The sequence below is a fragment of the Halichoerus grypus genome, chromosome 7 (assembly GCF_964656455.1).
Source record: "Halichoerus grypus chromosome 7, mHalGry1.hap1.1, whole genome shotgun sequence".
In the NCBI taxonomy this organism is placed as follows: Eukaryota; Metazoa; Chordata; class Mammalia; order Carnivora; family Phocidae; genus Halichoerus; species Halichoerus grypus.
Genome location: NC_135718.1, coordinates 68,662,984 through 68,807,162, shown reverse-complemented (window position 1 = coordinate 68,807,162; position 144,179 = coordinate 68,662,984). Strand labels below are relative to the sequence as shown.

The 144,179-nt window shown below is 40.9% G+C and overlaps 3 protein-coding genes, 1 non-coding gene and 1 pseudogene across 7 annotated transcripts; 3 read left to right on the top strand and 2 right to left on the bottom strand.

Moving 5' to 3' along the window:
• Positions 1-54,815: 54,815 nt before the first annotated feature.
• On the top strand, positions 54,816-113,902 carry EGLN1 (egl-9 family hypoxia inducible factor 1). 4 transcript variants are annotated; one of them, XM_036069088.2, is made up of 5 exons: positions 54,835-56,062; positions 103,612-103,731; positions 107,379-107,515; positions 110,177-110,244; positions 111,380-113,902. In XM_036069088.2, the coding sequence occupies exons 1-5, from the start codon at positions 55,160-55,162 to the stop codon at positions 111,442-111,444; spliced, it is 1,293 nt and encodes a 430-aa protein (XP_035924981.2). In that variant the 5' UTR covers positions 54,835-55,159; the 3' UTR covers positions 111,445-113,902. The 4 variants fall into 4 exon arrangements, with proteins under 4 accessions (XP_077933831.1, XP_077933833.1, XP_035924981.2 ...); XM_078077705.1 differs by lacking the exon at positions 103,612-103,731 and having other exon boundaries at positions 54,816-56,062; XM_078077707.1 differs by lacking the exon at positions 107,379-107,515 and having other exon boundaries at positions 54,821-56,062.
• LOC118520869 (U2 spliceosomal RNA) lies at positions 62,686-62,802 on the bottom strand (annotated as a pseudogene).
• On the top strand, positions 89,162-89,247 carry LOC118520870 (small nucleolar RNA SNORD35). The gene has a single exon (XR_004909873.1). It is a non-coding gene; the product is annotated as a small nucleolar RNA SNORD35 (small nucleolar RNA).
• Positions 113,903-121,690: 7,788 nt separating the features above from the next.
• Positions 121,691-134,835, bottom strand: SPRTN (SprT-like N-terminal domain). The gene is made up of 5 exons (XM_036069087.2): positions 134,305-134,835; positions 133,200-133,299; positions 128,177-128,305; positions 125,218-125,482; positions 121,691-124,048 (listed from the first exon to the last, which is right to left on the bottom strand). Exons 1-5 carry the CDS (start codon positions 134,523-134,525, stop codon positions 123,309-123,311), a joined length of 1,455 nt encoding a protein of 484 aa, XP_035924980.1. The 5' UTR covers positions 134,526-134,835; the 3' UTR covers positions 121,691-123,308.
• Positions 134,836-135,027: 192 nt separating this feature from the next.
• Positions 135,028-139,845, top strand: EXOC8 (exocyst complex component 8). Its single transcript, XM_036069086.2, has one exon. It carries the CDS (start codon positions 135,163-135,165, stop codon positions 137,338-137,340), a length of 2,178 nt encoding a protein of 725 aa, XP_035924979.1. The 5' UTR covers positions 135,028-135,162; the 3' UTR covers positions 137,341-139,845.
• The last annotated feature ends 4,334 nt before the right edge of the window (positions 139,846-144,179 follow it).

The window sequence follows — 144,179 nt, the reverse complement described above, 5'->3', positions numbered from 1 at the left end:
CCACTCCCCCTGCTTGTGTTCCCTCTCTCGCTGTCTCTCTCTCTGTCAAATAAATAAATAAAATCTTTAAAAAAAAAAAAAAAAAGAACCATATAATCCTTTCAATACATGAGAAAAAGCATTTGACAGAGTACAACATCCATTCATGATAAAAACCCTCAAGAAAGTAGGGTTGGGGGCGCCTGGGTGGCTCAGTCATTCAGCGTCTGCCTTCGGCTCAGGTCATGATCCCAGGGTCCTGGGATGGAGCCCCGCATCGGTCTCCCTGCTCAGCCAGGAGCCTGCTTCTCCCTCTCCTGCTCCCCCTGCTTGTGTTCTCTCTCTAGCTGTCTCTCTCTCTCTCTGTGTCAAATAAATAAATAAAATCTTAAAAAAAAAAAAAAAAAGAAAGTAGGGTTGGAGGAAACATACCTTAACATAATAAGGGCCATATACAAAAGACCCACAGCAAATATCATGTTCAATGAGGAAAAACTGAGAGCTTTTACTCTACATTCAGGAACAACACAGGGATGTCATTCTCACCACTGTTATTTAACATAGTACTGGAAGTCCTACCCTCAGCAATCAGACAACAAAAAGAAATAAAAGTCATCCAAATCAGCAAGGAAGTAGTCAAACTTCCACTATTTGCAGATGATATGGTATTCTATATAGGTAACCCAAAAGATTCCACCAAAAATTGCTAGAACTGATACATGAATTCAATAAAGTCACAGGATACAAAATTAACCTATAGAAATCTGTTATATTTCTATATACCAATAATGAAGCAGCAGAAAGAAATAAAGGAATCAATCCCATTTACAGTAGCACCAAAAACCACAACACAACTAGGAATAAACCTAACCAAAGAGGTAAAAGATCTGTACTCTGAAAACTATAAAACACTGATGAAAGAAACTGAAGATGACACAAAGAAATAGAAAAACATTCCATGCTGATGAATTGGAAGAACAAATATTGTCGAAATGTCTATATTACCCAAAGCAATCTACACATTTAATGAAACCCCTATCAGAATACCAACAGCATTTTTCACAGAGCTAGAACAAACAATCCTAAAATTTGTATGGAACCACAAAAGACTCCGAGTAGCCAAAGGAATGTTGAAAAAGAAAAGCAAAGCTGGAGGCATCACAATTCCAGACTTCACATTATATTGCAAAGCTCTAGTGATCAAGACAGCATGGTACTGGCACAAAAATAGACACATAGGTCAATGGAACAGAATAGAAATGAACCCACAACTACTGGCCAATTAATCTTTGACAAAGCAGGAAAGAATATCCAATGGAAAAAAGACAGTCTTCAACAAATGGTGTTGAGAAAAGTTGACAGCAACATGCCAAAGAATGGAACTACACCACTTTCTTACACCATACACAAAAATAAATTCAAAATGAATGAAAGGCTTAAATGTGAGACAGGAAACCATCAAAATCCTAGAGGAGAACACAGGCAGTAACCTCTTTGACATCAGCCATAGCAACTTCTTACTAGATATAGTCTGTCTCTTGAGGCAAAGGAAACAAAGGCAAAAATTAACTTTTGGGACTTTATCAAAATAAAAAGCTTCTGCACAGTGAAAGAAACAATCAACAAAACTAAAAGGCAAGCTACAGAATGGGAGAAGGTATTTGCAAATGACGTATGTGATAAAGGGTTAGTATCCAAAATATATAAAGAACTTATAAAACTCAACACCCAGAAAACAAATAATCCAGTTTAAGAATGGGCAGAAGACATGAATAGATATTTTTCCAAAGAAGACATACAGCTGGCCATCAGACGCATGAAAAGATGCTCAACATCACTCATCCTCAGGGAAATGTGAATCAAAACCACAATGAGATATCACCTCACACCAGTCAGAATGGCTAAAATTAACAACACAGGAAACAACAGGTGTTGGCCAGGATGCGGAGAAAGGGGATCCGTCTTGCACTGTTGGTGGGAATGCAAACTGGTGCAGCCACTCTGGAAAACAGTGTGGAGGTTCCTCAAAAAGTTAAAAATAGAGCTACCTATGATCCAGCAATTGCACTACTAGGTATTTACCCAAGGATACAAAAATACTGATTGAAAGGGATAGGTGCACCCCAGTTTCTATAGCAGCATTATCAACAATAGCCAAATTATGGAAAGAGCCCAAATGATTGGAAAGAGCCCAGATTATGGAAAGAGCCCAATCCATCGACTGATGATTGAATAAAGAAGATGTGGTATAGTGGAGTGCCTGGGTGGCTCAGTCGATTTAGCATCTAACTCTTGATTTCAGCCCTTGGGGTCTTGAGTTCAAGCCCTGCATTGGGCTCCACACAAAGCATTGAGCCTGCTTAGGATTCTCTCTCTCCCTCTCCCTCTTCCCCTCCTCACGTGCTCGCTCTCTCTATCTGGAAAAAAAAAAGATGTGGTGTGTGTGTGTGTGTGTGTGTGTGTGTGTGTGTGTGTGTGAGATGGAATATTACTCAGCCATAAAAAGAATGGAATCTTGCCATATGCAGTGATGTGGATGGAGCTAGAGAGCATTATGCTGAGCAAAATAAGTCAGTCTGAGAAAGACAAATACTGTATGGTTTCACTTGTGTGGAATTTAAGAAACAAAACAAACATAGAGGGGGGAAACAAAAGAGAGGAAAACCAAGAAACAGACTCTTAACTATAGAGAATAAACTGATGGTTACCAGAGGGGGGATGGGTAGGGGATGGGTAAATAGGTGATGGGGATTAAGGAGGGCACTTGTGATAAGCACCAGGCCTCGTATGTGTTGAATCACTAAATTCTACACCTGAAACCAAATTTACACTGTATGTTAACTTACTGGAATTTAAATAAAAATTAGGAAAGAAAAAAATATCATTGTCTCAATGTACAGTTCCTGATTTTGGTCATTATACTGTTAGTTGTGGAAGAGAATGTCCTTGTTTTTAGGAAATACACAATTAGGATCTAAGGATTCCTGGAGTAGCATGTGTACAACTCAGAAAAAAAACAATATGGATGGATAGAACAAATGTGGTAAAACGTTAACATTTGGGGAACTTGGGTAAAGGATATATGGGAACTTTTTTTATTATTATTGATAACTTTTCTATCAGTCTGAAATTATTTCAAAATAAGAATTTGAAAGAGTGAAGGCAACTTTATGGAAGGGGATGTAAAGAAAAGTTGAGTTTGCTGATTTATGGAGACAAGGTAAAAATATACAGAAATCAGGGAACGCTATGCAGTAAGCAATTCCAAGACAGAGCATGTGGTGGGACTGAGCCCAGAGAAGGCATGTGGGCTGAAGGTACATGGCTGACCCCGCTGCATGTGTGGACTTTGCATTCAGCTGCTATCAGGTGGTGACACACAGTGTGGGCCGATGCGACTTCAGCTCTCAGAGGTAGCATTACCTGGTTTACCAATTGCATATGGGCTAATTTGCCTTACAGAAACAGACGTAGGATTTTTATTCCCATTTCACAGATTGAAAACTGAGGCTTAGGGAAGATGAGAAACTTAGCTTAGGCCACGTTGCTATAAGTAGCCAAGGTCATTGTGGCCGAGATGCCACGCTGTTCACCAAAGACCCATGCTTCCTGTCCACGGTGTGGAGCTGCTGCTGGGAAGCGGCTGCCTCTCTGGAAACTGCTTCAGCTAGGTTCCTCTGCATGTCAGTGGAGCCCTGTGACTTAGTTCTGCCTAGCAATGTGGAACAGCAATGCACACTTCTGTCGGAACTCGCCCATAAGAACCCCTTCATGATCCTCCACATACTCGCTTTTATAATCTGCTGGCTGAATGGAGAGAAGTCCAAGGACCTAGAAGGGGCTGGGAGCCGTGACGCAGGAGGAGGATGCGGCCCTGATGACCATGTACGTAGAAAGCTGCCTAACCAGGAACATCAGACCCTGGAGTGAATGAAACAAGTCTTGTTACTGTAAAGCCTCAGAAATTGAGATTTATCTGCAATGACCACTAACATCACTTTAACTAAATCACTGGTATTGGTCCTTGAGGCTGTGTCAGACTGACACCAAGGTCCATGCCTTGAGCTACAATCCTGTGCTGTTTCCAACAAAAAAAAAACAGGAAAAGTTTGTGAGAAATCTGATTCACTTAGGCGATAAGATTATGGAGTAACAGGTTCAACATTTACCTCTATACTTACTTACCTGTACTTTGCACATGTATACATTGTCCACCATTCTCTATGTCCTGGGAGTGGGAGCTGGAGGCCCCCTTAGTTTGCCTAACAGTGACTTCACCCAAGACCCTCCTGTTTACATTTGGTCCTTGGTCACTGGCTCAAGCTTAACCCCTAGACTCCTGTTTCCCACCATCTTTGGACATTTTGGACAAAAGCCCATGGAGAAGGTGCTCTGAGACACTCAGCTCCTGCTGTGTTGTTACCCAACCCCTACAAGCAGCCACCCAGGTAATAACTGTTTGGCAATTCCAGTATAATGACATTTCTTGAGACACATTTATGAACCATTCTCTACAAATCTGCTCGTTCAGATGCCGTAACGGGGACTATTCACTAAGAAGATAAGCCTGTTCAGTGCATTTTACTCAATAAACTATAGTTAAGAGGTTTTCCTTTTGCAAATATCTTACATCATTAAAAAACCTCTCTGGCTTTGACCTAGTTACTGAGTTAAAAGTAAAACCTGGATCTTGATAATGAGAATTACTGTAACATATCATTTCCAGCAAATCCATTTTCCCCTTAGTTTTCCTGCTCAGAAATTTGCATTAACCCTGACATTCCAAGAATTGGAAGCCATACACAGTGGTGGGAAAGGCATTAGCAATCTAATCTTGATTTTGCTCTCAACAGTGATGCGACCTTGGGAAAATCATCTAAGATGCAAATTCATCATCTGCAAAAGGAGACTAAAGGCTTGTTGAACTGTAGCAAAAGCAGAGTTCAGGGCAAAGAGAGAAGTCCAGTTTCTAGCCTGTCTCTTTCCCACCTCCACCACATTTAGCTCCATCTGACTATTAGCAGATATGGAACGTACATACTAATTTTGGAATGTGGTTAAAAAAATAAAGAACACTTACTGCTTGCTCTTGTTTGAACAGCTCAATTGTTGGAGTCACTGAATCTAACTACTTGATAAAATATTTAACCATTTTAAACTAGCCACCTTGATGAAGAATCAAATCATAGTTTTGGAAAGGGGCAGCACAATGTGTGTAAGTCACGATCCCAGTGGAATTTTCTACTGGAAAAGATCCGTTTCCACTTTATTTATAGAGTGCATGTTCTGGAAACTTCTCTGACCCTGTAACAGAGATGGCAGCTCCCATAGCTTTGTCCATAAAGTTACCAATGTAGCATAATAATAGCTACATGACATTTATAGAGTTTGATTTCTGCTATGACACTTCTTACTAGTTTTATAAGTAGAGAGAGTATCAGGATGTCTAGTTTCTTGGTTTTACCAGTGTGATAAAATTTGACAGGATTATAGAATTAGTCCTAAATTATTCAATTTATTAATTTATATTATTATTTTATATTATATTGATCTATGAAAGTGTTCCTGTGTTGGGCTACTTTTTCAAAAATTTTTATTTATTATTTTCTTAATTCCAGTAAAATTAACATACAGTGTTATACTAGTTTCAGGTGTAGAGTGTAGTGATTCAACAGTTCAACGATTCTATACATTACTCAGTGCTCATCACGCTAAGTGTATTCTTAATCCCCTTCACCTCTTTCACCCACCCCCCCTCCCACCTTGCCTCTGGTCACCACCAATTTGCTCTCTATAATTAAGAGTTTGAGTTTTCTTTTTGTCTCTTTTTTTAATTGTTTGTTTCTTAAATTCCACATGTGACTGAAATCATACCGTATTTATCTTTCTCTGACTTAGTTCACTTAGCATTATACTCTCTAGATCAATCCATGTTGTTGCAAATGGCAAGATTTTGTTCTTTCTTTATGGCTGAGTAATATCCCATTGTATATATATATCACTTGTTTATCCATTCGTCTATCTATCGATGGACACGTGGGCTATTTTCATAATTTGGCTATTGTAAATAATGCTGCAATAAACATAGGGGTGCAATAGCTTTTTGAATTAATGTTTTCATATTCCTTGGATAAATACCCAGTAGTGGAATTACTGGATCATATGGTAATTCCATTTGTAATTTTTTGAGGAACCTCCATACTGCTTTCCACAGAGGCTACACCAGTTTGCATTCCCACCAACAGTGCACAAGGATTCATTGTGTTTTGTTTTGTTTTGTTTGCACATCCTTGCCAACATTCGTTGTTTCTTGTGTTTTTTATTTTAGTCATTCTGACAGTTGTAAAGTGATACCTCATTGTGGTTTTGATTTGCCTTTCCCTGATGATTAATGATGTTGAGCATCTTTTCATGTGTCCATTGGCCATCTGTTTGATCTTCTCTGGAGAAATGTGTGTTCATGTCTTCTACCCATTTTTAATTAGATTATTTGTGTTTTTTAGTGTTGAGTTGTATGAGTTCTTTAGATATTTTGGGTACTAACTCCTTATTAGATATATCATTTGCAAATATCTTCTCTCATTCAATAGGTTGTCATTTTGTTTTCTTGATTGTTTCTCTTGCTGTGCAGAAGCTTTTTATTTTGATGTAGTCCCAAGTATTTATTTTTGGTTTTTTTTTCCCTTGCCTCAGGAGACACATCTAGAAAAATGTTGCTACAGCGGATGTCAGAAAAATTACTACCTCTGCTCTCCAGGATTTTTATGGTTTCAGGTCTCACATTTGGTCTTTCATTCACTTTGAATTTGTTTTTGTGGGACACCTGGCTAGCTCAGTCGGTAGAGCTTGCAACTCTTGACCTCAGGGTCTTGAGTACAAACCCCCTGTTGGGCATGGAGCCTACTTAAGAAATGATAAAATAAAGTAATGAATTTGTGTTTGTGTATGGTATAAGAAAGTGGTCCAGTTTCATTCTTTTTCATGTAGCTGTCCACTTTTCCCAGCATTTGTTGAAGAGGTTTTTCCCATTGCATATTCTTGCCTCCTTTGTCAAAGATTGATTGACCATATAATTGTATGTTTGTTTCTGGGCTTTCTATTCAGTTCCATTGATGTATGTGTCATTTTTTGTGCCAGTACTATACTGTTTTGATTACCACAGCTTTGTAATATAACTTGAAGTCTAGAATTGTGATACTTCTAGTTCTTCTTTTTCAAGATTGCTTTGGCTACGTGGGGTCTTTTGTGGTTCCATACAAATGTTAGGATTATTTGTTCTAGTTCTGTGACAAATGCTGTTGGTATTTTGATTGGGATTGAATTAAATCTCTAGATTTCTTTGCATAACACAGACATTTTAACAATATTTGTTTTTCCAATTTGTGAGCATGGAATATCTTTCCATTTGCTTCTGTCATCTTCAATTTCTTTCTTTCTTTTTTTTTTTTAAAGATTTTATTTATTTATTTATTTATTTACTTATTTATTTCACAGAGAGAGACACAGCGAGAGAGGGAACACAAGCAGGGTGAGTGGGAGAGGGAGAAGCAGGCTTCCTGCCGAGCAGGGAGCCCGATGTGGGGCTCGACCCCAGGACCCTGGGATCGTGACCTGAGCCGAAGGTAGACGCTTAACGACTGAGCCACCCAGGCACCCCTTCAATTTCTTTCATCAATGTTTTAATAGTTTTCAGAGCACAGGTCTTTCACCTCCTTAGTTAAGTTTATTCCTAGGTATTTTATTCTTTTTGGTACAATTGTAAATGGGATTGTTTTCTTAATTTCTCTTTCTGGTGCTTCATTATTGGTGTTTAGAAATGCAAGAGACTTCTGTACATTGATTTTGAATCCTGAGACCTAACTGAATTTCATTTATGAGTTCTAGTAGTTTTTTGGTGGAGTCTTTAGGGTTTTCCATATATAGTAGCATGCAATCTGCAAATAGTGAAAGTTTTACTTCTTCCTTGCTAATTTGGATGCTTTTTATTTCTTCTTGTTGTCTGATTGCTGTGACTAAGACTTCCAGTACTATGTTGAATAAAAGTGGTGAGACAGGACATTCTTGTCTTGTTCCTGATCTTAGGGGAAAAGCTCTCAGTTTTTCACCAGTGAGTATGATATTAACTGTGGGTTTTTCATATAAAGCCTTTATTATGTTGAGGTATGTTCTCTCTAAACCTACTTTGTTGAGGATTTTTATCATGAATGGATGTTGTACTTTGTCAGATTGTTTTTCTGCATCTACTGAAATGATATGGTTTTTATCCTTTCTCTGATTTTTTTAAAGATTTTATTTATTTATTTGACAGAGGGAGAGGGAAAGAGCACAAGCAGGGGGAGCAGGAGAGGGAGAAGCAGGCACCCTGCTGAGCAGGGAGCCCAATGTGGGGCTCCATCTCAGGACCCTGGGATCATGACCTGAGCCAAAGGTAGATGCTTTAACTGACTGAGCGACCCAGGTGCCCCTACCCTTTCTCTTATTTTACATGATGTATCATATTGATTGATTTGCAAATACTGAACCACCCTTGCATCCTGGAAGTAAATCCCGCTTGCTTGTGGTAAATGATATTTTTAATGTATTGTTGGATTTAGTTTGCTAATATTTTGTTGAGGAATTTTGCATCTATGTTCATCAGAGATATTGGCCTGTAGTCTTTTTTTTTTTTTTTTTGTAGTGTCTTTATCTGGTTTTGTTATCAGGGTAATGCTAGCCTTATAGAATGAATTTGGAAGTTTTCCTTCCTTTTCTATTTTTAGAATAGTGTGAGCAGGATAGACATCAACTCTTCTTAAAATATTTGGTAGAATTCATCTATGAAGCCAGCTGGTCCTGGACTTTTGTTCGTTGGGAGTTTTTGGATTACTGATTCAATTTCATTGCTGGTAATTGGTCTGTTCAAATTTTCTGTTTCTTCCTGCTTCAGTTTTGGTAGGTTATATGTTTCTAGGATATAATTTTTCATAATATTCTCTTATAATCCTTTGTATTTCTGTGGTGTTAATTGTTATCTCCTCTTTCATTTCTGATTTTACTTGTATCCTCTCTCTCTCTCTCTATTCTTTGTTTTTGTTTTTTTAATGAGTCTGGCCTAAGGTTCATCAATTTTGTTAATCTTTTCAAAGAAGCAGCTCCTGGTTTTATTAATCTGCTCTATTGTTTTTTAGTTTCTATTTCATTTATTTCTAATCTTCTCTTTATTTCCTTCCTTCTACTGGCTTTGGGTTTTGATCTTTTTTTTTTTTTTCCCTAGCTCCTTTAGGTGTAAAGTTAGGTTGTTAATTTGAGATTTTTCTTGCTTCTCAAGGTAGGCCTGTATTGCTATCAAATTCCCTCTTATAACTGCTTTTGCTGCATCCCAAAGATTTTAGACCATTTTTTTCATTTTCATTTGTCTCCATGTATTTTTTTTAATTTTCTCTTTGATTTCTTGGTTGACTCATTATTGTTTAGTAGAATGTTATTTAATCTCCATGTATTTGTGCTCTTTCCAGATTTTTTTCTTGTGGTTGATTTCTAGTTTCATAACCTCGTGGTGAGAAAAGATGCATGGTATGACTTTAGTCTTTCTTAATTGGTTGAGTCTTGTTTTGTGATCTATTCTGGAGAATGTTCCATGTGCACTTCAAAAGAATGTATCTGCTATTTTAGGATGGAAGGTTTGAATACATCTATTAGATCCATCTGGTCCAATGTGTCATTCAAAGCCACTGTTTCCTTGTTGATTTTCTGTTTGGATGATCTATCCATTGCTGTAACTGGGGTGTTAAAGTCCCCTACTATTATTGTATTTACTATAGATTACTTCCTTTATGTTTGTTATTAACTGCTCTATATCTTTGGGTACTCCCATGTTGGGTACATAAACATTTAAAATGGTTATATCTTCTTGTTGAATTGTTTCCTTTATGATTATGTAAAGTTGTTCTTTGTTTCTTGTTACAGTCTTTGTTTTAAAGTCTATTTTGTTCAATATAAGTATTGCTACCCCAGCTTTCTTTTCACTTCCATTTGAATGATAAATGTTTTTCTGTCCCTTCACTCTCAATCTGCATTTGTCTTTAGGTTTGAAATGAGTCTCTTGTAGGCAGTATATAGATGGGTCTTGCTTTTTTATCCATTCTGTCACCCTGTATCTTTTGATTGGAGCATATATCTGTTTATGCTCAAAGTAATTATAGATAAATGCACATATTGCCATTTGTTACTTGTTTTATGGTTGTTTTGTACTTCTTCTCTGTTCCTTTCTTCTCTTGCTCTCTTCTCTGTGGTTTGCTAGCCTTTTTTAGTGATATACTTAGATTCTTTTTCTTCACTTTTTGCGTATCTATTACCAGTGTTTTGATTTGTAGTTGCCATTAGGTTTATATATAACATCTTATGCATCTAACTGTCTATACTAAGTTGATGGTTGCTTAAGTTTGAACCCATCCTAAAAGCACTAGATTTTTACTTTTCTCCCACCTGCCATGTTTTAGGTGTATAGTGTCACACTTTACATCCTTTTAGTTTGTGAATCCCTTGACTGATTTTTATAGATATACTTAATTTTATTGCTTTTGTGTTCCATACTTTTCTTACTCCTGCTTATGGTCTTTCCTTTTCACTCAAAGAATTCCCTTTAACATTTCTTGTAAGGCTGGTTTAGTGGTGATGAATTCCTTTAACTTTTGTTTGTGTGGGAAACTCTTATCTCTCCTTCTGTTCGGAATGATACCTTACTGGATAGAGTATTCTTGGCTGCAGGCTTTTTTCTTACAGCACTTTGAATACATCATGCCACTCCCTTCTGGCCTGCAAAGATTTTGCTGAAAGATTAGCTGATAGCCTTATGAGGTTTCCCTTGTATGTAACTGTTCTCTTATCTCTTGCTGTTTTTAAAATTCTCTCTTTATCACTACTTTTTGCCATTTTAATTACTATGTGTCTTGGTGTGGACCTCCTTGGTGTGGATCTCAATTTCTGTTTCTTTCCTCAGACTAGGGAAGTTTTCAGCTATTATTTCTTTAAATAAATTTTCTGCCCCCTTTTCTCTCCCTTCTCCTGGTACCCCTATAATGCGAATGTTGTTATGCTTGATGGTGTCACTGAGTTCCCTTAATCTGTTCTCATTTTTTATTAATCTTTTTTCTTTCCCCTGTTCCACTTGATTGCTTTTTCTTCTTCTTCTTCTTCTTTTTTTTTTTTCACTTGATTGCTTTCTATTACTCTGTCCTCCAGGCCGATGATCCATTCTTCTGCTTCATTTAATCTTCCTTATTTATTCCCTCTAGTGTGTGTGTATATATATGTATATATATATTTATATTTAAAATTTTATTTATTTATTTATTTATTTGACAGAGAAAGAACAAGCAGGGGGATCAGCAGAGGGAGAGGGAGAAGCATGGGACCCTGGGATCATGACCTGAGCCAAAGGCAGACACTTAACCAACTGAGCCAGCCAGGTGCCCCCTCTAGTATATTTTTAATATCAGTTATTGAGTTCTTCATCTCTGATTGGTTCTTTTTTAGGCTTTCTGTTTCTTTGTTGGGGTTCTTATTGAGATCCTCCACTCTTTTCTCAAGTCCAGTAAATAACTTATGACCGTTACTTTAAATTCTCTATCAGACATATTATTTAGCTCCATTCTGTTTAGCTCTTTGATGTGATTTTGTCCTGCTCTTTCATTTGTGACATACTCCTCTGTGTCTTCATTTTGTCTAACTCTCTGTGTCTGTTTCTATGTGTTAGGAAAGTCACCTATGTCTCCTGATCTTGAAAGTAGTGGCCGGGAACGGAAGGGAAGGGAAGGAAGGGAAGGAAAGAAGGAAGGAAGGAAGGAAGGAAGGAAGGAAGGAAGGAAGGAAGGAAGGAAAGAAAGAAAAGAAAGGAAGAAAGGAAGGAAGAAAGAAAGAAACGGCCTTATGAATAGATGTCCTGTGGTGCCCTATAATGCAGTGTTACCTGTTCAACAGAACCTGGCACTTCATGGGTATCTCCTATGTGTGTCACATGCACCCTACTGTTGTGGCTGAGCCTTATTTTCCTTCAGTCCAGTTATCTGCAATGGCTCTCTTTGCCTGTTGTAGGCAGGGTTAGGTCCCTGTGTTGTTAGTAGGCCAGTCTGGGTTTGCCTTGGGCTTGAGTTGAGTCACACTAGGCATTTGCCAGAGCTGCTGTAGCACCAAAATGCAGGGTACTCTCCCTGTGTCATCCCCTGAGAAGTTCTGTTGGTGGGCAGGGCCTGCAATCAGACCAGATGTCTGCCCCCCAACCTACCACTTGGGCCACAGTGGAAGTGGTGTATGTGGTTATCTTCCCTTCTCTACAGGGCAGGAGTCATTTTGGGATGTGCTGGCCCCTGTCAGGGCTGCTTGCACAGTGCCAGCCTTGGGTGGATTCCTGCTAAGGACGGGTTAGAAAGGGTGGGGTGCCTGGTGTTAGCAAGCCAGGTGGAGAGTGTTAGTGCTAGTCTGTATCTAGCCTGGAAGGCGGGGGAAGGAAATGGTGCTCCCCCGCTCTTTTGTTCTTGAAGAAATCTCCTAAAGATCTCTAACCCTCCAGCACATGTTCTGAGATTAGTAGATAAATCTTCCTGTATACCCCAGGCATTTTTCCAACTGCTGCTTCTATGCGGTATCTCAGCAGGCCTGTTTGTTGTGCTGTCTCTTTAAGGGCAGGGACTCAGTTTCCTACCACCCTCTACCTATCCTAGAGCCAAACCACTGATTTTTATTTATTTTTTTTTAAAGATTTTTATTTATTTATTTGAGAGAGAGAGAGAATGAGAGACAGAGAGCATGAGAGGGAAGAGGGTCAGAGGGAGAAGCAGACCCCCCGCTGAGCAGGGAGCCTGATGTGGGACTTGATCCCGGGACTCCAGGATCATGACCTGAGCCGAAGGCAGTTGCTTAACCAACTGAGCCACCCAGGCGCCCAAACCACTGATTTTTAAAGTTCCAGATGTTAAGTCCCACTGATTGTAAAAACTCACAATGTTAAGCCCCTCTGGTTTTCAAAACCAAATGTTATGGGGATTTATCTTCCCAGTGCAGGTCTCCTGTGCCTGGGGTGCCCAGTGTGGGGTCCGCTCCTCTCTCTTCTCCCTGCTCGCAGTGTCCCTCCCTCCCACAGACATCTTGTAGGTCAACTTTGTTCCCATCCATGTCTCCACCCTTCCTTCTGTTTTTGATGTGGCTTCTCCTCTATGTTTAGCTGTGGACAGTCTGTCCTTCCAATTTGGGGTTCATTTTCTGGGTTATTTACACTTATCTCGGTGTTATCTAGGTGTATCTGTGGGACGAGGTGAGTTTACAATCCTCCTACTCTGCCAGCTTCCCCGGAAGTCCTGTGTAGAACTACTTTTAATGGAAAACCTGGCATTGGTAATCATCAGCTAGCCACTAGGTTCTGATGGGGGTTGTGGGTAGGGGGGGTAGATGTTGTTAATAGCTTTCCTTATCAAAGCAATGTTGACAATATCTAAGATACCAAAGTGAATCCATCTTATTATATGATAAGGTAGCAGATGATTCACAGTCCTTATCACCACCTTCAGAAAGTTTTAAAAATAGATTCAGAATATTAGATTTTTGTTAACTGACAACTTTTATAAGAGTGAAATCAGCCTGCTCGGAAAACATGAGAAAAATAAGGTAAACCTTATTCTGAAGTATTCTTTTCTCTTAAAATATACTGAAAGGATTGTATGATTTATTTTCCATAGAAACACCATAAATTTTATTGGGGAAAAAAATCACAGGTCGTCAACAATGTGTTCAGAGCTATTGTCAAATTCATTCTGAGTAAAATGTGGAAAGAACCCAATATTCTCTTCTTGGTTGTTTGATTCATAATCCATAAGCCACACTGAACTGAGATGGAATTAATCAATTTTAAGAATATATGACTCTTCTATATCAAAATTTAAAAATTTCTAAATTATTTCTCAATAAAACTGGTCAGGGGGGAATGGAGAGTTCCATGTTATACATGGTAAAAAACCCAAAAAACTTCTGTGCATCAAAGGACGTAACGAACAGAGTGAAAAGGCAACCTATGGCATAGGAGAAAATATTTGCAAATCATATCTCTAATAAGGGGTTAATATCCAGAATATATAAAATCTTCTATAACTCACCAATAAAAAAATCACCAACCAATTAAAAAGTAGGCAAAAGACTTGAATAGACATTCCTTCAAGGAAGACATAAAAATGGCCAATAAACCCATGAAAAGACGCTGAATATCACTAATCATTGGGGATATGCAAATCAAAACCACAATGAGATACTATTTCATACCCATTAGGATGGCTACTATCAAAATAATGGAAACAAAGTATTGGCAACGATGTAGGGAAATTGAAACCTTTGTGTACTGTTGGTAGAAATGTAAAATTGTGCAACCACTATAGAAAACAGTATGTAGGTTGCTCAAAATAATAAAAACTAGAATATATGATCCAAGAATCCACTCCTGCGTATATACCCAAAAGAATGAAAAGCAAGGTCTCAAAGAAATATTTTTATACCCATATCCATGACCCATTATTCACAAAAGGTGGAAACATCCCAAATGTCTGTTGACTGATGAATGGATAAAGAAAATATGTTTTATACACAAAATGGATAACTATTCAGCCTTAAAAATGAGGGAAATTCAGACATATGCTGCAACATGGATGAACCTTGAGGGCATCATGCTAAATGAAATATGCCAGTCATAAAAGGGCAAATATAGTATGGCTCCATTTATAAAAAGTTACCTAGAGTGGGGCTGGAAGTGGGGGGAGAGGGAATGGGAGAACTCTACCATTGGTACTCATTGGTTAATGGGTGCAGAGTTCCAGTTTTGCAAAATATAAAGAGTTCTGGAGATGGATGGTGGTAATGGTTGCACAACAATGGGAATGTACTTAGTACCACTGAATTGTACACTTAAAAATGGTTAAGATGATATATTTTATGTCATTATTGTATTTTACCAGAATTTTTAAGATAAAGGAATATATGACTCTTATTATAGCAGCTTATTTATGCTCATTGCAATGATCTCCATATCTAATTAATCTAAACCCTTTTGAAAATAAACCTATCAATTTCTTCCTTCTCTGTATTGTGGCCTTGGGTTAAAACTCTCAGTGCTACTTAATACACTGCACAAGAGAATTAATGAAATCCCAGACATCTTAGCAACTTTAGACACAGCTGATCACTCCCTTCTGGAAAGACTCTCCACTCTCAACTTCCAAGGTATGACAGTATTTTGGTCTTCCTTCTACTTACTGACAATTATTTTTTATCTTTGCTGGTCTTCCTCCTCTACTTGATCTCTAACATTTCTGGTAAATTTAGACTCCGCTATGGGCCTCTGTTCCTCTCTGTATGTACTCCCTCCCTAGGTGATTGCATCCATTCCACAGCTTCAATTCCACTGAGAAATCCTGAGAGGGAAATGGTATGGATGTGATGTGCAAATAGAAGGATCTTTGTGGATGTTACTGGGACAGCAAGTTGGCCCTACTCCATAGCTAGGCTCTCAGGGGGTGCTGGAGAATCTCTGATACCCTGTAGGATTCTCTACAACAAAATGGTCAGACCAGCTATTTTATAGTTGCCCCATAATCATTTGAAAAAAAAAAAAGGCAAACAAGATTCACTGTATTTAGACTGTCTACATTCTTTTTTTAAAATCATTTTTCCCTTCCTCTCCTCTCTCTTACCAATCCTGTTTTTGTCTTTGTTCCTTAACACCAATAGTCTAAAGACTGTGTCCCTCACTTGAAGTTTCTTGGAAGCCATCTATACCCTGCTGTTTCTCAGAATTGTCTAGATTGAACCTGTCTTCTGAGCACCGTACATATATGGAGGTCCAAAGGAAGATCTGGTAACTTGATGTCACGGGATGCTTGAATTATCTCTAAGGAATCTGAATTCCCAAATGCCCTCGAGCTTCTCTCTCTCTTAGTCATCCCCTCTCAATAAATGGTACAAACATCCACCCAGTTTGTCAAACAGAAGCCAAGGGAGTACCCTCAAGTTTTCTTTTTTTTTTTATTAATTTCTTTTTTCTTCTTTATTTTATTTTTTATTTTTATTTAAATTCAATTAATTAACATATAATATATTATTAGTTTCAGAGGTAGAGGTCAGTGATTTATCAGTCTTATATAATACCCAGTGCTCATTACATCACATGCCCTCCTTAATGTCCATCACCCAGTTACCCCACCGCCCACCCCCCACCCCTCCAGCAACCCTCAGGTTGTTTCCTATGATTAAGAATCTCTTATGGGGCGTGCCTGGGTGGCTCAGTCGTTAAGCGTCTGCCTTCGGCTCAGGTCATGATCCCAGGGTCCTGGGATCGAGCCCCGCATCGGGCTCTCTGCTCAGCCAGTAGCCTGCTTCTCCCTCTCCCACTCCCCCTGCTTGTGTTCCTGCTCTCGCTATCTCTCTCTCTGTCAAATAAATAAATAAAATCTTAAAAAAAAAAAAGGAATCTCTTATGGTTTGTCTTCCTCTCTGATTTCATCTTGTTTTATTTTTTCCTCTCTTCCCCTATGATCCTCTGTTTTGTTTCTTAAATTCCACATATGAGTGAAATCATATGATAATTATCTTTCTCTGACCGACTTATTTCACTTAGCGTAATACCCTCTAGTTCCATCCATGTTGTTGCAAATGGCAAGATAACAATTTTTTGATGGCTGCATAATATTCCATTATACACACACACACACAAACACACACACACACACACACACACACACACACTCTCTCTCACACACCACATCATCTTTAGCCATTCAATATCCATGGACATCTGGGCTCTCTGCATAGTTTGGCTATTGTGGACATTGCTCAAGTTTTCTTTTCACTCCCTTATTCAATCTCCCACAACAGCAAACATTTGGTTGAATGAATGAAAGGAACTAATGAATGATTTATAGCAAAGGAACACATTCCATAGGTGGGTTTAATGGTGAAATTTTTTGATAGTTTATTCATGTTAGAAATTTATTTTAACCATCTACCGGGAACATAGAACTGTTAGTGGAGCCAACAGAAGAAATAAGCATGGTATATACCTTTGAAAACATTCTAGCTAAGTAAAATAAGACAATGCACAAGGTATTCTTCAAAAATGAATTAGCTTAAACTTCACCCAAGATTGTGGAATGAAGAAGAAACACTTGAAAGATGAGCAAAGGAAGAGAAGATGAGAGAAGGAGATAGGGGTAGGTACAGGTGCACATAAAGGGATCCACCTGATGGATGGCTTTACTGATTAGCTGAGGCTTTTACATCTATCCCAGAAATAGCAGGGAGGCATTGCATTTATTGTGCATGCAAGTGACTTGATATTTTAGGGTAAGTTCATTGACATTCTGACACAACTTCATTAAAAATACTCACAATGATGGTTTTCATTTATATTTAGATGCTCTTTAGGTTCTTTTCCAGCACCAAAGTCAATAATAAAATAATTTGTGAATATTTGTGGAGTGTTCATTCACACTCCCCAGCCTCTGTGCCTGATACTTTTGAAAGGTGCTACACAGATGGGCTTTTCCTTTTGGACTGATGGAGATAGGAAGCATTTTTTGTGCTTAGGCACCTCGGTGGAAACACAAAGCCAAGACAAGGTATGGGAGAGGGTGGTTCTGGTATCTTGAGAGTTGAGAGCAGACAGCAGACATGTACCAGGGCTGACCAATATTCTCAAGTGCTTTGCTGAAATTAACCTCCAAGAGGCAGCTGGAGTGTAGAGGAACTACTAGGCTTGCCTCTGAACACACTCAGAAATACCTGGGGACTCAGCCTCTAAAGGTAGGGGCCTAAGGAATCAGCAAATGTGGATTTTAATATCATTATAATCTCAGTTAAATCCACAGGCTGGTGAGAGAGTGATATTTGAGCAAAGATCTAAAGAGGGAGCCATGTGGCTATCTAGCGAAGACCATTCCAGGCAGATCCTAAAGTGAGAAGGCCCTGGGGACAGAGGGTGGGGGGTTGGAGTTGGGAGGGCATGCTTAGTGCATTCAAGGACCAGCAAGGAGTCTGTGTGGCCCAGTGATGCTAGGGAGGGTAAAAGCATTAGGAAATGCAATCCAGAGGAGGGGGCTAGGAGGTAAATCACAGTAAGCCTCAGAGATCATGGTAAGTTATTTAGATTTTATTTTTTTTGAATGACAAGGAAGTTCATGGAAGGGTTTCAAGCAAAGGAGTAACAAGATCTAACAACATTTTAGAATGGATCTTTTTGGCTGCTCTAGAGAGTATACACAATAGGGGGCGAGGGTAGAAGCAGGAAGACCAATGAGGATGCTATTGTAATGGTCTCAGCAAGAGGTAAATGCGCTTTGCACTATTCTCTCAGCAGTAGAGAGAAGTGTTAGGTTTAAGATATAATTCCAAAGTAAAGTTGACAGAATATACTTGCAGACTGAGTGTGCAGTGTGACAGCCAGGTTATTAACCTAAGCAACTGGAAGAATGGAGTTGCATTTTGTTTTATTTTATATTTATTTTAAGATGGGAAAGAAGGGAGAGGGGCAAGTCTGAGGGACATGGAATGAAGAGTTTTACTTTGAATCCGTTCAACTTGAAGTGCCTTCTAAATGGGTATCTAAATGGAAGTGTAGAGTGGGGAACTGGATATAGAAGACTGAAGTTCAAGGGAAAGATTCAGGCTAAAGATACATTTCTGGAAGGTATCCTTGTGTAGATGGCATTTAAAGCTGTGGGATGAGAAGAGTTCATCTGGGCAATGAGTGGAGGTAGAGAAGAGAAGAGACAGGCATGCTAGCTGCTTGATGCTGGGCTAGTAGGCAACTATCTGTTATAACCACCAACAAAATATTGTGAATTTTGTAAATATTGTGAATATTGAATTCTTGTAAATATTGTGAATTTTGTAAATATACCAAGACTTGTAAATCATTTAGCTGGATTTGTTCCCAAACCTATTGTGTCAGTTGATCTGTTTCCATAATTACAACATTTAAGTGAACATTAGAAAAACGAATTAGTACTCATCTAAAGTAAGACCTGTTTCTTTGACCATAGGAGACTCTTAATGATAGAGAACAAACTGAGGGTTGATGGAGGGAGGTGGATGGGGGAGGGCCTAGATGGGAGATAGGCATTAAGGAGGGCACCTGTTGGGATGAGCACTGGGTGTTGGATGTAAGTGATGAATCACTGAATTCTACTCCCGAAACCAATATTGCACTGTATGTTAACTAACTAGAATTTAAATAAAAATTTGAAAAAAGAAAAGGAAAAAGAAAAGACCTGTTTCTTTGAAAGTTTCAGATATTTTCAACCATGGCAAATGGCTAAAAAAAATTATTAATAAAAAAATTAATTCTGTAGAATTAAGTATAAGTAGAACAACTCTAAGAGATTAGAGAATGAATGATAATTTTTCATAAAAAATGAAAATCTGGATAAATCTGTATCAAAATGCTTCTCCTCACAGTGTTTTTTGTCTTTTGCTGTAGTTTCAACAACTAAAACTGGAAATAAAAAGTATGTAGTTTGTGCAAGAAAGGTGACGTGGAACTCCAATCAGTGGGTCTATATTCAAAGAAAGGGCCTTGACCTTACATCACCTTAAATGGCAGTGTATCCACTGCCTTTCTGGGTGGAAAAGAAATCTAATAGCAAACTATTGGAACTGTCACCCACATTCCCCCTTACTTACATGCCTCAGTTTGCAAGATAGTGAAGAGCAAAATGCAGGACAATGTTATGCTACTCAAAAATCCAGCATTTTGTTACAGCAGAGGTGACTCAGGAATGTACCATGCGAGGGACAAAGCCAGATGTTCAGAACTTCCTCTCAGATGCCAGGCTGCCTGGCACCGTCCTATGCCTGGGCTGCCATCGGGAATTTGTGAGCAGCAGGGATGGTTAAATACTGGCACTTGAGCATTCAACAAAAGACAGATCGCAGCAGATGGGGCAAGCCACTCGCTCCATCATTTACAGCTGGATTTCTATCTTGTACTTTGGCTTGTCTTTGAGTCATTCTTTAGTATAGCCTAATCAGAGTAAACTGCTGTTTAAAATCTTAGTTGATCCTCACCTCAGCACGTCTATAATGTTCAAAATTCAGAATATTATGTTTAGTCATCACATATAAATAGTGTCTCCTAACAACTTCACTGGAAATCCCCAGGATGTTAATTTATACTCATGACTTTATTATGAAGCCCTACCATCACCTACTAAGAACTATTTCTGGAACCAGACTTGGCAAAGCCCCAGGATCACTGCCAAACTTTTGCAAAATTTCCTCATGGTTTTTTGTTGTTGTTGTTGTTACAATGTTTAAATTTGTGGCAAGATGTACATAACATAAAATTTACCATTTTAACCATTTTTAAGTGTACGGTTTTTAAGTCTCCAGAATTTTTTCAGACCCATTAAACAACAACTCCCCATTTTCCCCTGCCTCCAGCACCTGGCAACCAGTACTTTCTACTTTCTGTCTCTATGAATTTGACTACTGTAGGCACCCCATGTAAGTGAGATCATACCGTATTTGTCCTTGTGTGACTGGTTTACTTCATTTAACATGATGTCCTCAAGGTTCATCTGTGTGTAGCATATACCAGAATTTCCTTCCTTCCTTATTGAAGCTGAATAATATTCCTTGTATGTATAGACCACATTTGTTTTTCTCCATTCATCTGTCTGTGGACACTTGGGTTCCCTCCACCTTTTGGCTATTATGAATAATGCTGCTATAAACTTAGGTGTGCAAATAGTTCTTTGTGTGCCGGTTTTCAATTATTTGGGGTGTGTCCTTTAACTATAATTCTAATGTAATTTTTATGCTTCTAATTTTTAACTTCATCTCATTATTATTTTCTATATTATTTTGTATAATTTGAATTATAGAGTTGTAAGGGACTTTACAGATCTGGCCCAACTGTCTCATTTTTCAGATGAAGAAACTATCACCCAGCAGACTTTAGGGAATAAGGTCTCACAGAGAGTTGACAGCAGAATTGAAACTAGAACCCAAGCCTCTGAACTCCTAATCCAGAGTGGGCTATCCTATAGGTCCGTCCTGTGGCCACCTGGTAGTAATATCCATCCCCTCTCCTGCTTGAATCTAAAAGTTGTCAAAGACGATCTTATATTCTCCCACCTACTGTCTTACTAGATATTTGAAACACTGGGCAAAGTTGTACTGCCTGTACCTAAATGAATAATTTTTATCTCTGGAAGAGAATTAACCAGCAACTAGCAATGTACATGCCTCCCCAACGTAGGTTTTTAGCGTCAAAAGCAAGACTCCCAAAAGCAGACAGGCTACAAGAAACAGCTTTGTGACTGGTTATTTGTCATGGCAAATGCTCAAGGCGGTAAAAGGAAATTCTAAACTCACACTAGATGCTAGGCAAAGGTATGCTGGAGCTTGCAGGAGCTAATTGTGCCCATGTCTCTCAAATTCCAAGCTCAGTGACAGCACTTTGGTAGCTTGAAATCAGCCATGTTGGAAGTATTTATACCACAAAAACTGTGAAATGCTGCAAATCGCACCCGTATTCTCACCAAGAGCTGGTTGTTAAGCATTTATCAGCACGCTACTGTTGCCAGGGACTATGCTCAGAGTTATGGAGGCTGGGGGGAGACAGTGTTACATAGCCAAGCTTGTAATTATTTTAGAGAGAGTGTGAGTAGGGGGAGGAGCAGAGGGAGAGAGAGAATTTCAAGCAGACTCCCTGCTGAGCGCAGAGCCGCAGAGCCAGACATGGGGCTCAATCTCACGACCCTGAGATCACAACCTGAGCCAAAACCAAGAGTCGGACACAGCCAACTGTGCCACCCAGGTGCCCCTCCAACACATTCTCTTAATAATAATTATCTGCCGCCTTATGGCATCAATTTAATTGTTGTATTTTAAAATAGAAATTGAGTTCTTATTATTGGATCCTCTACAGCACCTGGAAAAATGCCTTATATGTAATAAATTCTTAAATAATTATTGACTTGATGTGAAATAGAAATTCTGGTCTTGTTTAACCTTGTCCTTACCCAATGAATGGCTATAAGCCCAGTAAAATTTAATGAAGTGATTTAAACCTCCCAAATTAAAGAATATTATATCTTTCTGTCTTGTTTTGACATTTCAAGGAAGATGATTTGTAATGTCGGTGGAAATAACTGATATCTGTTCCTTTCTCAAAGTGAACAATACTTCCTGTAGGGTGAAAAGTGTATCCTTGTTTTTACAGAGGCCGGTTTGGAGTCCTTAAAACTCAGGATTTTCGCACCTACCATAACTTTTTCCAGTATCACATATTGCCTCATGTTTCGTGAGCCCTGCACTCTATAAGTCATGGTAAAAATGAGTTTGGTTTATTTATTTTCAGAGTTTACTTAGTTGCCTAGAAGACAAATATGTTGTAAAATTTTGAAAATATTTCTATATACGTTTCATGGGGGGGGTAAGGGGATGGTCTGTGAATTTCATTCACACTGCAACTTTTGCATGAACAGAAAAAAATGTTTATTTTTCTTTATAACTGATTTGGTCTTCCTGACAAGCCCCTATTGTTTGAGGAGCATGAAATAACATTTAATTTTTATCCTAATATGGTAATTTTTGCCTGAGGCAGTACTTTAAAGAGGTCTTTTTCATAAATCTTCATCTGTTTAAGATAAAAATCACCAGTCTCAGATTTCCTCTCTCCCCTTCCCTTGCTCCTCTACAAGAAAGGAAAAGGTGTGGCTTACTGGAAATGTGCTCTTTTCTCTGGCCTCTTCAACAATGACAGCAGGCTCCTGGTCATATTTTGTCTTCCCAGAACCCTGGGGTGAGGTCTGCAGTCAGTGTAATTTATAGTTGGGGCTCTTAGCTTTGGGATGCTAGTGGGGCTCCCTGTATAATTGGGCCTCACTGGTAATGAAGATCCTTCTGCATTTTTACTTTGCCTTCCTTTATGTTTTGGCCCAGGTAACCACTGCTCAGCTGTGACTGTTTTTCACATATTAGGCCCCCATTGCCCCCAGTGGAGCTGCCTGCCATATTCTCTATTAGGTGCTTATGGGAACTCCTAGATCCTTCTCACATTACCCAGGAACTGAGGATAGCTAAGGAAAGTTAAAGAGCTGCCCTTACCAAACTCCTCCACCAGTGTTAATGTGATATGGTCTTGACCTAGTTTGTTGGCAAAAAGGGACGGCAATCAGGACGCATCAGCCTCCTCCTTCAAGCTCTCTCCTTTTCCCCACAACACTCCAAGACCTAGAGCAAGCTTTCCCCCACTTCCATTTTCCCCTTCCTAAAACTCTGTGGTGTCTTTCCCTCAAGACTGGATCTAGATATGCTAGGTTGGCGGGAGTGGGGAAGGGACAGGACACCAGGTTGGTCCTTTGGTAGAGCATGTGACTCTTGATCTTGGAGTTGTGGGTTCAAACCCCACATTGGGTGTAGAGTTTACTTAAAAAAAAAATAGATATGCTAAGGGGGAAATGAAGGAATGTGAAAAATCCTCTATCTTAACAAAGCCTCTCTTGCAACATTATTGCCTTTGTGTGGAATTTCATCTTAAATGTCACAAGCCAAATATGAACTCTACTTTCCTTTTACATCTTCTGATGCTGTCCTAATGGACATTCCCTGATTTTCTGCAGGTTACCATTCTCAGCTAAGGAGAGGGATGAATGCAGAAATATAAGAGAAAAAAATGTATTACATGCTATTATCCCTATTAATGACTGTATTAACTTTGAGATTAAGATAGTATAAATACTATAAGCAATATTGTAAAACATAAATATTTTATTGTAAAGTAAGACAGAGTTCTAAGTCAGGGGTGGGAGACATATACTAGAGAAAACATTCTACCTGCTGATCAGTGTGTACTGCAGAGTTTCACATGAAGGAATGCAACCTGGGATAAATACCACTCTAGAGAGTTAAGAGATAAAACTATGAATTCTGACAGTCCCATGGTGTTATCGTAGATCAGTTTTTTTTTTTTTTTAAGTAATCTCTACACTCAACATGGGGCTCAAACTCATGGCTCCGAGATCAAGAGCTGTTCGCTCTTCCAACTGAGCCAACCAGGCGTCCCTACATCAGTTCTTTTTAATAGTCCAAAATATGGGCTATCAGTTATTTAAAAAATAACTAAGGTGAAAAAATGCAAAATAAGAAACTATAGAGTTCAGTAAAAAATACTGACAATGTGCAGTTAATTCTCACTTTCTTGCAAGTGGATTTTCACTTGGTGGATGGTCTGAGTAAACCCAGGGGCACTTTTCTTATTTTGACTTTCTCCCCATCCAGGCTGTTCATTGGCCATGCCCTCGCACGTCTAGGTTATAGTTTCCAGTTTTGGACTATTGAGAGTTAGATAAAGCCAAGACTATGGTTTTAATCCTACACAAAGAAAATTTAGTTTGCATTGTGGAGGAAGGGGGTTGGGCAGATATTTGCCAACATTTCAAAATTAAATACCAACTGTTTAATATTGGTTCATTAATTTGTCCATTCTTTAATTCAAACATGTTTAAACATCTGTCATATAGTCAGCATAGTGCTAGGTCCTAGGTGAACACTGATGAATATAAAATAACTCACAGTCTGGTGGGAAAGACTGATTTATAAAATTAATACTTTTAAAAAGATTATTCTGGTGATATGCATGATGGATGGGAAGAGACAGGGGCTAAAGAGGGGAGTATTATCATAATCCAAGTAAGAGTAATGCGGACTTAAACTAGATCAGTAGGACTAATGAAGAAGGAAAGAATTTATTTCAGGGAACTTCCTGAAGTAGAACCAGAACTGGATTAAGATACAGACCAGCAGGGCAGCTGCCCAGGTCCCCCATCTATAAAGAGTTCCTAAAACACCATTCAAAAAATTGGAACTGTTGGGTCACTTCCTCTAGATTTCTACAAACTGTTCTGTACATAACTGACAAAATATAAACTAATATTCTCTTATCAAAGTAGATAATTTCTCAGAGAAAGAATTGTGAAAGATTTCTTGCCTCTGCCAGCATAAGCCTACCACTATCTACTATCTCTATAATAAGCACATACCAAACTTACAGTATGACTATGTAGTAGGCTGCTATTTCTAACCCCACTAACCTGATGATCACATGAACTTGGCAGTCATGATAACAATCAGAAATTCTAGATCACCATTAACACAAGCAACAGTAAACACATTCTTTCCAAGTGCACATGGAACAATTTCCAGAACAGGTCATATGTTAGCTCACGCAACAAGTCTTTTTTTTTTTTTAAGATTATTTATTTATTTGAGAGAGAGAGACAGACAGAGATAATGAGAGAGAGCACGAGCAGGGAGGAGAGGGAGAAGCAGACTCCTTGCTGAGCAGGGAGCCCGATGTGGGGCTCGATCCCAGGACCCTGAAATCATGACCTGAGCCGAAGGCAGATGCTTAACCGACTGAGCCACACAGGCACCCCTCACACAACAAGTGTTAATAAATTTAAGATTGAAATATCAAGCATCTTTTCTGACAGTGTTATAAAATTAGAAATAAATTACAAAAAGAAAACTGGAGAACTTCAAATACGTGGAGATGAAACAACATGCTACTGAATAACCAGTGGATCAAAGGAGAAATCAAATATCTTAAGGGCGCCTGGCTGGCTTAGTTGGTGGAGCATACAACTCTTGATCTCGGGATTGTAAGTTCAACCCCACATTGGGTGTAGAGATTACTTTAAAAAAAAATCTTTAAAAAAATATGTTAAGACAAATGACAGGCGGGGATACTCACCACTACACTAACGAGGACCGGCTCTATCTTAAGACAAATGAAAACGGAAACATAACATACAAAACTTACGGGATATAGCAAAAGCAGTTCTAAAAGGGAAGTGCACAGCAATAAACACCTACATTAAGAAACAAGAAAGATCTCAAATAAACAACCTAAATTGACACATCAAGGAACTATAAAAAAGAAGAACAAAACAAAGATCAGAATGGAAATAGATGAAATAGAGACTAAAAAGATGAAAGAAAATAGTGAAACTAAGAGCTGGACTTTTGAAAAGATAACAAAACCAACAAGCCTTTAGCTAGATTCACCAAAAAAAAAGAGGACTCAAGTAAAACAGGAATGAACCAGTAGACATTACAACTAATACCATAGAAATGCAAAGGACCATAAGAAACTACTAGGAACAATTATATGCCAATAAATTGGACAACCTAGAAGAAATGGATAAATTCCTAGAAACATATAACCTACCCAGACTGAATCATGAAGAAATAGAAACTCTGAAAAGACTGATTACCAGAAAGGAGATTGAATCAGTAATCAAAAACCTTCCACCCCCCAAAAAAAAAGTTCAGAGCCACATGACCTCACTGGTAAATTCTACAAAGATTTATAAAGATTTATTTATTTATTATTTGAGAAAGAGAGAGAGCGCACATGCAGTGGGGAGGAAGGGGCAGAGAGAGAGGGAGAGGGAGAGAATCCCAAGCAGATTCCCTGCTGAGCATGGAGCTCAACATGGGGCTCAATCTCACAACCCTGAGATCATGACCTGAGCTGAAATCAAGAGTCGGACACTTCACCGACTGAGCCCTCCAGTCAGTGCCCCCTACCAAATATTTATGACTAAAAATTCTACAAAGTGGGTGCAGAGGGAATGTACCTCAACATAATAAAGGCCATATATGACAAGCCCACAGCTAACATTATACTCAAGAGTGGAATGCTAAAACATTTTCTCTAAAATCAAGAACAAGACAAATATGCCCACTCTTGCTACTTTTTTCCTACATAGTATTGGAAGTCCTAACCAGAGCAATTGGGCAAGACAAAGAAATAAAAGGCATCCAAATCAGAAAGGAAGAAGTAAAACTGCCTCTATTTGCAGATGACATGATTTTATATATAGAAAACCGTTAAAAAAAATTGGTTAGAACTAATAAATGAATTCTGTAAAGTTGCAGGATACAAGATCAATATACAAAAATCTGTTGTTTCTATACACTAATAATAAACTATCTGAAAAACAAATTAAGAAAACAACACCATTTACAGTTACATCCAAAAGAATAAAATGCCTAGGAATAAATCTAACCAAGGAGGTAAAAGATCTAGACACAGAAAACTATAAGACACTGATGAAAGAAACTGAAGAAGACACAAATAAATGGAAGGATATTCCATGCTCATGGATTGGAAGAATTAATATTGTTAAAATGTCCATACCACCCAAAGCAATCTATAGATCCAATGCCATCCCTCTAAAAAAGGTCTGATGCATTTTCCACAGAAATAGAAAAACAAATCTAAAATCTGTATGGGGCAACAAAATACCTTGAACAGGAAAAACATCTTGAGAAAGAACAAACCTGGAGACATCATAAATAAAATCTTAAAAAAAAAAGATTTTATTTATTTATTTGACGGAGAGAGACACAGCGAGAGAGGGAACACAAGCAGGGGGAGTGGGAGAGGGAGAAGCAGGCTTCCCGCTGAGCAGGGAGCCCGATGCGGGGCTCGATCCCAGCACCCTGGGATCATGACCTGAGCCGAAGGCAGACACTTAATGACTGAGTCACCCAGGCGAGCATCCAACTCTTGATTTAGGCTCCATGCTCAGAGGGGAGTCTGCTTGAGATTCTCTCTCTCCCTCTCTCTCTTCGCCCCTCCCCCTACTTGCACTTTCTCTCTCTCTCTAAAATAAATCTTAAAAAAAAAAAAAAGAATGAAACTAGACCATTATCTCACATCCTACAGAAAAATCAACTGAAAATAGAATAAAGACTTGAATGATATGAAACCTGAAACCATAAAATTCTTAAGAAACCATAGGCAATAAGCTCCTTGACATTAGTGTTAGCAATGTTCTGGATTTGACACCAAAAATAAAGGCAACAAAAGCAAAAATAAACAAATGGGGCAACATCAAACTAAAAAGTTTCTGCATGGCAAAGGAACCCACCAACAAAATAAGGCAGCCTACGGAATGGGAGAAAATATTTGCAAATCATGTATCTGATTAGGGGTTAATATCTAAAATATATATGAAGAACTCTTACAACTCAGCAGCAGAAAATTGGTGAAGGCAGTAAAAAGGTACACATATCTGGTTATAAAATAAATCAATCATGGGAATGTAATGTACAGCATGGTGACTATAGTTAACAATACCATATGGTATATTTGGAAGTTGCTAAGAGAGTGGATCTTGGAAGTGCCCATTGTAAGAAAAAAATTTATAAATATGTGCAGTAATAGACACCTATGACTTTCAGTTCTAAATGCTGGGGGGAGGAGAAAAGAACTGAGAGAAACCCTGCTCAAGCAATCCAGTTTTCCACAGAGTGGAAGGCAGCCATCATCCAAAGACTGGTAGCAGTACAGAAGGACAGAGATTTCCTGAGGTATAGAAAGCTAGAGCCAGGACTAGAGAACAAAGATCTCTTCAATAACCCCAAAAGTTGGCAACCAAGCTGTAAGGCAGAAAGAGATCACCCATGGTTTAAAGAACCAATAGCCCAGCTATAAAGTACAAAGAGATCTCTGGAAACTTGCCATTACTCAGATCTTATGCCCTGTAGAATGGAAAGTACTGATTCCACCATCAAAACATTTAGAGACAATGGTGAACTAAATGCAACAAAGCTCAGACCCAGGACAACTACTGAACAAAATGACTCAGCCCCCAACTCTAGTGGCCTGACATAAAAAGGGCATGCACTTTTCTAGAAGAAAATATTGTTTATTTAATTCTTTATGATTTTTTTAAGATTTTGTTTTTTAAGTAATCTCTACACCCAACATGGGGCTTGAATTCATAACCCCAAGATCAAGAATCTCATGCTCTCCTGACTGAGCCAGGCAGGTGCCCCTTTATGATTTTTTTACACATATCATCCAGTATGCAATCAGAAATTATAAGATGCATGAAGAAGCAAGAAAATGTGACTTATTGAAAAAAAAGAAGTCAATAGAAACAGACACAGAAATGGACCTGGAGTTGGAATGACCAGACGAGAACTTTAAAATAACTGTGTTAATATGCTTATGGATCTAGTAGAAAAGGTGAACATCTGCATGCAAACGTAGAGTAATTTAGCAGAAACATGCAATCTATTAAAAAAGAGCCTCATGGAAAAGTCAGAAGTAGAAAGTATGATATCAGAAAAGAAAATTTCATTAGATAGGATTAACAGCAAACCAGACAGAGCAGAAAAAAGGATCAATGAAGTTGAATACAGGAAAACAGAAAGTGTCCACACTGAGAAAAAATAATGAAAAAAAAAAACCTCAATGCCCAATATATATGTGGAACAATAGCAAAGGCTTTAATATATGGGTAATTTAGGTCTCAGAAAGGAGAGAGAAAGAATGCAGAAGCAGTATATAATGAGATAAGACAATGTTTTAAAATTTGATGGTAAAAGGTATCAGCTAATAAATCTAGGAAGTTGAATAAACCCCAAAGAAAAAAAAATCTAGGCACATCATAATAAAAAGTTTGAAAAACAAAGAACAAATATAAAAAGCAGCTAAAGAAAAAAAATGGCACATTAAATCAGGAATTGGGGGTGCCGGGGTGGCTCAGCTGGGTTAAACATCTGACTTAGTTGGTTCAAGTCATGACCTCAGGGTTGTGGGATCAAGCTCCATGTGGGGCTCTGCGCTCAGTGCAGAGTCTGCTAGAGATTCTCTCCCTCTGCTCCCCTCCACTGCTAGCGTGCTCTCTCTCTCTCTCTAAAATAAATAAATAAATATTTTTAAAAATCTTTAAATACAGGAAACAATAGCTAATTTTTCATAGAAACAATGGTGAATAGTTGAAAATAGAAGATAAAATGCTAAAAGAAAGAAACTTAATGTAGAATTCTATGTTCAGTGAAAATATCCTTCAAAAACCAGGGGAAAATAAAGACATTTTCAAATAGACCACATTGAAGAAAATTTATCTCCAGCAGACCTGTATTCTGAGTTTTTCAGGATGAAGGAAAATAATGCCAGATGAAACTCAATATATGCAGGAGAGAATAGTGAGCAGAAAAGGTAAATATGTGGTTTTAAAAAATGTTTTATTTCAATCTTCATCTCTTAAACATATTTTATTTTTCCTTTTCAAAGTTACTGACGTTTTAAAAAATAATGCATCATAGGGTTTATGATATATGCAGAAGGAAAATATAAGAAAATAAGAACACTTAGGGTGGAAGTGGATAAATGAAATATACAAGCATAAGGTTCTTATACATAAAGTTAATATTATTTAAAGATAGATCATGGTAACTGAAAAATACTTACTAAAATCTCTAGAGCAACCTCTAAATATAACACAAAATGGGATATAACACTAAAAAGTGAATAGATTAGGTAAAATAAAATATTAAAAATAATACATGACTTATACAAAAGAAGAAAATACAAGAAGAATGGAGAAACAAAGAACAAATGGAAAATAAAAACCAAATAACAAGCTAGGATACTTAAACCCAACCATATCAGTAATCACATTACATGTAAATGGAATAAATGCTTTATTCAATGGCAGTGATTACCAAATAGACAAAAAGCAAGACTGTTGTTTACAAGAAATACACTTTAGGTGTAACGTTAGAGAAGTATTGAAAAGATATGCCAAAAAAATGTAAAAACTGCTGAAATCTAAATAAAGTCTAGTTAGTAGTATGGTACCAATGTCAGTTTCCTGGTTTTCAGTTGTGCTTCTTTTTATGTCATATGTTACCATTGGGGAGAGGTAGGTAAGGGGTACATGGGAACTCTCTGTTCTATTTTTGCAAGTTCTATGTGAGTCATCCTTCTTTATAAGAAATATAGAGAAGAGTCACATGCTTTACCAATGGGCTCAGTGAGTAAAGCATGCGACTCTTGATCTCACGGTCATGAGTTCAAGCCCCATGTTGGGCATGAGCTTATTTATTTATTGATTGATTTATTGATTTATTGATATATTTTTAAAAAGATTTTATTTATTTATTTGACAGAGAGACAACGTGAGAGAAGCAACACAAGCAGGGGGAGTGGGAGAGGGAGAACCAGGCTTCCCGCAGAGCAGGGAGCCCAATGCTGGGCTCGATCCCAGGACCCTGGATCATGACCTGAGCCGAAGGCAGACATGCTTAATGACTGAGCACCCAGGTGCCCTGGGCATGAGCTTATCTAAAAAAAAGAAAGAAAGAAATATATTTTTAAAAAGAAAAAGAAGAAAGAAAGACTGGTGCTTACAGCCGAGTGGGTTTTTTCTGATTTGGAGTTTTTCGGTTTTTAGATTGCTTCCCGCTCATGGTAGTTCAGAGAACCAAAGGCCACCTTTTATTTTGTAATCTCTCTGTCCCTCTTAAACTGCTGGTGATATTTCCACCAATACATTTCTTTTACAAACTTAGTGGACTTCTTAAGAATCTTATTGGGGTTTATTACATTCAACAAAAAGCACACCCAGAAATATCACAAAGATAAGCTCTTTCTACCTTGGGCTTCCTGTGAGATTGCTGTGGAACTACAACTTTAAGATTCTTCCAAGGCCTATTGTTTCATACAGAGGATCCCTAAGGCAAGCTTTTAAGGTTTCAGAGAGACTTTTTTCTGTTTGAAAGGGTCTATGATGCACCACTGACACATTTCTGAGGTCTTTCCCCCCCCTTTTTTTTTTAAATATTTTATTATTTATTTGAGAGAGATAGAGAAAGATAGTGGGAGAGAAAGCGAGAGAGAGCACAAGTGGGAGGGATGAGCAAGCTCCCTGATGACCAGGGAGCCTGACGTGGGGCTCAATCCCAGGACCCCGGGATCACAGCTTGAGCTGAAGGCACACGCCTAACTGACTGAGCCACCCAGGTGCCCCTTTCTGAAATCTTTTTATTATTATTATTATTTTTTAAAGTAGGCTCCATGCCCAACATGGGGCTCAAACTCACAACCCGGAGACCAAGAGTCACATGCCCTACTGACTGAGCCAGCCATGTGCCCCAAATCTTTCTGAGATCTTAACAAAAAGTTTTATAGTCACTCTTGGTTTCATCTCTAGACCTTGTTTTCTTGACAGTGCACTTGACTTGATCTCTGCCTAAAAGTAATTTCTTAATTTCAACATGTTTTTCATTTGGAGAGTCTGGAAATAACAGTGTAGTGTTTTAACCCATTAAGTCTTAGATCCTTAATATTTTCTGATTGTGGTAAAATATCATAAAATGCACTCTCCCCAAAATTTCCAAGTGTAAAATGCTGTTGAACAGCCTTAAACACATTGTTGTGTAACACATCTCAAGAGCCCCACCCCCCCAAGCCCATGCTGCTTGACTAAACCTCTATATACTCACTAAACAACTCCCTACCTCCCTCTCTCCCAAGCTCCTGGCAACCACCAACCTCCTTTCTGTTTCAATTAGTTTGACTACTTCAGCTCATATAAATGGAATCAAGCAGTATCTGTCCTTTTGTGACTGGCTTTTTTCACTTAGCATAATGTTCTCAAGGTTTATCCATTTTGTAGCACATGACAAAATTTGCTTTCTTTTTAAGGCAGTAATATTCCTCTGTATATAAATACCACATTTTCTATATTCATTCATCCATCAGTGGCCATTTAGATTGCTTCCACCTTTTGGCTATGGTGAATAATGCTACAGTTGGCACGGGTGTGCAAATATCTCTTCAAGATCCTATTTTCAGTTCTTTAGGCTATATACCCAGAAGTGGGTTTGCTGGGTCATATGGTAGTTCTATATTTAATTTTGCTCAATCCTTACTATTTAACAATTCTTTCTTTTGCTTATCTCTATCTGTACCTTATGACAAGCAGCTTAAAGAAACTAGGTAACACTTTTGACATCTGGTTGGCAATACCCTTGGCTGGATCCATCAGTTTATTAGGTTCTTCAACTATTTTCCATGTTACTACAGGTAGCAACATTGCTAACCTTTCCACCACTACATAACAAACATCTCCTTTCATCCAGCTTCCAATATTTTCTTCACTTCCTTTAAGTCTTCATCAGCAGTCTCCTTGAGGGCCATCAGGATTCAGCTAATGGTATCTTTAAGGCCCTACTACCTTCGTCCCACTGCCTGCTCCCAAAGCCACTACATGGTTTATTATAGCAGCGCCCCACTTTCAGTTAGCAAAATCTGTTCCAGTTATATATCCTGCATAATGATCACCCCATTCTTAATGGCTTAAAACAACAATTATTGTATTAAATTTTTTTTCATAGTTGGGGGCATGCTGAATGAGCTCAGATTCTTGAAACTGTTGCTCTCACGGTCATATAGTCAGAAGGGGGCTAGCATCATCTCAAAGCCTTCCTCATTCACATTTCTGGTGGCTGATGTTGGCTGTCACCTTGACCGCACTTGTGCTATTAGCTGGAACACTTACATGTGGCCTCTTTGTGTGGCTTGGGGTTCCTTCCTCATGGCACTGAAATTTAAGGGTATGCTTCCTAAACAGAAAAAGCTGGATGGGAGCTGCATTGTCTTTTATGACTTAACTTGGGAGGTTTTATTTCTGAAGTCATCACAAAGAATCACCACATTCAAGGGTAAAAGACCTTCCACCAATTAACTGGGTGAGAGGCAAGTATCTGGAAGATCATGTAAGACTGGAAATATTTTTTGCAGTTTTATTGTTGTTGTTGTTTTTGGAAAAGACATAAATCTGCCTCAGGTCTCATTTGATGAGGTGGTGACTTGGTTAGTTGCCAAGTTCTATGCCATTACTAGCCACCTCTCTTTAATTATAAGTAGGCCACGTGGTCACAGTTATCTCCACAATCAGTAGAGGATAGGATTCTCTAATGTTTATAGGGGGTGGGCTAAAGGGGATATTGTGATCACTCTTCCTAAATGAAGTAGCACAAAGACCTAGATATGAGGCAAAGTTTTGTCAGAAAGATCAGGCCCTGGCAAATACTTGAGGGCCAAATCCAGCCCACCACATGTTTTTGTAAATATAGTTTTATTGGAGCACAGCCACACCCGTTCACATTGTTGCCTACAATCATAGAGTTGAGTAGTTACATCAGAGACCACAGGGCCCTCAGAACCTACAGTATTTTCTATATGGCCCTTTACAGAAAAAGACAGATTATTCATATTTCATCATAGGAACAGGTGGTGAATGTACTTTCCCGGCCTCTGGATCTTAGGATCAGAAAGATTTACCCAGTCTCTTTCACTCTCATCTCTTTGATTAAGGTGCATGGGGGAGGGGCTGATGGGATGCTCTACCACTAAGAGGTGGGAGGATGGTGGACATCTTGGCCACCAACTTCACTGATGAAACTAAACAGACCATGAACCAGAGGCAGATGTTTATACAGACCTTTTTAAAGAAGACCTCAGAGTAGATGGAGTCCTATTCACAGTCTCCAAATCACTTCTTGTCACATCTCTTTAACTATGAGTAAATGAGAGGGGCACCTGGGTGGCTCAGTTGGTTAAGCATCCAACTCTTGATCTCAGGTCGTCAGGTCTTGATCTCCGGGTCATGAGTTCAAGCCCTGCATTGGGCTCCACACCCATAAAAAAAAGAGAGCGAGAGAAAGAGTAGATGGCAAAGTCCGTGAAACAGTTTTTAATGAGGTTGGTATAGGCTGACACAGGAATGAGTCAAAAGAATTGACTCAGAAGGCTTCTCTGTGGAGGGATTAGAGGATCAGGTCTTCCTGATCATTGCTTTTAGAGCTTAGTGGTTGGGGGGGGGGGGTTCTTTTTATCTTATGCTGATTACTTTTTTCTTCTCTCCAGAAAGGGCTTTCCATAGCATAAACAGGGAGTTAGAGTTACTTGTCACGGGTTCTCTCTTAATAATAACAAATTTCTATTCATGGAAACTCTTTGTTTTCTGAAATCATTCTCCATGTCTTGAATTCTTCTGCCTGTAAATTTTTGTTTCCTCTACATTGACCATTTCTGTTCATTCCACATACTCTTCATAAATTAGTTCCTTTTAAAGAATGTCTATCTGCTCAGGGAGTTCTTTAAGAGTTTCTATTTTCAGCTAGAGGGCTTTGTATTTTTTTCCAGTTGTGCTTTCGTTAATTGCAGAGGTCAAAAGTCAAGTTACAACTCTTTTGTTGTTGTTCTCCCCATTCATGTGTATAGCTCATACCCTATCACTCATTTTGGATTGTGATTTGAATTGTGATTTGAATCTATCATTTTCAACTAATATTCATATAGTTTCTGCACATGAGACATAAATCATCTTTTTTCTCATCTTTTAGTACCTCAGTCCAATGATCTACCAGTTGTCAACTAATTTACACCTTTCATTTTCTATTGGTATTTGTCGCCTGATTCAGAATGAAGATCTGGCTATTTCAGTCGCACAATGCAATGATTACAATGTTCAGTTTCATTTTCCTTGTAAACAAGAGTTCTTCTGTGTCTTTCTGAGACTTCTGAATTAATTAAGTTTGTCCTCTCAGCAAGTTCTGAATTCCAGGCTGCTACTTCCTCCGCTCTTCAATCTTGTATTTTCTTCTCCAGTAGGAAGGAGGACTTTCAACTTTATATTGTCTTTATTGCCTTTACTTCATTAGGGATATTTTTATATTTTTGAAAATTTTGTGGAATTCCTTATAATTCTTTGTAACGTGTATGGATTTCTCTCTTTACAATATATATTTTTTTAAAGATTTTATTTATTTGACAGAGAGACACAGCGAGAGAGGGAACACAGCAGGGGGAGTGGGAGAGGGAGAACCAGGCTTCCCGCGGAGCAGGGAGCCTGATGTGGGGCTCGATCCCAGGACCCTGGGATCATGACCTGAGCCAAAGGCAGACACTTAACCGACTGAGCCACCCAGGTGCCCCTGTCTTTACAATATTTTATCCCAGTTCTTTACTCCATATTCTTTCTTGGTTTCAAGATGACAAGCATGTATTTCAACATGTTTTGGTCATCTTAATCAAGCCCAAAGATTGTATCTTTTTCTTTTTTTTTTTTTTAAGATTTATTTATTTGAGACAGAGAGTGTGTGGTGGGGGAGGAGCACAGGGTAAGGGAGAGAGTCTCAAGCAGACTCTGCGCTGAGCTCAAGCCTGACATGGGGCTTGATTTTAGGACCCTGACATCACGACCTGAGCTGAAACCAAGAGTTAGATGCTTAAACAACTATGCCACCCAGGCACTCCATATCTTTTTTTAAAGATTTTATTTATTTATTTTATTTTGGAGAGAGAGCAAGAGCACAAGTGAGGGGAACAGAGGGAGAGGGGAGGGAGGGGTAAAGAATCTCAAGCAGACTCTGTGCTGAGCACAGATCCCAACACCCAGCTTGATCTCACAACTGGGAGATCATGACCTGAGCCAAAATCAACAGTCCAAAAAAAGACACTTAACTGACTGAGCCACCCAACCCCCCCACCCAAGGATTTTATCTTTAATCCCAGTCCCTCCAACAGAGATATATCTATTTTTGTTTATTGGTTTCTTCAAATATTTACTCTTAATATTCCATGTTTTTTTAAAAATTTGTTTGCCCTCCAGAATTTTAATCAAACTCCCAGATCTTGATTTTCAAATATTTGGAATTTTCAAATTTTCTTCATTATATCAGAATGTATTTCTTTAAAGAACTGAAGTTCCTGTCCAGGTTATTTCCCACATTATTGGCTAGACATTCTTCCTGGACTAAATTTAACTTTGGCTTAATGGTGTGTAGCATGACTTTAATTAGAAGGAATATTGAGAACCAGTATACTTCTTGAACTATCATATAGTCCACTTGTCAACATGAGATATTTTTATTATAAGCAATGGTATCATGGGATTACTTTTTCTTCACCCTATAGAGGCAGATAATCAGGTTAGATTTAAGTTCCTTTGAGTTGTTTGATTCTTCTCTATGAATTTCTTCAAGTTCTCATGACATACTTAACAGAATTCTATGTTAGGTTTTTTAGTAAGGCTGAAGATTTTTATTTCCATGGAGTTATTTTTCACTCTAGCAAAATTCCTATGTAGTTAATAAATCTATTTCTCTCTCTACCCCCCCCTTCTCTCTCCCCCTCTATCTTCCAAGCAGGAAAAAAAATGAAGAGAGTCCCAGGCAGAAGAAAGAACATAACCAGACACAGGCATGAGGAAACTGCACTTATTTGTGGAAGAACTCATGTGAGCATAATGGGAGATGTGGCAGGAGCCTGAGGTTGGAAAATCAGAGTGGAGCCAGCGTGGGGAGGGTCCAATATGGTCCAACCCTATGGAGTCTAACTTAGCTTGCTGAATGGACAACCATCTGAATGTGTTTGTTTGTTTTTACACAGGAGCAGCATGTAATTTCTGTGTTGAGGAAAATAATTCAGAAGGTGGATTGATAGTGGGAGACAGGTTTTGGAAGGAGGGAGACCAGTCAGGAGATAGCTACAGTAATTTAGGGAGAGCTGGGGAAGGTCAGTTGTGTTCCAGCTCAAGGAGCATCTTTGAAACACTGAAGGGGAACACTCCATTGATCCACATATGAGAGGCCTAACCTAGGGTGTCAATGAGGAGGAGGGGGAAGTCATTGGAAAGAATTGGTTGTAGACTGAATTGGTAGCCTTAGTAGTGCCTGACTGTTCTTCAAGGTGCTATCCCTACTAGGGGCACCCGGCTGGCTCAGTCGGTAGAGCATATGACTCTTATCTCAGTGTTATAAGTTAAGTCCCACGTTGGGTATAGAGATTACTTAAAAAAAAAAATCTTAAAAAAAAAGACACTATCCTGACTGAATTAAATCTTTCTGACTTTCCTGACTCTTGCTACCAGCCATTGCTACTCCTGCGCATTGTTTCATCAGTTGTGGTTACATTCATGTAACTGCATCTGACTACAAATGACTTCCCAATATCTGTCTGTGCAGCGCATACACTGTACCAGGTAAAAAAGTGGTAATGGAGCCACTGGAAGACTGACTTGAGAGCCCTTTCATCACTATGGCTGGTAGGGCTTACTTGACACCTAAATGGATGTGAGAGATAAACAAGAAGCCAATGGTGACTCTAACATGTCCATCTCAGGGGCGCCTGGATGGCTCAATCCATTAAGCATCTGACTCTTGGTTTTGGCTCAGGTTCATGGATCAAGCCCCACATCAGGCTCAGTGGGGAGTCTGTGTGAGGTTTTCTTTCTGTCCCTCTGCCCCTCCCCCATGCACCCTCTCTCTCTCTCTAAAATCAGTCAATCAATCTTTAACATTTCCATCTCAGACAACTGCTTCATTAGCAAAGGTTAAGCATTACATAGCGTATGAGGCTCTTTAACAAATGGACCATGATTAATTGTGAGAAGTCTTAATCACCAGCAACAACCACGACCACAGCTTCTTTGCAGTACACATTGTGGCTACCCTCAGGAGACGACTTGCATGTTAACGCCCTCCCCTGCCTCTACTGTCATCCTAACATTTCAAGGAAATTCACAGGTCATTCTTAGACATTCTTTTTATAAGGATTCCTTAGACCATTCCTATCAGAAAATACTTTTTCTCTCCCATCTTTCAAAAATACCCCTTGCTCCATTCCACTACTCCTTTCTTTTCCTTTTTTTTTTTTAAGATTTTATTTATTTATTTGAGAGAGAGAGAGAGCATGGACACATGCAACAGAGGGAGAGAGAAAGAAGGAGAAACAGGCTTCCCGCTGAGCAGGGAGCCTGACGTGGGGCTTGATCCCAGGACCCTGAGATCATGACCTGAGCCGAAGGCAGATGTTTAACCGACTGAGCCACCCAGGCGCCCCTCCAATACCCCCTTCAATTACTGACCTATTTCTGTCCTTTCTAGAATAAAGGCCCTATAATCATTATCAGCAATTCTCTCCTTCCATTCTCTCCTGAACCAGCTACAATCAGATGTGCACCCACTCCACTCCCAAACTGCTCACCTCGAGTCACCTATCATCTCCACTTTTTCAGAGCCACTAGTCGCTTCCCAGGGCTCATCTTACTCACACTATTAGCAGCATTTGTCATAGTTGGTTGCTTTCTCCTCCTTGAATCACTTGCATTTCTTAGCTTGCAGGACACTTCTCTCTCCTGGTCCCTTTCCCATGTTTCTGCCTGCCCTTCCTCAGTCTTTTTTCCCCATATTCCTCCTCATCTCTCTAACCTGTAAATGTTAGTTCCCTATCACAAACCTTGGTCTTCTCTTTCCTATCTATACCCATTCACTTGTGACCCTGTTGAGTGTCATGGTTTTATATATCATCTATATGCAGGTGACTCCCAAGTTTATATCTCCAGCCTGGACCTCAGTCTTTCCACATTCCACATTCCAGACCTGTGTATCCAACTGTCTGTTTGAATCACCATTCAGACCAGTAACATATATTTCAGATTTTGCAAGTCTAAACTGATTTTTTTAAAGTAATCTCTACTCCCAACGAGGGGCTCAAACTCATCACCCTGAGAGATCAAAAGTCACATGCTCTACTGACTGAGTCAGCCAGGCGCCCCTAAAACTGATTTCTTGATAGCTGCCCTTCACAAGGACAACTCCATCAGTTCTCTCCATCTCAGTGAATGGCAACTCCATTCTACTGTTGCTTGGTAAAAAAAAATAAAAAATAAATACGTTGGTGTCATTTGACTCGGACTCATTTCCCTCTTTCTCATCCCACAGTTGATCTGTTAGTAAATGCTGTCAGTTCTACTTTCAAAATAATGGAACCACTTCTCACCAACCCTTTTATTGTCACCATGGTCCAGGTCACTGCCACCTCTTGTCCAGATGATTACAAAAGCCTTGGAGACACCACAGTGAAAGGAAAGAAGAAAGCTAAATTAAGGGTCTTGAAAAATAGGTTACACCAATACTTCTACCCTCCAACACTACCAGAAACTCATTTAAAAAAACAACTGTAGGTTTGGGGCGCCTGGGTGGCTCAGTCAATTGAGCTTCCAACTCTTGGTTTGGCTCAAGTCATGATCTCAGGATTGTGAGATCAAGCCCTGCATGGGGCTCTGTGCTCAGCATGGAGTCTGCCTGAGATTCTGTCCCTGTCCCTCTGCATCCCCACCCCCACTCACATACTCTCTCTCTCTAAAATAAATAGAAATCTTAAAAAAAAAAACTGTACTTCCATATCTTGGCTGAACTCCATCTCCCAAGAATAGCAAAATATTAAACCAACTCTATACAAAGCAACTATAAAAACACAAATACAAAAAAATAAATACTTTTAGCTGATAAAAATTCTCCTCCCAAAATGAAACACAAAGTAGTATACTGTTACACAAAACTCTATACTGAATTACATATTCTCAAACAAGCATATAAAAACAATTTTTTTAAAACCACTTAGAATGATAAATTTCAACACTAAGAAGAGATTAAAAAAAAAAACAAATCCAGGATGAGATGCAACAAGAACTGATCAAACTCAGGAAAGTAGTTGAAGAAAAAGGTGTAAGTGTCTAAAAAAATGAAGGATAAACTACAGTGTGCCCAAGGAAGAAGGAATTCAAATAAAAATTTAAAAGAAACATTGAATCCATTGATGTATGAATGGAATATTATTCAGTGATAAAAAATTAAGAAAATTCTATCATTTGCAACACCATGGATGGACCTTGAAGGCATTATGCTAAATGAGATTAGTCAGACAGAAAAAGATAAATACTGTGTAATCTTACTTACATGTGCAATTTAAAACACACATTCCCCCCCCCCACACACACACACAAAACAACCAAACACATACAAAAGAGATCAGATTTATGGTTACCAGAAGTGGAGGGTAGAGGAAGAGGAATTTCAGGAAGGTGGTCAAAAGGTGCAAACTTCCAGTTATAAAATAAATCAGTACTAGGGCTGTAATGTACAACATGATGACTATAGCTAACTCTGCTGTATGATACAAAGGAAATTTGTCAAGAGTAAATCCTAAGAGTTCTCATCACAAAGAAAAAGAAAGAAACATTGAAGAAAGTGAGTAAAACAACAAGAGAATGAAACTGAGATAAAGATATTTTAAAAGAAATCAAGAGAATGTGATGGGAATGAAAAACAAACAAAAAAAATCAATGTACACATAATTGGAATTCTTGAAGAAGAGAAATGAAACAACAGAATAAAACTTGTGTTTAAAAATTTTTTAAAAACTTTCCAGAAGTGAATTTAAATATATTTCAATATTTTGAATTTGTCACGTTATTAAGGGTCCACCACATGCATGGGGAAAATGACCTATTATAATGAGCTCTGAGACTTTAAAGCAAAGGAAAAAGGCTTAGAGCCTTTAGGCATAATGATAAAATTACTTATAAAGGTAAGAAAATTAGGCTGACATCAGACCTCTCAAGAGCAACCTACAGAACTTTAAAGCTTCAAAATGTATATAAATTCATGCCAGAATAAATCTAATCCTCTTAAGGAAAGACAACAAAATAGCACTCAAAAATGAAATACTCACAATGCTTAAAATACAATTAAAAATTACTAAACATACAAAGAACCAAGGAAATGTAATCCATAAGTAAAGAAAAATTGGTCCAATTGCAAGAGACCCCAAAATCACATGTAAAGTAGCAGACAAAACACCTTTATAAATACATTCAAGGATGTAAAGGAAAATGACATAATGAAGTGAAAAATGGAAGCTATTGGAAGAAAAAGCCAAATCGAAATTCCAGAGCTGAGATGACATATCTGAAATGAAGAAATTCACTGGATGGGATTATCAGAAGGTTAGACACTGCAAAAGAAAAGATTATGTACCTGAAGATACAGTGATAGAAATGTTTTCAAATGAAGCAGAGAGGGGGGATAAGGGTTGGGGGAAGAAAAGAACTTTACTTCAGTAATCTGTGGAACATTAAGTTATCTAATATATGTATAATTTGAATCTCAAAAAGTGGAGGCAGAGAAATATTTAAAGAAGTAATAGCCAAAATGTTTCCTAATTTGATGATAACTATGAATGTACATATCCAAGAAGCTCATGAACCTTAATCAGAATTAAAACAAATAAAACAACACCAAGTCATGTTTTCATCAAATTGGTAAAAACTAGTGAAAAAGAGAAACTTTAAAAGCTTTTGGGGTTTTGTTTGTTTGAAAGAGAGAGAGAGTGCATACGCACACGTGCGTATGCATGCATGCATGCATGGGGGAGGGGAGGGGAGGGGCAGAGGGAGAGAAAGAATCTTAAGCAGGGTCCACACCCAGCGTGGGGCTTGATCTCAGGACCCTGAGATCATGACCTGAGCCAAAATCAAGAGTTGGTTGCTTAACCGACTGAGTCAGCCAGGTGCCCTAAAAAGCATTTGAAAACAAAACTCATTAGTAGTGGACCAAAGGCAAGAAATACCAAAGACTATTTTCAGAAATAATGGAGCCAGAACACAATGAAATGACATCTTTATTTCACTAGAAGAAAAACTCTCAACCTAGAATTCTATATCCAGCAAAAACATTTTTCAAAATAAAGGTAAAATAAAGACTTTCAGACAAACACTGAGAAAATTTCTCTCTCTCCTTTTTTTTTTTTTTCTTTTTGCCAGCCAGACTTGTACTAAGGAAATATTTATGGACGTTTGTTGTGCTTAAGGAAAATCAGACCAAGAAAACACCACTCCACCAAAAGAAGAAAAACAAAGAGACAGAGGAAGTGAAGGGGCAGAGAAAAGGAGAGGAAGAGAAGAAAAGAGGAGGTAGAGGAGAAAGAGAAGGAAGAGGAGGAAAAGCAGAAGCAAGAACAGAATAAGCAGGTAGAGAAGCAAAACAAGCAGAAGCAGAGCCTCCTCTTTTTGTAAATGAAGGGGCCACATGCATATTTTTATGTACTTTCTATAGATAAACACCACAATAGCAGAGCTGAGTAGTTGTGACAGAGACCAGTTTACCATCTGGCTCTACAGGAAAGGTTTGCAAAAGTCCAGTTTATATATCTCAAATAGAGATTATCAGACTGGATATAAAAGCAAGATCCAACTACATATATTACCTCCAAGAAACATGCCTCAAACACAGAGACATAAGTAAAAGGATGAAAATTACATACCAGCAAACATTAATTGTAAGATAAAGTGGCTATATTAATATCAAAGTAAAGTAAACTAGGATAGGTAAAATTAACATGAATAAAGAGGGGTATTTCCTAAAGATAAAAGGAACAATTCACTAAGAAATAACAATTTCAATTGTGTATCTAATAACAAAGCATCAAAATATAAAAGCAAAAGCTCTCAGACCAGAGAGAATACGAAAAACCCATATAACCATAGCTGGAGATTTCAACACTCCTTTCTCGACAAGTGATAATACACAGAAAATAAGTAAGAATATAGAAAACTTGAATCCTGTCAACAAACTTGACCCAACTAACTTCGGTAGAACATTCCACTCAGCAACAGTAGAAGACAGTTTCTTTTCAAGCACACATGGACCATTCACCAGAGCAAACCATTTGCTGGGTTATAAAATAAGTCTCGATAAACTGAAAAACAATTGAAATAATAAAGAATATGTTCTCTATCCAAAATGAGATTAAATTAGGAATCAATGGCAGAAAGATCCCTGGAAATTCCAAACATTTAAAAATTCACACACACACACACACACACACACACACATACACACACACCTTTAAAAATTAAATAACCCATTTCTAAATAGCCATGGGTCAAAGAAGAAATCACAAAGGATATTATCTCAAAACATATCTTACTGAATGAAAATGAAAACACAACATATCAACATACATGGATTGCAGCTAATGTAATGTTTATAGAGGAATTTATACTTTTAAGTGTTCATTTAGAAAAGAAGAAAGTCTAAACATGTTCCCAAGTTTCTACCTTAACAAACCAGAAAAAGACAGTTAAATCCAGAATGAATTGAAAAAGGAAATTATTCAGAAAGTAGCAGAAATCAGTGAATAGAAAATAAATGATAAAGAAAATCAATGAATCAAGAAATTGTTTTCTTACGATCAACAATCTGACAAAACATTAGCTAGATGAATCAGGAAAAAAAGAAAGAAAATTATCAACATAAGGAAATTACCTAAACATTCAAACACAGGAGACTAGTTGAATACACTATACTATATTCACATGATGGAGACCCATGCAGTTATAGCAAAAAATGAGGAAGGTCTCTGGGGAAGAAATGTGCAGTGGTTTCCAGAATATATTAAGTAAAATAAGTAAAATGCAAATCAGTACATGTAATATGCTACCTTTTATATAAGAGAAGAGGAAGTTAAAAATATACATAAATCTGCTTATAAAGAAACTTCTACATTTATAAATTTATTATTATATTTATAGATTTCTTTATAAAAAGAAATACAGGAGAAATTACAACTGAAACCACAAAAATACAAAGAATTATGAGAGACTACAATAAACAATTATACGCCAACAAGCTGGATAAACTAGAAGAAATGGGTAAATTCATAGAAACATAGTGTCTACCAAGAATGAATCATGAAGAAATAGAAAATCTAAACCTACCAGTAGAGATAAGAGGGTTGAATCAGCAATCAAAAAACTAAATTCTGACAAAGAAGAATTAATGCCAATGCTTCTCAAACTCTTCCAAAACATTGACGAAGAGGAATACTCCCAAATTCATTTTATGAGGATAGCCTTACCTTGATGCCAAAGCCAAATAAAGACACTTCAAGAAAAGAAAATTATAGGCCTGATGAATGTAGATCTAAAAATTCTCAACAATATATTAGCAAACTGAATTCAACAGTACATTAAAAGGATCATTTCACCTTGAGCACATGGGATTTATCCCTGGGATGCAAAGATGTTTCAACATCTGCAAATCAACCAGTGTGATACACCATTAACAAAATCAGTGACAAAAATCATATGATCATCTCAATAAATGCAGAAAAAGCATTTGACAAGATACAAAATTTTTTTCATGATAAAACATTCAACAAATCGGGTTTATAAGAAATAAATGTTCCTCAGCATAACAAAGGCCATAGACAACAGGCCCACAGTGATACTCAATGGTGAAAGTTAAAATCTTTTCCTCTAAGATGAAGAACAAGAGAAGGATGCCCATGTTCACCACTTTTATTCAACATAGTATTGCAAGTCCTAGCTAGAGCAAGTAGGCAAGGAAAAGAAATAAAATTCATCCATATCAGAAAGGAAGAATTAGTTATCTCTGTTCATAGATGATGCGGTCTTATATATTGAAACCCTAAAGACCCTACTAAAAACTGTTAGAACTAAGAAATCAATTCAGTGAAGTTGTTCAATAGAACACAAAATCAACATACAGAAATCAACTGCATTTCTATACACTCACAAAGAACTATATGAAAAAGAAATTAAGAAAACAATTCCATTTAAAATAGCATGAAAAACAATACTTAGGAATAAATTTAACCAAGGAAATGAAAGCCCTGTACACTGAAAACTGTAAGACATTGATGAAAGAGATCAAAGAAGACACAAATAAATGGAAAGATATCCCATGTTCTTGGATTGGAAGAATTCATATGGTGAAAATGTCCATACTACCCAAAGCAATCTACAGATTCAAGGAATCCCAATCAAAATTCCAGCAGTGTTTATTTTCACAGAAATAGAACAAACAACTCTAAGATGTGTATAATCACAAAAGACCCCAAATAGCCAAAGCAATCCTGAGAAAGAACAGAGCTGGAGGCATTACAGTACCTGATTTCACGCCATATTATAAAGCTGTAGCAATCAAAACGGTATAGTACTGGCATTAAAAACAGGCACATTGATCAGTGGAACAGAATAGAGAGTCCAGAAAAAAACCCCTACATATATGGTCAATTGATTTTGGACAAGGAGGCCAAGAACACACAATGGGGAAAGGACAGTCTCTTAAATAAATGATGTTGGGGAAACTGGACAGCCAAAAACAAAAGAATGAAATCGGACCCCTATCTTACACTACTCACAAAAATTAACTCAAATGGATCAAAGATTTCACTATAAGACCTGAAATCACAAAGCTCCTAGAAAAAAACATAGGGGAAAAGTGATTTCCTGGATATCAAATGTAAAACATAAGCATCAAATGCAAAACTAGACAGGGGACTACATTAACCTAAAAAGCTTCTGGACAGCAAAAGAAACAGAGTGAAAAGGCAACCTATGGAGTGGAAGAAAATATTTGCAAACTGTGTATCTGATAAGGTGTTAATATCCACAATATATAAGGAACTCCTACAACTCAATAGAAAAAAAACCAAATAATCCAATTTAAAAATGGACAAAGGACTTGGATAAACATTTCTCCAAAGAAGATATATAAATAGCCAACAGGTACATGAAAAGGCGCTCAACATCCCTAATCATCAGGGAAATGCAAATCAAAGCCACCTGTGAGCTATCACTTCACACCTGTTAGGATGACTGTCATAAAATTAACAAAATGCAGTTTTCCCTCCTTTGACTCCCCCATATTAATTCGCATTTATCTCTCTTATGGAATTTATCATGTTTTGCCGGGGGATTATACATCAGATCCTTCAGTTTAAATCCTCCTCCTCCTCCTTGTGATCTTGGGAACTATGGAACTTGTTAGTACCTCACTTTCCCTAAGTGTAAAGCAGAGGTGGTAATACCCACCAATAGGTTTACTGTGAGGGTTAAATTAGATGATGCATGGGAGGAATTTAGAACAATGTCTAGCTATATGCTATGTACTACATAATTAAAGACAATTATATCAAAACGGAAAAAAAATCAATCTCCTAAAAATTGAAAACAAAACTGGAAGTAAACTAACTACATCTCAAGTTGATGGCACAGTCATATAGAGAAAATAATTAGATCAGGTGACTTTAAAACACACCGTTTTGACTATCTGTCCCTAATGGGATATATTACATATACAAACAGAATACAATAAAGGTAGGATAAAGCAGATAAGTAGTTTTGTAAATGTCATCAGGAAAAAAGTTTCATCTGAGAAAATAAAACACAAATATAAAATCAAATAAATTAAGATACAACCCTATGGCGACACCTGGGTGGCTCAGTCGGTTAAGCATCTGCCTTAGGCTCAGGTCACGATCCCAGGGTCCTGGAATTGAGTCTCACATTGGCAACTTGCTCAGTGGGGAGCCTGCTTCTCCCTCCCCCTCTGCCTGCCACTCCCCCTGCTTGTACTCTCTCTGACAAATAAATAAAAATCTTTTTAAAAAAATAAATAAAATAGAATAGAATAAAATAAAATACACAGGAACCACCTTGAATAATTTCTACTGGCCAAACTATTTAAGCATCAAAAAGAATAATTCAAGTAATTCAAATATATGAAAATCCATGCATTCACAATTTTTTAAAAGGCCTTAGTCACAACTGAAGTTGCAAGGGCACCAGTTCATTATTCTAAAAATTGAAAAATGAGGGGCACCTGGGTGGCTCAGTTGGTTAAGCGTCTGCCTTCAGCTCAGGTCATGATCCCAGAGTCCTGGGATCAAGCCCCACGTCGGGCTCCCTGCTCAGCGAGAAGCTTGCTTCTCCCTCTCCCGCTCCTCTGTTTGTGACTCCTCTTTCTCTGTCAAATAAATAAATAAAATCTTTAAAAATAAATAAATAATAAAAAAATAAAAATTGATAAATGAAAAGAAACACGTACTGATGCTTTCTTTCATCTACAAATTGTATTTTAAGGTAACAAAACAGTTGATGATAAAAAGTTCTCTATGGTGGCTTTCCAGCTGGTAAATTCAAAAGGAATGATAGAATTATAAATTCATTATTGTACAACCTCTAATAAAATACTGGATCACAATCATCAACTGACGCTAAAACAATCAGGTGAAAGGCTGATGAAAAACTTTATAATATAGGAATCAAGCTGACACCAACTTGAACCCATGAGCAATATTTCATCAACATTGACACTACAACATTATGTGCCTCAATATGTGATACATTAGGAAGTATAGGGCAAGTACTAGGAAATAATCTTATCTAAAATATAGAACTGAATTTAATAAAAATTATAGATCTAACTACCTTTCTACAGAAATAAGAGGAATACCTTAAGGAAGGGATATAATAAGGAAGGAATCAGCTAAATCCAGAATATGTAATTTGTCATTTCTCCAGTAAATCAATGGTAAGAACAAAAGGGTAGGGTACTAGTAAAACTGAGTAAAAGGGACTTAACTAAGTGCAATGTATGAAACTTGTTTAGATCTTGAATAGAATAAAGACTAAAGCAACTGTAAAGAGAATCTTTGAGACAATCAGAAAAATTTAAACACTTCATGGATGATGGATAATATCGAGATTTTCTTTTTTTTTTTTTAGTATTTTATTTATTTGTCCGAGAGAGAGAGAGAGACAGAGAGCGCACAAGCAGGGGGAGTGGCAGGCAGAAGGAGAAGCAGGCACTCCACTGAGCAAGGAGCCCAATGGGGGACTCGATTCCAGGACCCTGGGATCATGACCTGAGGCAAAAGCAGACGCTCAACCAACTGACCCACCCGGGTGTCCCTCAAGGGTTTCTTAATTTTGTAAGTGTGATAATGGCACCATGGATATGGTTTTACTTAAAGTCCTTATTAGGGGCGCCTGGGTGGCTCAGTCAGTTAAGTGTCTGCCTTTGGCTTGAGTCATGATCCCAGGGTCCTGGGATAGAGCCCTGCATCAGGCTCCCTGCTCAGTGGGGAGCCTGCTTCTCCCTCTCCTGCTTCCCCTGCTTGTGCTCACTTTTTGTCTCTCTCTCTCCATCAAGTAAATAAGTAAAATCTTAAAAAAAAAAAGTCCTTATTAGACACGCACATTGAAGTTGGGATATGCTTTATGATACGTCAGCCAAAATAAGGGATAAATTTGGAGGTCACTATGAATTATATACCAACAATTCGGACAATCTAGAAGAAATGAATAAATTCCTAGTAACACACCACTTACCAGGACTGAATCATGAAGTAATAGAAATTTCTGCTCCCTGATTTCAAAGTGTATCATAAAGCTATAGTAATCAAAATAGTATGATATTAGCACTAAAAAAAGAACACTAGAACAGAATTGAGAGCACAAAGATAAACCCACATATATATGGTCAATTGATTTACAACATAGAAGCCAAGAATATACAGTGGGGAAAGGACAACCTCTTCAATAAATGGTGTTGGGAAAATGGGACAGCCACATACAAAAGAATAAAACTGTACCACTATCTTACAGTATACACAAAAATTAACTTAAAATGGATTAAAGACTTGAATATAAGACCTGAAACCATAAAATACTTTGAAGAAAACGTAGGCAGTCAGCTCCTTGACATTGGTCTTGGTGATGACTTTTTAAATTTGACACCAAAAGCAAAGGCAACAAAAACAAAAATAAACAAGTGGAACTACATCAAAGTAAAAAGCTTTTGCATGGCAAAGGAACCCATCAACAAAATGAAAAGGCAGTCTGTGGAATGGGAGAAATATATGTGATATATATATATATGGTTGTGATATATGGTAGAATATTATTCAGCCATAAAAAAGAAGGAAATTTTGCCATGTGTGACAATATGGATGGATCTTGACTGCATTATACTAAGTGAAATAAGTCAGACAGAGAAAGACAAATATTGTATGATATCACTTATATGTGGATCTAAATTTTAAAAAACCCACTAAGCTCATATATGCAGTGAACAGATTGGTGGTTCCCAGAGGTGGGGTTTGGTGGGGTGGGCAAAATGAGTGAAGGTGGTCACAAGCTACAAACTTCCAAATAAGTCTTGGGGATCTAATGGACTATGTGGTGATTACAGTTAATAATACTGTGTTGTATATTTAAAAGTTGCTAAGAGAGTAGATCTTAAAAGTTACCACAAGAAAAAAAAATTGAAACTATGTGAGGTGATCGATGTTGACTAAACTTATTGTAGTGATCATTTCACGGTATATACATGTATTAAATCCTTATGTTGTACACCTAAAACTAATACAAGGTTCTATGTCAGTTATATCTCAGTGAAAAATATATTTTAAAAAAGTCAAAATGGGGGCAGGATTAGGCTGTTAAAATGTTGTTAACTGTTGAACTAATCAGGGTTGAGGTTGATTATATGATGATCTCTATTTTTATGTATGTTAACATTTTTTCACACAAAACGATGTTATGGAAAAAATTATTTATCTGTCTCCGGCCTGGATTGGTATAAGTTACTTACTGGTAATACACTAAAAGTCAGTTCAACGTTAAGTAATGTTCGTTGGGGGGGGGAGGCCCTCATTGTGTAATTACATTAACACATATAGTATCCCATGTTTGTGAGTAATAAAAAAAATTCACTATAGTGAGAAATGGTTTAAAGTTTTAGGTTCTGTTTCTTGAGATGAGATGATCAATTCTTAACTGGATTGGTAAGTTTTAAACCATAAGCTGATAAAGTTGGGTGATAGATACATTTTCCGGAATACATAAGAAATCTTTTGAAATATCTTATTTTCTAAAGCAACCTTAGTAGACAGCAAAGCTGGCTCCACATATGTGGGGAAGCACACAGCTTATGTGTGCATCTGGCAGAACCCCCAGTACAGAGAAGAGCAGGTGCTATTTCCCAATGACACCTACTTGTGCGCATCCCAATACTATAGTTAGAAAATGGCTCAGATTTTTAGTTGCTTTCCCAGAACTCAAAGATCGTCTTCCTGTTTATCTTGGTGGGATGCCTATGTTATACTTGTGATTTTTCTGTTCTCTGTAACATATTAAAATAAGATCGTCACAGATGGGGAAACAAGAGGTCATTAGTTAACAATCAGATGTTTGATTTTTATTTCCTGAACAGCAAAGATACTCTCTTGTGAATTTTTAACATATTTTTAAAGGAGAAATGGGGCTAGTCCCTTGAAGGTAGGTTGTTCCTTGGGCTTTCCTCAAGAGTCAACACAGCATTTGTAAATTCATTTCCTCACTTAACTCTGTCCTGTGCATTGACTCTCAGCTTTGCCTCAATCTTAGTAAGTCTCTTGTCAGTTTGTAGTGGTTACTGCTTTATAGTTTACGTAAACATTGTCAGAAGAGCAAAGGGAAGCCAGATAGGTGGTGGGTTAGCTTTGGCCCAAGCCAGTGTGCTATGGAGATGACAGCACTTTTACTTTAATTCATCCTTCGGTTTCTAGAACAGTTGATCTGGATTAGATTGGGGGCAGGAAAAAACTCGTAATAATTCCTGGCTTTGGGAGACACAAGCCTTTGTTCTCCCCCAGAGTATTAGGTAACACTCCTAATGCTACTAATCATATAATCCTGAGAATTGGGAGGGACACTCATTCATTGCCTTACTCTTGTTTCACCCTCTGTAAATGAGCATAATAATAGTACCCACCTCATAGTGTTTTCATGAGGATTAAATGAATATTTGTAAAATGCTTAGGACAGAGACTGACATAATATAAGCACCATGTAAGTGTATATAAGATAAGTTCCTTCATGCCAATGTAAATCTTCTCTATAACATCTGAGTAAGTGGTCACTGCTACAATGCTGGTAGAGTTCCAGAATCTCGTTGGTGAACTTCTCATTGGCTGTTGCACTGCCAGCAGACAGTTTGGTGAAACCTCACTAACTTGGAATTAGTTCACAGATTATTGAGCCCGAATAAGTGAAAAATCAGAAATTGCAGCTCTTTGGAAATATCTGAAATAATATTTTATATTTGACTGCTCTGTTCATGAAAATTTTACAAGTGTCATATTTGATTAAGTATTTTCTTTTTTTTTTTTTTTTTTTTTTAAGATTTCATTTATTTATTTGAGAGAGAGAATGAGAGAGCGAGAGAGAGCGCTCATGACAGGGGGGAGGGTCAGAGGGAGAAGCAGACTCCCCGCCGAGCAGGGAGCCCGATACGGGACTCGATCCGGAGACTCCAGGATCATGACCTGAGCCGAAGGCAGTCGCTTAACCAACTGAGCCACCCAGGCGCCCTGATTAAGTATTTTCAAGGTATACATGTTCAGTTTGTGATTTTGTGTACTTGGTACAAAAGGGAAGCTAATGAAGGGGTTTTTTTTTTTAAAGATTTTATTTATTTGGGGCGCTGGGTGGCTCAGATGGTTAGGCGTCTGCCTTCGGCTCAGGTCATGATCCCGGGGTCCTGGGATGGAGCCCCGCATCGGGCTCCCTGCTTGGCGGGGAGCCTGCTTCTCCCTCTCCCTCTACTGTTCCCCCGGTTTGTGCTCTGTCAAATAAATAAATAAAATCTTTAAAAAAAAAAGTTTTTATTTATTTGGGGCGCCTGGGTGGCTCAGTTGTTAAGTGTCTGCCTTCAGCTCAGGTCATGATCCCAGGGTCCTGGGATTGAGCCCCACATCGGGCTCTCTGCTCAGTGGGAAGGCCACTTCTCTCTCTCACACTCCCCCTGCTTGTGTTCCCTCTCTCACTGTCTCTCTCTCTCTGTCAAATAAATAAATAAAATCTTAAAAAAAATGTTTTTTAAATTTATTTGTCAAAGATAGACAGCACAAGCAGGAAGAGAGGCAGGCAGAGGGAGAAGCAGGCTCCCCTATAATCAGAGAGCCCCACACGGGGCTTGATCCCAGGACCCTGGGATCATGACCTGAGCTGAAGGTAGATGCTTAACCGACTGAGCCACCTAGGCGTCCTGCTAATGAAGGTTTTGATATGAGCATCTGTTCTTTTAACTAAACATCAATGAAAAGAGCATACAGAGATGTAAGTACACTTGTTTGCACACCATAGACCTAAATAGTAATTTTTAACAAAATTGTTGTACTACTTTTAGTACCTACATATAACTAAATTTAGAAGAATCAAATGTTTGTGGAATGAGTGTTCTCCAGTAAAGTTCCTGCCCTTGAGAATAGTTAAGAATCACTTATAATTACTCTAGCAAAAGGACTACAAAGTAATTGATTTTACTTGTATTGGAATTATAATTCATATAATTTATGTATATCAAAAATGTTTTAAAAGTTTGCTTTTTTAAGCCATTGAATAGCTTCTTTACATTTTTAAGAATTTCTTAACTAATTTGCTTGGAATCTTGCTTAGTGCAAAAGGCAGACCTAGCAATTCCTTTTTCTTTCTTCCCATCCCATTCTATCCATCCCTCTCTTATGAAACTTACCCCAAATTCTAGGTTGTCATTATTTGTTTACATGTCTGCCCCCTGCACTGGACTATATACTTGCCCTGTGTACATAGAACTAGTTCATTTGTGTGTCAAACACAGTGTGGCATGTAGCATGCTTCTAATGCATTTGTTGAAAAGCCTAATTAGCAGTATCTGAAACAATATTCTACTGTATTTAATAAAGCTCCGGGAAAGTTGGATACACAACTGAGATTGATCCAGGTCTTGATTCTTTCCAGAAAGTTGGACTTTTAGTTTGGTTTGGAATTTGAAGCTGTGAGTATAACATTTACCTCAGTCTCCCAAAGTCCAAGCTAATTGGAATTACTGTCCTCTTTCACCAGACTGGATCCCCAGGATACTGTTTATTTATATAGAAGAATTTAGTGACACTTTCAAGTTCTGTATAATTGATGGAGAGCTGTGACGTTTTTGATTCAGCCAAAAAAAAAATTCTACAAAGTGGTTTATAATTATTCCTTATATTCTTCTGCCTTTGACCTACACCTTTCAACTCTTGTGTTGTTAGTTTGAAAGGCTATCATCTCAAGGACTGATGTTACTTTCAATCTATTCAGAGGATATGCAAGCCTCGCACAGCATTTTCCACATTAGCAGGTGTTCAATAAAAATTGTGAAAATCTAAATTGCAGCTCTTTTTATTCTTAAATGGCAAGTGGAAAGAAATCTTCGGCTTATTTCTGAAAAGGTTTTTATGTTCTACAAAACAAAAATTGTATTCATCGGCGTAGCACAGATTCTAATACGAGATTTTTTCTAATTTAAAAAGTCGTTAATGAAGTAGTGCTCGTTGGCCGCCAAAATCCAATTCTCAGGAGTAATTCCATCAGTTTGAATTTAAATGCCTGAATGAGGATACTGGAATGGCCATTGATTAACTTGAATTTGGTGGCCAAAAATTTCTTCAGAGGGTTTGACACTCGGCAAGATTTCATAAGGCTTAGAAACGGTTTTTTAAAAAATAAAGTAAAATTTCAGTACCTGTAAATGTGGCTCAAACGGGGCATAGGGGCTTAGATGAGTGCTGCAGCAATACTTACTTTTTGTTTTTAACCACTTCAGGCCTCGAAATAGAGGCTGTGTTGGTGTAATGGAAAAAGCAGCCTTGGAATCTGACAGAGCCTAATTCCTGGATTCAGTCCCAGTCCTGCGTGACCTTGGGCAAGTTACTTTACTTCTCTGAATTTCCGTTTCCTCCTATGCAAGACCAGGACTGCGAGAGCCACCTTGCAGCGTAGGCTGCGGCGCGCCCAGAACACACCGGGTGGGCCCTAAACAGATAGCAGCCATATTCCGGGCCCCCGCTCCGCGCAGCTGTCGCGGCCGCGCTCTCCCCAGCAGGTGTAGGCACCGTCCGCCGCGCAGGGCCGGGCGGCCCCGCCCTTCCGTTCTCGCGGGCCTGCCCCTCGGCGTCCCCGCGCAGGCCGCGGCGGGAGGTGGCAGCGCGCCGGCCTCCGCGTCCCGGGACCGCCCCGGGCGGAGCCCGCAGAGGGGCGGGGGCAGGGCGCCGGGACCCGGCTCCCAGGCCCAGCCCGGCCGAGTGCGGGCGAGCGGAGGCGGCTCCGCGCCTGAGCGTGTGTGCGCGGCCGCCGCCCCCTCGGCCCTCCCCTCGGCCCTCCCCTCGGCCCCCTCCGCCCTCGCGCGCCGCCCGCCCGGGTCGCGGCGGGGCCGTGGTGTACGTGCAGAGCGCGCAGAGCGAGTGGCGCCCGCACGCCCTGCGCTCCTCCACAGGCCGGGCCGGGCAGCCCCGGACGTAGAGGCGGCGGCGGCGGCGGCCGAGGCGGCGAGTCTCGCGCGCCGGGGCCCGCGTGCCCGAGCGGAGGTCGCCGTCCGCCGCGCAGGCCGCGGTCCCTCAGCTCGCGGCAGCGATGAGGCGCTGAGGCGGCCGCCGGCGCTGCGCGGCCGGACCCGAGGACGAGGAAGCGGCCGGGCCGAGGGCGCGGGGCGCCGGCCTCCCTCAGGCGGGGAGTGGCGGGTGCATGGCGCAGTGACGGCCTCTGTCGCTCCTCCCGCTCCCCGGCCCCGGGCGAGGCCCTCCGGCCGCCACCCCTCCTGCTCGGCTGCCGCCTCCAGCGCCGCCGCCGCCGCCGCCATGGCTAATGACAGCGGCGGGCCCGGCGGGCCGAGCCCGAGCGAGCGAGACCGGCAGTACTGCGAGCTGTGCGGGAAGATGGAGAACCTGCTGCGCTGCAGCCGCTGCCGCAGCTCCTTCTACTGCAGCAAGGAGCACCAGCGCCAGGACTGGAAGAAGCACAAGCTAGTATGCCAGGGCGGCGAGGGCGCCCCCGGCCACGGAGCGGGCCAGCACCGGCACCCCGGCCCCGCGCCGGCCGCCTCCGCGCCGCCGCCCAGGGCCGGCGGGGCCGGGGCCAGGGAGGCCAGGAAGGCAGCGCCGCGCCGGGACAGCGCCGCCGCCGCCGAGAATGCGGGCCCGCGGGCTGCCGGGGACGCGGCCAAGGCAAAGGCCAAGCCCGCGGCCGACCCCGCGGCGGCCGCGTCCCCGCCTCGCGCGGCTGCCGGCGGCCAGGGCCAGGCGGCGGCGGCCGAGGCGGAGCCCGCGAAGGAGGAGGACCCGGAGAAGACGAACCTGTACCCGCCGAGCAACACGCCGGGCGAGGGGCTGAGCCACGGCGGCGGCCTGCGGCCCAACGGGCAGACGAAGCCGCTGCCGGCGCTGAAGCTGGCGCTGGAGTACATCGTGCCGTGCATGAACAAGCACGGCATCTGTGTGGTGGACGACTTCCTGGGCAAGGAGACCGGGCAGCAGATCGGCGACGAGGTGCGCGCCCTGCACGACACCGGCAAGTTCACGGACGGCCAGCTGGTCAGCCAGAAGAGCGACTCGTCCAAGGACATCCGAGGCGATAAGATCACCTGGATCGAGGGCAAGGAGCCCGGCTGCGAAACCATCGGGCTGCTCATGAGCAGCATGGACGACCTGATCCGCCACTGTAACGGGAAGCTGGGCAACTACAAAATCAATGGCCGGACGAAAGTAAGTGAGTGCTAGGGGGTCGCGCTGGACATCCCTTATTGGGCGGGCCGCCCCCTGCGCGGCGACAGGAGCCGCTTAGGGCGAGGAGCATGGTTTCTCCTCTGTATAAAAGTGATTTCCTTGTTGTGTAGCACCCCGTAAGGAAAACGGCTCTAATCCGTACATAGGTGTTTATCTAGGTAGCCCCTGTCACTGTGCCCACTATTTCCCACATACTGCCCGTTTACAAACGTCTCTTATTGCATGGTTTTGTGGCTGAACTTAGGCCCTTCCTTTCACTTTGCTATTTTCTGCTATTTTTCCTTTTCCAGTGCACTGTCAGTTCAAACCTTATTGGAGCTTTAGCCTCCCGATTGGGGGGTATTAGAGTAGTACCCCAAGCAAGTGCTGGTTCTGCATCTGTCTTGTGTTTGCATATACCCCTAAATTCTCTCTGTGGTGTTGGAGCCACTCATCGGATTCTGGTTCACAGAGTGGAATGCTGTGTTTGGTTTAAGAATCTGCCAGCCTGACCGCGAAAAGGTAAATTTAAAATCAGTACCTAGTCAGAAGACTCCTCGTATTCAGGAAGAGCTTGGCTGCTCCCCGCCTTCTCATATCGCTCCTATCCCCCTCCCTGTCCCTACTGTTTTGAAGCCCCCCCCCCCCCGCCCAAAACGGGGAAAGAAGTATTTCCGTTTTTAGATCTTGCAGTGTAGGTACGTTACATTTTTAGCATAGGTTTCCTTTATTTGCTTTGTTAATATAATCCTTCTGTTGAAACAGAACTGTGTTGTAGCTTCCTGGAAAAAAAAAAAAAAAAACCCCACGGAATTGGAGCAGGAGGGAGGGCTCATTCTAAAGTCTCAATTTGGTGGAATCTCTTTGTTTTCTCTTTACTGTTGTAGTTCTCCCCCCACAGATTGTTCCGCTCGTACCTAGTCTAATCCCTCTTCCCTCCTCTGCATGGTAAACCGGAGACTCTTCCCTCCTTAATACTCTCTCGCAGTTCTTTTTCATTTTGCTTCCCCGGTCTTAATCTTTTCTTTGTATCCAGCTCCTCCCCAGGCCGCCCTGCTCCACCCTCCTCCACCATCAATCTCTGTCTGATATTTTGAGTTTTAAGAGCTTGTCGTAGGAGATCATCACGTGTGTGTTTGTGCACACACACTGACTCTTCCCACTAGTTCTTTTGTGTGTTGTCAGGGCATCTATTTTGGCAGTCATCACGGGTGACTCTCAGGCTGCCTGAAGGCTGAGCAAAGGCAATGAGGAAAGTTCTGAGCATGACAATTTTGTGGGGAAAAATACAACATGAAGTCTAATTTATATATTGCCGTCTCATTACTGGATGAAGGCACGTGTCATAATATCATGTAGTTTCAAAAAAATGAACAGTCGCTTAATATTAAGCTAGAAGAAAAAAAGGGAGCCTGATTAGACCTCAGTCTCAGTCTTCAATAAGAATTTCACTTATATATTAAAAAAAAAAAAAAACAACAAAACTTTGTCATGGATCGAATCTTAATATAGTCATGAACTCCAGAGCAGGAAGGGAACTAGCCTGAGGGAATATCAACATAGCTCTATGCAGACTGACCAGTCATTAGTTGAGGTATAAACTTAAGGCGAAGTCATGAAGAAGTTAATGTCCTAAATCTTCCTTGGTATGCTTTCCTTAGTTAATTTAGCTTTCCAAGTTAAGTCTTCTCCTGTCCCGCCTGTTTTCGTCTGTCCCCAGGGAGGGGACAGTAGTCAGCCTAGCTCTTAGAGCAGTTGCTTCTCAAGGGGAGGTTGTTAGAAAATAGCGACCTCTTCATCAGGCATCCCAGTGGCTGAAGGGAACAGTAGTCGGGGTTGTAAATCACTTTAGCGCACATATTTTATTTAGGGTTTTTTTTTTTTAAGAGATTTATTTGTTTATTTGAGAGAGAGAAAGAGTTTGGCACGCACCAGGTGGGGAGGGGCAAAGAGAGAGAGAGAGGGAGAGAATCTCAAGCAGACTCCCTGCTAAGTGCGGAGCCTGAGGAAGGGCTTGATCCCATGACCCTGAGATCATGACCTGAGCCAAAACCAGGAGTCGGATGCTTAACTGACTGAGCCACCCAGGCACTCCGGAAAGGACAGATTATAAATTCTTTAGATAGATCTTATGCTTACATTCATTTTCAGCGCAGAGTTTGAGAATCTGTGAATGATTTTAGGGAATCCCTTTCATTCTATTTGGTTGAGAGTTTTGTTAATTGTGTTTAACCATGTAATTTTAGTATTCCTTAAAAAACCAAAGATCTTGCTTTGGGGGAATGGGAAAGCAGCGACCATTTATTGAGCAACCACAGTGGGGTAGGCACCAGAGTAGGCCCGATACAGACATGATCACAATAATCTTAATCCTATGAAGTGTAGGTAGTAGTACTCCTAATTTACGTTTAAGGAAATATCAGGTCAGACTTGGCTAAGGACTACCACGTATGCTAACCTCGATGGGATTCAAATTTAGGTCACTGAGATACCAAGCCCCAGGCTTTTTCTACTATACTGCATATAGGTAGGATATTAGATGAGCTGTAGATTACTTAGCATACTGCTGGGACTAAAATTTGATACATTTTATTGAGGGCGATAGCATTAGGCTTGTATGTGAATAACTGTACTTGATGGTTGGCCTCTGTAAACTTTTTAGTAGATGACTACACAGTGTTTATTTCAGTATCTGAAAAGCCACTTTATAATTACCCATTTGAATCATGTTCATTTCTCTATAACTTTTAAGAGAGGCAGAATATAGGTACTATACTATATGGGATTGAAGAGAGGGTCTTCAGTTAAGAATTTTGTTATTCTTTACAACACTATAGTAATTTAAAAAGTTACTTGCCACAAATGTGTAGTGTTTTTCTCACTTAGATTTTCACAGCAACACTGTAAAATAGGTAGATTGTTGATATATTTTTCCTGTTCATAGTTTAGAAAGGTGAGCCTCAGGAAATAATGCACTTGTGGGAAATCATGCAGCATTCCAGGACTTAAATTGAAGTTTTCTGACCAAGATTCAAATGTCCTTTTTTATTTATATTATCTATTCTGAGTGGTCTTTGTGTGTATGAGGGCCTGATAATCAGATGATGTATAATTGGCTGTGGCTCATTCAGTGTTAGGCTTTGATTTCCCCCAAGTTTCTTTTTTTTTTTTTTTTTTAAAGATTTTATTTATTTATTTGGCAGAGAGATAGACAGAAGAGCACAAGCAGAGGGAGTGGTAGAGGGAGAGGGAGAAGCAGGCTCTGCACTGAGCAGGGAACCCGATGCGGGACTCGATCCCAGGACCCTGAGATCATGACCTGAGCCGAAGGCAGACGCTTAACCATCTGAGCCACCCAGGCGCCCATCCCCAAGTTTCTACTTCAGACATGCTTATCTGGCCCACTGTTTGTCCAGCTCCTTTAAAAGAGGAACTGCAGGGGAAGGATGAAGTAATGCACGCGGACGCTGATGGAACTGAGCTTCAGTTTCCACTTTCTCTGGTCCCTTTTTCAGGATTTTCCCCTCTTTTGCCCTTAAACTGACCTTTGATCCTTTTTCCTTTCTCACACCCTTCCTTCAGCCAGCAGTGGTGTTCAGTGGGAAGAAATCATGATTTGTGAACAGTGGTGTCGTGTGGGCCCTAAGAAATCATAGGTGGCTTTACTTGGGGAGAGAAGAAAAGGAATGCAGATGAGCGGGGATCATGGGAAAATGCTGAACTATTCAGTTGGAGCTTCTCAGCTACTCTGAAGGAAACGGTTTGCCTGTTAGAATAGAAATACCAGAATCATATACATATTTTTGGAATTCATCCAAAATTTAACTCTGTTCAGTTAAAATGAACATAAAGAAGAGGAGTGATAAAATGGGTTGAGACTAGTAAGAAGCAGATTATATTCCTAAGATTTTTAGTTACTGTCACTGTTAGTCAGCTCTGGCTGATGATGGCTTTCAGAGCAAAGAATAGGATGAGGAAAATCCTGTTGGCTTTATTATCACTACTGAAGAGATGTGGTGACTGTCCTTTTAGATGTTACAAACGAAACTTCCTTCTCAGTCCACTTCTGCCAGTTTCTCTGTATCTCGGCATCCACCGTGTACAAAGGGGAGCAGCTTGTTTAATGTTTTAATAGCTCTATCAGTCTTAAAGATCAAAGTCCGTTATTCCATATGTAAAAAGGTCGAAAACATTGCAGTTTCTCATAGTGCTTTACAGTTTAAAAGAGATATGTGCGGACTGAAAAAGCAGTCTTCGTAGGTTGTGACTGAACCAAGTTCAACTTTGTAGGAAAACATTTTGTATAGTGGATTAGTTTACATGTAGTTCACATACAAGGTAACTCCTTTAACTATTAAAGAATTTTATTTTAAATTAAAAGCGTTTGTGTGTTTTGGATGTTTATAACTTCACCCATCTGTTACCTAGTAAGCTGCAAAAATACCCCACAAGACCTTAGTCATGTGGGAGGACGGCATCTGAACATAGAAGGATGGTGGACTCTGCTGCTGTCCCATCTGGCTGGGATCCTGGATCTGCCACGGCTGCTGTGTCCTTGAGCCAATTGCTTAATATTTCTGAGCTTCAGTGACTCCGTTTGTACAGTGGTGTTAAATCATAGTCGCCTTTTCTGCCTCGTAGGCTTGCTGTGAGGAGTACATATAATTATGCATGTAAAAGCACTTTCTAAATTGTAAAGCCCAGTGTGAAACTGTTGTTAACTATTACTCTACTTTTTTTTTTCTTAAGGTTTTATTTATTTATTTGACAGAGAGACAGCAAGAGAGGGAACACAAGCAGGGGGAGCGGGAGAGGGAGAAGCAGGCTCCCTACTGAGCCGGGAGCCCAATGCGGGGCTCGATCCCAGGACCCTGAGATCATAACCTGAGCCGAAGGCAGACACTTAATGACTGAGCCACCCAGGTGCCCCAACTATTACTCTACTTATCTTAAAATTTTCCTATTTTTCTGAATCCTTCTGTAAGAGTTAGTGCTTTTCCTGTCTTTTCCCCCTTACAAGCTAGAGGGAAAAGAGACTGAGAATGATCACCCATTTTTGACCTGACCACTCCCCTCCCCAACACATATATTTCTTTTTAAACAGAGAAAATAAGTCCCAGAGAGGTTAAGTGATTTGTTCAAGGTCATAGAGTTCCTTACTGACAAAACTGATGCAACTTAATGCTGCATCTCATGTAAAAGGACATTTCCTACTTAACTAATTTTGGTACATTTTTTTGCCATTTTTGAGAATTGCTTGAACATATATAACTTCCTTTTTCTTCTCCCTTTTACTCCTGTCATTGTACACTTTGGCTTATCTGACATTCTAGTTTAAATTTTCCTCCTTTAGGGACGCCTGGCTGGCTCAGTGGGTTAAGTGCCTGCCTTTGGCTCAGGGTGTGATCCCAGGGTCCTGGGACTGAGTCCCACATCGGGCTCCCTGCTCCGCGGGGAGTGGCTGCTCCCCCTGCTTGTGCGCACGTGCTCTCTCTCTCTCTGACAAATAAATTTTAAAAATCTTAAAAAAAGAAAAGATTTATTTATTAAAAATAAATAAATTTTCCTTCTTTAGTTAATTCCTCCCTAATTTCCCTAGATGTTCTTTATTCACCTTCTTTTCTTTCCTCCAACATTAAAGCCATTTTCCTGAAGCAGGCCTTCTGCATTTCTGATTTACACATTCATTCTCTCTTTTCCTTTCCCCTTTTTTCCCCACTATCAGGCTGCAGATCTATCTTTGTTCATCTTCCCCAATGTTTTTTGAAGCCTCTGCCTTTCTGGTATGCCTTTGGATAGATGTTATCAGCTTCGTTTTTATTTAATTTTTTGCTTTAGGCCTTTAAAGTAACACCAAATGTTTCAGTCTTTCTTTCATTTGACCAGATGCTTAGCTGGTTTTCACTGATGCAGTTTACTACTATGCCTGCCTTTTTGTGTTGTGCTTGCATTCTACCTCCTTTCCCACTTGTTTCTGCACTTGAAATACTGTCTGTAACTATGGGATGGCATTCATATCATTTATGAAGCATATTCATAGCTTGTCTTTGTTATTCCAGCTAAAACGTTTCTGTTCTAAAAAAAATAAAACAACAAACAAACAGAAAACTGACAGATGGTTAACCAAAGCCTTCCCTTAAAATAGTTGTTTTCACACTTGTATTTCCTAGTCCAAATGCTGAACTGTTCTGCCACCTTTATTGGAATGTTTTGTACTTCATTATCACATTTTCCCTGAACCAACTCACAGTTCTGTTTCCAAAGAGCTCTGATAGTATCTGTAGCCTCTATTTGCTCATTGAGGCCACTATAAAATTTTCATGAGTTTGGAATCCTCATTTTCCTTATTCAATGTTCCAAACCCCATTTCTTTGCCAAAGCAAAATGTATGTACTCTTGGTTCCCCTTGTTGTATTCTCTGAGTCCTGTTTTGATAATCTTTTCCTTCATTTGTTCATTCACCAAATATGAAGTGGGGACTTGCCTCTTCTAGGAACTAGGAATGCCTGAACAACGACAACACTGAAGAGCCCTCATTCTCATGGGGCTTAAATTCTGTTTGAGGTAGGCGGGAAGTGGGGAGAGACAGTCACTAAACAAATGTATAAGTAAATATATAACACATTAGGTGGCAAATATTAAGGCAAAAAATAAAGAGTGAACAGTGGTTACTCTCTTAGGATCGATAAAGTACTCAGATGATATTACACTTGATCTTAGCCAAAAGGCCGAGAAGCAATTACTCAGATGATATTTAAGTAGACACTTGAATGAAGTGAGGACCTGGGTTATGTGGATACATGCAAGATGAACACCCCAAGTGAAGATACTACATAGCAAATACAATGGTCCTGACATGGAATGTGCTAGATGGGTTCGGAAAACAGCAAGAAAGGAGGCGGCTGTGGTTACAGGAGAGTGAGGAAGGGAGCATGGTAAGAGATGCGGCCCATGAAGTGGTGGGTTAGGAAGTAAGATCACATCTGGTCGGATTTTGCCTTGTAAGCCTTGGCAAGAACTGTGGGTTTTATCCTAGGCGATGGAGAGTAACTGCAGACATGGTGAAAATGAGTTGCATTCTGGGCATATTTTAAAAGTAGAGTCAGTGAGATTTGCTGATGGATTTGATGTGAGGTCTGAAAGACAGGAAAGAGTCAAGAAGGACTCCAAGGTTTTTGGCTTGGGCAGTCAGAAAGAAATAATGATTATTTTGTCTTGCCCTAACTTTTCTGCCTTTCTTCTCTTGTCCCACTTTTTCAGTTTCCATTTATAGCAGGTGGTTGACACTTACTTTGCAGCCAAAGCTACAGGAAAAGGTTCTCTGCTCTTCCTTTGCACATTCCTTGGTTGGCTGTGCTTGCTGCTACTGGGTTGGCCTTACAGCACATCCTTTCTTCTCCAGAGGCTTTGGGGCTTCTTCGCACACCGTGCTCTCATCAGCCCTGCCACGGGGGCTGCCTGCAAGAATTACTACAGCATTTCTGGTACTGCCAGCAAGTGTGGCTGTGCTGTCTTGCATGAATTGCTCACTTAAGATGGCTTATAGATACAAATCCTGTAAAAAGAATTACACAGATTCTGAAATTTGAGGGAAACATTGGAGAAAATTGAATGGTTCCATGTGAGAGACAAACAGATTTAGATGTCGAAATAAAGTCAGAAATAAGACACCTTCATTTAAATATGCTGTTGAAAATAAAACTACTGTAGAAAATTGAGAAGAGGTAGAAGGAATATAAAATACCAAAAATAATCCCATTGAGGGGCACCTGGGTGGTTCAGTCAGTTAAGCCTCTGACGCTTGATCTCAGCTCAGATTTTGATCTCAGGATTGTGAGTTCAAGTCCAGCATTGGGCTTCATGTTGAGCCTGGAGCTACTTTAAAAATAATAGTAATAATAATAAAAATAATAAAATTTAAAAATTAAAAAAATAATCTCATTGACATGTACATAGGATGATGTGATAGCTTCCTATAGTAGTATGAAAAGAGGGGATAAGTTTAGGATAGCTTAGGCTCCATATTCAATGGTCTGAAAAAATGCCAGAGAAATATGAGTTCTCATCCCCTTGCTTTGGAGCCTGATACTGGAATTAGAAATAAAAGTACTAACTGTCAAATGGCAACTAACAGTGTTAAAATTAGAATATTGTATCCAGGACTTTGAAGGATAGGAAGCCTCGCTCTTGACTCTAGATAGAAGTATGGATAAACATTAGGTTATTGTGTATGAAATGGTTTTTAAAAATTTAAACCTGAGGGACACCTGGGTGGCTCAGTCGTTAAGCGTCTGCCTTCAGTTCAGGTCATGATCCCGGGGTCCTGGGATCGAGTCCCACATTGGGCTCCTTGTTCAGCCGGGAGCCTGCTTCTCCCTCTGCCTGCCATTCCCCCTGCTTGTGCTTACTCTGTGTGTGTCTCTCTCTCTCTGACAAATAAAAAAATAAATAATCTTAAAAAAATTTAAACCTGAGGGCGCCTGGGTGGCTCAAAAAAATTTAAACCTGAGGGCGCCTGGGTGGCTCAGTCGGTGGAGCGTCTGCCTTCGGCTCAGGTTACTGTCCCAGGGTCCCGGGATCCAACCCTGCATTGGTCTCCCTGCTCAGTGGGGAGCCTGCTTCTCCCTCTCTTGCTCCCGTTTGTGTGTGCGCTCTATCTCTTGTCAAATAAATAAATAAAATCTTAAATAAAAATAAATTTAAACCTGAAAAGTCAAACATGAACTATAGAATCCAGGAATCTATATTCTCAACTTAATTCAAACAACTTCTATTTAAGGCTGAATTTTGCATAATAAAACTTAGATAGGAAACATCAAATCTAGCCAACTAACTGAAAAGGTCTAATCAGGATTTTGGAGTCTTCAGAGATTGACCATGCATCTGAATTTTTTTCTCAGTGTTGGTACTCAGCTCTCGTCTATAAATGGTAACTAGAAGTTCTGAGTCTATAGTTTTGTCATAGAAGTATCCTTCATTTTAGCTTCAGGCATTTGTTACCTTCTGTTATGTCTTCCACTAACTTCTTAGCACTATTTCTCTGAAATAGATGTCTTAAAAATTACTTTTTTTTTTTTAAAGTAGGCTCCATGCCCAGCATGGAACCCAACATGGAGCTTGAACTCATGACCCTGAGATCAAGACCTGAGCTGAGATCAACAGTCAGATGCTTAACTGACTGAGCCACCGAGGTGCCCCTTAAAAATTACTATTTTTTTTTTTTAAGATTTTATTTATTTGAGAGGTACCTGGCCCAGAGTCCTGGGATTGAGCCCTGTGTTGGGCTCCCTGCTCAGAGGGGAGCCTGCTTCTCCCTCTCCCTCTGCCCTCCCCTCCCAACCCCTGCTCTCACTCTCTCAAGTAAATAAAATCTAATAAAAACAATTTTATTTATTTGAGAGAGAGAGCGTGCAGGTGGTGGGGGGAGGAGCAAAGAGGGAAGGGGAAAGAATCTCAAGCCAACTGAAGGCCCAGGCCTTTGCAATCCAACCACAGAAGAGACATCCATCACCTGTACTGTATTCTTTTGTTAGCAGCAAGTCACTAGATTGATTCCACATTCAAGGGGAAGGAATTACAAAGGGGTGTGAATGCCATTTCTTGAGTTGTTTCTTCCTTTGCAGTGTCTGCCCCTTAAATGTTATTGTTCTTAACGGTCTGTGCTTTGTCTTCTCTCTTTGTTCTAGTCAACACTTTTTCTCTCTGGCTGATACCATGACGTGCTTGGGAAGCACAGGTTCTTAAGTTAGTTTGCCTGTGTTCAGACCCTTGTTTAGCTACTTGATTGCGCTCTGATTTTAGGCAAATTTTCTAACAATTAAAGCATCAGCTTCCTCATTGGTATTAAGAGGAGTTAATAGCACCTAATTCAATAAGGTTTGTTTGAAGATAGATGGGATAACGCATGAGAAATGCTCAGCAGATGATCAGTTAGTGCTCATTTAATATTAGCTGTAACTGTAATAGTAACAGCAGGAGGATGAGGAGAGGAAGAGCCATGACTTCAGCTATTAGGGTTTGTCGGAGCTCCTCGATCTGTGCCTCACCCTGGCGTCTGTAGAGGACTAATGGATAGCTCCACCTGCATGTTCTGGAAGTACTGCAAACTCAGCATGATCAAGACTGAAGTTCCCTCCCGGTTTCCTGCAGGGGGTAGAGGGGATGAGGATTGAAGGGGCTCTCTGGTGGGGAGAGGATGGAACAGGTTTAAAATTGACTCTATCTGTGGACTGCATTTACTTTTTTTGACAAGTGTTCACTGAGTGCGCAGCGTATGCCAGGACCAGTGCTGGGAACTGGTCATGTCAGCGCCCAAGCCAAGGTGATGCTCTCTGCCATTCTGGAGCGGGAGACAACCTTGAGCCTGCATTCCTATGCGTGGCGGGTGTTGCTGAGACAGACAGGATCCCACGGGAGCACGTCAGAGGGGGCCGAATTTGGTCTGCAAGCCAGGAAAGGTCTCCTGGAGGCAGTTACTTAGACTGAGACTTCCAGCACCTCAGTCGGTTTCCAGTGGAGGAAGTCCATTGAAAGTCTCCAAGTCTGAAAAGAGCATGATGTTTTAGAAGAACATACCTTCTTTTATCAATATGGAAATTGTACTCATTTAAAAATTATTTCCTATCTGTGTCTTGTTCCTGTTCCCATTTACACTTTCCCGTTGAAACCCATCTTCTCTGTCTAGGTTATTACAAAAGCCTTTTTCTTTTTGTCTCTTTCCTTTCCAGTCCATTCTGTCCTGGTGTTACATATCCAAAACACAGATCATATCATTGTCCTGCTTGAAAATATTTGTTTCCCCCGAAGTCTTCGTATGCTATACAGACTTAAAAAAAAATTTTTTTTTTCCACTTCTCATCATATACTTTCTCCTCCAGGCACTGCAGCCTTCTTGCAGGTTTCTTGAACCTGTATTTGCTTTCTGCCTCAGTGCATTTCCCTGGTGCTTTCTGTGTGGAAAGGTGGTAAGGAGGTTTCTCTAAGTTGATTCTTGCCCTAGTGCCTCTAAGCAGAATTACACTTCTATCCTGTCTATTGCTGTGACACTTCTTATCATTGATAGAACACTTTCTACATTGGTGGGTTTCCTCTACTGAGTGTGAGGCACTTGAGGATAGGACCCGTCTTATCCGTGTTGCATGATGCTCCTTGCACCAGGCATCCAGTAAATATTACATTGGAATTTCCACTGCACTACTCCGATTGAGATTTTGATCTCTTTATACCTGAATTGTTTCACAGTCTTATTATTTTTACCTTAATTCACTCTTCTCTGTACCACTTCTATCCATCGTGTATAAATTTACCAACATTTATAAAAATCTTACTCAAAAACCTTCCTGAGTTTTATTTATAAGGGTACAATTTGATTCTCATGCACCTAATGCTCAGCAACTGCTTAGGCCCACACCATCTATCTGTTCTTATTTGCTACTCCACTTGGGGAAAAACAACCACTATTTCTGCTGGACCGTTTTCTTCCTCTTGCTGCCATTCTCCTCCCAACACATCTGCGAGTTCTTTGACTGGTTTATGACTCCCACACCCCTGCTCCAGCAATTTAAATCTTACACATTTTTTAAGATCGAGCTTAACTCCCATTCCTAAATATCGCCTTGAACTCTGTACCTCCACCATTCTTTTTTCTCAAAAACTTTGTATACCTTTTATTCCTGAGGCATCTTCTCCAGAAAGTTATATAGGGCAGGGGGAGTGTTTTATACTATTTTGTCTTACACAAAGCACCTTTCGTTGTTGTTCATGGTTTTTATTATTCATATATTAATACTTAATGAATGGGACTCAACTGTCCTGCCCGGTACCTCACCCTGCTTCCCCTTATTTCCATCTAATTTCTAAAACTACACTTTTTGAAAGGCTGTGAGGCTTTTTGTCCTATTGTGGTGAACTCTCCTTTCTGTGCTTACTGTGCTGTTTCTAGTCCCTATTTTCCAGATAAAAGTAACCCAGGCCAATATGGCCTAAACTATTTTTAACTGCAGTTACGGGGAGAAAGGTCTGCTGTGAAGGTGGAATGAAGTCTCATGCCATTGCCTAGGCCCAAAGTCAGTTGATCAGGTTACAGATTGTGGTAGAACCCTGTACGTCCATGAATCTCAAGGGGAAGGGCCTGCGTGTCTTCCCTCCCTCGCCCCCACCAGTGGCATGAGACTCCCCAAGGAACAGGAGTCACTTCACAACAAAGCAACATAATAGACATGATGTTGAAAGTGACCTCTTGTATCCTCTTGTGCATGACCTAGAAGAGAGAAGCTTGTGGCTAATAAGCTGACACAGAGTTCAACATTGATACACATGATTCATGTACAAAGTAAAAATTTTCAAGAACAAAATTTTAAACTTCTAACATACCACAGTTTTATTTTGGTTTTAGAACTATATTCAGAATTTCAAATAACATTAAAGGAGGTTTAAGAGTGATATTTAACAAAAGAGGGCGTGGGTTAAACAAGATGAGAAATACTTCTTTATAACCAGAAAACCTTTGACTATTAACCGCATTCAGGCATTTAATCAGCTTGGGGGAAACAGTTGATTTAACTGTTCGAAGAGGGCACTGGTAGTGCAGATGATAGTAACTGGACAGTGTAATGGTTATTTGAATTTGATCTTGAAATGCACTCAGACATTTGTATGCTTAAAAAGAGTTGCACTTCCTAATTTTGCTGAAGTTTGGAACTTAAGATGTTTTCATTCTCTGAGAACGGTTTTTGGGTTGGTAAGGAAAGTAGCCTAAGATTTCATATTTACTGCAGATAATTTATGTGCAGAAGAATGGTTGTAGTTTTGGGTGCGTGTTACCCAGAGTACTTTGTATCAAATTTTTTGAGTAAAGAAAAATTGGGCTAAAAGTCATGTATGATAATAAAATAGCATCCCTTACCAAGAGCTTAAAAGTTTTTTTTCAAGGAATGATATAAGTTAGTGCTTCATAACTTTGTTTTGCTTCTGGACCCCTTTGGGAATCTAATGGAGGCTGTGTACCTTCTCACCCTAATAAAGAACATACACATAATGTTTTGCTTATAAAAAGGCCCATCCATAGACCCTACATTAAGAACACGTTACAAGAAAAGTTCTAAAGAATAAAACAAAAAACATTTTTAAGCATTTAATATCTCGTTATGGTAGAGTGAGGTTTCTTTATTTATTCAGTTGCTCTTCTTCCCCCATGCCTATATAACTATGCTTTGGATTTTTCCCCCCATGGTAGTAGTCAGTTTAAGTTATAGAAACCCTGATAAAGGGATATACATTTTAACTTAAAACTAGTGGTATGTATGTATGGACTTCTGAAAGATGTTTGCCTCATACAATCTGGATATAAAACAAAGCAAAGTTAACCAAGGTGGAAACCATGACCTTAGTACCTCTCCAAGCACATCTTGCTGGGTTAAACCTTGCTCTAGAATTCTAGGCGTGCAGTTCTGCCACAAAAGACTGAGAACCTTTATCACTAATGATTAACACTGGATTGTGATTCTCTTTTTTCTCTTCTCTTTATGCTGTCTTATTCCCTGCTCCCGTTGCATATGTTCGTTTGTGTTTTGCTTCTCTTTTGGTTTTTTACTTGTGGCATTTCAGTAAGATTAATTTAAATTTTTTAAAAATAAAAACCTTAGGTCACCTGGGTGGCTCAGTTGGTTAAGCATCCCCACTGTTGATTTCGGCTCAGGTCATGATCTCAGGGTTGTGAAATCAAGTCCCAGGTCCAGCTCCTCGCTCAGTAGGGAGTCTCCTTGTGAGTCTTTCTCTCCTCTCCCTTTGCTCCTCTGCTTGCATGTGCGTGCTCTCTCTCAAAAACAAAAACAAAAACAAAACACCTTAGTAACAGTGTACCAGCGGCCCAGGAGTAGGGGTACTCTTACAAAAATGAAACTAGAATTCATATTGGTTGGTTTTATTTATATTAAAAATAGTTCCTATAATTGTTAGATCTGAAGCATTTAAAATAACGGTAAGGTATTTCTCTAATGTATACTTACTCTAAAGATTCTTGCAGGTGTTTCTTTTCTTTGTCTTAGAATTGTCTAGGGAAAGGGAGGACAGTGGGGAAAAGAGGTGATTGTTGACAGAAGCCAGGAATGGGAATAGCTGTGCTAGCCCTGCTCTGCTCTGGATTCTTGTCCTCTGGCTCTCTGAGCACTGAGCATGTCACTCAGCATCTCTGTCAGTCTTTTCATCTATGAAATGAGAATCATGTTGACCTAATTAGCAGGAGAAATATTGAATAATTGATTATTGTAAGAAGCTTTTTATTTATTTAAAAAATTTTTTTTAACTTTTTTTTTTTTAAGATTTTTATTTATTTGAGAGAGAGTGAGCAAGAGAGAGAGCGCGTGAGCGGGAGAAGGGGCAGAGGGAGAGGGAGAAGCATACTCCCCACCAAGCAGGGAACCGGACACCGGGCTCCATCCCAGATCCCTGGGATCATGACCTGAGCAGAAAGCAGATGCTTAACCGGCTGAGCCACCCAGGCGCCCCTTAAGATTTTATTTTTAAGTAATCTCTGTACCCAACTTGGGGCTCAAACCCACAACCCTGAGATCAAGAGTTGCATGCTACACCAACTGAGCCAGCTAGGCACCCCTGTAAGAAGCTTTTTTTTTAAAGTGATTATACTTTTAGCTTTCAGCACCGCCTTATCCAATTGTTAGGATTTGGCTTGGCTGCCCTTAACTCTAGACCTTTGTTCTCTGTGCATTGTGTAGGTTAACATTAGCATCACAAGTTAAAGTTCAGTTTTAGATTCAGAATTCTTGACCTGTTTTTAATGGGATATCAGAACCTTATTTTTGTTTGTTTGTTTGTTTCATTTTAATTTTAATTCCAGTATAGTTAACATCCAGTGTTCTGTTAGTTTCAGGTGTACAATATAATGATTCAACAGTTCTCTAAATTGCTGATAAATGTACCCTTAAATTCCCTTCATCTATTTCTGATAAATGTACTCTTAAATTCCCTTCATCTATTTCACCCATCCCCCCACTAACCCCCCTCTGGTGACCACCAGTTTGTTCTCTATAGCTACAGTTTTTGGATTTGTCTCTTTTTGTTTGTTTTATTTCTTAAATTCCACGTACGAGTGAAATTATATGGTATTTGTCTTCTCCGACTGACTTACATCACTTAGCATCATTCTCTAGCTCCATCCATGTCCTTCAAATGACAAGATTTCATTCTTTTTATGGCTGAGGAATATTCTATTGTGTATGTGTGTGTGTGTGTGTATATATATATATATATATACACACACACATATACATATATACCACATTTTTTTTTATCCATTATCTCTCCATGGACACTTGGGCTGCTTCCATAATTTGGCTATTGTAAATAATGTTGCAGTAAACATAGGGGTGCATGTATCTTTTTTTTTAATGTATTTATTTATTTGAGAGACAGCAAGAGTGAGAGAGATCACAGAGGGAGAGGGGAGAAGCAGGCTCCCCGCTGAGCAGGGAGCCTGATGCAGGGCTGGATCCCAGGACCCTGGGGTCATGACCTGAGCCTAAGGCAGACACTTAACCAACTGAGCCACACAGGCGCCCCAGGGTTGCATTTCTCTTTTTGAATTAATTTCTTTGGTATTCTTTGGGTAAATACCCAGTAGTGGAATTACTGGATCATATGGTAATTCTGTTTTTAGTTTTTTGAGGAACCTCCATACTGTTTTCCATAGTGGCTGCACCAGCTTGCATTCCCACCAAAAGTGCATGAGGATTCCTTTTCCTGCGCATCCTTGTCAACACTTGCTGTTTCTTGTGTTTTTGATTTTAGCCATTCTGACAGGTATGATGTTATATCTCATTTTAGTTTTGTTTTGCATTTCCCCGATGATGAATGATGTTGGGCATCTTTTCACATGTCTGTTGGCCATTTGTATGCCTTCTTTGGAGAAGTGTCTATTCACATCTTCTGCCAATTTTTTAATTGGATTATTTGGGGGGGGGGTTTGGTGTTGAGTTATATAAATTCTTTACATATTTTAGATACTAACCCTTTATCAGATATGTCATTTGCAAATACCTTCTCCCATTCAGTAGGTTGTCTTTTAGTTTTGTTGATTGTTTCCTTCACTGTGCAGAAGCTTTTTATTTTGATGTAGTCCCAGTAGTTTATTTTTGCTTTTGTTTCCCTTGCCTCAGGAGACATATGTAGAAAAATGTTGCTATGGCCAGTGTCAGAGAAATTACTGCCTGTGCTCTCCTCTAGGATTTTTATGGTTTCAGGTGTCACATTTAGATCCTTAATCCATTTTGAGTTTATTTTTGTATATGGTGTAAGAAAGTGGTCCGGTTTTATTCTTTTGCAGGTAGCAGTTCAGTTTTCCCAAAAACATTTGCAGAACCCTGTTTTTAATTAAAACAAATCTGTTGTTGATTAAGCAGTTGGCACATAGCCTTGGCACTGCGAAAAAAGAAATGGTCAGTTGATAAGGGCATCTTGCACTGAATTTCAGATTGTTGTATTACACCACGGGTCATGAAATAACAGACCAGGATACCTTGATCAAAGGATTTCTCTCTTGCCCCCCTCTTCCCCACTCCTACCCTGCTTTCACCCCCCTTCACCACCCCCATATTGTCTTAGCAAAATGAAGTCAGATGGCAATGAATATTTTATTTATTATTAATTTAATTATTTAAGGTGCATTTTAAAAATTGAAACTCTTGGACATTAATTTTAAAAGCTAGTCATGCATATAAATAAGCTAGTGCCTATAAAACAATTGGATTAGATCTCACACAAATGAGTTTATACTTATTTTATAGTTTTTATTGATGTACACATAAATTAGATTGTTTCATAATTTGTTGGTATTACTTAGTATTTCTTTTATTTGCCATATAGTCTATAACTTAATAGGAGGCTTTTAAATTCCTAAAAGTTAATTCTTCCCTAAAATGATGGGCAGTGTTTGGGGTTAGCTATTTTTCAGCTGTGCTTTGTGACTGAAATTTTACCTTTACCTTTAATATATCATCATCTTGTAGTTGATCATCAATTCATAGAATTACTTTGGTGTCTGTGCTGTTGAGTTTGACTCATGATAATTGTGCTCATAGTGAAAAATGCGTTTTAAGAAGTCTGTGTTGCCCTTAAGAAATTGCTTGTAAGTTCCACACTTTTTTTCTAAAGTTGATTGTTCTTAACATTGTTAACGGTGGAAACATGAAACCCTTGAGAAGTCAGCTCTACATATTATAATATGTAGCTCTTTTTATGTTGACACTGGATAAGATCATTTTAGTCATTTACAAAAAAAATTAAGCTTATATGAAAATAAGTAATGATAAGGGTGCATGGGTGGCTCCACCCGTTAAGTGTCCGACTCTTGATCTCAGCTCAGGTCTTGATCTCGGGGTGGTGAGTTCAAGCCGTGCATTGAGCTCCACGCTAGGCGTGGAGCCTGCTTATAAAAAAGAAAAAGAAAGAAAAAAGAAGGAATGGAAGGGCAAGTGCAGTTAAACTGCATGAATCCATAACTGAATTTTTCTTACAGAAATATATCTATCTAGGTATTATATAGAAGAGTGATTGCTTTGAATTATACAATAGTTTAATAATTTAATATAGCTTAAATACTTGGTAATTTTAGTGATTGCTGTCTATTTTTAATTTGAGAGGGAGAGAGTGCATGCTGACGCGCATGTGAGTGTGTGGGGGTGGGGAGAGGGGCAGAGGGAGAGGGAGAGAGAATCTTCATGCAGACTCCGTCCTGAGTGTGGAGCTCAGTATGGGGTTCCATCTCGACCCCGAGATCATGACCTGAGCCAAAATCAAGAGTCTGACACTTAGGGGCTCCTGCCTTTGGCTCAGCTCATGATCCCGGGGTCCTGGGATCTAACCCCATGTTGGGCTCCCTGCTCAGTGGGGAGTCTGCTTCTCCCTCTGCCTTTCCTCCTGCTCGTGCATGCGCTCTCACACAAATAAATAAAGAAAATCTAAAAAAAAAAGAAAGCCCCCCAGGTGCCCCAATTGCTATCTTTTCAATTTGGGAATTGCATATATATCTGAACTGTAAAAATCTTATATATGGAAAAACAGTTCCTGCTTTGTTTGTGACTTTATATGTTTCTGATTATAAAAATAATACAACGCTTGGAAATATATGAAGCAAAAACTGACAGAATAGAAAAGCAATAGACAAATTAAAAATTACAGGTGAAGATTTCAATACTTCCTTCTAGTCATTGTTATAACCAAGAAGAAGAAAATCAGTAAGGGTATAGAAGACTTGAACACTGTGGACCAACTTGACCTAATTGACATCTGTTGAACACTCCTCAAAATGACCGAGTAAAACATTCTTTGCAAGCACACCTGGGACATCACTGGAATCGACCATATGCTTAGCCATAAAACACGTCTATCGATAAACTTGAAAGGATTGAAATCATTCAGAATATATTCTTGGACCACAGTGGAATTAAATTGTAAATAAATAATAGAAATCTTGCAAATCCCACATCCATGGCAATTTAACAACACATTCCTAAATCATCTATGAGCCAAATAAGAAATAGATGTAGACATCTAGGTCGATGGACAGGATTAAGAGTCCAGAAATAGACCCATATTTAAAACATCAATTGATATTTTTTGTTGTTTTTTTACAAAGATACTAAGGTAATTCAATGCAGGATAGTTTTTTGTTTTGTTTTGTTTTAATAAATGGTGTTGGAGTACGTGGATATCTATCTGGAAAAATAAACATGACCCTTACCTCACTCCATACACAGAACTAAGTTCAGAATGGATCATTGACTTAAATGTAAGACCTAAAGCCATAAAAATTTGTAAAGAAAACGTAGGAGAAAATCTTGATCACCTTGAGGTGGGCAGCGATTTTTCAGGACAAAACAAAAAGATGAACCATGAAAGAAAAAGACTAACAAATTGGACTCTAAACATTAAAGCCTTTTGCTTATAGAAAAGCACCACTTAAAAAGAGATGATAAATCCTTTGGGGACAAAATATTTACAAAACAAGTATCTGACGAAAGACTTGTATCTGGAATATATAAATTTTTTTAGATATAAACCTATATTATAATCTACATATACAGAGATAAAAGAGGAAAGAAGTAACCACTGTTAATGTCTTGATATTTCTTTTTTCCTCTCTGGGTTGTGCTGTTATGGCTATTTATTTCTTCTTTATAATTTGCTCTTAAGTTTTTGTCACTTAGCTTCTGTTTTCTTTTATTAGAAAATATTTTTAAAGGCAAAGTTCAGTGGTCAGGGTGATTCATTGGATGATAGAGTCATGGAGATAGATAGGTCAGTGATGGCTCACTTATGTAGCAACAAAGAACTGGTGGAGAAAACCACACTGTGTTTTCCATTCTCCCATAAATGTGTCTGTCTCTCTTTTTTCCTCCTTGGTGGTAGGTAGGATCTAGTTCCTTGCGGACTGTTGGACTGAAAGCCATAGTTCCTCATTGGCTGTTAGATGGAGGACTTTCTCCTTTCCTTGACCTTTTATAGGGTAGGAAACATGACAGAATTTCACAATATGGCAGCTGGCTTCCCTCAGAGTGGGCAAGTAAGAAAGGGAGAAAGGTATAACTATTTCTTACAACTCAAAAATAAGAAGTGAAACAACCTAAAAGAGGCAAAAAATTTGAACAGATATTTCGCAAAAGAAGATACATAAATGACCAGAGTCTATGAAAAGATTCTCAGCATTATTGGTTGGTAGGGATATGAAAATTAAAAGCACAATGAGATAGCACTGTATCTACACTAAAATGGCTAAAATTTAAAATATTGGCAATACCAAATTTTGGTAAGGATGTTGCACAACTGGAATCCTCATATACTGATACATTCATTACTTGTGGGAGTGTAAAATGGTACAGCCACTTTGGAAAACAGGTCAGCCATTTCTCAAAAAGTTAAATATAGACTCATCATATGGCCCTAAGTATCTTAAGTATTCACTCCTCTGTATCTACCAAAAGAAATAAAAACCTGTCCACACAAAGACTTGAGTAATTATTCATTATAGTCAAAAACAGGAAACAACCCAACGTTCCATCATGTGGTGACTAGATAAGATGTGATACATGATGCAGTGGGATCCTATTCAGCCATAGAATGAAATGAACTGTACTCTTTGGGGCAACAACATGGATGAATCTCCGAAACATTGTGCTAAGTAAAAGATTGTACCATAAATTATTTAACTAGCTCCTTGTGGTAGAAGTTTGTGTTCCTTCTGGTTTTTTGCTATGACAAGTAATTCTGCCTTAGATACCCTTGAAAATATCTAGTTTTTATAAGAGAAATTTCCAGAAGTAGAACTACTGGGTTAGAGAAGATTTTTATATACTTACATGGCCAACATTACTGAATGCTTATGTACAACCACAATTGTAAGTACTCTTTCTACCCAGATTATCTTGTTTAATTCTCCCAACAACCATATTAAGGTGTAGGTACTTATTTTCCTCATTTTTTGGTTGAGGAAACTGAGGTACAGAAAGGTTGTTGTTGTTTTTAAACTTGTTTCAGATCACACAACTAGGAAGTCACAGAGCCAGGGCCCAAATCAGGATAGTGTGATTGCAGAGCTTGCCCTGGTTAAGACACGTGAAGGAGGGTTCTATTTATGCATGTTTTGAGGGTGCTGTATTTATTTTCAGGTCTCCTACTTGATCTTGCTCCGTGCATGACAGAAATTTCTTAATTTTAAAAAAGTTGGGGAGAAGCCAAGAATTTATCAAATGAGTCTTTCTCCTTCCTAACTGAAATAATTTCAGAAATGCACCATTGGAATGTTGTTTAATTTCAACACAGACAAATTCATAGTCAAGAAAAATACCAACCATTCACTTAAAGGAACATTCTTTTGAGAGTATACAAATATAGTATACAGTTCTTTGAGCTGGCTTTTTCAATGTAAATCATAAAGAGTATCGATCAAATAGTAAGTTCATATTAACCTCAGACTCTTAACCACGATCCTGTCTTCAAAAAGGCAGTGTGTGCCTAGCGTCCTCCAGGCATGTAAGCTTCACATCAGAATCACACTAGTGTCAGGGGCCCTCTGTAGAGCTTCTGAATCAGAGATTTTGATCCAGGGGGAAGGCCAGACAATTTTTTAGAACTTCATGGAGCTTCTAATTCACATTTGGGTCTTGGAAAACTGGTAGAGAGCATACTTTTAATCGATAAGGGATCTTAGAAATGCGATGTCTGATATATCAGATACCCAAAGACATTTGTTGAATATTCTAAACACCTCTTAACAGCGAAAAGCTTGGCAAAGAAAAAAGTTGTTATTAGTGAAAACGACTGGTTTACATTTTCTTGGTTGTATTAATCTCATAAATTGATATTCTCTCACCTTTTCCCCCATGGCTTCTACAAGTAGGTGATACCGTCTGCTTTTACTTGTTCATCATGTATTTATTCCTTAACCTCCCTGGTAATATGATGCGGGCCTTCCAAGCATTCAGGTAGACCCGGGTTTCACTTGCACCCCTGCCACATATTAGCCGTGAGACCTCAGAACTTAACCTGAATCCTTTCCAAGCTCAGGTTTCTGATCTGTAAAACTGGGGTGATTCCTGTACCACGGGATTGCTGGGAGGAAGAGAGCGAACCCAGGGCCCAGTACAGGGTCTGTGCGTGTGGTTGCAGAGTAAATGGGCCCTGCTGTCCCGCTGCCATCTCCAGCTTGTCTCATCCCCTTGCGCTCACCCAGTTTTCTTCAGGTTTCATCACATAACTGTGGCCCCTTAATGCTGTTTGTCTAGTTGGATTTCCTTCTCGCACCGTGAAGGTGTGCTTCCTGTAGGTCTTAGTGATATTTTAGAGGTTTCATATCTGATCTCAACTAATCCTCTGTCATCTTCCCTCTGAAACTTTATCCCGTGTCCCATTTTAAAATCCATGGTCTTGACGTCCTCCACATCACAGTACTACTAAGCCTTGAGTTGATTTGTGCTCCTGTTCTGGCTCTGGTTCCTCCCAGTGTAGGTTCCATTCTCACCCACACCGAGGTGCAAGCTGTGTTTGACCTGCAGTCCTCACTACTGTATTTAGACCTGCATTACCTTGTTTTTCCCAGTAGCCACGAATGTCATCTCCCCACCTCCATTATTCCTTGTCCTTCCTAATCTATTTTTTACATTCATTTTTCCCTTCTCGGAGTCCTGTTCCTAAAGTGGGAGATCAGCAGATTTTCCCCCCAAAGGGCTAAATAGGTATTTTAGGCTTTGTGGCCCATGTAGTCTTTGTTGCGACTACTCAAGCTCTGCTGTTGTAATGGGAAAGCAGCCTTAGACGGTGTGTAAGTGAGTGTGGCTGTACTTCAATGAAACTTAGAAAACAGGTGGTGGGCTAGATTTGGCCCACAGGCCAGAGTTTGCTGATTCCTGTCCTAAATGACAGCTCAGATTATTATCTGTGCTTGCTTACATGACTTCAGGCATTCAGTAGCTTGAAAAATGGAGCCTGAATTCCTTAGTGCAGAGTATGTAAGATCTGCCATTATGTGGCCTTGATTTCGCTTTATTTTTCTGTACTCCTCATCATGCATTCTTTATCTTATTTTTTTAAAGATTTTATTTATTAATTAGAGCGTGCGCGCATGCACATGGGTTGGGGGGGCAGAGGGAGAGGGACAAGCAGACGCCCTGCTGAGCGGGGGGCCCGATGCGGGGCTCAATCCCAGGACTTGTGAGATCATGACCTGAGCCAAAGGCAGACACTTAACCAATTGATTAGGACATGCCATGGTGTATTAGGGCATCTCATGGTTCTTTTGTTGATCAAGATCCTAGAGTAAGCACTCTGTGTATCCTTCTTTTTTTTTTTCCCCCTCCCTCCCTCCCTCCCTAATGACCACTCTATACAGTATTTCTTCAAATGGTTTTCTTTTTTAATAATTGATTGCAAGGTAGGACAGTCTTCCTAGTGCCCCACTTTCTTACCCTTCACTAAAATATTTTGGTTTTAAGTGTTCTGCTTCCCACCATTTGGAGAAGAAAAATGTGATGCAATTGCACAGGCTCCAGAAAGACTAGTTCTCATAGCAGCTGCTCTGAGTGATAGCTCCTAACTCTTAGATGCCACCAGACACACGTGTTAGTGATATGGTGCTATATGGAAGTTCTTTGGGAAGGCGGCTTTAGGTCTGATGAGCCTGTCAATTTCTTCAGAACATGTTTTGAGCTCCATAGAGTAGGATACTATTTTCCCTGTCTCATCTCAGCCTTTCAGAGTTCACTCGGTGACGAAGGAACATCTCTGGCCCTGTATGTCTTCCTTGGGGCTTGGAGGCATTCTGCATCAGCTTCATGGGCGCATCCCTTATGGGGCCTTGGAAATCTTCCTGGCAATATTCTAATTCTTTAAGTTAAATATTTTTAGTACTTTTTCTAGACCTGTGCTGGGACATATATAAGTAAAACACAGTCCTAGTCTTAACAGTCATCATGGTCAAATGCAGGGATCTGTAGACTTTCCCAAAGGGCCAGATAGTAAGTATTTTAGGCTTTGTGGGCCACATGGTCTCTGTTGCACCTCTCAGCTCTGCTGTTGTACTTTTTTTTTTTTAAGATTTTATTTATTTGACAGAGACACAGCGAGAGAGGGAACACAAACAGGGAGAGGGAGAAGCAGGCTTCCCGCTGAGCAGGGAGCCTGACGTGGGGCTTGATCCCAGGACCCCAGGATCATGACCTGAGCCAAAGGCAGACACTTAACGACTGAGCCACCCAGGCGCCCCCCTGCTGTTGTACTTTGAAAAGAGCCCTAGATGATACATCAATGACTGAACTTGGCTGTGTTCCAGTAAAATTTTATTTACAAAAACTGAGGGGCCAGATTTGCCTTGCAGACCGTAGTTTGCCAACCCCTGGCCTAGTGGCATTGTGCCATAGGATATTTTGAAACCACAGGTAACCAGTGTATCTTCCTTGAGTGTCAGTTTTACTCCATTATCATGTGGAAAAAGTTAAGTAGTTTTAATTGGTAAGTAATTTAGAAGATTCTTTTAATAACATAAGTAGCTACCCATGGCCTAGAATGGAAAATTGAAAGGACTATTTAAGATGAAACTGAGCCTTGCAAAAAGTATCTTGTTTGTGGTGAGCTTCTTAGATCTGTATCTGCAACTTACTGTGGTTTGTTGGAAAAGCTGAAAATTGCTGCTAGGCATTGGAGCCGTTGAAGGATTGAGAGGAAGGCAGTGACACCAGATTTTAATTTTAGACAGCTAACTTGGGTGGGGCACAGAGGAAGGTTTAGAGCAGGCAGGACCCGGCCATCCTGGAGGCAAGGAGACGAGTTAGGAGGCTGTTACAGGAATCCAAGCAAAAGATAAGGACCTCTTTTAAGATAGAGGTAACAAAGATGGAGAGATTCAGACAGATCGGAGACAAAGCAAGGATGTTTGGTTTGATTGATTGTGTCGGGGAAGGGACATGGAGAAGGGAAAGGAAAGGGTATATGAAGAAGAGCCACCTGAAGGCTGGGGAAGACAGGCAAGTAAGGTGTTTTGGCATAGTTGAGCTTACTTTGCCTGTGTACTGTACACACAAGGAGAAGTTGGTTTTGGAGGTCGAAGACTCCAGAGAGCCGTCTGGAATGTGGTGGATGGCATATGGATAGTAGCTAAAACCACAGGATCCAGTGCAGCCTCTGAGGGAAGAGTTTTACACAGCAAAAGTAATGCTAATCACAGAAGCCTTAGGGGAAACAATACTTCATTGGTGGAGAAGGGGGGGGGCAGGTAGTATTGGAAGGAGAAGAAACCAAGGAAGAATAGAGGTACAAGAGGAAGATCGGTAATGTCAAACACAGCAAAAGGGGCTTCATTAGCATTGGAACTGGAAGACATGTATTGCTTTTATTAAAAAGGGGGGAGGGTGTAATTTGAGACTTTGCCCATGGCAGTTTTACTGGAGTTGTGAACTGTCAGAAAGCAGTGAGTTGAGCAGGAATGGTGGAAGTGAGAGCTGGCAGGGAGGGCCAGACCAGCCTTCTCAAACTGTAGTGCTGTCTTAGTCACTCAGAGATCTTGGGAAAGTGGTCTTGAGTCAGTGAGTCTGGGGTAAGACTTCAGCTTATGCATTTCCAGCCACCTCCCCAGCAGCGGCAGTGCTGTTATTCTGCGGACTGTCTAGACCACAGGTCCCTAATTGTGCATCGAGGGCCCCCCAGGGCACTGCAGCAGACTCACAAAGAGTGCCTTGGAATATTTTTTAAATTTCAAGGGAAATACGGCAACATTTCTTGGATGGTACAGTATTAAATCACTGTATTCCTTTCCTTGATGTCATACCTTTGGAACCTGGGTTTTTAGTACTTGTTCTGATAAAAAAAATGTAAGTACCACCTAAAAATAACCGTGAAGCAGGAAATGAGGCTGTTGTGTCCAATCTGATTCCAGGGTTGGAAAAGTTACACAGGGCCGCCAAGGTACAAAATTATTAGGACTTTCATACCTGCCAAGTGGTTTGGTGCGTACTGCTTAATCAAGAAAACTAATAGGTATTTCTTATGGCTTAGAAGTGTCATGAAAAAAATTGCTGAGACATTAATTACTCTGTGCACCAAGATAGTCTGAGAACCACAGACATAAACTGTACTTCATAGAAGCTGTGGAGCCAAGCAGTTGAAAACATTGGATGGCAGCTAATAGAGGAGCAAAGGAGGGTTTGTTCTAAAGTAAAAGAGACAGGTATGTTCAGTGCTGGGGCAAGGAGCAGCTGACAGAGAAGTAGATGTGAAGATACAGGGGTAAAGATGTTGACTTGGAGTAAAAGGTCTCTGAGGAGATGGAACAGGAGGGACTATAGAGCCTGCTTTTCTAAATGTTGCTTCAAACCAGCAGCATTGTTTTGTTGGGAGAAATGCAGAATCTCAGGCCCTAGCTTCAAACCTCCTGAATCAGAATATGGATTTTTAATAAGATCCTCGGGTGGTTTGTATGCATGTTAACATTCCAGAAGCACTGTAGGAGGCAGGATTAGCCCTACCTAGGAGAAAGGACACCTCCTTTATTTATTCCATCACCACACTGTGTATCTTGTACACACCAGCCATTCTGATTAACAGAAATGAGATGATGGGGCTTTTACATTTAGATGCATTGGGAGTAAGACGCTGAGGAAGTTCCTTCCTGGTTGCCTTAATTACCTCAGATAAATAGGGAACATCTCCATTAGTGAATTAAAAATTGGGGCTGAAATAATGGCTGAGACAGCCTGCAGTGGTGCTCAGTAACGGGTATAGCTACAAAGATTGGATTCATTTAAGTTTGCAGGGTGAGGTGAAGGAAAACATAAAGAGGGCTGGTAAGACATCTGTCCTGGATCTGGAAAGAGATGAAGCCAAAAGGAGAAAGATGAGAAGGAGGGGTAAGAGGATGGGAGGTCTCCTTGAAAAGCCAATGAGAAAGTCACACATCCTGGAGTGGGAGGGGTCCTGCCCTTATTCTTACCACCAGGAAGAGGAACATTCTTTCCTGTCAGGCTACAGAGATTTAGCGGGACTCAGTGATGGATTGGCTAACAGGGAAGGAAGATCAGTCTAGAGTGACTCCTAGGATCCTAGGAACACATTCTCATTCATTGGTGAAGAATTGATCTCTAATGAGAGTTTTTTTTTGAGGCGGGGGAGTAATGGGGCAGCGTGGAGATAGGTTAAGATGAGATTTGGCAATGTTAAATTTGAGGATGGGGGACTATGTAGGTGGAAATGGCTAAACCACTGGAAATATAGATGTGGAACTCAGGTCAGATATGAAGATCCATCTGAGATCAATGATACATTAATAGCTTCTACTAATTGAGTGTTAATCCCTGTCAGGTGGAAGACTGAGCAGTTTATAGGCATTGTCACATTTATCCTCTCTGCAACCCGTTTTATTTTTTTTTAAGTTTATTTATTTATTTAAAGATTTATTCATTTATTTCAGAGAGCAGGGGGAGGGACAGAGGAAGAGGGAGAGAATGTGCAAGTAGACTCCCCACTGAGCGCAGAGCCCCACGCAGGGCTTGATCCCAGGATCCTGAGATCATGACCTGAGCTGAAACCAAGAGCCAGATGCTCAACCGACTGAGCTACCCAGGTGCCCCTATTTATTTATTTTATTTTTAAGTAATGTCTATATCCAACGTGGGGCTTGAACCCACAACCCTGGAGATCAAGAGTAGCATGCTCTTCTGACTGAGCCAGCCAGGTATCCCTTTTAGGAACCCTTTGAGGCAGGTATCAAACCACTTCACAGATGAAGAGGTAGGCTTAAACAAACTGCCCATGGTTCACGTGTTTAGTGAGTGGTAGAACCAGGGTTAGAAACCAGATGTTGCTGATTTCACATCCATGCCCTTCATGGCAGAGCTCTACTACATCCTTGGTCACCAGCTTAGTCTGGGTGGTGACTGGTACCAGATGTGTTAGATCTCAGATGCAAATGTCAACAACAAAATGAAAAATCTCTAGGCTTGAGCAAACCAAAAAAGATTGGTCCCTGTAACTGTAGATCCTAATGATCAACCCTCTGACACAGTTGGAACCAAGGGTGCAAATAATACCATCAAAACTTGCTCTCTCGGCTCTTCTTTTCTGTTATTCTCTTGCAAGCTTTCTTCATGTGACAGCAAGTTGGCCCCAGTAGTTTTAGATTTACATCCTAGAGATGTACATAGGAAGAGAGCCTCTCTTTACCAAGGGCTCCAGATAAAATCCTGGAGTTGTATCCCATTGGTTCCAATTGGCTTGGGTCATGTGCCCATTTCTGAACTAGTCTCTGACCAGGCTTGATACACTCACCCCAGAGGGTAGAGAGTGAATCTCACCCAAACAGGATTGAGAACCACAGGTCAGGGTTGCCCAAGGACGAGGGGCAGTGGGTACTGGGAAAACAAAGGCAAATGTTAGCACATGGGCAGAGAGGACATCCTCCTGTGTCATCAGTGTTTGAGGGGCAGACTGGCAGTGATGCGAATAGCTCACATTTATTGGATGTTTACTGGGTTCCAGGTGCAAAATGCATTCTATTTTTAATCCTCATAATATCCCTTTGGGGTGTATACTGTTGCTATGCCCACAGAGAGATTATAAGTAGTGGAGCTGAGATTGAATCCATGCTGGCCAACTCTAAGCCTTGCTATACGTGATCATTGTACTGTATGTTGTTTTACCCTGTCCGTAGCACCATAACATTTGTAGTTTTCTCATTGTATTTTCACATTTTGTACATTAAAGTTACGGATTTATGGTGAGTGAGAGCATAGTGAATCAGACAGATCTAGGCCACCATTTGGTCTGTTTAATATGCATAATAAATAATTTATATGACTTAAATAACATTTACCTTAAGTGTTAGAGTCGAAATTGCTTGTTTTTTTTTAAAATTCTTATTCTTTCTGTTTTGAAATGTTTTGTGTTTTATAGTTTCGTGTTATAGTGACTTTTTATATTTAGCCCTGGTACTCTTTTTTTAAGACTTTATACCGTCCTTGAATATATAAAATTACAGTTGAATTTTTGCATTTTAGTGTGTCTCCAGAAATTATGATAATTTTTAGTTATTCTCGGTTTGTTTAGCCTTCATAACAATAGTTTCAAAATCTTACCCAGTAGTTCTATAAATGCTTTCAAAAAATAAAAAAAGAAGCTAGGGTGCCTGGGTGGCTCAGTCGGTTAAGCATCAGACTCTTTTTTTTTTTTTAAGATTTTATTTATTTATTTGACAGAGAGAGACACAGCGAAAGAGGGAACACAAACAGGGGGAGTGGGAGAGGGAGAAGCAGGCTTCCCGCGGAGCAGGGTGCCCGATGCGGGGCTCAGTTCCGGGACCCTGGGATCATGACCTGAGCCCAAGGCAGACGCTTAACGACTGAGCCACCCAGGTGCCCCAAGCATCAGACTCTTGATTTAGGCTCAGGGTTGTGGGATGAACCCCCGCACGGGCTTCCCACTCAGCGGGGAGTCGGCTTGAGATTCTCTTTTTTTCCCTCTCTTGCTGTCCTCCCTGCCGCCCCACTCTTCCACTCTCTCTCAAAAAAATTTTTTAGGGGCACCTGGGTGGCTCAATCTTTAAGCGTCTGCCTTCGGCTCAGGTCATGATCCCAGAGTCCTGGGATCAAGCCCCACGTCAGGCTCCCTGCTCAGCAGGAAGCCTGCTTCTCCCTCTCCCACTCCCCCTGCTTGTGTTGCTGTCCCTCTTGCTATCAAATAAATAAATAAAATCTTTTAAATTAAAAAAAAATTTTTTTAAAGCTAATTAGTGCTACCGCAAGGCTTTTATTATCAAAATAATTTATTCTGAGGTTACCATGTTTGTTTATTAGAATTTGATATTCACAAAATTAGAAAATAATAGCTTAATGTGTCTTTGACGTGCTATTTTAAGCAATAAAACCTGGTGTTTTGTAGTGACTAATAAAGTGAGTTTTTAGAATATAAAAGTTACTACTGTTTAACTTTGGCACCATTATTTTTGGACTTTGTGATGCCAGTTATATTTCCTTTAATCCTGTTTGAAATGTCTACTCAGTGTCATTACAAAAGAAGCAATGTAGGTTTGGAAATCGATTGGGAAACCCAGATTTTTGTCCTTGGGGATTCCCATGTCTAAAGAGTTTGGGCCAGACCTTTAAGGTCTCTTCCAGTTTTGAAATTCTAGAGTTTTTAGAATGCTTTGTCAGAAGTGTTGCCAGAAGGGGGGCACCTGGATGGCTTAGTTAAGCATCTGCCCTCCACTCAGGTCATGATTCTGGAGTCCAGGGATCAAGCCCCACATCAGGCTCCCTGTTCAGCAGGGAACCTGCTTCTCCCTCTCCCTCTGCCCCTTCCCCCACTTGTGTTCTCTCTCTCTCAAATAAATTAATTAATTAAATATTTTTTAAAAAGTGTTGCCAGATGGAACCATTATGGTCTTCAAACCAGATTGAAAGACTGTATAGTCCAGGTTCCTTATCTTAGAAATAAAGAAACCTGGCCCAGACAATGTGATAGATCTCCCTGTGCTTTGTGGCAGGTGCATGGAGCAGGGACAGAGGCTTTGCCACAGCTCCTCTTTCCTTGTAGCAGTTGTACCACGTTGAAGACCGCTAACATTCATTTATTTGATTAAGGAAACATTCATGTTGTTAGCTGCCAAGATGTGTAAATGCAGGAATGTGTATGAAAAGCCATATAGCATGGAGGCTCTAAAGTGGGCTACAGAGTCCAAAAGACCTGGGTTCTCAATCTTGCTGACCACTTAGATCTGCGGCCTCATGTAAACTAGCCATCCTAAGCCTGTTTCCTTGTCTGTAAAGCGAGGCTGGTAGAAGTAGGCATTTTATATAGTTGTGGGGAGGATTAAATGAGATAACAAAGATTATGCTTAGCGTAGTGCCTGGCGTAAGGCTCTCTTAGAGATTATGATGAAGGTGTTTATGAAAGAGAAAAGCAATTAAGATTTACAGAACACTTCCCTTTTTTGTCTTATTTAACTCATAGCCCTGTAAGTAGATGGTGATAATCCTAATTTTTCGAATGAGGACACGGCTCTGGAGGCTTGGGACTTACCCAGCGCCCTGTAGCTGTCGGTCATAGCTGCCATTAACCTGCTGCACAGGCAGTGTTTTTAAGCACTTTTTTGTGTACTAGTTCATCAGCAATGCAGGTATACCGTTGTTATTTTCACTTTACGGACAAGGGAAATCAGGCACAGAAAAGTTAAATAATTTGTCCAGAGTGACCCAGCCAGGAAGGGGCAAAGTTGGAGTTTGAGTGCAGGCAATTGGCTTCAGATCCCAGTCTTCTTAATCTCAGTGTGCTTCCTTTATTTTGTGTGGCCTTTGGGGAAGGTAAAAGCCGTTTTGCAAACTGGAAAGCTCTACGTAAAATGTGGTACTATTTTTATCTGACTCGGTCCCTGTATTCTGGAGATTATGGTCTACTGGGAATGTGTCTTCTCCAGGCTGAACCTATTCACATCCTGCCACTGTTCCTTACTAGACATTGCCCTCACCACTTCGGCCATTTAAAAAAAAAATACTCTAATGTATCCCCAGAAATGAATAGGGCCTGAGTAGTACAGAATCTAGTCAAACTGTTTAATGTAGCTTAATGTGGCCGTAGCTTTTTAGCGACACAGTGGCTAGTTTAAATTTATGGTCAACCAGAACTCCTAGGTTTTTTGTTTTGTTTTAAGATATCTTTTCTCCAAACCATCTTACCCCTTGCATAGTTTACTCCACATGATGAGCATAATACCTGTCTCGCAGGGATTCTGAGAGTTAAGTAAAAGCACGTAGTAATACCTTGGTGGTGGTTTTCCTGTGAAGTGCACTTATCTAAACTTCTCCTATTCAGAAAAGTTACACTGATAAATCCCTCTGTCTCTTCATTCAAAATCATTGATAAAAATGTAGATTAATTGGCTAGAGGCTAAAGAAAGTAGACTCTCCTCCCAGGCTGGCACAGGCCTACAGGTGGATTCAAAAAGAAGCGAACTATTAGATTGCACAACTCACATCTCACCATCTTATCAATCAAATACGGGAGGATTTTTCTTCAAGACTCTTTTAAATGTATCTGGTTGGTTCTTCATAATTAATTTACTTAAAATTCTCTCAAATTATATGCAAAAGTGGAGCCTCACCTTTAATACTTCACCTTAAGACTTCTTGCAACATTCTCTTCAAATTCCAATCCTTATAGCAATGGTCCTCAGTTTTTATCTTAGGGCCCATGAGTCAATTTGGTTAGAGTCACTGGGCCCCACCTAGAACCAAAACACAACTTCCTCTTTTATAAACAGCACATTGATTATGCTAAGTGAAATAAATCAAGCAGAGAAAGACAATTATCATATGGTTTCACTCATATGTGGAACATAAGGAATAACATGGAGGACCACAGGGGAAGGGAGGGAAAACTGAAGGGGGGGAAATCAGAGAGGGAGACAAACCGTGAGAGACTCTGGACTGCGGGAACCAAACTGAGGGTTTCAGAGGGGGGCGGGGTGGGGGGATGGGGTAGCCCAGTAATGGGTATTAAGGAGGGCATGTGTTGTGATGAGCACTGGGTGTTATACACAACTAATGAATCATTGAACACTACATCAAAAACTAATGATGTACTAAATGCTGGCTAACTGAACATAATAATAAAAAAACCCCAGCACCTTTAGACATAATACTGAATGACAGTCTGTAGAACTTCGCCTATAGTAGACTGACACGTAATGTTGATCAGATGAGCAGGGTAGATGAGTTATTAAGAGGATTCCGTAAACACTGTGACATAAAGACTGAGCCTAGGCCAGCAGAAAACTGTGGGTCAAAGAAGCAGGTGGCTCTGAAGAGCAGGGAGAAGCAGCAGAGTGGCCCAGATGCTTGTTCTCGTGGCCACTGGGAACGAGGCTTTGAGAGAAACACTGGAGGTTGCTGGTTCCTGGCACTATGCCTGAAAGTCAGTAGGTGTGAAGGCTTAGAGAACTTAACTTCTTAATGCTTGTTATGGAAATCTTGTATTCTACTTAGACTCTTCTCCTAAACCATTCACTAGGTATACTTAAACATTCTTTTTTAAAGTAGGCTCTATACCCAGCGTGGGGCTTGAACTGACAACCCTGAGATCAAGAGTCACAGGCTCTACTGACTGAGCCAGCCACATGCACCTACCTGAACATTCCTTTTTTTTTTTTTAAGTTTTTTTGTTTTGGGGGTTTTAAAATTTTATTTATTTAAGTAATCCCTACACCCCACGTGGGGCTCAAACTCATGACTCGAGATTGAGTCCCATGTTCCTCTGACTGAGCCAGCCAAGCACTCCCCTACTTGACCATTCCTAAAAATAAGCTGTGCCAAGACCGAAAATAAAGCCTTATGGTCCTGAATGAAAACCAGTCTGTTGGCATAACTTAGTAACTATGCTTCTTTGTGTATGCGTACACACATGCACATACGTACATAGTGTATGTGTGTTATTTTTGTCATCCTGTGCAAATGGAAGGTTGTTGAACTTCAGATTTATTTCTCATAACCTAGTAATACTTCTGTCAACTTTTAGCGTAAGATGGTAAAACTCAGCTTGTATTTTGTATTAAAGTGCAGATGATGTCTTTTCACGAAGGTCTTTAGATGCTCACCCGAGGCACTGCTGAGAAAGACACTTGGCAGAGCAGATCCAGAAGAAAAAATGATCAATAGATCGTATCAAAGTTGTTCAAGTTATTCTCTCCTTTCTCTCTACCCTTAATCATTAATTGATTTACTCAGTAGAGATCTGAGCACCTGTGTTTGGCACAGATTAGTAAGATCTGCTTCATGTTCTATAGGAGTCCAAAATCTGATGGGGGAAACCCAGAAAATATTACAAGGGTGTCTAGGTAGGGCGATTTATAAGAAATTCAGGAACTTTTCTAAGAATGATGCAAAAAGCAAAGAACATTAAACTTGTTCAAAGTGATAAAAGCAGAGTAGAGGTTAATGTTATTTGAAACAGGGCCATCATTATTTTCTGGGACCAGATCTGGTGCTTACAGTAACTATACTTCTGTGCAGTGGTATGAAGGCTCGTCGGAGTAAGCCCTTCGGCACTGCGACTTTCCCGCATCACTCGTGGAGGTGTGGCAGGACTGACATGAGATGCCTCATATGCAAGTTCTGTAAACTCAAGTTCTGTAAAAATACAAAGGCTGTGACTGGAACCTCTGTCGGTCACACCACAAACACTTTTCAGAGGTGTTTGGTTATGGGCCGCCTGGTGGCTCAGTCGTTAAGCGTCTGCCTTCGGCTCAGGTCGTGATCCTGGCGTCCTGGGATCTAGCCCCACGTCGGGCTCTCTGCTCAGCGGGAAGCCTGCTTCTCCCTGCTTGTGTTCCCTCTGTCGCTGTGTCTCTCTTTGTCAAATAAATAAATAAAATCTTAAAAAAAAAAAAAAAAAAGGTGTTTGGTTATCTGCCTACAAAGGGAGTTATGCTGTTGTTGTTGTTACTGTTATTGTTATTATTATGGAAAAACTTCTTAAGGGTCTGATTTATATGTTTTTAATGAGCAGTCTTTTCAGCTAAGAAAGAGTCCTGATTCTCTGCCCATTTAAGTCTTAAACTGAAATAAGCATTTTAGCAATTATGGACTATCTCTCCAAAGCAGTAAGGCTAGGACGAAGTTGACACTTTCAGGTACTTCATTTGAGTGCATTCGTTCATTTTGGGAAATTTTTATTTATTTATTTTTTTAAAGATTTTATTTATTTATTTGACAGAGAGACAGTGAGAGCAGGAACACAAGCAGGGGGAGTGGGAGAGGGAGAAGCAGACTCCCCGCTGAGCAGGGAGCCTGATGCGGGGCTCGATCCCAGGACCCTGGGATCATGACCTGAGCCCGAGGCAGATGCTTAACGACTGAGCCACCCAGGCACCCCTGGGAATTTTTTTAAAAATCAGCTTTTTGTTGTTGCATTGATTCTGCATCAAGAATAGCAAATTAAGAACAAAACACAAGCATTCCTTTGAAGAGTACCCCACAAAAGGAAATAGCTGTGGTTTACCAGCTCCAATACGAAAAGCAGACTGATGGGCGCCTGGGTGGCTCAGTTGGTTAAATGACTGCCTCAGGTCATGATCCTGGAGTCACGCATAGGGCTCCCTGCTCGGCAGGGAGTCTGCTTCTCCCTCAGACCCTCCCCCCATCATGCTCTCTTTCTCTCTCTCTCAAATAAATAAATAAAATCTTAAAAAAAAAAAAAAAAGCAGACTCATGACTTCATAGCTGTGCTTCAGAAATGTGCCTCACAATCACCTGCCCAAGTGAATGAAAACTTTAAGAGTTGGTAATGTCACTTCCCTGCTCAAAACTCCTCAGTGGCTCCCTAGTACCCATAAGATAAAGTCCAAGTTAATCATCAAGGAACACTAACCTTCCGGGGAGTGGCCTTGGATATGTCCTGCCTCATCTGTCACACCCCTTGCCTGGTGCTTTGGGTTCCCCCTTGCTTATAGTTTACACACAGGACATGGCATATGCACACACACTGTGCTCTCTGTTGTCTTTGTGACTTTTTCTTTTCCTGGAACATTCTCCCTGACCTCTATTGTCTGGCTAATTCACATTCTTCTTTCAAGACCCATTTTTCTTTTTTTTTTTTTTTTTTTAAAGATTTTGTTTATTTATTTGAGAAAGAGAGAATGAGAGAGAGAGCACATGAGAGGGGGAGGGTCAGAGGGAGAAGCAGACTCCCTGCCGAGCAGGGGGCCCGATGCGGGACTCGATCCAGGGACTCCAGGATCATGACCTGAGCCGAAGGCAGTCGCTTATCCAACTGAGCCACCCAGGCGCCCCAAGACCCATTTTTCAAGAAGCTTTCTCTGACCCCAACTTCCCCTGCAATGGAATAATACTCCGTGCCTGGCCTGGTCATTTTCATTGTTGGCTGTGTTGAAATATCATTAGTTTTCCTCTCTGTCCCACTGGAATATAAGTTCTTTAAGAGCAGGGACTGTCTTCCTAAAACTGTGCCTTACACATACCCTAACTGAACATGTTCAGAACTGAATCCCTGATCTCCCACATCCCCCCATCCTCAGGCTGTGCCACCTGTTGTCTTCATCTGTTTACAGTAATTACATTTTTCCAGCTTCTCAAGCCAGAATCTTAGAGTCTTAGAGTCATCCTCTCATACTCCATGCCAGTCTTTCTGGAAATCTGCTTATTCATCCAATCACTTCTTACCACCGTGGCCCAAGCAGTCATTGTCCCTCACCTGATTTAGTGTAATAGCCTTCTAAATAGTCTTCCACTCCTGCTAGCCTTCAGTCCATTTTCTGCACCAGGGGTCAGCAAACATTTTCTGCCAAGGGCCAAATGGTAAACATTTTAGGCTTTCTGGACCGCACTGCCTCTATCATGGCCACTCAGATGTGCTGTTGTAACATGACAACAGCCATACAAAATGTAAACGAAGGAGTGTTCCAATAAAACGTTACTTCCAAGGACAGTTGGCTGTAGTTTGCCGATCCTTGCTCTACATGGCAGCCAGACTACTCAAAACCCGCCAGTGACTTCCCCTCCTGCTTCGTCTTTACAGTGGTCCCTGTCCCCACCCCTTGCCTCTCTGATCTCATCTTCCAATCTCCCCTGCTTTGCTCTCCTTTCCGGCCACACTGACCCTCCTTTTCCTCAGACATGTCAGGCACAAAGTGTGCATGGAACATTCACTTCCTCATCTCTTAACATTTTCTCAGATGTCAGCTTCTCAATGAGGTTGACCTGACAACCCTATTGATAATTATGCCCCAGCATTGTATTCTCCATTCCTGTTGTTTTCCCCCACAGTGTTGATCTTCTAACATGATATAAGAAGTACGCCAAATGATTCTTACTGAACACATTTGGCTATACTGACTTATAAAACAAAGCTCCTCAGCAAGCCAGTAAGAGCCTCTCTGCCCCGCCCCTGCCTGTCTTTCCTGCCCCATCTCCAGCTGCTCTGCACTGAGCACTTCCTCTCCCAACATTGTTTACCCATTTGCATTTCTCTCAAGGTGCCATATTTGTTCTTGCTTTTTGCAAATACTCTGTTCCCTTTACTGGGAGTCTCCCACTACTCTGGAAAACTTGTATTTTTATCCTTCAAAATTCTGCTCATTGGTCACTTTGCCCGCATAGTCTTTTCTTTTGTCTTTTTTTCTTTTAAGATTTTATTTATTTATTTGTCAGAGAGAGAGAGAGAACAAGCAGGGGGAGCAGCAGAGGGAGAAGCAGGCTCCCCGCCAAGCAAGGAGCCTGATCCGGGGCTCGATCCCAGGACCCTGGGATCATGACCTGAGCTGAAGGCAGACGCTTCACTGACTGAGCCACTCAGGCGTCCTCGCATGGTCTTTTCTGACACCCGTTCCTAGGAGAGCATTCATCATCTTTGCTGTCTGGGTACCTTGTGTAAGACTGTTGTGTATATCACACTGTCCTGGATGCTTTTGCATGACTTTCCTTGTTGTGACCCAACTTGAGCCAATTCAGTTATTTGAGTATTAGGTTCTTTTAAGAGATACTGCTCATGTTTGCAAGCTACAGATAAGTGAGCATGATAGATCTACTCCCCCAAAACCTAACATCCAAAAGGCACATTACTATGAAAGCAAAACTCAGACAGAGCTCTGCCACACATACAGAAATTTATTAGTCAGCAAGCGCAAAAACAGTCTTACAAACTATTTTCTAAACTGCATAAAGTCCCTCCTCTCCATCCTTTTAGGAACTCTGGCAGGTACCTTTTATGAGAGTTTTATTCCAGGCAGAAGTGCTAATCTGGTTGTAGGATTCAGTTTAACCTAGTTGGGATCAGACAACAAAATTCCCTTACAGGGAACTAATCACAGAACCAGCAGGAATCCCGAGGCCTAGGGTCCATTTCCAAAGAATATACGCCACAGGTTTGTTAGATTCATATGTGTGCTCATGGAGGAACAGTGGTCCCCTTTATGATACCTGTAGCCAAACCACATATCCTGAACATGATTCTTTTCTACTACTATAGTCATTTCTCATATCTTTTATGCGAATTACCGTACCCTCTGGATTTGAGGAGAGAAGAGAAGACTGGACTTACCGGAGTGAGGTTTTTTTGTTTGTTTTAGATTTTTTTTTTTTTTATTCATTTGAGAGTGTGAGCGAGAGCATGAGCAGGGGGACGGGTCAGGGGGAGAGGGAGAAGCAGACTCCCAGCCAGACGAGGGGTTGATCCCAGGACGTCAGGATCATGACCTGAGCCAAAGGCCAACGCTTAACCAGCTGAGTCACCCAGATGCCCCTGGAGTGAGATTTTTTTATTAGCAGCTTCAACACTAACCAGTGATTGTGCATATCCAGTAGGGGTTTTGCAGATGTTAACTCCGTGCTCCAGGAGGAGTATCAGGAACCTCTAATCCGTGCCCTCCAGTCCATTTAAGATAAATATGCATTACACTCTATGCTGAAATAATGTACAGAATAGTTTAAAATCACACCTCTCTTCTGGACTCTGGAACTGAAACAGGTATTGAACTTTTCATCCATGTATCCCCCTGCCGAGTGCAGTGCCTGCTCAGTAGGCCTAGGGAAGTGCTGAAGCAGATGTTTGTAATATGAAACAGCTGAGTGTTTTGTTTGTTCTGTTTTTATTTTTCTTTTAATGTTAAATTGCATACTCTGCCAGGGAGTTATATTAATAACATAACAGGTTTACCATAGCTGTCTGAGTATGTGTCTTACCAGTGACATCTTGCACGGGCTCAAATGAAATCACGCCACTCCCTGGGTGGGGATCAAGCTGAGGCCTGCCTGGGATCCCCAACCTCCTCACGGGAGAGAGGTTGCTCTGTCCTCCTCCTCAAGTTTGTGGTTGGTGGGGGTGAGGGGGGGCCTTGTGGGTGAGTGGTGTAAATACAGAGCCCTGCTTAGGAGCCCGGGGAAGGTTTGTGCATAGCTGGTGAGATTGCAGCCGAGGTTAGCAAATTATAGGTCTCTGTTCTGACAGCAGGGCTAGACAGCTCAAATAGAAACTTCTTTACCAGATGGCTTCCTAATTTATAAAGTATAACTGCAATTCCTAAAAGGGAAATGGATAGTGAGTAAGGCATCATTATATGTCTGTAGATCACACTGCCTGTTGGGAGCATCGCCCTTAAGTTGATTTTCAAATGTATATGCAAGTTCATTTCTCTTGGGCTAGAATGAGGGCCCAGTAAGGAAAGTAGTGTGTGTGGTGTTAAACAGTCCATCATTCCTGAGCCACTTGGGGAGTAATTTGGAACAATGCTATTTATTATCTTTGGGTTTTTCCTGCATTTTTCACATTCCTATGAATATAGTCAGAAAGTCTCTTGGACTTTTTAAAACTTCAGTTTATATTAATAATTAATATGGTTATATTCTGCCTTCCTGCACAAATAATAACTACATTGTATTAAAATATTCTGTAGGAGCATAGTAAAAATGTTGAAATTGCTGTCATGTCACCGGACAGAAGGCTAGTAGCTAAGGAGCTTAAAAATCGTTAGAAAAAGAATGAACAACCCAAGAGGAAAGCAAGTAAAGGATGTGAGTAAGCAGTTAAAAAGAATTAAATGGCCAATAAAAATACGGAAACTGCTTTCACAAATTGAGATGTAACTAAAATAATAATATAAATTTTTACCTATCAGATTGAGCAGTTTTTAAAAGAATAAAATTCAGTAGCCAGGATTGGCAAATGAGTGGGAGGATGTGTAGACTCCTACGGAGGTGGAGGGAGTATAAGCTAATAGAAATATTCCAGAGAACATTGTGGCGATAAAAAAATTTTAAAGACTTATAATTTCACTTGTAGGAATTTAATTTTAGGGAGGTACTGAGGATGTTTACAGTGACAGAGCTCCAGAACTGTTGTCGATCACAATATTGTTTGTAATGGCAAGAAGCTTCTTAAAACATTTTATGGAAACAACCTAAATGCCCTTATAAGTCCTGTAGTTTTGTAGTATGTATTTATCATTTACAATTAGTCAGCTTTTGCCTGGTTATTTAACTGTTTTTGCTGTGATCAGGAAAGCAAAGTTTAATGAATTTTTATTCTAAGTGAGTTTATTCCATAAGAATCTGTCCTCTGTTCTCTTCTTCTCTCCCTACACTCTCTTCCTTGGCAATCTCTGGCAGCCACATGGCTTCAGCTATCCCATGTGAAGGTGGCTCCTAAGTCTGCATCTCCAGCCATGACCTCTTTTTGGAGTTCCAGACTCACATTTCCAGCTGCCTTTTGAACATCTCACCTGGATGGCCCACCAGCATGGCAAACTCAGTATGTCCAAAAAATGAACTGGCCTCTCCCAGGCCCGTGCTCCCTGCTTCTATTAATGGTCTGTTACTCTCAACGACACACAAACTTGTAAGCCATCTTTGGTTCAGCCATGTCCCCCCTCTCCTGTCTGTGAAAGCACTTACCAAATCCCCTCCCTTGTCTCATGGTCACGACCCCTCCCCATTCCACTCAGCCCCTGCTCCCTCTTTCCCCACCCTTCCCAAAGCCCCTCCTGTACATCAGACTGCTTCCTTTCTTTGTCTGTAGCACTTGTGTTCTGACTGGTCTTTTCGGTGTCTTGTTTTTTCCTGCCCCCTTTCCCAAAGCCATCTTACGTTCAACTTGTCATGTGTCTGACGCACAGTTCTGATCCTCTTGCTCCCTTGCCCCAAAATGCTGGCTTTCCTCTCTCTCCCTGTAGGGTAAGAAGGCCCTCGGCTGTCTCCACAGGCTGGCCCCCTCACCTTTTCAGTTTTCTTCCCCCTTCTCAAGAACTCTGTGCTTTAGCGAGTCTGAATATTCCTTGGCACCAATTGTTCTGTATTTTCTCGTGTTTAAAACTTCCCTTACATACTTCATTCTGTTTGAAATACCCTCTCTCTAACTTATATATTTCTTTTCAGCTTAGTTCAGATGCAGCTTCTTCCATAAACTCTGCCATGATCTGTCATGGTACTTTCTCAGGGCCTCCTTTTCCATTCTTCTCTTTCCACTTGGAATTAGTTTGTTTTCAGTCCCTGCTGATCTTCTGAATGGGCTTTGTTGCCCCACGTGGACTAGAGGCCTGAAACAAGAGAAACTGTCCTTGTTCTTATTCCTGAATCCTGTTTCTCAGTTCGAGTTTCATTTTTGCCATGACATGGATTTGAAAAATATACCTCCCAAAACACACAGTCTGAGGGTATTTATGGTGAGATACTTATTTACAACATTAAAGTTTAGCAACTAAGTCAAGAGATTTAAAAAAAATTTTTTTAAAGATTTTACTTATTTATTGAGAGAGAGCATGAGAGGAGGGAGGGTCAGAGGGAGAAGCAGACTCCCTGCTGAGCAGGGACTCCGGGATCATGACCTGAGCCAAAGGCAGTTGCTTAACCAACTGAATCACCCAGGCGCCCCTAGAGATTTAAAAAAAAATTTTTTTAAGGTTTTATTTATTTATTTGACAGAGAGAGACACAGCGAGAGCAGGATCACAAGCAGGGGGAGAGGGAGAGGGAGAAACAGGCTTCCCGCTGAGCAGGGAGCCCGATGCGGGGCTCGATCCCAGGACCCTGGGATCATGACCTGAGCCGAAGGCAGACGCTTAACGACTGAGCCACCCAGGCGCCCCGAGATTTAAAATTTTTAATGCATGTAGATTGCCCTCCTCCATTACCCTCCCCATGCTAATTAATGCAATGAACAAAATTCATGACTTTTTATAAAGTTTTTAATTGTATTTTTTTGGAAATGAGACTTACCTAAACAGGTATAATTGAAGTCTGCAGTTTTAAAATTAGGTTATTCTTACAATAAATACCAACCTGTTCTTAGTTCAGTTCTTTTGGTGACCTATTTTTCTCCATATTTGAGTGGGATGGTATGTAACCCCAGAGGTAGCGATGGTGGTGGGTGGGTGTGCTTTCAGGATGGTTGGGAAAGAGACTTAAAAGGTAAGGTATAGAGTTGGAAAACACCATATGTACTACATCTGTGCGTTTGAGAATTGAGCATTATGCATGTGGCATTATAGCAGCTGGGGAATCACGTAGGAGCCCGTGTTACCAATTTCATCTGAACTCTAGACTGAATACAAGCCTTACTGGAGCCAGAAATTGAGGAGGAGTACAGTGAGTGAGTTTTCTCTCTAGACTGCTTCAGTTTGCATCCCACCTCCACCACTTAGAGTCTCTCTGACCTTTGGCAAGATTTTTATTCTCACCGTAGTTCAGTTTTCTAAACTCTAATGGAGAGATTAATTGTACCTACCTCATAAATTTGTTGTGAAGTACAAATGACTGGCTTGCAGTAAGTTCTTACTAAATGTTCACTGTCAACATCCACAAAGGGCCAAGTACGGTGTACACTTAGGCAGTACTTTTTTTTTTTTTTTTAAGTAGGCTCCACACCCAGCATGGAGCCCTATGTGGTGGGGTGGGGTGGCGGGGCTTGAACTCAGGACTGTGAGATCAAGACCTGCGCTGAGATCAAGAGTCAGACCCTTGACTGACTGAGCTACCCAGGCGCCCCTAGGCAGTACATTTTAATAGGATAAATTTTCAGATAGTACACCGGTTCCCCTCATTCAGGGAAAATAGTACTTTGATAGCCCATAAAATTTTGGTTCTCTTAGCTTTGAATCAATGTTTTAACATAATTCTGTTCAAAAAGGAAAAAATTTTTTTAAAAGTTTCCTGATTCAACTTCATACTGAATACAAGTCTTCCAATGCCAGAAATAAATGTCTTCAGATTCCAAAGAGGTATCACAAACCTCTTCCTTCCTTTTATTCTCAGAGTGAAAAACAAATTTATGGTGTTTCTTATCTTAAGAACATCCTCAATCATGTATATTTTCATATCAAAAAGGAAAAAATAGTATTTAATTGTTTTGCTTATGTTTAAATAGGCTCTTCCCAGTGGGAAATTGAAATATTTAAAGCTGGCATCTCAAAGAGATGGCAGATTAGGAACATACCTCAGAATTATAAAGGAGCAATTGTATTGTTTCTTTTTCAGACAAATGCCTAGATTCTTCTGCTGTCCTCTACCCCAAACCTTAGAGGAGTGCAGAGTCATTTCTGGTGTTGCTTCTTCTGGGAAAGGACAGAAGGACAGCCAGGGAGTATCACTTTAATCCCTAATAAGTCTCATTTCAATTTTTCTTGATAGACATTAATGCATTTCCTTATCCTTAGAACTGGTACATCTAATGTAAATCTGTTGGAACAGTTTTATCTTTTATAGATGTGGCTTAGTCCATTTGGGCTGCTATTAAAACAACAACAAAAAACCCCAGATTGGGTAGCTTACAAACCACAGAAATTATCACAGTCCTGGAGGCTGAAAAGTCCAAGGTCAAGGTCTCCATGCCTTCTGGTGAGGGCCTTCTTCCTGGCTCGTGGCCATCGACTTCCCACTGTGTCTTCCCATGGTTAGAAGGGCAGGGATCCCTCCAGAGCCTCTTTTATAAGACACTAATCCCATTCCTCAGGGCTCCACATTACCTTACCTCATTACCTTAGCGCCTCATTACCTTATTACCTTAGCACCTCCCAGAGGCTCCTCCTGTTGCCATCATCTTTAGGGGTTAGGATTTCAACAAATGAATCTGGGGGTACACACATGCAGACCAAAGCAGTGTGCTTTATAATATCTTCCATATAAATCCTAGAATAAAGAAGCTGCCTTCTTAAAAGCTACCCCACTGTCACTTAACTGTTTGCTGTATTTGTAATCTTCAGACACTTTGCTTTTCTTCCCTTCACCTTTATCAAATCACATCTGTTCTTTAAAGATAACCTTAGGTATTATATGTAGCTCAAAGCCTCGTCCCTTTATTTTATTTTATCCCACACGAAAACTTCCTTTTTTTTCTAATTCTTTTTATTTTTTATACTACTCAGTTCATCATTTGTTTTGTGTGTGCCCACTTTTTTCTTTTCTTTGCAGTTAAGTCCTTTCAGACTGATACCATAGCAGCCCTTGTTGTAGGGTGATATGGTAGGTATGCCATAAATAGTTTTTTCCATTCTTTTTAAAAAAGTTTTTAAGTTCCTGTTAATGCCATAAATATTTTTTAATGCTGTCAGTGACATCTAAACTAGCAAGATGCTCAAGCAGCACCTTATGAGTAAAGAATGAGGTTATTAGTTGCTTTACCAAGGAGTTAATAGAAAATAAACTGAATTTACTAAAGTATTGTGAATAAGAGTATGTTAGTTGCATATTAAAAGCAAGCAAAACAAGAACAGCAACATCAGAGTCTTCTTTACACAAATATATATAAAATGCACCAGGAAAACAAAATTACCAATTAAGAAGTAGAGCATGAATATTATTTCAAAACTGGAAAAGCTGTGTTACATTTAAGGAACTTTAAAATTTTGATGATGCAGATCATAGCTAAGGATAACTGTTTAAATGTGAATACTGGTTGTAAACTTCATCGCTGCCACATTTCATGAGACTTAGAGAAATGTCCCCCCCTTTTTTTTTTTAAGTTTTGATTTTAATTTCAGTTAGTTAACATACAGGGTTACCTTAGTTTCAGCACTTCCATACATCACCCGGTGCTCATCACGACAAATGCACTCCTTAATCCCCATACCTGGAGAAATACCTTTTTTATGTTTGCTATAGTCCCAATGGAGAGGAGTCTCGGTACATGCATCAGTTACTAAATGCAGTGTCACTGTGTCATTATTGGGCCATGCATTACTTGAATAAATTCATGACCCTTCCAAACCTTTGCAGGTTTCCTACAGGGTTTCTCTTTCCCCAGAACTCTAGGAGTGTGGCCCCCTGGTTCTAGATTTTCTGTGATAGCCTGTCTTTTCTGGGTGTGCTTAGGCTCTGTCCTTCTCCTGTAGTCTGTCCTTGTATGGCTGGAGGGGCTTGTCTGGCCATCTTCTGGGACTCTTACTCCTGTCTTGCTTCCCTCACAGTTATGTACCAGCTTGCAGTTAAATGCTGCCCCTAGTTGAAGGTTGGGGCAGAATCTGCTTGTTTGGGCTCTTCTCATTTCACTGCATCCCTCCACCAGTCGCCACCCTGGGTACCACCATGTCACCCAAGGTGACTGATACAGACAGATCCCATGTTGAGGCATAATCCTGATGTCTGCAGTTTTGTTCTGTTCTGGGGTGTCTGGCTCCTCACGACCATTGCTGAGAAACTCCTTTCCTCCATGATGCGTGTTATTAAAACCACTCCTTCACCTCGTCTTTCCATGTTTGGAAAGCATTAACCCCATCCATTCCATTCCATAGGGAGAAAACCTCAGAGTCGTCCTTGACTCTTCTTACTCTCCGCTTCCGATCCATGAGCGGGTCACGTTGGTTTTCTGCCTTCAGAATTCTCCCCACTTTGCCGCCCTGGGCAGGCCTCCTTTGTGTTACTCTCCTAGAAACTGCAGTAGCCAGCCAGCCCCTTTCTCTCTCTCCGTCCTGCCCACAGTCTGGAGTAGCGGTTATGTGGGTTCTGAAACTACATTGCCTGCATTCCTACCTGCCTCTACAGTCATAGACATTGAGAACGTTAATGAGCCTTTCTGGGCCTCGGTTTCCTTTTTTTTTTTTTTTTTTAAGGTTTAATTTATTTATTTGAGACAGAGCGAGAGAGAGCACGGGTAGGGGGAGGGGCAGAGGGAGAGGGAGAAACGGGCTCCCCTCTCCCCGATCAGGGAGCCCGAAGCAGGGCGATCCCAGAACCCTGAGATCATGACCTGAGCCGAAGGCAGACGCTTAACCAACTGAGCCACCCAGGCGCCCCCAGGGCCTCAGTTTCCTTAACAGTTAAATGAAGATGAGGATGATGATACTTTTTACCTCATGTGGTTGTGCCAGATGAGTTAGTACACACAAATTACTTAAAATAGTGTGTGGCAAATAGTCAACATCCAAAAAATACTAGGTAGTGGGTGATACGGAGGTTATTGCACTTGTTAGTTTTTATTCATACAGAGTTGAAACTTACTTTCTTAAAACATTGATCATTGATCTCCATTGATCATTGATCTCCGTTGGCTTCCTGTCACTTTTAAAACAGTATCCGAAGTCCTGACCAGGGCTTGCTGAGCCCTCCAGTGGTTTGCCCTTGCTCATTCAGTCCAGCTGGCCTGCGGTGCTTTACCACTTGGCCCACCCACTTCTGCCTTTGCTCTCATTTTCCCTCAGCCGGAAATGCTGACCCCACAGATACTTGCACAACCTGCCACTCCCTTCACTGAAGTCCCTGCTCAGTGTGAGCCCCTCACATAGGTCTTCCTTGACCACTGTTCTAGAAATCATCCTGTTGTTTTCTATATCCTTCAACTTTATGAAAAGATAACTACCTAACAGTGTATTATACATGTTTGTTTATGGGTTATTTCACCATGCTTGGTTCCCTAATAAATGAAAGCAAGGGACTCTGTTTTGTTCATCATTGTAGTCACTGCCCCCCTCTCTTCCCACCAAGGCCTTTCAGATACATAGTTGGTGCTCAGGAGGTGTTTGCTATGGGATGGATGGGATGGGGTGGGGTGGAGTGGGGTGGATGAACAAAGAAAGATTTTCCCCTTTGTTCTTTGCACAAGAGATTCTGAGGTTACCAGATAGTTGGAGATGCCTGAGTGAACTTTTTCGAGATGAGACCACTTTAGAGAAGAGTTCAGGTTGGGTTTTTTGGTTTTTGGGTTTTTGGGTTTTTTTGTTTTTCATTCTTTTTGTGGATAAGACTGTATCATGTAATTTACAATAATTGTCTTTATTAATTATAGGTGGGTTAATTGCTCTGTTAAACTGGTATCTTCTTATCGTTCCTGTTCAAGGTCTGTTGCATGTGCCTTACATTAGCAGCTAGTGACAAGGAAATTGTTTATCTTTTATTGAGCATTATTAAATCCACTAAACCCGTGCTATTCTGCCTGTTATTAACAGCCTCAAGTCCCAAAAGAAAGCATTTAAGTCTATCTGGAATCAGGAAAAACAGAGACATATGAATATTCACCAAAAATTCTGCTTCTGAAAAAACAGTAGGTCCAGGGTGTCTAGGAAAATGTGATTTTTTTTTTTTTTAAGCTTTCAGGTTTAAAATGCTGCCTAGTCTCTCAGAGGTGGAATACTGAGTTACTTATTCACTAATCAGTTGAATATGAATTTTAAAAATTAGCATTTGCCTTTTATCTTAAATAATGATGTAATCTCATTACTGTTTGATAGCTTTATACTGATTCACTGACATTAATACTGACCTGTTGACTTCAATACATGAAGAAATTGGAGAAATAAAAGATTTCAGGAATAAGTGGTAACCTTGATCATCTTTGTTTTTGTTTTCTTCATAATTCCTGAGGTTTTTTTCTGTGAAATCACTCTAGAGTTTCAGTCGGTTAGTATGTACTACAGTTCTAGAACACGTGTGTTCTTCCGGTGCTTTTTATTTTGGACCTCTCTTGCACCTTCATGCTTAATACCAAACAATCTTCTGAACTACATCTTGTTATAATGTGAGCAAAAAATTATTTTCTGGTTTGAAGAGGAATTAGTCACATGCTAATTTGTCATGTAAGCCTTTTTTTTTAATCATGGAAATTAAGTGAGTGAATATTTGAAGTTGACCTTCTAAATTCAGAGACAGTGTCAGATGAGGTATTTGGCTGTCAGATAGTAATGCAGGTGTTCTGTCTGCAGGAAGCTCAGGAAGGACAGAGCCTCCCATGGAGCAGAACAAAAACTCACTTGATCTTGATCATCAGTGTGAATAAAGATCCTGAAAGTGTGTCCTGCAATCCTTCTGGCCTCTGATTCTCCCATGTGGGTTCTTCCCTTCACCATTAGGCAGACCTCACCAGGCCTTGGATTATTCACCAACCTACCCTTGTATTCTTTATAAGTGTCAACATAGGCTATCTTTGCCTCTTCTTATCTACAAAATATGATTTTTATTTAGAAGAATTTAAGTGTAGGAGTAGACAAAAATCAGAGATTTCTTTTATATGCTGTTTTGCCTTTTTTATTCATCTATGTATAGACTTTTAAAATCATCATCATTATTATTACAGGCCATGGTTGCTTGTTATCCAGGCAATGGAACGGGTTATGTACGTCATGTTGATAATCCAAATGGAGATGGAAGATGTGTGACGTGTATATATTATCTTAATAAAGACTGGGATGCCAAGGTATGCAACTTAATTGACCATTTATCTTTTCCCCCATAGCTATTAAGACTCATACTCCTCTTAGGGAGACTGTCTTTACTTTAACACATGGAATAGTTAAAAATTTCTTAGATTTGTTTCAGTTTTGGGTATTAGGAGTGGATCTTTGTAAAGTGAAACATAATAATATTATCTCAAAAAGTGGATTCCCTTATTTTCAGATATTGGGGCATGCATCCAAAATTTAACTTTTTTTATTTGTTGTTGTTTTGTTTTGTTTTGTTTTTTAAGTAAGCTCTACGCCCAACGTGGGGCTCGAACTCACGACTCCGAGATCAAGAGTCGCATGCTCCACCGACTGAGCCAGCCAGGTGCCCCCCCAGAATTTAACTGTTACCAAAATGTATTTCATTAAAATATACACCTTTTAATAGCTTTAATAAAAAAAAAAACTCCTCTGCGAATAATTGCTTTATAATGGCTTTTAAGAGAGATTATATATAAACAACTATTGTGGATTATTTCCTACTTATTCCTGTTGCAGAGATCTTATCTGGCATTCGGTTATTTAATCGAATATTGGAGGCAGGATTCCTTCTTTTCCTGATTATGGAAAAAAACTGGAAGTTTATCAATACTGACAAATCCTGTAAAACCAATTAGAGTGTACAATACATTTAATTTTCTCTTGTTTTAAATATTTATTTCTTTAATATTGGCCTGAGTTTCACTTGAGTTTAAATGATTGAAAGTTCAGAAGTATGTCATGCTTTCTTATTGCTTTGGAGGTTGTCTAAACTAATTTTTGGTTGATTTTTAGAAATCCTTATTTACTTTTATTGAAGCAAAATATTCAGATAGAAAAGTGAACACAATGTATAGCCCTGTGGATTTTCACAGCATGAACACACCTGTGTAGCCAGGGCAATTTTTAAAAACCAAATAACCTTTAAAACACTTCCCCGCGGGGTGCCTGGGTGGCTCAGTCGTTAAGCGTCTGCCCTCGGCTCAGGTCACGACCCCGGGGTCCTGGGATCGAGCCCCGCATCGGGCTCCCTGCTCCGCGGGAAGTCTGCTTCTCCCTCTCCCACTCCCCTTGCTTGTGTTCCCTCTCTCGCTATCTCTCTCTCTGTCAAATAAATAAATAAAATCTTAAAAAAAAAAAAAACACTTCCCCGCCACACAAACCTATACACAGAAATGAAAACCACTAAGTCTTAAATATGTAAAAACCTAGTCCTGTCCTAAAACTTAGGATATGCTCATCATGCTCTTCCTGTGTCATACTGATTTAAAGATTCTCCTCTGTCCGAGTTCAAAAGGGAGGTAAGTTTTACTGCTAAGTAGATTAAGTAAATTTCAAGGCATTCTGTTAACAAGCATGGTTTTTCCGTTATAGCTTTCAAAGTTTAAAATAGAGACATAAATCTGGTCATTTGCCTTGAGCCTAATGCACAAAACAGATTAGTATAATTTTGGTTAAAACTTAAAAATTTATTTATTTATTTATTTTTTAAAGATTTTATTTATTTGATAGAGAGAGACATAGCGAGAGGGGGAACACAAGCAGGGAGAGTGGGAGAGGGAGAAGCAGGCTTCCCGCGGAGCAGGGAGCCCGATGTGGGGCTCGATCCCAGGACCCTGGGATCATGACCTGAGCCAAAGGCAGACGCTTAACGACTGAGCCACCCAGGTGCTCTAAAAATTTATTTTTTCCCAATTTTGTGAGTATCTTGAAAGCTAGAAATATGTTTGAGCAACTCCTAACTTCTGTATTTTGTTAGGTTCTTTCTAGGCTGATCTTTTAATTTTGATCTGACCTAGCCAGGGTCATTAATATATAGTTTTTAAATTAGTGCATAAGCTGAAAAAAGTCCTTATTAGTATTTTTTTATGTAGAACTGAAAAGTTCTTTGCAAGATTGCACTGAATATGTGCAGTGTGCCAGACATCGTTCTGGGTGCTGGAGATAGAGCAGAAATAGAAATAGCCTTCATAGAGCCTGGGATCTAGTGGAAGGTACAGATCAATAGATTAACAGTGACAACTGGTTAGGCCCAGTGCAGGCAGGACAGATTGCTGTGGGACCGCCTGGGTGGCCACCTAATTCAGGGGTCAGGGAATGTTTCCCAGAGGAAGATTAGAAGCTTTAATTATCTCTTTTTAAACATTTCCAGCAGATCACCTGTGATATTCCCAGTGACTCCAGTCAGAGGTCAGGGGGAAGAAAAGGATGTGTTCTTGCTCACAGTCTAGAGATTCTTTAGATGTTTGCATGAGTGCCGTGGGAATCAATCTGAACAGAACCTGAGGAAGGTGGGCAAGGGTACAAGTAGCTTGAATTTAACTTAAGGATGAGCCTGATAAACACCTTGCCTAACTACAGATTCTAGGCTCAGCTTCCATGATGTCTTGATTAAGTATTAAAGTTCCTTTCAATTTAAGCATCTACCTGCTTAGGAGCTTAGTTCTTCAAGGGTGAAGGGCTACTCAGTTGTGGGTGGGTTTGGCCTCGCTTTAACTCCCCCCAGATTGTAAATACCACGAGGCCCACATCGTTGTATGTTATTCCCTACTCTGTACCCGGGGTCCACCTCCGGTCCCAGAATACTCAGTCTGTATTAGAATGAATAGGTGAGTCTATCTAATCCCCAATAGAGATGGATGTGTATTGGGGTAAATAGTAATTATTCTTTCTGGATGGAATCCAGTTCTGTAAACAGGCTGTAGCCTTCAATGTGTCAGGCGCAGTCTGGAAAGGGAGAGCTATAATCTCTAGTAACGACCACAGTGATGATGGTGGTGACAATAAATGATGACACTTTGTACTGATGAAGTTGAATTCATTATTTTTTTTTTTTAAAGATCTTATTTATTCATGAGAGAGAGAGAGAGAGTCAGAGGCAGAGGGAGAAACAGGCTCCCTGCTCCATGGGGACTCGATCCCAGGACCCTGGGATCATGACCTGAGCCAAAGGCAGACTTTTTTTTTTTTTTTTTTTTAAAGCATGAGAGGGGGGAGGGTCAGAGGGAGAAGCAGACTCCCTGCCGAGCAGGGAGCCCGATGCGGGACTCGATCCTGGGACTCCAGGTTCATGACCTGAGCTGAAGGCAGTCGCTTAACCAACTGAGCCACCCAGGCGCCCCAAAGGCAGACTTTTAACTGACTGAGCCACCCAGGCGTCCCTAGTTGAATTCTTTAAGTAAGAGGCATTAAACTTGTGACTGTCTTACTAATTACTGTTGAACCTTAAAATACAATAAACCGTTTATTTGACATCACCATTTAGAGTAATTTAGTCAAGATGATTTGAAACGGACACATTTTTAAAGAATAGGCTAATTAAGCACATCATAAGTATCCCTAAATAAGAAACATGTACTAGTTTTTACAACTTGGTTCTAAGTGTCATTTTAAGCCTTTTGAATTCAGATAATACTTCTGTTTCATCAGTAGTTACAGAAATCCCTAAAACAAGAAACGAATTTTTCCTTGTATCAGTGCATGTGCTTGGAATCTCAACTCCTCTTCATACCTTGTTATTTGAGATACATTTGTGAATAATCCAACTAAGAATTTTGATTCTGAAATGGTCTTTTTTTCCTCCCTAAATTTCATTTTGTAGCGTTCTTGCTCTCATACTCACATATTTGGCTCTTTTCCATAGGTAAGTGGAGGTATACTTCGAATTTTTCCAGAAGGCAAAGCCCAGTTTGCTGACATTGAACCCAAATTTGATAGACTGCTGTTTTTCTGGTCTGACCGTCGCAACCCTCATGAAGTACAACCAGCATATTCTACAAGGTGTAGTATTCCTTTTAAGAAAAAATTGGTAAAGACTATGGTAGGAGAGGAGGGGGATAGGTAGGATATACTTGAGAGTTTTCTAGTGAGTATCTTCCTGTTCTTTAGTTACCTTTATCATAACGCTTCAGTCATAACTATTTTAATTTGAATAATTTTATTTATGATTTATTCCCAGTTAGCGCTAAAAGTTTGTGACTTTGCATAACCACTTCCATTTGGGGTAAGAAATGGAAGTACAGGTCCTCTCCTTCCTCCAGCCTGTCTCATTATTTTGTGCGTCTCTGACTATAATCCGTTCTGATTCTGTGAGTGGATTCACTTGGGGGACAGAAACATTCAACAGAGAAAGAAAAGGACAGCTTTTCAAAGGCAGTGAGGGAAGAAAATGAAAGGGATAATGTAGGAAAATTAAATAAAGCAGAAAAACGAGGCACCTGGAGAGTAGAAATGAAGAGGGAAAAAGAAAGGTTGCCACGTGGGGGAGTTAATGTTAGAAAAATAATGCGTTAGCTTTAATAATAAGCATCTAGGAGCCTTATTATACTTTTTGACACTTTATACATTGAAATGTTAAGACTCTTAAACTAGAAGATGTTGCAGACATTGTTATAAATATTTGTAGAAAAATTGCACTATTTTGTAAATACCTATTTTTCATTATAGAAGGGACTTTGAATCTTGTGCTAGTGAGTTATGGGCCTGCAGTTGTTAGGTCTGGTGAGAAGAGGCTTAGCCATACTCACCCCGGGAGAAGAGCTGGCTTTTCCTGGTGGTATGAGGCACGGGCCAGCCCCGGGGAGGTTCGAATTCCAAAGACTTTATTGTCACCTCTCTTTTTTCTTGGTTCTGTTCTTTTCCTTATTTTCTTCCTTTCCTTTACTTTCTTTCGTTTTTTCTTCCTTCCTTCCACCCAACATGGGGCTCAAACTCGTGACCCCCAAGATGAAGAGTCGCATGCTCTACCACCTAAGCTAGCCAGGCACTCCTTTATCACTTGCTTCTTCCTGAGCTATGTTGCCTTTAACCCTAATTCACATAGTGGGCAGGAAGCTGAGTAGTTTGTGACTAGAGATCCTAGGAAGCCATGAATGGACACCGGGGGGGGGATCCTGTCCCATCACACGATGTGCCATCCTAAATCCCCCATCTCTCTTCCCGGCATCCCAGTGCCCATCTCTGCCCCTGCTGTTTCTTTAAAACCCTTTTTGACCTAGAACCTGCTTCATAGACCTTCCCTTTTATGGAATCTTGAGTATGGTCTGCTTGTATCATTTCTAAATAAATAAATAATGAACATTTTTAGGTAGTAAATGCCAGACAACTGTGGAGGATAGATACTACAAGACTCAGAGGAGGGAGAAAATGGTGTTAATTGGAACAGATGGAATAGATGGGCCAGGTTTCACAGTGAAGAGGGGAGCTCAGCCGGGCCCAGAATGACCAGAAGCAGGGAGTTATGACAGTGTTAGGGAAGCTCTGGGAGAAAGGTCAAGGTTGTTCAAGTTCAAGACTTTAATTACTAAGTAACTGAAAGTTTGGGGCATGGGCAAAAGAGAGAAAATTATCTATCTGTGCCCCTTTCCCATTCCCAAGGCCACCTGGGAAATTAGAAGAGGCTACATGGAAGGAGCAGAATCTGGAAGTCAGGAGGCCAGACTTTGACCTCAGTGTCATCACTCAGCAGCTGAGTGATCTGTGGGCCTCACTTTCCCCATTTGTCCAGACTTCCAGGCTCTGACTCTACTCTGCCTTTGACTCCTTCCTGATTCAGGTCTGTCACATTGTACGGGCTCTTCATTCGACCAGTGTTGCCCACCCCCCCGCCCCGGCCCCAGGGAACACTGGCCAGAATCTGCAAGATACTTTAACTAACTGTTGTGTTCTACTAAGGAAATTCCCATGTATAGTGTGTTTTTACTTCCTATGGTGTATGTACACTTCCCCCATTATTGGGACCAGGATTGTAACTGTGTGCTTTGTAGTATTTAATAAACCAGAGAGTCTTCCTTTATTTGTGGAACGAACTGTTCCAAATAAGTGAAATTTTCAGAGGAATAAAGTTTAGCTAAATAAACTTTAAATGTCAAACACAGTGTAATTATTTTGATAAAAATCCCCAAAACTCTAAGCATAATTTAACTCTTTCTTGATGACACCAGGTTATAAAATTACAAACCTCCACTGTTGGTCTTTGCTGTCCTACAGTGATGTCCTCAGAAGCTGTTGGAACTGTGAGCCCTCCCGTTCGCCACAGGGCCCCGGCCTCGGGTCCTCTTCTGCTTCTCTTCTCTTCTTTGAGAACTTGTGCTAGTGATACTGTGCTTTTTCTGCCAGGGCCGTTCTTTTCCTTTCTTCCTGTCTGTTTCTGATCTGCTGTGGGGTCGCAAAACAGATAAGCAAGCCGGTTAAGTAGGTATTAAGAAAACCCTAAAAACTCCTCAACTTTGCAACATCCATTTTGGCTATTCCTGGTTCTCTGCTGCACTCTTGAGCGTCGAGGTTCCTGGAGAGGTGGGTTGTTACTGCGCTCAGTTATCCTCTGACACATCCAGTCGAGGCATTGTTTGGCATTACACGTTTTAATAGACCATTGCAAGAGCATACCACTATTTTTTCCCCAGTGTGATCATTCTTACCCTATTCTAAATTTTCTTTTAGGTACGCAATAACTGTTTGGTATTTTGATGCAGATGAGAGAGCACGAGCTAAAGTAAAATATCTAACAGGTAAACGTTATTTGGGGCCAGGGTATCCCGCAAGGCAGGTGCCCCGCAGTCCCGCGGTGCTGGCCGTGAGCGCAAACACGGTCTTTATTAACTCCACAAAGACTTGCTCCTTGTTTTTGTCAGATTCCTTAATTCCCTTATGTAAAAGAGGACTTCTCTCAAGTCATCTTCATTGTTCTCTTTAACGAACAACATTGTCCAAAGATGAGGAAAGTTTGAGGCAAGAAGCCTGAGCAAATGATTCAAATACAAGCTGAGTTTTTCTGTGATTACCCTTTCCAGTCACCGGCTGCCCAACTTGCCCAACTTAACTGCCATCTGGCTTCCTCTCATTCTCCTGTTAGAAGGAAGTCAATAAATACCCTTCCCTTTTTAAATGTACATGCTCTAAAGAATATCCGGGTCTTCCACGTTGAATGTGGACATGAAGAAAATGAATACAAAGAAGATGAATTGAAATGCCGAAACCAAAAGTCAGACAGGCGTGTCGAGCCCGTCCCTGCCAGCCAGTGGTGTCCATAAATCAACACACTTGAACCGAATCTGAAGATCCTTCAGGATGCCAGCCCCACCCATCCCCAATTCCCACCCCGAACTGTCTCCTGAGAGTAGGGGGTCTTAGTTTTCCATCGGATGGACCACTTCCCTCTTTTCTTTAACCCTACCTTACAGCTCCAAAAGTCTGCTCAGTGCTCACATGACTGATTCGCTGTATTTTCATGAGCCATTGATAATCCCACATCAGCCTTTTGTAAAATTACAAAATTGGATGTGCATTGCTTTTTCTGTGTATTTTTAAAGTTATTATTTGTGGCAGAACCCTAGTGGGGTGCTTTCAGTGACGCTGAACACACTGCTATTTTATAGCAATTCAAATTGCTTTTCAAGTAAAAGGAGATAAAATTATCTCTGTAGAGAATGGCTTTTCCCTTTAAAGGTTTACCAGTTCAGAGTAACGCGTTCATTATAACAATGCTGTGGGGTAGCGAGTACAGTAGTTTTCAGATGATGTATGTTTGCAAAGCTGAGGCATTGTGCACACTGTTAGGAGCTCAGTGGGAAGCAGTATCAGAATAACAGATGCTCTGTGGTGCTTAATGAATGAATGAATGAATGTTTTTTTTTTCCCTTGCAGGTGAAAAAGGTGTGAGGGTTGAACTCAATAAGCCTTCTGATTCCATCAGTAAAGACGTCTTATAGAGCCTTTGATCCAGCAATACCCCACTTCACCTACAATAATTGCAAGCTCTTTGTTAACTTGTGAATACGAATAAATGGGATAAAGAAAAATAGACAACCAGTTGGCATTTTTATAAGGAAACAAACAACTTTGTCGTGTTGCATCAGAAAGAAGATTTTGACTGTGTGACTTTGTACTGCATGATTGACTCCAAACCTGTGATTGCTCATGGGAAGAATATAAGCTACCAGCAGAAAATGGGGTTGACATCTGGACGTGAAATAAGTGCCCTAGGTAGAAGTTTTTCATTCTTATATTTTGCCAGATCTGTCATCTAGATGAGTTCATTTCATCTCTCCCTTTTTTATATAGTAAGTTTGAATTTGAAGTAATTTTTGTATGATCAGGTACAATACATCAAAACTGAATTGACAAAAAATTACAGTATTACTCCCCCAAATAGCATCAATCTATTTTTGTAAACTTCTTCGTACTATTAAATTTTGCCCTAAAAAAGACCTCTTATCATGATTGTTGCCAGTGACTGATGATTACTTTCATTTCCTTTTTACTTACCATAAGAAAAGGAGCACTTTAATCGCCAACTTAAAACTCAGATTGTTTTGTAGTCCTGTCTTTTACACTAATTTGAGCTCTTAAAGATTGCTGCTGTCGTGTTTTTGACATTGTTCATAACGAAACATTAACAGTAAAACCATCACCGTTTACTACCAGTAACTTTTGGTTCATGTTTTATAAGAAAAAAATACCCAGGTTTTATTCTTTTAAGTTAGTATTTTTAAAAGACTAAAGTGACTGGCACTAAATGAACTTGAGTTTGTCCTCAGCATCAAGTTCCCAAGACAAAGGGCTCTCTCATGCTTTCAGGTATATCCTGTAGATGTAGAAGGTGACCACATCCCCTTCCTAAGACTTGTCCTTTTGCTTCCTGTCAAGTTGATCGTACTTCCAATTTTGCTGTTACGTTTTCTTCCTACTCCTGTGACGCACATGGTCTGCAGTGGAGAACCTGGCTTCTGTTGGCTAGCTTCAGGGGGAGACTGAGCGCCGGGGCTGAGCCGCGTTAGTATAGACCGAATGTTAGCGAATCCTCGGACCCGAGCCAGGGCAGGCATTCCTCAGGCGCGATGCTCGCCTCTTTGTCAGTACTGAAAGCTGGATGTTTAGCTTAAAAATACAAAACAAGTGGAAAACCAGGTAGCTTTATTATTCTATTCTGTTTTGTGACTTTTCTTTTACTTTTCAGAAAAAAGAGGGACTATTACACTATCACACAAGGCCTCCCAGACTTCTGTTTTTTGATGTATGAACTGGGAAGGATGTCTAGGACTTTGTTTTCCTGGGCTGATCTCTAGCAGAGCCCAAAGGGTGGTCTCCATGTTTAGCATGAATTATGGGTCTAGACCTTGCCCACTTCAGTTTTCTGTCTCTGTCCTTGATCTTTGCCACAATGTGTGTACAGAAATACTTCTGTATATTTCAACTCATGACAGTTCTAGCATCTGTATAGTTTGTATTCAATTAGAGACCTTTTCTGTGGAAAGCTCAGTAATTTTTATTAAAAGATTGCTATTGTTCATGTAAAACATGAAAAAAAAATTGTTTAGTGAAACCGACAGCGTGGACTTAGGGCGGGATGAAAGATTCAGTATCGTGAACTCACCTAGGAGAACTTGCGGGAGAAAATTCGAGTTTATTGTTGTCTTTCCTGCCCGTGCTCGGTTTTGTTCTCCTTCCTCTTCTGTGTTCCAGACAATGCAATGTAAACCTCTCTCTAGTCAGTGCCTCTGCCGGCCGGACCTGGGGGTGCAAGGTGTCTCTGCCCTCTGGTCTGCGGTGCGGCGTGCTGCGCTGGGCCCCCACTCGAAAGCGCTGTCGTTTTTAGGTCTAGTAGAAATTGTGTTCTGTTGGGGGGGCGGTTCGTGTGATTGTCAAGGTGGGACTGCAACAGCCTTTCCTTCTGGGAACCCCTGTGTCATTCACATGTGTATCTCTGCAGTTGTGCAAAGTGTCAGATTCTACTGTCTGTGCGTGTGCTTTCCAGGCAGGTCTTAAAATTTGTATTTTTCAGAAAATTGTAACAAATTTCTTGGAGATGATTGTGAAAGGATCAGGAAATCCAGGATAGCCATTTCTTTAGTATCCATTTAAAATCTGTTCGTTTCATGTTAGTGGGACTGTTAACTTGTCACCAAGCAGGACTCTATTTAAAACAAAATTTAAAACTACTCATGGCCTATATGTGTTTAATCCTGGTTAAAGATAAAGCTTCTAATGCTGTTTTTCATTCAACACATTAACCAGCTGTAAAACACAGACCTTTATCAACAGCAGGCAAAGAATTTCAGGATTCATACACAGACGGTAAAGTCATGTAATTTGAAAAGCAGTGTTTCATTATGAAAGAGCTCTCAAGTTGCTTGTAAAGCTAATCTAATTAAAAAGATGTATAAATGATCTTGAAAAACTTATGGTTGTTATTTCCAGCTGTCTTTTTTTTTTTTTTTTAATCCTTTATCATACACTGACTTTCTTAATGGGCCCTTCCATCAGATAAAGTGCTTTTCTATCACACATCTCTGGCTTAGTCCAGAACGTTTGGTATTGCTTTTTATAAATGATAACAAGGGAGAGAGAGAGAACAGTCACCATAGGAGTCTAACAATTTTAGAAACATCCCAGGGGTAATTAGCCTGTTCACGGGATCCATGAGCTCTTTGTTTAGATTCTCAACATTTGGATTCTTGCCCTTTCAATAGAATTTTTAAAAATTACTCTAACACCAGTGCTGTTGAGTATATCTGTGTCACCCCTCTGCAGCAAACAGGAAGGGGCATTAGGCATAGATCTGTAATTGTCACAGGTGTCCTGTGTGTGTATGCACAAAAGTTTAATTCGTGTGGTCATGGTCAGAGACTAAAATATAAGCGCTCTTGTAATGTGAGATCAGTGTACATGTTCATTTATCTCTTAGCTAAAGAACTTTAGTGTGGTGGTTTTGTTATGTTCTAGCCTATCGTGGGGCATTTGGGAAAATGTACTGAAATATAGCGGGGTGGATTAAAGGAGAGGGCAAATAAGTCAGAGATGAAGACTAATTAAATTAGGTCGTGTTGTAAAAAGAGCACAGGACTGACAAATCTCTGTTTAGTTCTGGCCCAGTCACTTAATTATGTGACCATTGGAGCCTTTCTCATCTGAAAACAAACACCTGCCGAGCCGTGTGAGACCTAAATGAAGTACAGATTATTTCCGAGGTGCGCATGGCCCAAGCGTGAGGACTCTGTGGTGGCCATAGACCACAGTGGTAAATATTTACACCATATGGTTAATCATGTCCTCGTGGACTGGAGGTTTTCAGTTCACTTACAAACACTCACGAGGAGATGCCCAGACTCTACCGCTTCAGGATCGTTCTTTGGACATCCAAGGTCAGGAATCCATTCCCCCCATTCTGCTGTTGGTTTTAATGCAGATTCTTTTCCTTATCACCAGCAAGTAAATTTCACCTGAAATACGGCAAGTGCCCAAGGATAAACCATTGGACAAATGACATGAAGGGCCTACCTAGAGCCAGTGAGGTGCATGCAATGCCTTTAAATGCTGAAGGAAAATGCTTTCCAAACGAGAGTGCTAAGCTCGGGCAAGTTACCAATGGAGTGTGAGGGTAAAACAAAGACACAGGTCTTGAAAAATTTACCACCCACATACCCTTTCGCAGGAAGGCATGTGAAGGACATGCTCCCCCAGATTGAGGAAGTCAGCCGAGAAAGGGGAAGATAAGGGATCCAGGAAACAGGAGACCCAGCAGAGTGGTGGAGGGGGTCTCCAGAACAATGGGGAAAGGAGACCTCAGGAAGACGGCTGCCTAGCAGGCAGGCAGGGAGACAACTGCTCCAGACTGCTAAGGGCTAGAAGCCACAGGAAAAGTAGGAAAATCAGGACATGAGGATACAAGCAAATTGTGGACGAAAAGTCATCACTATTTACTCTGCGTCCCAGCTCTGAATACCACCAGTAGTCTGAAGTATCAACCTGATCTAAGTTACAGCGGAATTATATGAGGAAGATGGGGGATGGGAAGTGTGCTGTCCACTTGGGGGGGTGGGGACGGGCTGGGGGGCTGGACAGGGCCCTACATTCTTATCTTTCATGTGGGGAGCCAGTTAGCAAATAAGCTTTCACCCGGGAAGTCCAACGTGTGGCAATGTGATTATGTTACTGAGAACTAATTAGGCAACTAAACCTGAAGAGTCACTTAAGAGTTAAAATTTGTGCTCAGGGTAAGAAATCTAAAGCCATTCCTATGCCTGACTCTTTAGATGAAGCCTGCTTTTTCTCTGTGGAAGCTCGTGGAGTTACTGTCTGTCCCTGGAACTCTGTAGTTTTCCAGTGTTCTTTAGTGTGGTAGGCATGTGGTCTGTAAATTCATGCCCTACGTGTGGGGACATTTTCTTAAACGATTACATTAATTATGTCCCCCCTCCATTCTCTTGCTCTTTCTGGACCTCCCATGGTCCAGACACTGCATCTACTGGGTTGTGCCTCTTGCTCTTAGTTACTGTGTGTCTGTCCTTTACGTTTTTTTATGTCTCTTTTCCAGTTTTGCCAGCGAGGGTTTCATGTCTATTATCAGGTTTTAATTTTCAGGAGCTCTCTTTTGTTCTAATTTTTTTTTTTTTTTTTTTTTTAGTATATAAGAACCAGTTCTGCTTAATAGATACAGTATTTAACCTTGCTTTGTGTTCATTTTAATTTTTCTCTTTCATATTAGAGGTTTTGCTCACACGTCTGGTTATTCTTGCTGGGTGTTCGTGTCTAAGGGGAGGTACTTGAGCTTCTGGTTTTCCAAGAAATATCGGCAGCCGCCTAAATCTGAATCTCTTTCGTAATCTTCCCAATACATGCAGACAAGGAGAACCGAGTAAGTCACCTAGAACGCATGCCCGAAGCATAACCGTGAGACACAGAAGTTCAACCTGCAGGAAAGCAGAGAACTAAGCCTCCGAGGCCAGCATCAGGACCCACGTGAAGGCAGAGTCAGGTGGAAACTATAAGATAAAGGGACCAGGGAAACAGGCCTGGTGGTGGCAGTACACAGCGGGGGGGGGGGGGGGGGGGAAGACCCCACCACAAGTGATGGAAATATAGACAGTCTCTGACTGACGATGGCTGACTCAACGATTTTTCAACTTTACAATGGTGCAAAAGCAATACGCACTCAGTAGAAACTGTACTTGGAATTTTGAGTTCGGATCTTTTACCAGGCCATGGATCACGTGGTACATACTCGCTCGTGATGCTGGGTGACGGCAGTGGCCTCAGCTCTGAGGCAGGCACGTGACCACGAGGGTCAACAACCGACCCACTTCCCACCGTTCTGTGCCCTGACCGCCACTCTTGCTTTTCACTTCCAGTGCAGTATCCAGGCGATTACATGAGCTGTGCATCACTTTATTATTAAACAGGCTATGTGTTAGATGACTTTGCCCAACTGTAGGCCAACCTCCGTGTTCTGAGCACGCTCAAGGTCAGCTGGGCTGAGCTGTGATGTTCGGTAGGTTAGTGTATTAAGGGCATCTTCAGCTTACCATGGGTTCATTCAGTTGTAAGTCGAGGAAGATCTGTTTTGATAAATCTGACCCTGGTTCAGCAGAGCACTGACCACTGGGTCATCAAGAGGAAGAAGTTTGAAAGTTCACGAGATTGAAGGTGGCTGTTTGGGGAAGGTACCGTTTCTGGGAGAAGGGGTAGAGGTCTCCTGGAGACTTGATGGTAAAGTGCAAGAAGGAAGCAAGGGTCTCACAGGGATGGAAAAAATCACAGAATCAGAAGAGAACAACCCCTCCCAGCTCAAAATAAAAGTGTTCTCTCGGGGGAATACCGCATTTCCCTGTACCAACAGAACACTAGTGAATCAACTCCAGTAAGCCACGCAAACCCCTCCTCTCTGCCTGGATAGAACCAACTGTTTCTGCAAGTCAAGAAAAGAATGCCTTTCAAATGAGCAGAAAAAGGAAGACAACATCTATAAACACTGCCATTAGAAAACAAAATGAGAATCGTTTACAGCTGATGAAAAGTCTCCCCTCAACGATAAGGCAGAAGAGAACTGCAACAAGAACTAGCCTGAATCAAATATCCTTAAACAGGACTTTGCAGAAATTAAACTTAACACTGGAACTTAAAAACTCAAAATATCAGGGACACATGGGTGGCTCAGTTGGTTAAGCGTCTGCCTTTGGCTCAGGTCATGATCCCAGGGTCCTGGGATCGAGCCCCGCGGGCTCCCTGCTCAGCAGGGAGTCTGCTTCTCCCTCTGCCCCTTCCCCTGCTGCATGTGCACACGCTCACACTCTCTCTTTCAAACAAAATCTTTAAGAAATCTTTCCAAATGTCAGAACAAAAATGAAACAAAAAGAAAACCTTCAACAAGCTGTAAAAAATTTAAAAAGACAAAATTATCTCAAGATTAAATTATAAGGTGGCCAAGGAAGAATAGATTTCGACTGAAAATACAGTGAAGGGCATTGGAAGAAAGTAGAAAAGCAGCCCAGAGTCCATAACCAAAGTTAAAAGAGAAAGTAGAGTGGGTACACACAAGTGTGTATGCATTGAGGAGTGCTCACATGGTGAAATGAGCATGGACAGTCGGCCAGTACACAACATGGAGGACTCACAGACATGCTAAGAAGATGGACTCCAACCTCCCCTTGTGGATCCTGTGGAGGTGGCTATTGAATATCTGGTGTCAAGAGGAACTGAACAAGTGTGGGTGGGTCCATCTTCATAAATGCATTACTGGGGCGCCTGGGTGGCTCAGTCGGTTAAGCGTCTGCCTTTGGCTCAGGTCATGATTCCAGGGTCCTGGGATTGAGTCCCACCTCAGGCTCCCTGCTCAGTGGGAAGCCTGCTTCTCCTTCTTCCTCTCTCCCTCTGTCAGCCAGTCAGGTGCCCCTCTATTGAATTATTTTAAATGTATACAAATGCATAAAAGAACCCTGTGAGGAATCTAATGTAAAAAAATATAAATACCCTCCCGTTTCTTTCATATAGATGCAGATTTTCATATATTTAGTTTGCAGGGAATGCTTATAACCTGGAATGATTTGGGTCTTAAGAGTGTACTAGCTTGAAAATACACAACCTTGGATTCTTCAGAGAAGTATGGAGAAGAGTCGGCATTTACGGGGTTATTATTGAGAAAGCACATAAAAATGGAACTTGAAAATGCCTAGCCATTTCATTCACTTAACACCAAGAATCTAAGAGGCTCCTCTTTGTTCTGTTAGACAAATTCTGATGTAGGGGCAAGGGACAGTATTTGTGTCCTAGGAAGCCTTCAGACTAATGTAGGCGAATGAGAGCGAAGTGCGTCGTCTCAGACATACTCAAAGGAAGAGCACTATAATTTCAGAAATAGTAGGAAAGTATAGGTGTTGCCTTGTCTGGAAGGCTTCCTGTTATGAACTGCCCGGTTTTGCCCTATGTGTGGGTTACTGGCTTGCTTTCTTGCAGACAACTGTGAAGTCAGCGTGTTGAGTGAGAGGTGAAATGAAAACAAGGCTAGGGAGGTTAGGGTGCCCTGTACATCAGTCCTTGTTTGTTTGAACAAGCACACATTCTTGGCCTGCTGTGTCTCTTCGCGCAGGACTTGAGATCATAACCTATCCTTTCCTTTCTACGAATCAGAACTGGCAATTATTGTTCCAGTTGTTGGCAAGTTTCTCATCCATTTGGTTTGGGCTCGGCTTCGTTTTTTTCCTCCCGAGTTTAACTTACCAAGAGCGCCCCCTGGTGTTCGGTAAACAAGAGGGTAAATCTTTTGGCAAGTTTGGCTCCAGTAGGGAAGGGAGCCAGCAGCCGCTTGTTTCTGTATTACAGTGCACAACATTGTAATTAATAATTAATAATGATCTGGCTCCAGATTCACCCAAGAAGAGCAGTCTTTTCATTTCAAAAGATATGTGATGATGAAGTATGTATCCTATAACCTTCTGGTGGAATGTTAGAAAAAACAAAGCCAGCGCTAATCTCCACATGGCGTCCTTTTAACTCCCAAGGCAATTTAATCTGTAATAATAATTGTCATATTAGAGTTTCACTTCAGTGGTGCATATGCTGCTAGTCAACAACTACAACAAATTGCTAAAAAAAGCGAGACACAGGGTTACAGGAAACCGTGGCCCTCAGTGAGAATGAACAAACTACGAAGAGCTCACCTTTGTTCCGAGCAGCCTGATGAGAGGTCCTGCATGTACCCAGGTGCAGGATCCCAGGGAGGCACTAAATTTGCAGGAAGATACAGTTAGCTGTTTCACTTTGACAGTGAAATTTACTTAAAAATCCTGTAAGCTTTGCGGGGTGCCTGGATGGCCCAGTCTGACACTTGGTTTCCGCTCAGGTCTTAATCTCAGGGTCGTGCCCTGTGTCGGGCTCCGCGCTCAGCACAGTCTGCTTGAGATTCTCTCCGTCTGCCCATCCCGCTCGTGCCCTCTTGCTCTCTCAAATAAATAAATCTTTAAAAACAAAATCCGGTAGCACTGGCTGTTACATGCAACTAATGAATCGTTGAACACTACATCAAAAACTAATGATGGACTGTATGTTGGCTAACTGGACATAATAATAAAAAATAAATCCTGTAGGGGCCCCTGGGTGGCTCAGTCGGCTCAGCGTCTGCCTTCGGCTCAGGTCATGATCACCGGGTCCTGGGATCGAGCCCCGCATCCGGCTCCCTGCTCAGCGGGGAGCCTGCTTCTCCCTCTCCCTCTGTCTGCCACTCCCCCTGCTTGTGCTCACTCACTCACTGTCAAGTAAATAAAATGTTTAAAAAAAATCCTGTAAGCTTTGAAAAAAACAAGCTCAGTGCTTTAGGACATGGGACAATATGAGTGTTTTGTTGTATTTTCCACTTTAGATACACATTTATGTAGTCTAAAAAGCAAGACAGAACTTTCCAAACTGAAAATTAGGTGATAATGGATAGCCCTGACTTGAGTTTTTATAAAGTTTACTACCCTTCTCCCCCACCCCATCTCTCCAGAATGAAGGGTGATAGCATTTAAAGGTTGACCCAGATACACCAGCTGTTATTAGGGCAGGGCGTGGACTTTAATGGGTAAAAAACTAAACCAACAAAACAGAAAACAATTCTCTGATGTAAGTGATTCAGAGTTGGGGGTAGCAGAATTCTTTTGGTGCAAGTTTTCTCAAAAGCTTTAACATGAAGTGAAAGCTATATAATTCCAAATTTAAAATTAACTTCCCTTTTCTTGCCACCTAACATGTTGTCATCATCCCTTAAAACTGACCAACTCAAGGGGCGCCCGGGTGGTTCATTCGGTTGAGCGACTGACTTGATTTCCAGCTTGGGTCATGATCTCAGGGTTGTGAGAGGTCATGTTCTCAGCGCAGAGCCTGCTGAAGATTCTCTCCCTTTCTCTGCCCCTCCCCCCCCAAAGAAACAACTGACCAACTCTTGATTTTACCACCTAGCTCTTTCTCAACCCACCCTCTCTCCAGCCCTGCCACTGCCCTTCTTCCTCCCATTTATGTTGCCCCCAGAGAATCCGTCAAAACACTTCTCAAATGTTCTTGACTGGCTTACAAACCTTTCCAACCCCTCTCCCCACCTGCCCCTCCCCTCCAGAGCACCGCCTCCACCTGAATCAACAGATGTGTTACCAGGGACCACACAAACCAAACATAAAGTGGACATAACACCACCCTCAAAATTCCACCTAGCTAGATCTGTCTGCAGTCCTTCTGCCATTTTACCCCTCACATCTTACTCTGTTCATTTGGAATGGCTTAGTTCCCGCAGTAGAATGTGCTGGTCTAGCTCCAACACCTTTCTTGTGCTCCCTCATTCTGCAAGGCCCTTTCCATCCTTTCTTACCGGGCTACCCTGACGCACCCTAGAAGATCCAGCTTGGAAGGTGTTTCCTCCAGGAAACATCCCCTGACGTCCTGGCTGTGCTGATCGTCCTGAAGTCCCCACAGCTCCCAGCAGAAACCAGTCAAGTGCACTTCCTGTGTTCAAAGTAATCTGTTCTTGTCTCACTACCCAGTTATAAAGCCTGAGGACATGGACTATCTTATTTACTTCTTTGCCCCAGAACCTCATACAGTTTTGGCTCAAAAACTGTTTACCTGCACATAATTTGCTAAACTGAATTAAGAGAAAATGATCCTCTGTGAAAGTATATAATTGCATATATTCAACATAATACACATTTTAAGTCATTTATCTATAAATATTTATTAAAATACTATTTTTCAACTTCATACTTAAATATCAAAACTTGTAAACACTCAACCAGATGAGCCAACGAAAAGGACTGATAATAGTGTGAAGACAGTTGAACAACTGGAAGTCTCCTACATCGCCGCCAGTATTTACTGAAGCCAAACCTGCAAACACCCTGTGCCCCGGCACCTCCAGTCCTGGGTATCTGCCCAACGGCAATGAGTAAGAATGTTCTTAGCAGCATTATTCATAAGAGCCAGCCGCAGATTGGGACTAATTCCCATGTCCGGTAATACTAGAATGCTTGCATAAACTGGCATATTCAGACAGACACTGCAGAGCGATGAAACAGAGGGAACTTCTAACGTGGCAACGAGGGTAAGGCTTTATGAAGTTCAAAGACAAGCTCAAGCAAGCCCTGGGGACGAGATGTAAACAGTGGTTACGTCTGGAGGTTGTGGCTGGGGCCCGTGAAGAGGCACCCACGTGGCCGCCTCCTGCGGGAGCCGCAACGTTCCCTCCCTGACCTGGGCAGCCGCCGCCCAGGAGAGCACGATGTCCAAGTCCAAGTTCACACTTCGGAGCTGGCCCCTCAGGTGTGTGGGTCATGTTGCAACAAAGGTCAGAAAAAAGAAAACTTGTGAACTAAACTCTTGGAAAAAAGCCAACATGCTAGAGGTACAGGCATGAGAAAGTAAACTTACGATAAAAGTACTTTTGTCTCTTTGCTATAACATGGAAAGGGATGTTTTTAAAAAGAATTATACTTTTTAAAATGCACAAGTGGTAGTCCTTTTTATTATAACAGTTACAACTTTGGCTTAAGGTTCGTAATACTGTTTCCAGATAATGTTCCACTGTTAACATAAACTAGGCAACTCCCTGATGTTACTTATGCCAGTTACTCAAGCACTTGACCCACTCATTTGGCTATATTTTGAGAAAACTGCTCAACTCTGGCCTACAGGATTACAGGAGTAATAGTCTAAAATTTTTATTTTACTATATTCCTTCTGTACTTTAACCTAAAACCTGCTGCCACCTTTTTAGTGATGACAGAAAATAAAATTCTTTAAAATACAGAAAATGCATTTCCTCCTAAGATTAAAAAAAGAAACCAAAAAACCAAAAACGGTGAGTACCCTAAAACAACTGATATACTTTGTCCTCCAGATTGTATTTTTGGTCAATGTGTCTGACGTTCTGAATATTAACTTCAGTTCTGGGACTGAGTTTTAATATTAATAAATATTCAGTTTAGCCAAATACCTGACAGGATTCCTCACTGAATATTTTGAGGAAAGTATATAAATAAAAAGATTAACAGATTCAAATACCTTTAAGAGCAAGAGAGAACAATAGTATCTAAAAATTATACATGTAAACACGCAGAATAAACTCTGGGCTACAGGATACGCAAGGCAAGAGTGAAAATATAGCCCCTTTCAACACAGAATATTTCCCACTACAATCTCATATATGTATATATCAAACAAAACTAGATCATTAACCTACAAATCTTAGTATTCACCGAACTTCCTGAGTGGCTGACACCCTATACGTGGGTAATACAGGTGGCGTGTGACACCCGTTTGTTTTTCCAAGACTTTTTCAACTTTTGACTTCGATGCTATCCCCTACAAGGCACAAGTCCAAGTGCTCATTAATCTGAGACTCCACAACCTCATTCTGACAGACGGGACAATCAACCATTCTGGCTGAGCTGCTGGGGTTCGGAGTCGCAGCTGTAGGATGGGGACTCCACTTTGGAGCATTTCCACCACTTTGTACTTGCTCTTTCTTGATAAAATAACTGTCAAGAACAGTCTTGTCTTCTAGCCTGGGTCGTTTAGTTGGGAATGTCTCTTCAGGCCCACTCACATCCTGGGGTGCAGTCACAGACGTTGATTCCGGTGCTTTTAAAGAATTTCTCAGGGATTTCTTCGAAGAGGTGACCCTTCTTTGAGAACCAGAAGAGACTGAGTTTTTAGCGATGTCACCAGCTGCTAGGCTTTTCGTTGGAGATCCGTTCACACTTCGGAAGGCCTTCTGGCTGGCAACTGAGACTCTAGGAAAGTAGTTGCTTAAGACATTTTGGTGACTGGTAGTGAGAACAGGGGACACTAGAGGAGTTTTTTTACTCGAACCATTCTGTTCCAATTTCACCTCAATTTTAGAATTAGGTCTGAGAGCTTTTGCTGAATGGTCTTGACTTAAAAGATCTTGGGTTTTATTAATAGCATATGGAGTGACAAACTTCCCAGATGAAGGTGAATTGCTCGTTTCTCCGAGAACATACCCTTTCCCGCTGAAAGGGATTAACAGTTGGGTCTCACCTCTGTTGGGTTTCTCTGCAAAAGAAGCAAAGGTTTTCTTGACTCGAAATTAATACAGCAACAAATGTTAAGCTAATGACCTATTAATAGGAGAAGGACGATCTGCAGCGGTCAGGGGGCTCTGGGATGGAGAGGACACAAAGGATAAAAAACATCTTCTCCTATTCAGATAAGGAGTTCTATCATCCAAACACTACCAGCAAAGGAACTTTTACCTTGAAAATCACTTAGCATTCTTTTTTTTAAAAGATTTTATTTATTTATCTGACAGAGAGAGCGAGCGAGAGCAGGAACACAAGCAGGCGAAGAGGGGAAGGGAGAAGCAGACTCCCTGCTGAGCAGGGAGCCCGACGTGGGGCTCGATCCCAGGACCCTGGGATCATGACCTGAGCCGAAGGCAGACGCTTAACTGACTGAGCCACCCAGGTGCCCTGAAAATCACTTAGCATTCTTGAAGTTTAGTTCCAGAGGGAAAAGTCTGCTCCCACATTCTTACCTTTTCTCCTACTCCCACAGAATGAGGATATATAATCTCTCTACGTAAATTCTTCTCTAGCTTCTCCACTCACTTAACATTTTGGATTTGGGAAGAGTTGCTTATTATGTTTCTGGATCCAACCAACAAATTCCCAAGGGAAGAAGCATTAACTTTAGTGACCTGGTTCCCTCTTCAAAAGGCAGTTACTCTGAACTTCATAGCAAAGGGATAAATCTTGAAGATGAAGTACCAGCACATACATGTCATATCCTCTTCCCATTCTTCTCCCAATGAAAATACATACATCAACAGCAGAAGTCACTCGGCTAGAATCCAACTGATAGGAAGGGCTGGGGTCAGGACTAATTCCGGGCATTGTTATTTGAATTATTGTTTTTATTGTGACAATCATTTTGCCTTCTGTTTCCCAATGACTCATCAAGTCAAGACAGGGAAAGGGACTTTACCCGCCAATATTATCCGTGGAAACTATTTCTACTTTAACTCACATCTACATCGAGCAAAGTACATTTTTCTACCATCACTTCATAAACAGGGGGATTTTTTTCTAAGGCCACGCTTACAAATATCTCTAGGAGAAAGAATCCTCATTAAGCCCATCCTAACAGCAGTGCTCGAGGCCAGCTCTGGCTTCACGTGGTGAACCGCGGTCCCAGCCAAGGGGGAAGCATGGACAGCAAGTTACCTTTATTTTCTGGGGCTGTTGGCGGCTTCCCCAGTCCTGTCTTTCCTCTGCCCTTTCTGGAGTAGTTCTCTGGCTCCTTGATTTTGATATAAGTGCCGCCGCAGGTCTTCTGGTGCTCGGCCCACCAGTAGTCGTGAGCAGAGGGCGCCCGGTTGGTGGCGCGCTTGATGTAGCCATAGTAGGGCTTCCTGTCCCTGCACGGGCCGCTGCAACGCCACCAGTGTCGCCGGTACTCGTCCACCTCGTCGTGGAAAGTGTGGCACACCTGGGCGGGAGAGAGCGCTCAGCGTTAAGGGGGCGAGCCAACCAGTGTAAGAAAACTGGTAAGCGGCCTTCCACTGTTGGAACTCTCCGGTTTCTGAGAGCTTTCTGCGGTGACGCTTTGGGCAAGACAGCGACTAGATTTAGCTTCTGTGCAAAAGCTCCTTTTAATGGGCTAGCAGCAGCTAACACTTCATGAACTGTCTAAAGACAGAAAGGTGGGAGATTAGAAGACAAAAAAAAATTTTTTAACCCATAAAAGCCCCTATCAATGCTAAAAGCTTTAGAAACCAAATTTTAAAATAATCAAAAATTATGATAAAGACACAGTTTTATATAATGCCGAATTGTTCCCACTGCTCAACTGGTATTTTCCCCCACAGGTCACACTCCTAAAGGGTCCTGGACGATCTCCTATAAATGCCCCACCTCACCTACACAAGCCTCTTGCCTGATGCAGCCTCTGCGACACCCACTCCACATTCTCGAAGCTCTTTGCTCGTGTCTGTAATGAGCCTTACGGGGCATCATTTTATCTGCTTAAGGCGAAAAGCTCCCCAGATTTCAACTGTTTTCATCTTTGTGTCCCTAGCAGCTAATACAGGCTCCGGCTCAGTGAAGGTGCTCAGTCAGTATTTGCTGCCCGACTTAATGAAAAGCTTCATTCACTGATTCAAAGAAAATTCTCTGCAAATGTGCTTTTCAGTCCTTACACAGGATCCTTTAGTTTCACCCTCTAGAAGGAACCTTCCTTACAGATGAAAGCGGTCTGGATGAGAGGAAAGTTAGCCCTCCCACCTTGGTGGCCCTGAGGATAGCAGGGCACCACTGAAAAACCGATAATCCTAAATAACTCCTCGTACCTTTTTCTTCTGTCTTCTCGTAGAACATTACTACTGTACAAGATAAGGAGCATCCATAGGTGAGATTTTTTTTTTTTAACCAAAGACCTTTAACTTTCTAACAATTTCCCCAAGGGAAAGAATGTAAAGCCTTCTACAACTCTACAGCTAGGTTTTATACTGGCTCTCCATCCTAAGCAAAACACCTCTCTGACTTGCCAAGCATGCCAACAGTACACGTTATGTTCGGTGCACAAGACCCTGGAGGGCGGGGGTTTGGGGACAAAGAGGTACGGAACACCTGCCTTCTCCCTTATGTTGAGAATTCTTCACTTAATTCACTGGCCAAACAGCCAGGGCATTGGATCTGTTTTGCTTCAAATTCCTGTAACTCCTACAGCCTGGGGATGTGACTTCTTTAACGATGTCGTCACTAAAATAAAACTGTGCAACTGGATGCCCTGTGGAGTTTGTTATAACAGGATGTAACCTGTAAAAGCAAGGGGTGTCCACTCGGTAAAACCTCTCCTAAATGAAAACACACAGACGTGCAAGATAAAAGAATATATCCTCTTCCAACTGAACAATAGGAAGTATACCAGGACTTTGCTTAAAGTGAAAACGCTAATGAGGAAACTAAAAGCCTTTTGTACCAGCAACTCCACAATTCTTTTGTTAATGCAGGCCACTTTCTTATGTTGAAGTAACTCTGTTTGATAATACATGAGCTCTCTGGAAAATTAAAGCCAACAGCTAGAAAAAAATATACAGAAGGTGAGCACTTTCCATTTTCCACCACACTGGCCTTTACTGCCTTTTAAAGGCAGGAACGAATATTCTATTTAGTTCAATCCAATGCAATACCCATTAAGCCCTAGTGGGGGTGCTGCATCACACATCTTATACAACGATGTACAAAGCTAAGAGCCGCCCTGTGTGCAGAGGTGGGAAAGTAGAATAAAATATTGTAAAAGGTCAAAGAGCTGCTGAGGACATTCAAAGGACGGAGCAGTCCTGGCCCGCCACAAAGACGCAGGGCATGTGACAGAGCACAGAGGAAGTGGCGCATGTGAGGGAGAGGATGTGTGAGGAGCGGCACAGGGGCTGCAAAGTTCCCTCAGAAGGCAGACAAGCTGGGGGCTGTGAGAGGCAGGAGAAAAGGAACAGTACGGTCACCTGATAAAATGAATCCGTAATAATAAAAACACCTAGTATTTTAACTTGTACTCAAACCGGGCTACAGTGTTTTGTGTGTATTTTCTCCTTTAATCCTCAAGGACCCGCAGGTAAGTATCCTTACTGCCCTCACGGCCTCCTCCTGCGTGAGGCCCCACCGTTCGCCATCCGTGGAGCCAGCATCGGGACCCCGGCATCAGACTCCTGGGTTTTTTGACCGCAGGCTCTGCTTCCTACAGTATCACGCAGAAATATGAATCCAGGAAGACTTCTGGTGATGGCAACGACCCATGAAATGGCAGCCCATTCAGGAACGATCGAAGGAGGAGACGATCACAAGGAAAAGCAGCTAAGGGACAGCTGTAATGACCCTGAGGTAGTGCAGGCCTGCAGCCACTTCTGCATCCAGTGTCGCCCTAGCTATGCGCAGAGGCCTTGGGGGGCCGCGGTGAGGCCCAGCCCGAGACGAGCCAGTCAGCGTCTCTTCGCCTGTCTTCCCACTCACTGTGGAAAATCCTCAAAGACAGTATTTATTCCTACCTGTTGTCTATTTTTAGTTAAATCCCAAGGTTTACTGAATAAACTACTAAAAATCATAAACGTTATACTTGTTTAATATTTAGTAAACTAATTACTTAAATTAGTAAATGTTATATTTATTTATTATTTAAATCATATACCGTTATATTGGCTCCAGTCAGGCGATTGATGCGATGCATATGTTTACAAAACTCTGGGCCGTGCCCCTCCCGGTCTTTATCATTATTAGTGACAAATAAATAGGCATGTATCATTTCATGCAAGAGGGTCTGAAACAGAAAACAAATTAATTTGTTAGGGTGCTTTTGAAAATAAAAATGCATTTTCTCACTCTACCTGGGGGTCTTAACTTTGTTTGGATCACGGGCTCCTTTCAGAAACTGATAGAAGTCATGAACTGTCTTTCTAGAAAAATTACGTACACATACATTCACAAAACTTTGCATATATGCTCCGAAGCTCTGCAAATCCCAGGTTAAGAACTCTCTGTTCCAAGAAAAGCATTTTTAACTCTTCGTCAAAACCCAAAAGGAAAGATCAATGAACTCAACTACATAAAAACTTTAAAATTCTGTGTGGGGGAGAAAACACAGTGACTGAAAAGACCAATTCAGAATGATATATGTGCAATGCATCTCTCAGGCTACTAATTCTTAAAACATGAAGAGCTACGAAAGTCAACACAAGATGACCAATAACCCAATTTTTCAGTGGGCAAAGGTCATAGATGGGTTCACAGAAAAAGAGATATAAAGTCTCTGTCAATGCTATAGAAACCAAATTTTAAAATGATAAAAAATTAGGATAAACCATAAACATGAAAAATAATGTGCACTTCATTTATAAAAACAAATACAAACTAATGCTACACCAGTAGGCCACTCCTGCTTATCTAGATTAGTAAAACTCCTGAAGTTTGACACAATTAGTAAAGCTAAGGAAAACAACATTCCCATCTATCTCTGATGGGACTGAAAAATGGTACACACCCTCACAGAGGAGAATTTGGTAACATCTCACAAAATTACAAATGCATTTATCCTCTGACCCAGCAATCCCGAGACTAATAAGAAAGGTCATGTGTACCAGGTATTTTCATTGTGGCACTGTTTATAAGGTTAACACTGGAAGTAAGTGTTTAGCAATAGGGGCCTGGCTGAAGGAACTAGGGAAAATCCACATCACGGAATTCTATACAGACTTAAAAAAGAATGAAAAAGATCTCTATGAAATCATTTGGAGAAACCTACAGGGTATACTGTTTAAATGGAAAGGACAAAGTATAGAAGAACGTACACAGTATTTTGTATAAGAAGTATGTTAGGTGACTGGGAGAGGGAATAAGAATGGACATAAATATTTGCAAAACAGGGGCACCTGGGTGGCACAGTTGGTTAAGCGTCTGACTCTTGGTTTCAGCTCAGGTCACGATCTCAGGGTTGTGAGATTGAGCCCCGTATCTGGCTCCACACTCCAGCGCAGAGTCTGCCTGAGGTCCTGTCTCCCTCTCCCTCACCCCTCCCGGAGGCTCATGCTCACTCTCTCTCTCAAATAAATAAATCTTTAAAAAAAAAAATTTGCAAAACAGAAAAATGAAACAAAAAAGAAACTAATAACAGTATCCTATAGTAGTCGGGAAGTTCAGCATAGAGAGGGATGGGGTAGGACAACATTTCTGTGTGTATAGCTTTCTATAGTTTTGGGATTTTTGAATCATGTAAAATTTCAAAACAAACAATAAAACCTACTGCTCTAGTGAATAGCATTTGATGGTAAATCCTGTGATTGGCCCAAATTTCATCTGAATTTACATAAATCTTCTTTGAATTAAAACAACAGCCTACTGCTCATTTCCACACCAAGGATGCAGAAGTGTAGGTGCAAAATTCACGAAAGTTTAAGGCTGCTATTTAATAATGTATCCTAAAGAAATATGAATACATTTTTTAAAAAGTGAAAGTCACGGGGCGCCTGGGTGGCTTAGTTGGTTAACCGTCTGCTTTCGGCTCAGGTCATGATCTCAGGGTCTTCGGATCGAGCCCTGTGTCTGGCTCTCTGCTCAGCAGGGAGCCTGCTTCTCCCTCTCACTTGCCCTTTGTGCCCTCCCTCTCTCTCTTTCTCAAATAAATAAATAAAATCTTAAAAAATATATATGCTTAAAAAAAAGTGAAAGTCATAAAGGTCTTCAAGAGCAAACCTTGTTCATAATTTTTTTTACAAAGAATTTCCATCAGAAGAACTAGACTGCCATTAATGAACCACAGTCTTATCAAATTATGCTGAACAGAAAAATGGGTGAATCAAACATTTTAACTTGGTCATTACAAAAACCTCCCTTTTAAAATTATCAACTCCGGGGGCGCGTGGGTGGCTCAGTCGTTAGGCGTCTGCCTTCAGCTCAGGTCATGATCCCAGCGTCCTGGGATCAAGCCCCACATCGGGCTCCCTGCTCGGCAGGAAGCCTGCTTCTCCCTCTCCCCCTGCTTGTGTTCCCTCTCTCGCTGTGTCTCTCTCTGCCAAATAAATAAATAAAATATTTAAAAAAATAAAATAAAATAAAATTATCAACTCCATCTCTGAAAATGAATTTAATCTCTTCAAGTAAATGCCACTTTTTTGGGACTCAAACTCAAAGGGCATTCTACATCTCAAATGTTTTCCAACATTCTAAAGTAATGATCAGTAACTATTCTTTTTTTTTTTAAGATTTTATTTATTTATTTAAGACACACACAGAGAGAGAGCACAAGCAGGGGGAGCTGCAGGCAGAGGGAGAGGGAGAAGAAGACTTCCTGCTGAGCAGGGAGCCTGATACGAGGCCCGATCCCAGGACCCCGGGATCACGACCTGAGCTGAAAGCAGACGCTTAACCAACTGAGCCACCCAGGCGCCTTGATCAGTAACTATTCTTATAAAGGAGAAATAAATTTAGGCTCCTAATTTTGGATTCAATTTAAATACCTTGAAAATGGCACATGGCACCATACTAAACAATTTCTATTTTTATATATCTACCATTTTCCACACTTAGGCTAGATTCAAGGCTCTACTCAACACGGTCCCAAAACACCTCTACTTCCCACCACTGTTCTCTGGCCAAAAGGAACTACTTCTGGTCCTCAATACGCCCTGAGTTTCATGCCTCACTTTTGTTCACAGCATGCCCATTCCTTGTGCCAAGAGTAGTCTTCCTCTACCATCTCTACTTGTCAGAATCCAGTCTGTCCCATAAGGCTCACTTCCATGTTTTAATTAGCAGGAGTAACAATTATAAAGTGGTAGTAATGAGGCCAAATGGTACAGGGAATAGGACAAGAGCTTTAGAGCCAGGGAAACTAGAGCCTAAACCAAGGATTTCTTATTTATTATGCACAAGACCTTGGACAAGTTACAACGTGCTCCTCATCCCTAAAATGGGCATATCCTGATCTTGCAGGGCTATACACACTAGATTAACTATTAACTAGATTAACACTAGTTAATCTAGTCCAAAATATGGCACACAATACATGCTCAATAAAGAGTGAGTGGTAGGAGTGGTGATGTCAGTAGTCACAAAATACACGTGCATGAAGCTTTTCTTCTTTGTCCTCAACCAAAGTCTTTTCCTTTTCTGAATCTTCTTCATTATAATTTAGGTCATACTCTATGTATAGACCAGAGTCACACTGTTCCTCCTTGGTCCTTCTTACCCCGATTTGATATTGTAACTTTCTGCCAACAGCAAATGCTCACTTGATAGCATTACCACACATTTCCCATTCTCTTCTCGCCCATTACCTTTAAAAAAAAAATTGTTCGTGTGTTTAATCATTTACATAATAAATATTCATTAAGCAAATACTGTTCTAATTAGAGCTCCTCATAAGGTTGATTTGGTCAAAATTTTTATGCTACTTTTTTTCCCTGCTTATTCATTGTGTTACCAAGAGACTTGTGTTAACATCTGCAACTATGATTGTGGATTTGCTTCTACTAATTTATGCTTCATGTAATTTAAAGTTATATTATTACTTTTAGGATCAAATCATGTTTTTATTTAATAGATTATTTTATCGTTCTAAAATGTTAACCTTTTTTTTTTTTAGTAAAACTTCTTCCCTTAAAATCTTTAGTCTGATACAACAGTTTTCTGTTATTGTTTGGATGATATACTTTTTTCCAACCTTCTACATTTAATGCATGTGTGTCATTATCTTAAGCACATCTCTTTTCATCTAGTATGTCATCTCATGTCTTTAATTAGTGCTTAGTCCATTTACATTTAATATAATTACTGATATTGTGTTTATGCCTTTTTTTTTTTTTTGCAGGGTTTTGTTCCTTTATTCCTTTTTTTTATTATTTCTGCTGTACCATTTTACACTTAGTAACCATTTACTTTTTTTCTAATTATTGGTAAAAAGCATGTAACATAAAATTTACCATCTTAACTATTTTTAAGTGTACAGTTCGGGAATGTGAAGTATATTCACATTGTTCTGAAACCCATTACCTTTCACTATCCTTAAAAACACCATCTTTCATATTTCCAAGCATGTTTTAACATATTTCCCATCCAATCTCTACCACCCTACCCTCTTTCATGCATACGTTTCAAGTGACATAACTGGGGCAAGACCAGTCACACTGGGTGCATCTTGGGGAATTTCAGGCATCTTCTAGACTCAACTAACCATAATCTGGGAACTCCCACCGCTCCATTTTGCTAGTGAAGCGTGCCCTCGCCCACGCTGGTGGTTATACCAGCTCAGGTAGATAGTCTGGGAGGGCAGCACCATGGTGGCTGAACTATCAAAATTTGTGTGCCTCAGTAGGAAGATATGGGTCCTAATTTTTTGTCTGCTCCTAAGTATGTAACTTCAACCAGTTACTTACCCTCTCTGAACCTTAACATCCTCATTTATAAAAAGGAGGACAACACACATTGTACAAAAACAGGATTGTTGTGAAGATCAAATTAGATAATATACCTGAAAGCCTTTAACTGTGAAGAACTATAAAAATATAAGGTAATCATTAACAGTTGCCCTGCAGTTAAAGTTTGCAATGACAAAAAACAGGTTTTCTTTTTTTTACATTACAGGTTAACTCACAGCAGTCTAAATCAGTAATAAGCATTTTTAATTACTCAGCTAAGAATCAAGTTTATGCAAACAATACCTCTACGAGATCCTTTCTCGGTCTCAACTTTAAAAGAGGTTCACTGAGACGGATGGAACACATTCCACCCCTCCCTTCGTAGCTGCATATCCCAGCACACCTGGAAAACAACCACCACAAAAGCATCATTCACCTAATATACACAAAAGAGAAATACAGATGAAAGAGTAAATCCTTATACATTCTTGGGCAGTTCACACTAGTGTACCTTCTTTGTTAGGAGATATTTGCATTTCACCCCAGTGAGAGAGATTTGTCAACAGTAGTGCATCCCTTGCCCTAGCCAGGCAGGCTGCAAGAGCCCGAAGAGGACAATCCTGTTCTGCTGCTCCCAGTCTCCTCCCTACAAACTATAATCGGTTTGTGTTAACAGCCAGATCTCCATTAGCACATCTCTAAAACTGTAATCAAAGCCTTTATGAAGATTTGTTCTTTAAACACAGTTTCGTGTCATATCTTAATCTGTCTTACTTTAGGCTGTTTTGTATCCCTTCAAAAACAAGCACCGTGGCATACAACCCCATCTTAAACTTGTTAACTCCGTTCATGTGCAGGAACAGGTTATTTAAAACCGGGATTTCTCAACCTTAGTGTACATCCTTTTAGAGGCATCCCCGAAGATCCTTTGGGTCCAGAAATATGGAAACGTCAACCCCATGCCCCTTCTAACACCTGAGCTCACTAGTAAGTGGTGATATCTCAAGGAGCATAGAAGAGGACAACACACATCCTTGGGAGGCTTCGCTGACTCCTCGGCATTCTTTCTTAGGGGCTGACTGGTTGCTTCTCCCTCCTGGGTCAGAAATGTGTTAATTTATTTTCAAATCAGAGGAGATCCAAAGACACATCCTTTTCTCTCACTGTGTCCTTTACAAATCAAACTGTTACCGGGACGGGACACACGGTTTCTTAAAGTTGCTCGAGCGGGAGAGAGACAGAGTAGGGAAGAGAGAGATACACCGAGAGGAGCTGCTGGTCCAAAACAAGACCCCCGCGTTTCACTCCCCCGGGCCCATCGGGGCGGAGAAAGAAGAAAAGCCCAGGGCCGGGGTCTGCAGGGGAGCTGCCAGCCGCCCTCGTTTCCCCAGCGGGGCTCGGGACTCACAGGGTCATTCGCATGCTCCACTTCACCTCGACGGCCTCCAGCTGGCCCCAGAAGAACCGATCGTTGAACTGCACAAACAGGGCCTGCAAATCCGGGGTTGGGTCCACCAACTCCCAGGACGCGTCCACCAGCGACAGGGGCGCCTGGGCCCGGTCGCGCTCCGAACCCTGCAAGTTCCACTCCTCCTGAAGCCGTAGTGCCAGCACCAGATCCTCATCCATCACGGCCGGGATCGCAGGCGGTATCCGCCGGCGTTAAGCTGGCCCCACGTCTCCGAAGCTCCGAGGGCCTGGTCGAGCTCCTAGGAGATACCGGCTCTCCGGCGGCTCTCGGGCTGCTCTCGGGCCGGCCCACCGGTCTCGCGAGAACTCAGGAATAACCGGCTCTAGAACGAGAACTGAGTTTGCCCCAAACGCCGAAGCCAAGATTCTGGGGCTTAAAAAAGAGAATTCGGCATGACACCTCCTAGTGGGCTCAAAACGTGGGTTCCCACGGCTTGGACTCCAGGGAGGTTTCAGGATACTGGTTACCGCCTTACGCTTCGCCGCTAACTTCAAACACCAACGTCACGCTCAGCCCATGCGCAGTACCCACGTCCCTCTGCCTCGCCCTCCACTCGCTTCCGCAATAGCCCCGGCGCATGAGCCCTAGGCGGCGGGCGTTCCTGCGCAGGCGCGGTGTCTGCGCCCGGCCCCTGCGCAGGCGCGGTGTCTGAAGCTCAGACCCGGGCGCAGGCGTACTCGTCTCTCTTCCATCCTGCTTCCTCAGCCCTGGAGCTCGCGGGGCTTGGGTGGGTCTCGACAGCGGCGGCACCGGCGGCGGCGATAGTGACAGTGACTGCGTGAGACTCGGACGGAAATGGCGATGGCGATGTCGGACAGTGGGGCGACCCGCCTGCGGCGGCAGCTGGAATCGGGGGGCTTTGAGGCGCGGCTGTACGTGAAGCAGCTCTCGCAGCAGTCGGACGGGGACCGGGACCTGCAGGAGCACCGGCAGCGCATCCAGGCGCTGGCGGAGGAGACGGCGCAGAACCTGAAGCGCAACGTCTACCAGAACTACCGGCAGTTCATAGAGACGGCCCGCGAGATCTCCTACCTGGAGAGCGAGATGTATCAGCTCAGCCATCTGCTGACCGAGCAGAAGAGCAGCCTGGAGAGCATCCCGCTTACCCTGCTGCCGGCTGCCGCCGCCGCTGGCGCTGCTGCGGCCTCCGGAGGGGAGGAAGGGGGAGGTGGCGCGGGGGGCCGAGACCACCTGCGGGGCCAGACTGGCTTTTTTCCCACTCCCGGGGGTGCCTCCCGCGACAGTTCGGGCCAGGGCGAGGAAGGGAAGCAGCGCACTCTTACCACCCTGCTCGAGAAGGTGGAAGGCTGCAGGCATCTGCTGGAGACGCCGGGTCAGTACCTGGTGTACAACGGGGACCTGGTGGAATACGAGGCTGACCACATGGCCCAACTGCAGCGGGTGCACGGCTTTCTCATGAACGACTGTTTGCTGGTGGCCACCTGGCTGCCACAGCGGCGGGGGATGTATCGCTACAACGCCCTCTATCCCCTGGATGGTTTGGCCGTGGTCAATGTCAAGGACAACCCGCCCATGAAGGACATGTTCAAGCTGCTAATGTTTCCCGAGAGCCGTATTTTTCAGGCGGAAAATGCTAAAATCAAACGAGAGTGGCTGGAAGTGCTGGAGGAAACCAAGAGGGCCCTCAGTGAAAAAAGACGAAGGGAGCAGGAGGAGGCCGCGGCCCCTCGAGGACCGCCCCAGGTGACTTCCAAGGCCAGTAACCCATTTGAGGATGAAGAAGACGACGAACCAGCTATTCCTGAGGTAGAAGAAGAGAAGGTGGATCTCTCAATGGAATGGATCCAGGAGTTGCCTGAAGACCTGGATGTCTGTATTGCCCAGAGGGACTTTGAAGGAGCCGTTGACCTGCTGGATAAGTTGAACAATTACCTGGAGGATAAGCCCAGTCCACCTCCTGTAAAAGAACTAAGGGCCAAAGTGGATGAGCGGGTCCGGCAGCTCACCGAGGTGCTCATGTTTGAGCTCTCCCCAGATCGTTCCCTGAGAGGTGGTCCCAAGGCTACTCGAAGGGCAGTTTCTCAACTAATCCGGCTTGGCCAGTGCACAAAGGCTTGTGAGCTGTTTTTGAGAAACAGGGCAGCAGCTGTGCACACTGCAATTCGTCAGCTTCGCATCGAAGGCGCCACCTTACTCTACATTCATAAGCTGTGCCATGTCTTCTTCACCAGCCTTCTTGAGACTGCCCGGGAATTTGAGACGGATTTCGCGGGCACTGACAGCGGCTGCTACTCTGCCTTTGTGGTCTGGGCGAGGTCGGCCATGGGCATGTTCGTGGATGCTTTTAGCAAGCAGGTGTTTGATAGTAAGGAGAGCCTCTCTACCGCGGCTGAGTGTGTGAAAGTGGCAAAGGAGCATTGTCAGCAACTGGGTGACATCGGACTCGACCTCACCTTCATCATCCATGCCCTTCTGGTGAAAGACATCCAAGGGGCCTTGCACAGTTACAAAGAAATCATCATCGAAGCCACTAAGCATCGCAACTCTGAGGAGATGTGGAGGAGGATGAACTTGATGACCCCAGAGGCCCTGGGCAAGCTCAAAGAGGAGATGAAGACTTGTGGGGTCCGAAACTTTGAGCAGTACACCGGGGATGACTGCTGGGTGAACCTGAGTTACACCGTGGTTGCCTTCACCAAACAGACCATGGGCTTCTTGGAAGAAGCCCTGAAGCTGTATTTCCCAGAGCTGCACATGGTACTTTTGGAGAGCCTGGTGGAAATCATTTTGGTTGCCGTGCAGCATGTGGATTACAGCCTTCGGTGTGAGCAGGATCCGGAGAAAAAGGCTTTTATCAGACAGAATGCATCCTTTCTCTATGAGACCGTCCTCCCTGTGGTGGAGAAAAGGTTTGAAGAAGGTGTGGGGAAACCCGCCAAGCAACTCCAGGACCTGAGGAATGCATCCAGACTTATTCGTGTGAACCCTGAAAGTACAACGTCAGTGGTCTGATGCCCATGGCGCTGTGTCTATGTATGCGTATATATTGCTTCTACATTATTTATATTTATATTACGTTGCATTAGCATATTCCTTATAGTTTTAAACACAGCTTAAAAATAAAAGACGCCCTCTCAAATAGAAATGCAGAATCAAAAGGAAAAAGAAAAAAAAGTTAAAATTAAGCCCAAATAACAGAACATTGGAATTATTAAAACATACACTTTCCTTTTAAATTATGCTCTCTAATGAATATATTGTCACACTACAGCATTTCAGGGTATCCTTTTGGGTCAAAACACACTTTCTTCCAGTCTATATTATGCAGCCCGGAGAAATCGTATCTATAAATACGTAGAGTTTAAGTATGTTGTGAGGTTTCCCAGTTCACTAAAATGTTAGGTCCTCTTAAAGAGTACAGTGCCATACAAAATACCCTGCTTCATACACTTCCCCAACTTAAAATGTGATCGAACAATTTCGGGAAAAGAAAGGAACTGAGAACATCGGTTTTAGGGTAAATTTTGGTCAAAAGAATTCCTTCTGCAAGTGGCTAGTTTGTGGACTCAAATACTTGGGTCCTTATAGAATACAAGGGGACGCTTTCATAAAAGCAGCTCAGCAAACATTGCCATTGTAATTTGAGTGGCTAATAATTTTCACTGCTAATTAGCGGCTTTCTAATACTTGATTTGGGAGCATTTACATGAATCTTAAGGACTGTGGTAAATTTTCTTTCCACATATTCCTGAACTGTGTGAATTTCCAGCCACAGTTTTTGTCCTTATCATACTAAAAAAATTAAAATGATTAAAAGAAAACCACCCAAACAGGACAGACTGAGGAAGCTGGCAGCGACCAGTGATTTTTAGCTGCCTTCCCCCACTTTCCCGATAAATTATATATAGTGGCTCAGACGGGAGAAAAGTTTTCATTGAAATATTTATTTAGATTTCAGGGAGGATCTAGGATGGGAAATTAGAAAAAAAATCACATGCAAACCCTACAGTGTTCTCAAGTCTGACTGCTTTGGACAGAGATTTGGTTTTGTTTTTTTGTAACAAAGTGGAGAACAAAAAGGCGAGACAATGTGCCCAAAGCCAAGGGAGGAAAAGAACTTTGTGTGACTCCCGACTCCTACTAAAATGCTACATCCTGCCTTTTTCTTGTTTTGTGTTTTCCTTTGTTCTTAAAAGTAAATATCATGCTTACTTCAGATTGTTTAGTAAAAGAAAAATAGCTAAAGAAATTGGAGCTTCCCAAGATTTCTGAACTACTGCTTCTGTTGTACATGGATTACATGAGATTCCCCATACTTTGAGAGAAATTGTGCTAAGATCCATTTTTTCCTCCAGCCTCTAGTTGTGATTCTTGTCCAAAAGTGCCATTTCTGATGCCGAGGACTTCCAAAGGTCATGTCTTTTATCTGAATTCAAATAGTGGTATTAAGACTGGAAATTATGTAAAACCTGAAATGGCTTCCAAGAGTGGCTTAGGGTTTGTGAAGCTCCTTGACTCAGTTACTCACTGCCAGAGGAGCCCTTTTATTTATTTTTAGCTATGCATTTTAAAAGTTGAAAATTATCAAAGTTACAGATTTTCTTTGATTACTTTTTTCACATAAATTTAGGATGTTCTAGATAATAACCATAACTGGATATCTCAGCTGAGCAAAAACAGTTATAATTTGTCTTTTTTAAGATCACTGGAAACTTGAATTTGATAACAATGTTATGATTATTTTGTGCAACTTATGGTTTCTAAAATTATATTGTATAAAACACGTGTAAATATCTGATGCTGGGTCCATGGAATGATACTTCTGAAATCAAAACTTAAGGCATGAAGTTGTAAAAACTTAAGTGTGTGTACTCAGATATTTAAATGGTCGCTTCTTCATAGAACTGTCTGCTTTCTAAAACTGGAAGTACAGAATTTTCTTTGGGTAAAATTTGTGTGTTCCTTAATCAAAGTTGTAGCTGAAGGAAGTCTGCTGGTGGTGATTCAGTTAGTGTGGGAAGTTGATCAAAGACCACCAGTATCATAATGTCTCTTCCCTCTAATTCTTGTTTCGTTAGACTCCAAAACAAGTCCTAAAAATTGAATGCAGTTAGAGTTTGTCCAAAAATATAGCACATATTGTAATATACCACTATAGAGTTGATTGCCTTTTCTTGTCTGCTTCAAACATAACACTGTCACTCGAGCTTGGAATCACAGACTTGATTGAACTAATTACTGTTGAAAAAAAGACACCCTGTGGAATTAAGTCTCTTTTTGATTAAAGCCTCATTTCACTTAAAGTGCTGAACACTTATTTTTGTTAAAAATACTACCTATAGTTAAATTATCGGCACTTGTATTTTGCAACTTGCTTACCTAGGATTGGGAATTTGGGACTTGACATGAGGTATAAAATCAGTATATGTACATTTTGCTTATTGATATGCTGTGATATGAGGGAATCTGAAATGTTTATCAAAATAAAGCTTAAAATTTTTCTTACACTGGATAAAATTGGTGTTACAGTGTTCTGTCTCTCTTTAATTAGGATTCAATATTCTTATGTTCTCGTTACAGAAATATTGGGGTTTTTTAAAAGATTTTATTTATTTGACAAGAGAGCACACAAGCAGGGGAAGTGGCAGGCAGAAGGAGAGGGACAAGCAGACTCCCTACTGAGCATGGAGCCCCGAAGGCAGACGCTTCATCAACTGAGCCACCCAAGTGCCCCTGAAATACTGTTTTAAGAGCGTAGGTTGTTTTTTTTGTTTTGTCTTTCTCTACGGGGATGACAGGTAGGAAGCTGTTAGCTAATTTAAATATATGTTCTGCTTACTGTCAGAATTGTGATTAAATCAGATCTCAGGTTTTTTTTTAGGACTACCTTGAATGGGAAATTTCAGATATACAAAATGAATTTGCTCTAAAAAGTGGACTTTATACCATCTGCACATCCCTAAATGAAGAAAATATAATGGAGGCCATATGACCTAGGAACTAGGAGCATAAATGACAAGGGTCTGTTTTTTAATACATATAGATCCTGAGGGAACTTTCACATATAATTGATTTAAAACTATTTATTGAAAAATAAAAGTATTGAATGCTATGCCTTCCATTGACTACAATGTGGTGTGGGGTGGGGAGGACAAAATAAATTTGAGCATGCTTTCTCTGAAGTTCTTAAGAATTGGAAAAATGGAGAATAAAAATTTGGAAAAACTAGGTTAGAGAGTAAATTAAATACACAATAGTGTGTTGCAAATTACATTAATTAAACAATTGCATGCAGACAGTGTGTTGTATGAAAAAACCCAAAACAACCCTGTGCGTTGTCATTTTCATACTTAGTATTTCATGGGAATACTGAGAAGAAGGCAACGTGTTTTTGAGGAGTTTGGAGAGTCTTCATGGAATTGTTGGCATTTGAGCCAAAAAAATAAGAATCAGAATATTTGACATGAAAAAAATTCAAGTATGATAAGCAATGTGGGAACCTTCCTTTAGGGAATCATTTACCAATGATTACTGTGTTCCAAGCAGTGTGATAAGCACCTTTATCTGGTTATTTTATCTAATCTTCACATCAATCTATGAAGGAGTTGAAGTTTTGTGAAGTAATTTGCAAGTAATTCAACCTACAAAGAGTTCCCTAAGTGGCCCAGAAGGGATTTGAACTCAGACTCTCTCTAGCGAGGGCTTCTGAGCCATTGAACTATATTATTGGATTATGTCTGATGGTTGACATCTCACTCATACAGATTGCTCTTTATTTCAAAGGCTTATCCATTCACAAGTGTATTTTGTTAAAAGTAAAGGTGTTATGTCACAGGATATTTTTTTAAAGATTTCTTATTCATTTGAGAGAGAGAGCACAAGCCGGGGGGAGGAACAGAGGGAGAGGGAGATGATAAGGGGCTCAAGGGGCTCAAGGGAGCCTGACGTGGGGCTCAATTCCAGAACCCCAAGATCATGACCTGAGCCAAAGGCAGATGCTTAACCAAGTGAACTACCCAGGCGCCCCTGTCACAGGATATTATAATTTATAATTTCCTTAAAAAAAATAAAATAGCAGATTTGAGTTAATGAGATAGTTAAAACCAGGTTATTTCCATTGACACCAGTTTGGTTTTGTTTAAAACATTTCATTTAGGGACTTAGGGTGTCTGGCTGGCTCAATGGAGCATGCAACTCTTCGTCTCAGGGTTATGCATTTGAGCCCCACATTGGGTGTAGAGGTTACTTAAAAATAAAATCTTGGGGCACCTGGGTGGCTCAGTCGTTAAGCGTCTGCCTTCAGCTCAGGTCATGATCCCAGGGCCCTGGGATCGAGCCCTGAATCGGGCTCCCTGCTCGGCGGGAAGCCTGCTTCTCCCTCTCCCACTCCCCCTGCTTGTGTTCCTGCTCTCACTATCTCTCTCTCTGTCAAATAAATAAAATTTTTTAAAAAGTTTTAAAAAAATAAAATCTTTTAAAAAATTTTTAAAAATTAAACATTTTCTTTCTTAAAAAATTTTTTTAAATTTATTTGAGAGAGAGAGAGAGCCTGAGAGGAGGGAGGGGCAGAGGGAGAAGCAGACTCCCTGCTGAGGAGGGAGCCTGATGCGGGACTCGATCCTACGACTCCAGGATCATGACCTGAGCCGAAGGCAGTCGCTTAACCAACTGAGCCACCCAGACGTCCCTATTTCTTTTTTTCTTAAGTAATCTCTCTGCCCAACGTGGGTCTCGCACTCATGACCCTGAGATTAAGAGTCACATGCTCTGCGGACTTCAGCCGCCTCATTAACATCAATTTGTACATTATTGAATTCTTTGTAATTGGTAAAATTAAGTAGTCTCGAACTTGATGAAATGTCATTGGGCATTAAGATACATGTAACTTAGCTCCTACAATAAGTGGTCAAGCTCCTCAACAGCTGAGTGGGTGCCATTGAAATAGGAAAGTTGCCGGACAAGAGTTTGTTTTTTAAATGTCACCCTTGATTAGTTTCACCTAATATGTTGACTTACTCTCAGATTTATTATCTACCTAGCTAAACACATTAAACGAAGTTACATAAGCCAAGCCAGTGTTGAAAAGTCTCAAAAATATTTGTGTGTGTTGTCTCAGACATCGCCGGTGGGAATTACTGTAAACTGGGGCACTGGCAATTCGGCAAGACTTAAAACCACAGAATTATACAAACCCTTTGACCCTACAATCCACGTCTGGAGATTTATCCTACAAAATATATATATATATATTTGCATACTTCCTAAATTAAATTGATCCATTAAACTTATGTGATTTATGAATAAGTTTTTAAGAACACTTCTAGTTTCCGTTTTTGCAAGTTGCACTCAGTCCTGACAACTAAAAAGCTGAACAGACCAAAAAATCAACAAGTCTTGGATCCACAAAGAGCGGGGAAAACCACCACCCCAAGACTGGTGAGACCAGTGGGCAAATGCAAGAAGTCCTGTCTTAGGGAAGCAGAGGCTCAGAGGGGAAACCACTGTGGAAACCAGTAGAGAAACTTCAATCAGAACCGACAAAAGCTGGAGACTCCGTGCCCACAACTCAGGGTTAAAAACTCCAGGGGGGACCCAGTCCTAAGGGGAAACCCCACAATATTGTGAACTCTACCTCTTTCCAGGTTCTCGCAGTTTAGTATCAGAGGGAAACCCCTCAGGCTTCCAGCAGGGGGCGGGAGAGGGACCATTCTGAAATGGGATAGAGCCCTCTGCTTTTCTTAACAAGACCTGCCCTCAGGGGAGACTAGTTAACCTGAGCCTAACCTGCTGGGGTAGTATCAGAGCCTGGCTGACCAGGGGAAGGGAAATACCCAACCTTAGCCCACTTCAGCCACCCTGTCCCCTGCAAGGGGGAGAAAACAGCTGAGAAACACTTCTGAAATTCACTGAAAGACAGACCTAATCACCAGATGGTAGAGTTCTGCTCCCCCACACTTACCGTCACCTCACTAAGGGCCTATTTACAGCAGTTCCTTTTTCCTGGTAACTCCATGTTCAGCTACCGAGAAAAAATTGGAAGACATACCAAAAGGCAAAAACACAATTTGAAGAGACAGAGCAAGCATCAGAACCAGACATGACAGGGATGTTGGAATTATCAGACTGGGAATTGGAAAAAAACATGATTCACCTGCCAAGGGCTCTAATGGATGAAGTACACAGCCTGCAAGAACAGATGTGCAGTGTAAGAAGAGAGATGGAAATCTTCAGAAAGAACAAAAAAGAAAGGCTAGAGGGGCGCCTGGGTGGCTCAGTAGGTTAAGCATCTGCCTTCGGCTCAGGTCATGATCCTGGGGTCCTGGGATCGAGCCCCGCATAGGGCTCCCTGCTCAGCAGGGAGTCAGCTTCTCCCTCTCTCTCTGTGTCTCTCCCCACTGCTCGTGTGCGTGCTCTCTCTCTCAAATAAATAAAATCTTTAAGGGGCGCCTGGGTGGCTCAGTCGTTGGGCGCCTGCCTTCGGCTCAGGTCATGATTCCAGGTCCTGGAATCGAGCCCCGCATCGGGCTCCCTGCTCCGCGGGAGGCCTGCTTCTCCCTCTCCCACTCCCCTGCTTGTGTTCCCTCTCTCGCTGTGTCTCTCTCTCTGTCAAATAAATAAATAAAATCTTTAATAAATAAATAAATAAATAAATAAAATCTTTAAAGAAAAAAAAAAGAAATGCTAGAGATAAAAAAAAACCAACAACAAAATAACAACAAAAACCCACACTTGTAATAGAAATGAAGAGTGCCTTTGATGGGCTGCTTAGTAGACTGGACCTGGCTGAGGAAAGACTCTCTGAGCTGGAGGATGTACCAACAGAATCCTTGAAAACTGCAAAGCAAAGAGAA

Excerpts from the sequence above, each read along its gene's own strand:
- EXOC8 (XM_036069086.2), top strand. The coding sequence starts at position 135,163 with ATGGCGATGGCGATGTCGGACAGTGGGGCGACCCGCCTGCGGCGGCAG.
- EGLN1 (XM_036069088.2), top strand. The coding sequence starts at position 55,160 with ATGGCTAATGACAGCGGCGGGCCCGGCGGGCCGAGCCCGAGCGAGCGA. Across the intron at positions 56,063-103,611 it reads AAATCAATGGCCGGACGAAA|GCCATGGTTGCTTGTTATCC; the intron begins GTAAGTGAGTGC and ends TTATTATTACAG. Across the intron at positions 110,245-111,379 it reads TAAAGTAAAATATCTAACAG|GTGAAAAAGGTGTGAGGGTT; the intron begins GTAAACGTTATT and ends TTTCCCTTGCAG.
- SPRTN (XM_036069087.2), bottom strand. The coding sequence starts at position 134,525 with ATGGATGAGGATCTGGTGCTGGCACTACGGCTTCAGGAGGAGTGGAAC. Across the intron at positions 133,300-134,304 it reads TGGAGCATGCGAATGACCCT|GTGTGCTGGGATATGCAGCT; the intron begins GTGAGTCCCGAG and ends GTTGTTTTCCAG. Across the intron at positions 125,483-128,176 it reads TGACTGGAGCCAATATAACG|GTGTGCCACACTTTCCACGA; the intron begins GTATATGATTTA and ends TCTCCCGCCCAG.